The sequence below is a fragment of the Phyllobates terribilis genome, unplaced genomic scaffold (assembly GCF_046119375.1).
Source record: "Phyllobates terribilis strain yellow unplaced genomic scaffold, ASM4611937v1 Scaffold_7__3_contigs__length_470593459, whole genome shotgun sequence".
Taxonomy (NCBI): Eukaryota; Metazoa; Chordata; class Amphibia; order Anura; family Dendrobatidae; genus Phyllobates; species Phyllobates terribilis.
The window spans coordinates 184275198-184419376 of NW_027362767.1; the positions used below are offsets into that span (position 1 = coordinate 184275198).

The 144179-nt window shown below is 48.4% G+C and overlaps 1 protein-coding gene across 3 annotated transcripts; it reads left to right on the plus strand.

Annotated features, from left to right (window-relative positions):
• Window positions 1-18944: 18944 nt before the first annotated feature.
• Window positions 18945-89096, plus strand: LOC141154114 (Krueppel-like factor 8). Of its 3 annotated transcripts, none has more exons than XM_073639584.1 (6): window positions 18945-19337; window positions 65235-65742; window positions 71510-71620; window positions 83906-83999; window positions 85595-85737; window positions 85825-89096. In XM_073639584.1, the coding sequence occupies exons 1-6, from the start codon at window positions 19323-19325 to the stop codon at window positions 86004-86006; spliced, it is 1053 nt and encodes a 350-aa protein (XP_073495685.1). In that variant the 5' UTR covers window positions 18945-19322; the 3' UTR covers window positions 86007-89096. The 3 variants fall into 3 exon arrangements, with proteins under 3 accessions (XP_073495685.1, XP_073495684.1, XP_073495686.1); XM_073639583.1 differs by lacking the exon at window positions 18945-19337 and adding an exon at window positions 19481-19632; XM_073639585.1 differs by lacking the exon at window positions 18945-19337 and adding an exon at window positions 64877-65007.
• The last annotated feature ends 55083 nt before the right edge of the window (window positions 89097-144179 follow it).

Genomic DNA, 144179 nt, shown 5'->3' on the forward strand with positions numbered 1-144179 from the left:
TACAAGGTGCTCAGTGCTCCGAGACACAGCCGAGGTGAGGAGGCTGAGCCCGACCACCACTGAGCAAGACACAGAAGTACAAGGTGCTCAGTGCTCCGAGACACAGCCGAGGTGAGGAGGCTGAGCCCGACCACCACTGAGCAAGACACAGAACTACAAGGTGCTCAGTGCTCCGAGACACAGCCGAGGTGAGGAGGCTGAGCCCGACCACCACTGAGCAAGACACAGAACTACAAGGTGCTCAGTGCTCAGAGACAAGGCTGAGGTGAGGAGGCCGAGCCCGACCACCACTGAGCAAGACACAGGAGTACAAGGTGCTCAGAGACATGGGCCAAGAGTGGAGGCTGAGCCCGACCACCACAGAACAAGACACAGAACTACAAGGTCTTCACTGCTCAGAGACACAGCCCAAAGTGTGGAGGCTGAGCCCGACCACCACTGAGCAAGACACAGAACTACAAGGTGTTCAGTGCGCAGAGACACGGCCGAGGTGAAGAGGCTGAGCCCGACCAACACTGAGCAAGACACAAATGTACAAGGTGTTCAGAAACATGGTCGAGGTGAGGAGGCTGAGCCCGACCACCACTGAGCAAGACACAGAAGTACAAGGTCTTCACTGCTCAGAGACACAGCCCAAAGTGTGGAGGCTGAGCCCGACCACCACTGAGCAAGACATAGAAGTACAAGGTGTTCAGTGCGCAGAGACATGGCCGAGGTGAAGAGGCTGAGCCCGACCAACACTGAGTAAGACACAAATGTACAAGGTGTTCAGAAACATGGTCGAGGTGAGGAAGCTGAGCCCGACCACCACTGAACAAGACACAGAAGTACAAGGTGTTCAGTGCTCAGAGACATTGCTGTGGTGAAGAGGCTGAGCCCGACCACCACTGAGCCAGACACAGAAGTACAAGGTGTTCAGAGACACGGCAGAAGAGTGGAGGCTGAGCCCGACCACCACTGAGCAAGACACAGAACTACAAGGTGTTCACTGTTCAGAGACACAGCCCAAAGTGTGGAGGCTGAGCCCGACCACCACTGAGCAAGACACAGAAGTACAAGGTGTTCAGAGACATGGTCGAGGTGAGGAGGCTGAGCCTGACCACCACTGAGCAAGACACAGAAGTACAAGGTGTTCAGAGACATTGCTGAAGAGTGGAGGCTGAGCCCGACCACCACTGAGCAAGACACAGAAGTACAAGGTGTTCAGTGCTCAGAGACACGGCCGAGGTGAGGAGGCTGAGCCCGACCACCACTGAGCAAGACACAGAACTACAAGGTGCTCAGTGCTCCGAGACACAGCCGAAGTGTGGAGGCTGAGCCCGACCACCACTGAGCAAGACACAAAAGTAAAAGGTGTTCAGAGACATGGTCGAGGTGAGGAGGCTGAGCCCGACCACCACTGAGCAAGACACAAAAGTACAAGGTGCTCAGAGACAAGGCTGATGTGAGGAGGCTGAGCCCGACCACCACTGAGTAAGACACAAAAGTAAAAGGTGTTCAGAGACATGGTCGAGGTGAGGAGGCTGAGCCAGACCACCACTGAGCAAGAAGTTCAAGGTGTTCAGTGCTCAGAAACACGGCTGAGGTGAGGAGGCTGAGCCCGACCACCACTGAGCAAGACACAAAAGTACAAGGTGCTCAATGCTCAGAGACACGGCCGATGTGAGGAGGCTGAGCCCGACCACCACTGAGCAAGACACAAAAGTACAAGGTGTTCACTGCTCAGAGACATGGCCGAGGTGAGGAGGCTGAGCCCGACCACCACTGAGCAAGAAGCTCAAGGTGTTCAGTGCTCAGAGACATTGCTGAGGTGAAGAGGCTGAGCCCAACCACCACTGAGCAAGACACAGAACTACAAGGTGTTCACTGTTCAGAGACACAGCCCAAAGTGTGGAGGCTGAGCCCGACCACCAATGAGCAAGACACAGAAGTACAAGGTGCTCAGAGACATGGTCGAGGTGAGGAGGCTGAGCCCAACCACCACTGAGCAAGACACAGTACTACATGGTGTTCACTGCTCAGAGACACAGCCCAAAGTGTGGAGGCTGAGCCCGACCACCACTGAACAAGACACAGAAGTACAAGGTGTTTAGTGCTCAGAGACAAGTTTGAGGTGAGCAGGGTGAGCCCGACCACCACTGAGCAAGAAGTTCAAGGTGTTCAGTGCTCAGAGATATTGCCAAGGTGAAGAGGCTTAGCCCGACCACCACTGAGCAAGAAGTCCAAGGTGTTCGGTGCTCAGTGACACGGTCAAGATGAAGAGGTTACGCCCGACCACCACTGAGCAAGACGCAGAAGTACAAGTTGTTCAGTGCTCAGAGACACGGTCGAGACGAGGAGGCGGAGACCGACCACCACTGAGCAAGACGCAGAAGTACAAGTTGTTCAGTGCTCAGAGACACGGTCGAGACGAGGAGGCTGAGACCGACCACCACTGAGCAAGACACAGAAGTACAAGGTGCTCAGTGCTCAGAGACATGGCCGAGGTGAAGAGGCTGAGCCCAACCACCACTGAGCAAGACACAGGAGTACAAGGTACTCAGTGCTCACAGACATGGCCGAGGTGAGGAGGCTGAGCCCGACCACCATTGAGCAAGACACAGAAATGTTAAAAGGCTCGGATGCCGCACACAGCACGCAGAGAGTATGGCAGAGGTTTAATTCAGGATTTGGTTTCTCCATGCAGGGAGTGTAAATTTAAGTAACACAATAATAAAAAAGTAAAATCGGATAATAAAAGATTGTGGTTTAACTATAACACGGAAAGGATGAACAATACGGTGCAGTCCCAAAAGTTCAGGCTGAATAAGAGAAGGTAGACTACTGGAGGCTTGCACTTATCTGTCCTTTAGCGATAACTACGTCCGTCTTCAGACACTCACTCCAGAGGGTCTGTCTGTCTTCTGGCGGCAGTGGGTGGTCTCGGGACTCACCCACTGGGCCCCCAGTCCTTTGACCACATGACAGCGGTCACGACTCCTTTAAGAGCTGTAGAAAGCTCCGGCGTACAACAAACTGCGTTAGGATCACTAATCCCGGGTTCCTCCTCACCCGTAGGTCACCGTCAGATGTCTGGAAAACTGTGGTGATGCAGGTGACTGAACGATCACTTTCTGTAGGCCCAGTACAGACCGCACACCCCTTGTTTTGCGGCAAGCTGTATCACCCGTTCGTCCGTCACCGCAGACAGGTCAGCACGTCTCTACTTCACCGAGGACAGGGCAGCACGTCTCTTTCTCGTTGTCGGCAGGTCAGACTGTTTCTCCCCCAACTGCCGGACTGCTCTCCACAACCAACTGTCTCTTTCGCGCGAGCCCAGACACCGGACTTCCTCTCTTCCGTCCCTCTCCTCTGTCCAGGAAGTCCCCCGTGCACTCTTAATCCCATCTCTGGCAACACTGGGCAGGACCCGGCAGGATTAGTAATGCACGTGAAATTTTTCACGAATCTGCGGTAATACCCTGCGAGTTCTAGGAAGGCCCGCACGTCCTTTACAGTCTTCGGGGTGGGCCACTCTTGCACAGCGGCCACTTTCTCCCGAGTGGGCCTGACTCCTTCACCGGATACTTCACAGGTACTCAACCTGCTTGCGGAATATATGACATTTTTGTGGCTTCACCTTCAGGCTGTGATTTCGAAGGTGACTCAAGACTTGCTCCAGTCGTCGTAGATGTTCCTGGAAGGTAGACGCATAGACGATGATGTCATCGAGGTAAATCAGTGTGGCCTCAAAGTTCAGATCGCCTAAACATCTCTCCATCAAGCGTTGAAAGGTCCCGGGAGCTTTGATTAGGCCAAAAGGCATCCGATTAAACTCGAAGAATTCCATGGGCAACGCGAATGCTGTCTTGGCGCGGTCGTGTTCAGCCACTGGCACTTGGCAGTATCCGCTGGCCAGATCCAGGGAGGAGCAGTATTTCGCCTTGCCTAGGGCGAATAGAGACTCCTCGATCCTGGGTAAAGGGTACGAGTCTCTTACGGTGCAAGTATTTAGCCGCCTGTAGTCCACACAGAATCGTAGGGTTCCATCCTTCTTCCTGACCAGGACGATTGGAGCCGCCCACGGGCTCTGGCTTTCCCAAATCACCCCGTTCTGTATTATATGGGTCAGCATTTCCTTCACCTCCTGGTACATTTGCGGGGGTATCTGTCTATACCGTTCCTGTATCGGAGCAGCATTTCCTGTAGGAATCTCATGGGTGATGACCTCGGTACATCCAAAGTTCCCCTCATGTCGGGCAAAGACGTCCTGGTACCGCCCCAGCATCTCTTCGACCTGGTACACCTGTTCCGTCGTGAGCCCTGTCAAATCAGCACGCATCTGTTCTAGGATCCTTCGACCGTCTGTTACAGGGCCGGGTGGTGGAACCTCTGTGCCGAAGTGCAAGGAGGGACCCAGAGGGGCGCGACTAAGTATCTACCCGAACCGACCCTGGTCGTACGGCAGCTAACGACACCGTGACCAGGGAGAATCCGGGCTGAGGGACCAGGTGCTACTCTGGGGACGACCTTGTAAGAGAGCAGGTGGCTCCCACGGGTCAGATGGCTGGGACTGACCGGTATGGCGGATTGACACGGCAAGCAGGCGGAAGTCTCTGGTAGCTGGCAGGTGGTCACAGTTCGAGAAAGAAGGGCAAGTAGCAGTCTTTAGGTTTACCAGGAAGATGGTCACAGCAAGTGACGGCAGGGTCTCCAGGCAGGCTGGCAGGAAATAGGCAGGTGCTCCCAGGTGAGCGGGCAAACAGACGAGGCGGGTAACTGGCAGGTAACTGGTGGGCGCTCTCAGGTGAGCGGGCTGACGGACACAGCAGGTAACAGGCGGGTGCTCCCAGGTGAGTGGGCAGACAGACGAGGCAGGTAATAGGCAGGTAACTGGTGGACGCTCCCAAGTGAGCGGTCTGACAGACGAGGCAGGTAACTGGTGGACGCTCCCAGGTGAGCGGTCTGACAGACGAGGCAGGTAACAGGTAGGTAACTGGTGGACGCTCCCAGGTGAGCGGACAGATAGCCAAGGCAGGTAACAGGCAGGTAACAGGTGAGCGCTCCAGGGGAGCAGGCTTGCAGGCTCGGCAGGTAACGGGAAGATAACAGGCTGGCAGGCAGGACGAGAAGTCAGGCTAGCAGCGGAACCTGAGGGCTGAAGCACAGATCAGACACAGTGCAAACAACTTTGCTCGGGAACCTCCATTTTGGAGGAGGTGCCTTATATATGGAAAGTCCTCCGGCAATTGGCTGGGGACTTCTTAGGACGACGCGCGCGGCCCCTTTAAGAGCGGGGGAGCGCGCGCGCGCGCACCCTAAGCACGGTGCCCGGGAAGGAGCGCGCGCCGGCAGCAGCGAGGGAAGGAGCGCTGGAGGACGCTGTGCGCTGAACAGGAAGGTGAGAGGGACGGCGTCTCTGCCTAGCAGGAGGCAGAGACGCCGATGCTACAGTACCCCCCTTTTTTAGGCCAGAGAGAAATTTCTCAAGGAGAAGCGGAGCGTTGATGTTCTCCCTGGGTTCCCAAGTTCTTTCCTCAGGACCAAACCCCTTCCAATCCACCAGAAAAAAGGTTCTCCCTCTTGCCCTCTTGGTGGCCAGGATACTCTCCACTTCAAAGACGTCCTCAGTAGACACCGGAGTAGGAGGAGTACCTGGATTGTCAGAAAAAGTGTTAAGGACAACGGGTTTGAGGAGGGATACATGGAAGGAGTTGGGAATGCGTAGGGTGGCTGGGAGTTTTAATTTGTAGGCCACTGGGTTAATTTGCCTGAGGACTTCGAAGGGTCCGATGAACCGAGGGCCCAACTTATAGGAGGGTACTTTGAGCCGCACATATTTGGAAGAGAGCCAAACCTTGTCTCCCGGACGGAATTGAGGTGGATCCAGACGTCTCTTATCAGCATATCTCTTCATCCGCTCTGAGGACAGAAGAAGAGCGGGCCTGGTATTCTCCCAAATAGTAGAAAACTCGCTGACAAGAGACTCTGCGGCAGGGTTGTCCACAGAAGCGGAGACAGGAACTGGAATCTGGGGGTACTGGCCATAGACAATAAAGAACGGGGATTGGGAAGAGGATTCGCTCTCATGGTTATTATAAGAGAACTCGGCCCATGGTAGGAGATCCACCCAATCCGAATGGTGGGCGTCAACGAAGTGCCGGAGGTAGCTGGTCAGGATCTGATTGATTCGCTCCACTTGACCATTGGACTGTGGGTGGTAAGCGGAGGAGAAATCCAGGGTGACGTCTAGCAGCTTACATGTGGCTCTCCAGAAGCGTGAGGTGAACTGAACCCCACGATCCGACACGATGTGGAGGGGTAGCCATGGAGACGGAAGATATGGCGGATAAAGTCTTTAGCCAGATCGGGTGCAAATGGGAGACTAGGCAGGGGAATGAAGTGGGCCATTTTAGAAAAGCGGTCAACGACTACCCAAATGACTGTACAACCGGCAGAAACAGGAAGATCGGTGATAAAGTCCATAGCAATGTGCTGCCATGGAGCAGCAGGTACGGGCAGGGGCAAGAGATGGCCAGCTGGTAGATGTCTGGGAACTTTGTTACGGGCACAGGATGAACAGGCCACGACGAAGTCTACAACGTCCTTACGCAGGGTAGGCCACCAGTAATGCTGGGAAATGAGCTGGAAGGTCTTCTTTTGGCCAGCTAGTTTAGAAGAATGTCCCCAGCGAAGAACCCTCTCCCGATCTGATACTGCTACAAACGTCTTACCGGGTGGAAGACGAGTCAGATCCAAGGGGGCCACATTCATCACCTTGGAGGAGTCAATGATGTGCGTAGGCTCCTCCTCTTGATCGGAGGACAGGAAGGACCGGGACAAGGCATCAGCTTTGACGTTCTTGTCCGCTGGGCGGAAATGAAGAATGAAGTCGAAGCGGGCAAAAAACAACGACCACCGGGCCTGGCGAGGATTGAGTCTCTGGGCATTTTGGAGATATGCTAGGTTTTTGTGATCCGTGTAGATGATTACCGGGTAGAGAGCCCCTTCTAGCAGATAGCGCCACTCCTCCAGTGCCAATTTGACAGCTAGCAATTCACGGTCTTCTATGGAGTAGTTGCGCTCAGACGAGGAGAAGATTTTGGAGAAGAAGCCGCAGGTTACCATTCTCCCGGTAGAAGATTTTTGGGTGAGTACCGCTCCGGCTCCGGAGGCATCAACCTCCAGGTAGAATTGTTTATTATAGTCCGGACGATGCAGGACGGGGCAGAGGCGAAGGCTCTCTTTAAGGAAAGGAAGGCCTCCTCGGCTTCAGGCGACCATACCTTGGGATTTGCCCCCTTACGGGTAAGCGCAGATATGGGAGCAGTCGGGGACGAGAAGTGTGGGATGAAAAGACAATAGCAATTAGCGAAGCCCAGGAATCGCTGTATCGCCTTCAAACCCTCTGGACGGGGCCATTTTAGAACAGAAGAGAGCTTCTCTGGATCCATTTGTAGACCTGTCTGGGAGATAACATAGCCCAAGAATGGAAGGGAGGTCTGGTCGAAGAGGCACTTCTCGTATTTGGCATAGAGGTGGTTCTGCCGGAGCCTAAGCAGGACCTGACAAACATCCCTCCGGTGTGTGGGGAGATCCGGAGAGAAGACTAAGATATCGTCCAGGTAAACCACTACGCAGGAGTATAGGAGGTCACGGAAGATGTCGTTGACCAGCTCTTGAAAGACAGCGGGGGCGTTACAGAGACCAAAGGGCATCACAAGGTACTCATAGTGACCGTCCCGGGTATTGAATGCTGTCTTCCACTCGTCTCCTTGACGGATACGGACCAAGTTATATGCTCCTCGTAGATCCAGCTTGGAGAAGATCCTGGCGCCTGTAATGCACACGCCCGGACTGACTGGCGTGTGCGTGTTTATGTAGTGATTCCACTGTGCCATGAACCGGAGAGTGCCTGGAGGGGCGTAACTAAGTATCTGCCCGATCCGACCAAGGTCGCACGACGGCATACGACGCCAGTGCACCAGGGAGGAACCGAGCAGAGGAACCAGGGTCTACTCCAGGTCAGACTCCGGACACGGCTGTTGACCCACACCGGGGAATACAGGAACAGGCAGACTAGAGCACAGGCTGGGTAGGGTCCAGTACAGACTGGGAGACAAATTCGAAACCGCAGACGCGGTAGACAGAGCTGAGCAAAGCGAAAACCGCAGACGCGGCGGACAGAGCTGAGCAAAGCGAAAACCGCAGACGCGGCGGACAGAGCTGAGCAAAGCGAAAACCGCAGACGCGGCGGACAGAGCTGAGCAAAGCGAAAACCGCAGACGCGGGGCGGACAGAGCAGAGCAAAGCGAAAACCGCAGACGCGGGGCGGACAGAGCAGAGCAAAGCGAAAACCGCAGACGCGGGGCGGACAGAGCTGAGCAAAGCGAAAACCGCAGACGCGGGGCGGACAGAGCAGAGCAAAGCGAAAACCGCAGACGCGGCGGACAGAGCAGAGCAAAGCGAAAACCGCAGACGCGGCGGACGGAGCTGAGCAAAGCGAAAACCGCAGACGCGGCGGACGGAGCTGAGCAAAGCGAAAACCGCAGACGCGGCGGACAGAGCTGAGCAAAGCGAAAACCGCAGACGCGGCGGACAGAGCTGAGCAAAGCGAAAACCGTAGACGCGGCGGACAGAGTTGAGCAAAGCGAAAACCGCAGACGCGGCGGACAGAGCTGAGCAAAGCGAAAACCGCAGACGCGGCGGACAGAGCTGAGCAAAGCGAAAACCGCAGACGCGGCGGACAGAGCTGAGCAAAGCGAAAACCGCAGACGCGGCGGACAGAGCTGAGCAAAGCGAAAACCGCAGACGCGGCGGACAGAGCTGAGCAAAGCGAAAACCGCAGACGCGGCGGACAGAGCTGAGCAAAGCGAAAACCGCAGACGCGGCGGACAGAGCTGAGCAAAGCGAAAACCGCAGACGCGGCGGACAGAGCTGAGCAAAGCGAAAACCGCAGACGCGGGGCGGACAGAGCTGAGCAAAGCGAAAACCGCAGACGCGGGGCGGACAGAGCTGAGCAAAGCGAAAACCGCAGACGCGGGGCGGACAGAGCAGAGCAAAGCGAAAACCGCAGACGCGGCGGACAGAGCAGAGCAAAGCGAAAACCGCAGACGCGGCGGACGGAGCTGAGCAAAGCGAAAACCGCAGACGCGGCGGACGGAGCTGAGCAAAGCGAAAACCGCAGACGCGGCGGACAGAGCTGAGCAAAGCGAAAACCGCAGACGCGGCGGACAGAGCTGAGCAAAGCGAAAACCGTAGACGCGGCGGACAGAGCTGAGCAAAGCGAAAACCGCAGACGCGGCGGACAGAGCTGAGCAAAGCGAAAACCGCAGACGCGGGGCGGACAGAGCAGAGCAAAGCGAAAACCGCAGACGCGGCGGACAGAGCAAAGCGAAAACCGCAGACGCGGCGGACAGAGCTGAGCAAAGCGAAAACCGCAGACGCGGCGGACAGAGCTGAGCAAAGCGAAAACCGCAGACGCGGCGGACAGAGCTGAGCAAAGCGAAAACCGCAGACGCGGCGGACAGAGCTGAGCAAAGCGAAAACCGCAGACGCGGGGGACAGAGCTGAGCAAAGCGAAAACCGCAGACGCGGCGGACAGAGCTGAGCAAAGCGAAAACCGCAGACGCGGCGGACAGAGCTGAGCAAAGCGAAAACCGCAGACGCGGCGGACAGAGCTGAGCAAAGCGAAAACCGCAGACGCGGCGGACAGAGCTGAGCAAAGCGAAAACCGCAGACGCGGGGCGGACAGAGCAGAGCAAAGCGAAAACCGCAGACGCGGGGCGGACAGAGCAGAGCAAAGCGAAAACCGCAGACGCGGCGGACAGAGCAGAGCAAAGCGAAAACCGCAGACGCGGCGGACAGAGCTGAGCAAAGCGAAAACCGCAGACGCGGCGGACAGAGCTGAGCAAAGCGAAAACCGCAGACGCGGCGGACAGAGCTGAGCAAAGCGAAAACCGCAGACGCGGCGGACAGAGCTGAGCAAAGCGAAAACCGCAGACGCGGCGGACAGAGCTGAGCAAAGCGAAAACCGCAGATGCGGCGGACAGAGCTCTGATCACAAGGAACAGACTAGAAGGGAAAGGCAGAACCAGATACCCACAGGGTACTTGCAGAGAAGTAGCGAGTGGACCACAAACTCACAAACGGAAGTACAGTGACAACGAGCAGGAGTTAGGTACGAGTTCAGACTCTGCAGAAAAAGGAATGGAACGGACATAGAGAAAAAACAGGTAAAAGATAGGAGAGAGTTCAGACTGGAACTGAGTGTACGGAGGAGACCGACACTGCAGCGGGATACAGGAGCGGGTCTGGGAATACGGGCCCCAGAGAGGCAGGACGAACAGGCAAGGAGCGTGTTCAGACTGGCCTGGAAATACAGCCTCCAGGAAGGCGGAACGAACAGGCAAGGAACGAGTACAGACTGCAGGTTAAGGTACACAGATAGGACACAGTACAGACACGGGAACTGATACCGCAAGGCAGGAGACATAGACAGGACTCAGTTCAGACACGGGAACTGATACCGCAAGGCAGGAGACAAAGACAGGACTCAGTTCAGACACGGGAACTGATACCGCAAGGCAGGAGACATAGACAGGACTCAGTTCAGACACGGGAACTGATACCGCAAGGCAGGAGACAAAGAACGGGACCTGGCACCTTCAGAGTGCAAGCACACACTGAATGAAACACTATGCTCAGGCAGGGGTTGATTGCCGCAGCTGGGTTATATACCAGTTGACAGACATCAATAGGCTGAGGACGCACAAGGGGTGTGACCCACAGCAGGTACAAAAAGCAGGAAGTGATCGGGCGCCACCCTTAAGCAGCAGAAACAGACACAAACAGACAGCATGGAGGGAAGCCAGAGAGACATTCTGGACAGGAGATCAAGTGCGCGCTCTTGCACAGTGGGAGATGGACCACTATGCAAGGACGCCGCCAGGTATGTTACAGCGCCCTTGAGACGGTCAAACAATTCGGAGATGAGCGGCAGGGGGTATTTGTTTTTTATAGTGATTAGATTGAGTCCTCTGTAGTCAATACAGGGATGTAGCGAGCCGTCTTTCTTTTTGACAAAGAAGAATCCGGCTCCAGCCGGGGAGGTAGATTTTCGGATAAATCCCCTAGCCAGATTCTCTTCAATGTATTCAGACATGGCCCGGGTTTCGGCCGCAGACAACGGGTAGATACGCCCACGGGTAGGAGTGGTGCCAGGTACCAGGTCGATCGGGCAGTCATATGGCCTATGTGGTGGCAACGTCTCTGCTTCCTTTTTACCGAAGACGTCCGCATAGGGCCAGTATGGAGCCGGGAGACCGGGAAGATTAGCTGGAGGGTGAGCTGGGCGGACAGGAACCAGGCAGGTCTTATGACAGTCTGGACCCCACCGGAGTACTTCGCCGGATCCCCAGTTCAATACGGGTTCATGTGTCTGGAGCCAAGGTAGACTTAGCAACAGGGAGTGAGAGAGTCCGGATAGCACATGGAAGGAGATCTTCTCAGAGTGCAGCATTCCCACCTGCAGAGTTAAGGGTTCAGTGACGAGCAGGATGGGTACTGGAAGGAGTTTACCATCCACGGAGGCAACTGACAAAGGTTCAGTGAGAGGCTTGGTGGGAATACGGTATCTCTCTACTAAGGACTGGGAGATGAGGTTCCCAGCCGCTCCAGAGTCCAGGTGAGCGTTTTCAAAGTGCCGGTCCTCTCCCCAGGAGAGAGAGACAGACAAAGTCAGGGAGGGAGAGGACTTACTTTTGTCTAGGACGACCTCTCCGAGCGATCCTAGACACCGGCGTTTCCTGGCCTCTCTGGGCAGGAACGGATCAGGTGTTCCTTGCTGCCACAATAGAAACAGCTCCCCTCGGCCCGGCGTGACTCCTGGCGGGATTTGACCAACTTGGTCTGGTCGACCTGCATGGGTTCGGGTGAGTGTGCCCGGGGAGTGACTGAAGAAGAGACAGGTCTCTGGAAGTTAGGAGCAAGGCGGGGAAACTTTCTGTCACGGGTGGCTTCCTTGGTAAGTTCCTGGAACCGGATGTCAATCCGGGTAGCAAGTGACACTAGGTCGTCCAGGGAGGTAGGGATGTCCCGACCGGCAAGTTCATCTTTAATCCGACCAGAAAGACCCTCCCAGAAGACGGACAGCAGGGCCTCGTTATCCCAGGCAAGTCCAGAAGCGAGGGTACGGAACCGTATGGCATATTGGCCTACGGTGAGACTCCCTTGGCGGAGACGTAGCAGAGAGGAGGCTGACGAGGTCTTTCGTCCGGGTTCATCGAAGACTTTCCGGAAAGCAGTGAGAAAAGCTGACAAGTTGGATACTAGGGGATCCCCTCTCTCCCACAAGGGATTTAGCCAAGCCAGTGCCTCTCCAGTGAGATGGGACATGATGAAAGCCACTTTGGTCCGGTCGGTGGTAAAGTGATGTGCCAAGAGTTCAAAGTGCAGGGTGCACTGGTTTATGAAGCCCCGAGCTTGAGCGGGGTCGCCTCCGAAACGAGGAGGTGCAGAAAGCCGGGGTCCGGAGCAGGATGCCATGGTATTGATGGGCAGCAGCGCTGCCGGAGTGCGAGTCGTGCAACTAGCGGTGGTTGCTGGTGGAGCAGTCAGTGTGTCCAGGCGGGAGTGGACATTCCGCAGGTGGTTCAGGATGGACTCCTGCTGGGATCTCTGACGGGAGACTTCCTGGTAAAGGTCAGAGAGCGAGGGAGCTTGGGTGCCACCGGGTTCCTGGGCCCGAGCAAACTGTTATGGGGCCGGGTGGTGGAACCTCTGTGTCGAGGTGCAAGGAGGGACCCAGAGGAGCGTGACTAAGTATCCACCCGAACCGACCCTGGTCGTACGGCAGCTAACGACACCGTGACCAGGGAGGATCCGGGCTGAGGGACCAGGTGCTACTCTGGGGACGACCTTGTAAGAGAGCAGGTGGCTCCCACGGGTCAGATGGCTGGGACTGACCGGTATGGCGGATGGACACGGCAAGCAGGCGGAAGTCTCTGGTAGCTGGCAGGTGGCCACAGTTCGAGAAAGCAGGGCAAATAGCAGTCTTTAGGTTTACCAGGAAGATGGTCACAGCAAGTGACGGCAGGGTCTCCAGGCAGGCTGGCAGGAAACAGGCAGGTGCTCCCAGGTGAGCGGGCAGACAGACGAGGCGGGTAACTGGCAGGTAACTGGTGGGCGCTCCCAGGTGAGCGGTCTGACAGACTAGGCAGGTAACAGGCAAGTAACTGGTGGACGCTCCAAGGTGAGCGGTCTGACAGACGAGGCAGGTAACAGGTAGGTAACTGGTGGACGCTCCCAAGTGAGCAGACAGATAGCCAAGGCAGGTAACAGGCAGGTAACAGGTGAGCGCTACAGGGGAGCAGGCTTGCAGGCTCGGCAGGTAACGGGAAGATAACAGGCTGGCAGGCAGGACGAGAAGTCAGGCTAGCAGCGGGACCTGAGGGCTGAAGCACAGATCAGACACAGTGCAAACAACTTTGCTCGGGCACCTCCATTTTGGAGGAGGTGCCTTATATATGGAAAGTCCTCCGGCAATTGGCTGGGGACTCCTTAGAACGACGCGCGCGGCCCCTTTAAGAGAGGGGGAGCGCGCCGTAAGCATAGTGCCCGGGAAGGAGTGCGCGCCGGCAGCAGCGAGGGAAGGAGCGCTGGAGGACGCTGCGCGCTGAACAGGAAGGTGAGAGGGACGGCGTCTCTGCCTAGCAGGAGGCAGAGACGCCGATGCTACACCGTCCTAAGTCTAAGGTTGAGGAGACCCCGATCGTACGGTGATCGCCAGGGTCCAGGGATCCACCCTTACGGCTGACAATTGTATCGCATCTGCTGGTTCCAGCTGTTCTGGCATCCCCAGGATCTGGGCTATTTCGGTCCTGGCGGGAAGAATGAGCTCACTCGGATTCAGGTTCACGCATCGTACCACCACGTTTCCCTTATGGACGGTAGCCAAGGTCCGCGCTACCAATAGACCCGGAGGCCCTTTGTCCACGGTGGTTGACTCGATCTGAATCTCTACCCCTTCTAGTGGGGTGCAGGCTTGGATGGGCAAAGTGAGGACTGTCTGTCCTGGTGGTAAGGTGAGGGTGTTGGTGGTGGGTATTATCACCTTTCCCAGAACTTTTCCCCCACTCGAGGTCTCTTGCGCCTGGGCAACCCTGATCAGCTGCTGGAGGGCCTTCCTTTGAGGGGCTCTAGAGTTCCACTGCCCTAGCGTGAGCTCTCGTGGTTCCCTAATCAGGTTCTGCCCGATATCCTTCAGCACGTTCATACCGAGGGTCACTGGAGGTCCTGGGCCGGAATCTCCGCCTGTCAGGACGACTCCTTTTCTTCTCACATCTTGTCCGCACACCAGGATGCGTAACCAAACTACTCCTGTGACCGGAATGGGCAGTTGGTTAGCGGCTGTGAGCTTTATCAAGGGACCCCCTTCATTTCGTGCCATCTCTGGGTACTGCTGACGGAAATAAGTTTCTCCCATGGTGGTCACTTGAGATCCTGTTTCGATCAAGCAGTGAACCGCCCGTCCGCCAAGCTCAGCCCACACTGTCGGGCTCATGGATATTAAGTCTTCGGGACTCACTGCCTTCCTCCGCTCCGGGTTGCGTCCCTCACACCCGGAGCCCGTCAGTTTAACGGCTGCCGGGACAGAGGCCTTCCTCGACTGGCACAGCTCCTGGAGTAATGCCCCGTGCCCCCACAATTAAAACACGTTGGTCACCTGTCTGCAGGGGGTCGTCAGACCACCCGATTGGGCTCTGTTCCAACCTGGGGTCTGGGCTCGTCCTTTACTTCGCCCGGGGGTCTCGGGTCAACTGTTCCAGCTCCCACTGATTGAGCCACTCGAATATTGTATCACTCTTCTCGCATTTCTTGGATCTCCCGCCGCATCTCTCGGGCCCATTCTGGTTCAGCCGTGGGCGACGGGGGCACTGCATTGCCCCAGACCATCCCTGCCAGGGTCAATACCCCCATCTCCTGTTCCCTCACGCGGGCTTCTGCCCCTGCCTCCAGAAATGTCATATGCGGGTTGGTGCGCAAGCGCTCTCGCAAGGCCTGTCTCAGCTGCGCATCTCTGAGGCCGGCTACAAACTGGTCCCTAAGTACTAGGTCTGGGGGCCCCACTCCCACGTCTTCTAGGTTCGTTTTCCTAGTGATGTAAGTGTACACACTCTGTAGGGCATTGACTTATTGGGTCACAGTCTCCCCCTCTCTTTGTACCTGTTGGAACAGTCGCATCCTTAACTCTGCCACATTAGTAGAGTCCCCTTGCATTTTTTCTAGGATCCGTATCACCTTTTCCACCGTATTTCAGTTAGTGGGGGAACGAAACATTACTGACTGTCGAACTTCTCCTTCTAAAGCCAGCAAAGCTATCTCTGCTTGCATATCGGGGGTCATTGGGTGCAACCGTAACATGCTCTTAACCCGTTCTACCCAATCCCACAGCATCATGTTGTCTTCGGTAAACTTTGGGAAATTATTCACCATGGCGCTCAGGGGTAGGCTAGCTGTAGGGGCTCTCGCGCTGGCCTGGTCTGCCATGCCTGCAACTGCGCCTGGGGACGACATCCTGCCGACTACGCCAAATGTTACAAGGCTCGGATGCCGCACACAGCACGCAGAGAGTATGGCAGAGGTTTAATTCAAGATTTGGTTTCTCCACGCAGGGAGTGTAAATTTAAGTAACACAACAATAAAACAGTTAAATTGGACAATAAACGATTGTGGTTTAACTATAACACAGAAAGGATGAACAATACGGCGCAGTCCCAAAAGTTCAGGCTGAATAAGAGAAGGTAGACTACTGGAGGCTTGCACTTATCTGTCCTTTAGCGATAACTACGTCCATCTTCAGACACTCACTCCGGAGGGTGTCCGTCTTCTGGCGGCAGTGGGCGGTCTCGGGTCTCACCCACTGGGCCCCCAGTCCTTTTGCCCACACGACAGCGGTCACGACTCGTTTATTGTCCAATTTAACTGTTTTATTGTTGTGTTACTTAAATTTACACTCCCTGCATGGAGAAACCAAATCCTGAATTAAACCTCTGCCATACTCTCTGCGTGCTGTGTGCGGCATCCGAGCCTTTTAACACTACAGTAGGCACTGGTGGTCCTATAGTGGGCATAGGTGGTCCTATAGTGAACACTGGTGCTGTTATAGTGGGCACAGGTGGTCTTATTAGTTTTGCTATCTTGTGTTTTGCGGTCACTTGACCAGCGGCCTATATATTCCAGCTCCGCCCTTCTGGCTTTGCTGGACTTCAGTGTTTTTTGCCTGTCTCTCTAGCCAGGTGCTTCTGTGCCTTTCTCTGTCTAGTTTGCTTGGTCCTCCTGGGACCTCTAGTACTTTTTGTCAGTTTGTCTTTTTCTGTCAACCTCCTGTCAACTTCTGTTTAGGAGGTGTCCCATTTTTGTCCCAGTCCTTAGTTCTTTTAGGGACCCCTCCCTTTATTCTATAGGTCTCCGTTCAGACTAGCCGAGGACGAAGGCGGGTCTGTTCACTAGGAACAGGCAGCCCGCTACATCGTAGGGATTCAGCTTAGTCTTACTGTAGGGACAGCTTTCCCCTATCTTTCCTTAGCCTTATGATCTGCAATATAAACTATGTGCCCACGTTGCGGAACTGAAGCATATTTTTTACGCTTCTCCCTGGCGGGAAAATCGCATGCGGATTCTACATGCGGATTTTACATGCGGTTTTCCCGCCAGGTAGAAGCGTTTGTGAGGCGTCTTTGCATGCATTTCTGCATGCGGGTTATCAAGCACTTCTCCAAGTGATTTAAGCATCACTTGGAAAAGTGCTTGACGACTTGTTCACACTATATAAATCCATGCAACCGGCATATATAGTGTGACCAAGTAATAGTTAAAAAAAAATCAGAATGGTAAAAAATAAAAAAATAAAGTTTATACTCACCTACCGATGCATTCACTGCCCCGTCCGGAGTCTTGAGCTGCTCACGCTGTTGTGTGCAGGACCTGCGGTGACGTCATTGAGTCATGTGATGGGTCACATGACTCAATGACGTGGCAGGTCCTTCACACAACAGCGCGACGGAGGGAAAACATCAGAAGATAAGTATAAACTTTATTTTTTCTTTTTTTAACAGGTTCTTTGGTACCCAGGTCTGGATGAGAGTCTCCTCTCCTCCAGACTTGGGTACCATCCGCACATTGATTCCGCATGCGGAAACGCAAAATTAATGAACATGCTGCGGATTTTTGACCGCAGCATATACGCTGCGGAAAAATCCGCAGCATGGGCATTGACATTGCGGAATGCCATTGGGGACCATGGGGTGCGGATATACATGCGTTTTACAAGTGTTTACGCTGCGGAAATTCCGCAGCATATACGCTTGTAATACGCAACGTGGGCACGCAGCCTTACACTTATAGTGGGCACTGGTGGTCCCATAGTGGGTACTGGTGCTCCTATAGTGGGCACTGGTGGTCCTATAATAGACACTGGTGGTCCTATAGTGGGTACTGGTGGTCCTATAGTGGGTACTGGTGGTCCTATAGTGGGTACTGGTGGTCCTATAGTGGGTACTGGTGGTCCTGTAGTGGGCACTGGTGGTTCTATAGTGGGCACTGGTGGTCCTATAGTGGGCACTGGTGGTCCTATAATAGGCACTGGTGGTCTCATAGTGGGAACTGGTGGTCCTATAATAGACACTGGTGGTCCTATAGTGGGCACCGGTGGTCCTATAATAGGCACTGGTGGTATAGTGGGAACTGATGTTACTATAATAGACACTGGTGGTCCCATAGTGGGTACTGGTGCTCCTATAGTGGGCACTGGTGGTCCTATAATAGGAACTGGTGTTCCTATAATAGACACTGGTGGTTCTATAGTGGGCACGGGTGGTCCTATAGTGGGCACGGGTGGTCCTATAGTGGGCACTGGTGGTCTCATAGTGGGAACTGGTGTTCCTATAATAGACACTGGTGGTCCTATAGTGGGCACTGGTGGTTCTATAGTGGGCACGGGTGGTCCTATAGTGGGCACGGGTGGTCCTATAGTGGGCACTGGTGGTCTCATAGTGGGAACTGGTGTTCCTATAATAGACACTGGTGGTCCTATAGTGGGCACTGGTGGTCCTATAGTGGGCACTGGTAGTCCTATAGTGGGCACTGGTAGTCCTATAATAGGCACTGGTGGTCTCATAGTGGGAACTGGTGGTCCTATAATAGACACTGGTAGTCCTAGAGTGGGCACTGGTGGTCCTATAGTGGGCACTGGTGGTCTCATAGTGGGAACTGGTGTTCCTATAATAGACACTGGTGGTCCTATAGTGGGTTCTGGCAGTCCTATAGTGGGCACTGGTGGTCCTATAATAGACACTGGTGGTCTCATAGTGGGAACTGGTGTTCCTATAATAGACACTGGTGGTCCTATAGTGGGCACTGGTGGTCCTATAGTGGGCACTGGTGGTCCTATAGTGGGCACTGGTGGTCCTATAATAGACACTGGTGGTCTCATAGTGGGAACTGGTGGTCCTATAATAGACACTGGTGGTCCTATAGTGGGCACTGGTGGTCTTATAGTGGGCACTGGTGGTCTTATAGTGGGCACTGGTGGTCCTATAATAGACACTGGTGGTCTCATAGTGGGAACTGGTGGTCCTATAATAGACACTGGTGGTCCTATAGTGGGCACTGGTGGTCTTATAGTGGGCACTGGTGGTCCTATAATAGACACTGGTGGTCCTATAGAGGGCACTGGTGGTCCTATAGTGGGCCCTGTGTGATCAGATTGGGGGGAGCAGGAATAGTGCAGGGATTACCCACAGTGCTGGCAGCTGGCAGCGGTCTCGCTCTCCTCTGTGGCCCCCTGGGCCGGGCGCGGTGCACGGCAGGGTGGGGCAGCCGGGTGCAGGGTGGGGCGGCTGACAGGCCGGGTGCAGGGTGGGGTAGCCGGGTGTGGTCAGGGTCAGGCAGCTCGGGTGGAGCCGCTGGCTGTGGAGAAGCAGCAGCGCAGACCGCGGTATAGGAGGAGACCGCGCTATAGGAGGAGGAAGCCGCTCCTTCCAGCCACAATAGTCTGCGGAGCGCACACCAGGGACTGCCGGGACACGGGACCGCGCCCCTGTACACACCCAGTGGGCGACACCCGGCAGAGGGAGCAGCGGCAGCATGAGCGCAGGGAGCGGGGAGGAGGCGGCGGCGGCCGGCCGAGCCCCGCGCCTATAGACTGTATACAGTGCATGCGGCAGCACCGGCCCCACCCCGTGATCACACCCAGAATGTGCTGAGAGGAGGCGGCACCGCCAGCGGCCGCAGCTCCTGCCTCTCCCCGGACACTGCCCGGCCCAGCGGCAGCAGAACCGGAGATGCACCCGGAGACGGTGAGTGCTCCCTGCCGCCGCTCTGCCCGGTGCTGCCGGGCGGCGCATGTGCGGGACAGGTGATTACACGGGGTCCCTGCAGCCCCGCGCTGTGTGCGGAGATCATCAGCTGCTCGGCTGCACAGGACTCCATCTTGCTGCTTCTTAAAGGCACAGCTCACATTGGAGGAGGGGACATCGGCAACATTAGGGTGAAGGCAAAGGAGGGGTTAAACGATCGCAGCAGCTCTGTATGGATCCCCAGCTGTAGCGCACAGTATAGATGGGATCCATTGCAGGGATATTTCCTGTACAGGTAACTGTGCGCAGTGGGGTCCTGTTTTCTTAAGTAAATATTTACATAAATGAGCACAATGTGGGGGTCCGCTCAGTGATGGCTGCAGGGGGGTGCGCTCCTCTGATATCCCTGGAGGGTCAGGACTCCCCATCTCCGGGGGTTGTGTCCTTCATTAATGGCAGGTGCGATAACATGGGGCTAAGGGGCCCCGTACGCTATAGACAGCCGTGTGTGAGATGGGGGGGCCCCGTACGCTATAGACAGCCGTGTGTGAGATGGGGGGGCCCCGTACGCTATAGACAGCCGTGTGTGAGATGGGGGGGCCCCGTACGCTATAGACAGCCGTGTGTGAGATGGGGGGGCCCCGTACGCTATAGACAGCCGTGTGTGAGATGGGGGGGCCCCGTACGCTATAGACAGCCGTGTGTGAGATGGGGGGCCCCGTACGCTATAGACAGCCGTGTGTGAGATGGGGGGGCCCCGTACGCTCTAGACAGCCGTGTGTGAGATGGGGGGGCCCCGTACGCTCTAGACAGCCGTGTGTGAGATGGGGGGGCCCCGTACGCTCTAGACAGCCGTGTGTGAGATGGGGGGGCCCCGTACGCTATAGACAGCCGTGTGTGAGATGGGGGGGCCCCGTACGCTATAGACGGCCATGTGTGAGATGGGGGGCCCCGTACGCTATAGATGGCCGTGTGTGAGATGGGGGGCCCCCGTACGCTATAGACGGCCGTGTGTGAGATGGGGGCTAAGGGGCCCCGTACGCTATAGACGGCCGTGTGTGAGATGGGGAGCTGAGGGGCCCCTTATGCTATAGACGGCTGTGTGTGAGATGGGGGATAGGGTCTGTCCGCCATCGTTCCGCCGGCTGCCACCTCTCCTGACTCCTCTGCACACCTTCCTGTGTTCGCCGCTGTTGGATGTGTCTGGCGGTGGTTTATCTCTTACAGAACAAAATGATCGGAAGTCCAAAATCGGACATGTCGGACCCTCACTTCCCCAATATCATCCGTTGGAGGCGAGTCCGGAGCCACCATACATGTAGAAGTGCCGGCCTACCCTGGCGGTGTATGGAGGACTGAAGGATTCTCTACGTCTTAGATATTGATGACTGATTACTAGGACAGGTCATCAGTATAAGATCTGTGGGGTCCTTCACCAGCACCCCACCAGTCAGCTGTCTGGGATGTACACCATGTGCAGAGCTGGGACAGCAGAGCTCAGCACCTGGTGTAGTGGCCGCTCCTGGGTGCTGCGGCTCCGCTCCTGAGAGTGAACAGAGAGGTGCTGTCCTCTGTACACAGCGGAAGCTTAACACAGCTGCTCTGTGGGGTGACGGACCCCACAGATCTGATATTGATGATTGCTCATCAATATCTAATAGATATCAGACCTGTTGGGGTCCCGCGCCTATCAGCTGTTTGTAGCTTCCACTGCAGCCAGATGTGTATTGTACAGAGGAGATCAGCGGCGATCCGTCCGCTGTGTAGGGGGCCATCCGCCCTCCAGTGCTGAGCTGCAGCACCCGGCAGCGACCATTACACAAAGTACCGAGTTGTGCTGTTCCAGCAGCAGAAGCTGCACACAGCTGGTTATTGGCACCAGGTGACGGACCCCCACAGATCTGATATTGATGACCTATCCTAACAATAGGTAGTCCGTATCAAAGTCCTGGACATCCCCTTTGATGTGTCTGAGGGTCTTTAGGCTGAGACATCATAGTGTTTGCAGTAGGGGGCTCCACCTGTACTCTCCAGGTCTGTACGTGCGCTCACTAAGCATGTGTTCACACAGTGTTTTCGTGTGGATTCCCTGTGACCTGCAGCAGAAACCCCAGGTTCTATCCTGGATTTCAGTTGTAATTGCATGTGGGATTGGTATAGAAAGCGCTTGTCATGATGAATTCACCCAGTGAAGTGGTGTGCTCCATGTCATAATGTGAACAGTGCTGAAGGTGAGTGCATCCAGTTGTTGCCTCCTGAGCGCTGTGTTTTGCAGTGGGATCTGATTGCTGGAGTCTTGCTGATTCTTGGAGCTGGCTGTCAATCAGCATAACGCTGGCAGTCACCGTCTACAGAGCGGAAGAGAAGCCGCTGCTCTGTCGACATGACGTCAGGGGACGCGGCTGAATCGCTGGCAGGAGCAGTCTGTGCCGGCAGAGGTCGGTGCCGGGCCCACCCGGCGGGTGATGGCACCTACCTGCTGTTGACTCTCAGGACCATGGTAAATAAGTTCTAGTCCTGGATATCCCCTGTAATCTCCTGCTCCCAGGCCGGCAGCTCCTCAGCTGCGCACTGAGCCATCAGTAATATCAGTGCCTATAGGCTGTCATTTTTCTCGGCAGCACAGGACCTAACATAGGACGATGTGCTGCAGAGAACAATGATCTTTTTTGTGGCACAAAAGCTGATTTCACCCAATGAATGAGATATTTCCAGTAATCATCTAATAATGCGGCCGTATGATAAAACAAGTGTTGTGTATAATGCTCCTCCGATGCGATGTCTGCCCTCATCACCTGTCCCGATGCCACCAAGCACCTGGAGGCCGGAGCGACTCTGGATGAAAGTGACAACCTTTGTCCTCTTGGCATCAAAGCCGCCATGTAGATGGGGCAAAGTGCACAGAATAGTATGGAAGACGTGGGACAGCCGGGTGAATGTTTTGTGACATCAATTTGTCTGGGCCAACTTTTATTATTACAAAAATACAGAGAAAAAAAATAAATAACTGCTCGACCTACAGGAAAACTCTAAAGCCCCTCTGACCCCCGACCCCCCCACTGCGACATCCTAACTTCTGTAGTTAAAACAAAAAATGGCGTTACGGCTGAAAGTTTCTGAATATAACAGCGAAGCGTCCCCTGCAGCTCCAGCGCGGACTGCGGTGGTCACCGGTGGGCGTCGGATTTCATATTGCTGAGATGGTGTGCCGTGCAGGTGCCTGCCGCAGCACTGATGCCAGCACGTAGGGCAGCTTTACACTGGCAGGTAATCGGCTACCAGAGTGCCAAGGAGGGCTCCACTGGCAGTAACTGGAACTAATGGAATTGCACAGGTTGTTTTTATAATATATTTTTTAAAATTTTATGTATTAAAAGTGTAAGCCGCTAGAAGAATTGTCAGGTCACTTCTTTTAAAGGGAATTTGTCACCCCATCTGACTGCAGCATGATGTCGGGGCACCTACCCTGATTCTAGAGATGCATCACTTACTGGGCTGCTTGCTGTAGTTTTGATACAATCACAGTTTTCTCTGCTGTAGATGTAGTAGTGCTCTGAGTGCTGAGCTCTGTATAACCCCGCCCACATCACTGATTGGCTGCTTTCTGCCAATGCACAGTGTGCACAGAAAGCTGCCAATCGGTGGTGGGGGCGGGGTTATACAAAGATGATGGATATGGAGGACTACATGGCAGCAGGTTTACTAGACCTACAGTGATAATCTGATGATAAAACTTTTTTTTTTTTTTTTTTACTGCAAGCAGCCTATTAAGTGACACATCTCTTCCGCTCTATATTTTATAGATAGCGCAGATTTCTGGTTGTGTCTTCTAGTTGTAGTCAGAAGGGTTGTCCCCGCGGCACGTCTTGGTGCTCCTGCTATTGTGTGCTCACTGCAGCTGTCAGGACCCCACAAACAGGTTGCATGGTCTTCTGTATCATGTGTCAAGATGGACTCTACAGCTTGTAGCTGCCGGCGGCAGGCGCTGAGGGACATTGGCCATGGGCTTGTGCCTTTCTGCTCAGATTTCTGGACCTAACTGTATATGCTTCTATGCTTCACAATCAAACTGAACACGGACAAGTTTTATTATTTTATATCTTTATCAAATAATATTCAAGATCCAGTTCTATAATCAATATGGTCTTAAAGTGACAACTCTCAGCTTTACCCCCAAAGGTTGTTTGCACATTAATGCCCCGTTAATTTTTACAATTCTGACCAGTGTCAATTACTCTGGAACAATTCAATGGATCTCGCTGATCCTGAGATTGTTTTTTCATGACATATTGTACTTCATGATAGTGGTAACATTTCTTCAAAAAATTGGAAATTTGGCGAAAATTTAGCAATTTTCAAGCTTTTTGAATTTTGATGCCCTTAAAGAAGTTGATCACTACTTTTTATTATACCCCCCTCCCCCTGGGACCCCTAAGGGTTTTTGTAATTACCTTACATTGCCATTACTGCCTGTGAGCGGCGCTATCACTGGCCGCTCACAGGCATCACGTGACCACCGCTGATGTCACGTCAAGTGATGCGGTTCCCTCGGTGGATGCTGTGCTGTGGGTGGGGTTACCCCAAGCGTCACACCCTGCATCCACCGCGCGCCTTCCCAATGAATGGTGAGAGGGAGAGCGCGCGGTGGATGGTGGGTGTGACGCGCGGGGTAACCCCACCCACAACCCAGCATCCACCATGGAACGCAGAAGAGAGACCCCCGGCTGCAGCCAGAACCATGACGTCACATCAGCAGAGCAGGCTGCAGCCGGGGGTCATAAGATGCCTGTGAGCGGCCAGTGATATTGCCACTCACAGGCAGTAACTGCAAAGCAAGGTATTTACAAAAACCCTTAGGGGCCCTGGGGGAATACATTGGGGGGATAATAAGTACTGGACAACCCCTTTTAAATCAGAGAGATCTGTCACACAAAATAGTTAATAAATAACATTTCCCACATGTCTACTTTACATCAGCACAATTTTGGAACCAAAATTTTTTTTCATTACGAAGTTATAAGGGTGAAAAGTTGACCAGCAATTTTCTAATTTTTCCAACCAAATTTACACCATTTTTTTAGGGACCACATCACATTTGAAGTCACTTTGAGGGGTCTTTATCACAGAAAATACCCAAAAGTGACACCATTCTAAAAACTGCACCCCTCAAGGTGCTCAAAACCACATTCAAGAACTTTATTAACCCTTCAGGTGCTTCACATGAATTTTTGGAATGTGGAAGAAATAAATGAACATTTAACTTTTTTTTTCACAAAAATGTTACTTTAGACCCATTTTTTTTTTATTTTTGCAGGGGTAACAGGAAAAAATGGACCCCAAAATTTGTTGTGCAATTTCTCCTGAGCACGCCGATACCCCATATGTGGGAGCAAACCACTGCTTGGGCGCACGGTAGGGCTCGGAAGGGAAGGAGCGCCATTTGACTTTTTCATTGTAAAATTTGCTTGAATAATTAGCGGACACCATGTCGTGTTTGGGGAGCCCCTGATGTGCCTAAACAGTAGAAACCCCCCACAAGTGACCCCGTTTTGGAAACTACACCCCTCAAGGATTTTATCAAGGGGTATAGTGAACATTTTGAACCCAGAGGTACGACAGAATTTGATATTAGGTCATCATATTGAATAAGTTGTCCTTAGTCTTGAGCGCAAGTGCTCGCTACTTGAGTTTGCATCGGGTACTCAGGTATGCACCATGTATCACAGGTGCTGGAGTGACATGATCGAGTCCCCGCCCGCATGTTTCATGGTTATTAGACACCCCCCAAAAAAACATCCGGGGATTGCTCGTACATGGCAGGCAATCCCCTCGAGTTTTTTTTTTTTCTTTTTTGGCCGTGAATCATATGGGGCGTAGACTCGAGCATACCAGAGTACCCGATGCAAACTCAAGTAGCGAGCACTTGCGCTCAAAACTACTCGCCATATCGTCATTTTTTTTTTTACCCTTGAAAAAATCCCAGCCCTAACCCTCGAGTTTATTTTTTACGCCGTTCCTCGTGCGGTATAAGTGATTAGACGACTTTATTCTTCGGGTCGGTGCGATTACAGTGATACCAGATTTATATTGGGTTTTTATGATTGACAGCTGTCACACACTAAAAGACGCTTTTTATTTGCAAAGACTAGTTTTTGCATCGCCATATTTTGAGAGCGATAATTTTTCCATATTTCGGCCGACAGTCATGTGACGTCTTGTTTTTTGCGGGATGAGTTGACGTTTTTATTGTTGCCATTTTCAGGCACTTGACATTTTTTGATCGCTTTCCTCTCTGGTTTTTGGAAGGCAGAATAAACAAAAACCAACAATTCAGGAATTGTTTTTGTTTTGGGGGGGGGCGGGGAGAGGGTTTATGCCGTTCCGGGTGTGGTAAAATTGATAAGGCAGCGTTATTCTTCGGGTCAGTACGTTTACAGCGGTACCACATTTATATCGTTTTTCTATGTTTTGGCGCTTTTACACAATAAAAACTTTTATAGAAAAATAATTTTTTTGCATCGCTTTATTCTGAGAGCAATAACTTTTTTATTTTTTTGGATGATGGAGCTGTATGGCGGCTTGTTTTTGCAGGACAAGATGACAAGATGATGATGTTTTCAGCGGTACCATTTTTATTTACATTCGTCTCTGATTGCTTTTTATTCCATTTTTTGTTTGGCGGTATGATGATAAAGCATCGTTTTTTGCTTCATTTTTTATACCGTGTTGACTAAAGGGGTTAACAAGTGGGACAGTTTTATAGGTCAGGTCATTCCGGACACGGCGATACCAAATATGTGTACTCTATTTATTTTTTCAGAATAATATTTATTCATGGGTACAATATAGTTTTTATTTTTTTGGAATTATTTTTTTCATTTTTTAATATTTTTCCAATTTTTTATTTACTTTCTGAGGGTATGTGCCCATGAAGCAGAAAATTTCTGCAGCGTTTCTGCATCTCCCTTGCCAGAAAAAACGCATGCAGATTGTGCATGCGTTTTTCCTGCGGAATACATGCGTTAACGCATGTGTTTACGCATGCGGACTGACAAGCACTTTCCAGGCGATAGCATCACTTGGAAAGTGCTTGACAACTAGGTCACACTGTATAAATCCATGCAAACAGCATGGATTTATATAGTGTGACCGTAAAAAATAAAGCTATACTTACCGATCCCCCGCCGCGTGTGTTGTCGCGCTCCTTCCGGGTTGCCGGTGACGCGCCCCTGGGCCTGTGTCGCGCTGCGTTGCGCACGCGGGAGCTTACCCGGAGCCGGATCTGTTGAGGGTTGTAGTCTCGTGGCGGTGACCCGGTCCGTGCCCAGGGAGTCAAACTGAGCGGCGATGTATCAGCGGTAGATGTTAGACGACTACGCCACCCGTTGAGTACAGCTAAGGAGCTGCTGCTGCAGGGCAGACCGCTGAGGCCGGTGGTAGGATTGTGCAGCGTGATAGTATAACCCCCAACGGGAGGGGTATGGCCTCAGGGCAGCCGACGTGGATGATGGGGGTAGCAGGAACCACTCGGAGACGGTACGGTGTAGTTCAGGGTCTTTACTGGTGACAAAGATAGACCCTCCCGGAGTACTGGCTAGCGATTGGGGCCTGGTCAGTCCTTGAGCAGATGGGATCTCCCCTGGCCAGGCGGAGTTGTAGGCCTCCCAAACTAACTGTACTCTTCTGGCTACCTTGCTAGAGGCGGGTATAAGTAGCCCACGTCCCTGAGTGTACCGTGTGGTGCTCACCCGTATGGCCGGTGACTCGGGGCCTTCGGGTTTCTTGGCCAGAGGACCTGGAATCCCCTGCCTGACGGATTCTGCTGCTGGGTAGGAGTTAGCCCCAACAGCCTCGGACTCCGGGTCCGGTAAGAAATCTTCTCAGTCAGGGCGAGCTCTGCGGCTGCCAGCCCCTGACTCCTTGTAACACTGCTCCCACAGAGCTCCTGATGTTCTGTTCCTATATTTGCTTCTTTTCTCTGTCTCTACTTCTTCTCTACTCACTAACCCTGCCTCAGCCCTAGGTTTATATAGGGGAAGTTCTTCCCCTCCCAGGACTGGGCAGGAGGTGTGGCATGCATAGGATCCCTGACCAAGAGACCTCCCACCTGCTCTCAGACGTAATATCTCTATCACTGTGGCAACCAGACCCCTGGGGTGTCACATTCCCCCTAGTGAAATTTAGTACTCCGGGACTAAACATATTTTTGGAAAAACATAACAAGATATAACAATAACAATACAATAAAGAAACGCATAAAGGTGGTCACGGCATGTCCGTAACCGGGTGCAGTCTTTGAAGAAAGCAAGGTGTCCATTTCACCAAAACAGGGAGACGTAACCAGGTAGGGGTCTGTCCTGCCCCGAGTCCTTAACAGTCTTTAGTCCGTCCTGGGTTACGCTCCAACTATGTACAAAGGATTCCCGGTAAATCCACCAAAGACTCCTATAAACAACTAGAAACACATAATTATACACAAGCAACAAGAAAAACAGGTAACCACAAATAAAACAATTTATACATTTCAAATCCTCCAACGTGCGGATAACTGGCCTCTAGTGGCCCTAGTGGACCTACGGAGCTGACTGTCTAGCCCTGAACTACAGGGTGTAGGAGCTGTCAAGGGTAAACTGGGCAGCTGTCTACCGGCTCCTTGGCTCACTAGGGGTACGGCAGGCTCACTATAAGCAGAGGGTTGATCCTCCTGTTCTGCTTGTGTGAAGTCTTCTGCCTCCTGGACCGGCTGCTCTTCCAGCTCTACCTGTCGCTCCGTAGGTGCTTGGGATGCTGGTTGGAGGAAGGTGAGTACGGGTACCACAACTGCGCCATTGACTTGAGTCCAAGACCGAGGGAAGTCTCCGAGCACAGTACTAACCATGTCTTCCCTTTCCTCTACGGGTCGAGGGTCTTCTTGTTCCTCTTCAGGGTTCCGTAGCTGTTCGGGACACTTCTTCAGGTGATCCCGGGATACAATGGTTGTGGTTTCCCCTCCGTCTTTACTGATGGTACAGACCTTTGGGTTGTCGTGGCTTGAGGGCAGTACGGTGTACGGGTCCTTCTCCCACTGGTCGTCCAACTTGTGGAGCCGTCTTTTTCTCTTCAAGACCTGCTCTCCGGGTACCAGGGGAACAGCGGGAGCATACTGGTTGTAAGTTTTCTCTTGTCTTTCCCTAGCCTGACAGAGACTTCGCTCCACGCTCTCCTGTACTCTCCGGTACTGCTGCTGCCTCTCTGTGTCCCAGTCTGCTTCTGGTGAAGTGTCCTCGGGTGTCAGGACTCCCATTTCCAGGTCAACAGGTAACTTACCAGGTCTCGCCCTCATTAGGTAAGCCGGGGTACAGTTGGTGGAACCTACCGGGATGTGGTTGTATAGGTCCACCAGATCGGGCAGCTTCTCAGGCCACAGACCGCGTTCTTCCAGGGGCAACGTTTTCAGAAGATCCATTACCACCTGGTTCATTTTCTCACAAAGTCCATTAGTTTGCGGATGATAGGGTGTCGTCCTTATCTTCCGGCAGCCATACAGAGTGCAGAATTCTTGGAAGACCTCCGCTTCAAAGGCAGGTCCCTGGTCTGTCAACACTTGGTCCGGGTACCCGTGTGGACGGCAGAAATGCTGCTGGAAGGTTCTAGCTGCTGTTCGAGCTGTTAAGTCCTTGACGGGGACGACAACCAAGAACCGGGAGTAGTGATCCACGATGGTTAGTGCGTAGACGTAGCCACTTCTGCTTGGGGTCAGTTTTACATGATCCAAGGCTACCAGTTCCAACGGCTGCCGGGTGACGATGGACTGCAGGGGAGTCTTCTGGCTGGCACGGTCCTTCCTTCTTAGGTTGCATGGGCCACAGTCTCTGCACCACCTCTCGATGGTTCCCCTCATGCCTACCCAGTGGAACCGCTCGCGCAGCAGGAACTCCAGCTTCTTCCATCCGAAGTGTCCAGCCCCGTCGTGGTATGCCTCCATCACCATGGCTGCGTCTCGTCGTGGCACCACTACTTGCCAGATTAGTTCATGCGTCCGGGAGTTAACCATCCTGCGGCACAACTTCCCCTTGTAAAGGAACAGTCTACTCTTTTCTGCCCACAGTTGCTTGGCTTCCTCCGGAGCGTCTGGGTCAAGGCGAGCCTCTGGCTGAGTCAGCATCTCCTTCACCAGCCGGACAGCAGGGTCACTGTCTTGCGTTTCCGCCCAGTTGTAGTGAGGTAAGGGGTTAAGCGTAGCGCCTTGCTTACTCCTTACCCGATGGGCATACTGGATAGTCCCATGACGGTGAAACGCGGGGAGTTCGACTTCTTCCAGTCCCTCTGGATCTTCTCCTACGTCCGGTAGGTTTGGCATCCTGGACAGGGCGTCCGCGTTGGTATTGGAGCGTCCTGCCCGGTATTTGATGGTGAACTCGTAGTTGGACAGGCGGGCCATCCATCTCTGCTCTAGGGCACCGAGTCTTGCCGTGTCCAGGTGTGTCAACGGGTTGTTATCCGTGTACACGGCGAACCGGGAAGAAGCGAGGTAGTGCTTAAAGCGTTCGGTGACTGCCCACACCACTGCCAGGAACTCTAGCTTAAATGAGCTGTAATTCTCAGGGTTTCTTTCGGTGGGTCGCAGTTTTCGGCTGGCGTAAGCGATTACTCGCTCTTTCCCCTGCTGGATCTGGGACAGCACGGCTCCTAGCCCGATGTTACTTGCGTCGGTGTAGAGGATAAAGGGCTGGCTGTAATCCGGGTACGCCAGGATTTCATCCCCCGTGAGGGCCATCTTCAGCTGGCGGAAGGACTCTTCTTCCAACTTCTCCCATCTGAAGGGCGGCTTCTGGTTCTTGGCCTTCCGGGACTGGCCTATCAGGAGGTCCTGCATAGGAGCTGCCTTTTTGGTGAAACCGGGGATGAACCTGCGGTAGTAGCCTACCAACCCGAGGAACTGCCGCACTTCCTTTACACTGGAGGGACTTGGCCATTCCTTAATTGCGGTGATCTTATCAGGGTCGGGAGCCACTCCGTCAGCGCTCACCACGTGTCCCAGGTACTGCACCTTTGGTTTCAGGAGGTGACACTTGGAGGGTTTCACCTTTAGGCCGTAGCTTGCCAGAGCTTCGAACACTTCCGGCAGGTGTTTCAGGTGGTCCTCATAAGTCTTAGAATATACGATGACATCGTCCAGGTACAACAGGACCGTCTCGAAGTTTCTGTGGCCCAGACAGCACTCCATTAATCGTTGGAAGGTTCCTGGTGCGTTGCAGAGTCCGAACGGCATGCAGGTAAACTCGCTAAGTCCCATCGGGGTGGTGAATGCGGTCTTCTCCCGGTCCGCCTCTGCTACAGGAACCTGCCAGTACCCACTAGTGAGATCCAAGGTAGAGAAGAAGTTAGCAGATCTTAAAGCAGCCAAAGACTCCTCTATCCTTGGTAAGGGGTACGCATCCTTGTGTGTGATACGGTTGATTTTCCGGTAATCTACACACATCCTCATGGTGTTGTCTTTCTTTTTGACTAAGACTAGTGGAGCTGCCCAGGGGCTACAGCTATCCCTGATCACCCCAGCCTCCTTCATGTCTCTAAGCATCCCCTTGGCGTGTTGGTAGTGTGCAGGGGGTACGGGTCGATACCTCTCTTTTATGGGAGGATGGTCTCCCGTGGGGATGTGGTGTTCTACCCCCTTGACTCGCCCGAAGTCTAACGGGTGTTTACTAAACACTCTCTCGTACTCTTGAACCACCCGATAGACTCCCTGTTTCTGGTGTGAGGGAGTGGAGTCAGTACCCAAATGTAGTTGCTGACACCAGTCCTCCATTGTTTTCTTAGAGCCGTTACCTTCCTCCGGGTGAGATGGAGGCAAGGGTTCCACAGATTGTATAGCATTTTGGTTAATGGTATATAATTTGGCTAGCGTGGCATACCGGGGCAGGTACACTTCCCTCTTCCCGATATTGATTATGCGAACGGGCACCCTCCCATCGCGTACATTAACCACCCCCCGTGCTGTCAAGATGGTGGGCCTACTGTCTGAGTAAACTGGTTCTACCATTGCCTGGTAATCTCTACCTCTCAGACCAATAGCTGCCCGGCACCAAATCATCATTTCACTTTTTGGGGGCATGGCAATAGGGAAAGGGTCACACATTCTCACGCTACCAATCTCACCGCCGGAGAGTTCCACCTGTTGCCGTCGCATCAGTGCCCGGATCTCTTTTTGGAGCACTCGCTGCTCGCCGGAGCTGGCGTTCTTGGCAACCTGCTGTAAAAGGAAAATCACCTCTGCAAGACAATTTTCAATTACATTAGTTCCTAGAGTTATCTTTGGGTGACTCTCGTGTTTGTCAATGTCTACAATGATCAGTCCCTGTGCTGCCAGTTCAACTCTACCAATTTTAATGGTCACCTCTTTAAATCCGATCTGTGGCACGGGCTGACCATTGCTGGCGATGATACTCAAGTCGTCGTCAGGGTAGCGGGTAATATCCGAGTCATTCCAGTACTGCTTGAAGAGCACGTACGGGATGGTGGTGACCTGTGACCCGGTGTCCAGTAGGGCACTCATAGGAATGCCATCCAGTACCACAGGCAAGACTGGACGTCCTCCCACATATTTGTCGCGCCAGTTCGATGGGCCTGATGATCTTTTTCCTAGGGGTTGGCCCTCTACCCTAGGTTGTGCCAGTTTAAAGGACAGTACCTTGCCATATATCCGGGTTGATTACAGCGGCGGCAGATGGGTCGTCCGTCCTCGTATCGGTCGCTGGGTCTTCCTCTGGCCGGTGGGGTCCTCCTTGGTCGACGCCACGGGATGTCCTCCGGTCCGGATGCCAGCTGGATCTTCCCTGGAGTAGAAACCTGTAAAGACTGCACAGTTCGGGTTAGCGCAGCAACGCTTTTAGCTAGCTCTTGGACCTGATGGTGCAGGTCTGGAGCCGGGTCATTGCTCAAAGCCTGCGCATCAGCTCCCACAGGCCCTGCCGACAAGGGCGCCACCTCCTGGTGGTAAGTAGTAGTGGGGCGTCTGTGGGTCACAACGCCACCTGGTGCCGGTTCTCGGAGCACCCGGATGGCTCTGTCCTTGAACTGTGCAAATCCCAGATGAGGGTCCTGTAAGGCCATTGCCCGCAACTGGGTTCGGTGGGCATTGCAATATAAACCCTCTATAAATTGTTCAGTCAACAGCCTGTCCTCGTCTCCCACGCCGTCAGGGTCGGTCTGCTTAATGGCTCTCAGGGCCTCTTGTAGGTTCAGGGCATAGTCCCTTATACTCTCATGTGCCCGCTGTTTGCACCTGTAGAATCTAAGCTTGATCTCGGCTGAGGTGCGGGTATCAAAGGTGTCCCTCAGCCGGGTTAGTATCCCTGCGACAGTCCTCCCCCCAGGTGGCCAGGACTTTACCTCCCTTCGGGCTGCTCCAGTTAATTGGGCCACCAGGATGCTCACTTTTTGCTCTTCTGTGAGGGGGTACACCTGGAAGAGGCTATCCAGCTTTTCTCTAAAGTCATGCAGGGTATGTGACTCCCCTGAGTACTGGGGTAGCCAGGCCGCTCCCGGGATATAGGGCATGGTGAAAGGCATGACTGCAGCAGCGATGGCGCTGGCGGGGGTTGAGGCAGTGAAGCTCTCCTCCGTATCCGACATCCTCCTCCCCCCTAGTGGACCGTGGCCTACCTTGCGATGATCCTCTTCCGTAGGCCGCGGCTGCGCAGTAGATCTTCAGGGTTGAGGACCTTCCGTCGCGCTCCTGTGACGTCGGCGTCTGCTGGGCTCCTTCCAGGACCTTACGCGACGTCCGGACGTGAGGCGGGGCTTCAGTTCTCGCGCGCTTTCGGAGTCCACGCCCCTCTTCTTCCCGCGCGACGTCTTCAAGATGGCGTCCAACGGCGGGAAAACTCCACGGAAGGCGGGAAGAAGGCTGAAAATGGCGCCGGATGGCGGGAATCTTCACCGATGGCGGGAAGAAGGCTGAAGATGGCGGGAATCTTCACCACAGGTAAGTTTGAACAGTCTCTTTCAGGCACGCAGTACCCGGTGGTTGCGGGCACGAAATCCTGCCGACTACGCCAAAAGTTGACGCGCCCCTGGGCCTGTGTCGCGCTGCGTTGCGCACGCGGGAGCTTACCCGGAGCCGGATCTGTTGAGGGTTGTAGTCTCGTGGCGGTGACCCGGTCCGTGCCCAGGGAGTCAAACTGAGCGGCGATGTATCAGCGGTAGATGTTGGACGACTACGCCACCCGTTGAGTACAGCTAAGGAGCTGCTGCTGCAGGGCAGACCGCTGAGGCCGGTGGTAGGATTGTGCAGCGTGATAGTATAACCCCCAACGGGAGGGGTATGGCCTCAGGGCAGCCGACGTGGATGATGGGGGTAGCAGGAACCACTCGGAGACGGTACGGTGTAGTTCAGGGTCTTTACTGGTGACAAAGATAGACCCTCCCGGAGTACTGGTGTCACGGGTGTGTTGCCACGAAGATCGTCACGAGTACACAGCCTGACTTCTCGCAGCTTTTCATTCAGACTTACAGAGCGGATCGTGGTGTTTGGAGTTGCTGAGATAAGTGTATTTGAAAGTGTTATTTCCCTTTCCTCGCTTTATCATTTATCTCCTTTCCCGTTGGTGTTCCCTCTGTTGTAGTTTTGTTGAAGTTGTATGCAAGGTGGTTTTGGTTTTTCCCTTGTACTGTCTCGTTCGTCTAAATACTGTGTGTGGGCATATTATCGCTGGTTCCCAATTGTTGTGATCGGGGTCCTTCTCAGGACTAGATTACTGTGGTGCAGGGATCCTCAGGAGGTAGGGGTTACGCTGGCGGCCTGGACCTCTGTACCTTTAACAGTACCTCCAGGATGAGGGATTAGTCAGGGCCCCAGCTTAGGGTCAGCTTAGGCCCCCTACCTCCAGTATTCTGTGACAGTGTGACATTTTCACCGACCAACTTAGTTTTTCTCCAGCTACCATGGATCCAGTAGCCGGTCTAGCTCAGCAGTTGCAGAGTTTGTCCATGGGGCTGGCGGACGTTAGGTCCAAGGTTTTGCATCCTCTGGAGCAAGCCGGACCAGAACCTAAAGTAGCTCTCCCTGACAGGTTCACTGGGGGGCGGGACAAGTTTTTTGTTTTCCGGGAGGCATGCAAATTGTACTTTCGGCTGCGGCCTCGGTCATCGGGCAGTGAAGAACAAAGGGTGGGAATTGTCATCTCGCTCCTACAAGGGGACCCACAATCTTGGGCGTTCTCTCTTCCCCCTAGCTCCCCAGTTCTCCAGTCAGTGGATAGGTTTTTCGCTGCTTTGGGACTCGTATATGATGACCCAGATCGGATCTCCCTTGCTGAGTCTAAGTTACGTAGGATTCAGCAGGGAGATCGTCCGGCGGAGGAATTCTGTTCGGAGTTCCGTAGGTGGGCCACGGACACCCAGTGGAATGACCCGGCTCTTAGGAGCCAGTTATGTCATGGTTTATCCGACAAATTACAGGATGTGTTGGCACAGTATGACTCTCCCGCGTCACTGGAAGCCGCTATGGCCCTTGCTATTCGCGTTGACAGACGGCTTCGGGAGAGGTGCGGGATAACTCTACCCCCTGTAATGTCTCCACCTCTTACAAGGTCCCCTCATATGGTGGTTCCCCTGGTCAGTCCGGAGGAGCCTATGCAATTAGGAGGGACATCAATTCGGGGAAGGGGACCGGTGGTGCGCCATAAGACAGGAAGGTGTTTCCTCTGCGGGAAAAAGGGACATTTTATTGGGGGGTGTCCATCCCGCCCCTTGCTGAGTAAAGAGTCGTCGAAAAAACTGTTGATCCCAGGTTGTGTGGTGGACGGCAATCTGGGAGTAGGTATTTCGTCCCTAGGTTCGTCTCAGTTTCTCGTACCGGCGGAGGTGGTGGTGGGTACGAGAACTGAGAGGATATCTGTTCTTCTGGATAGTGGGGCCGGGGCTAATCTGGTTGATGCTCGGTTTGCCCGGGTTCAAGGTATGCGATTGAGTGAGTTGGCTAAACCCATCCCCATATTCTCGATCGATGCCAGGCCTCTCGGTCAGGGAAGTTTTTTGCAAGCTGTGCATGGCGTAAAACTTCAAGTGGGGGCAATACATAAAGAACTGTTGTCTTGCTACGTGTTGGAGGGTCTTCCCACTCCTATAGTGTTGGGCCTTCCTTGGTTAGCTAAGCATAACCCTGTTATTAATTGGCAAACCAGAGAGATAAGCCAATGGAGTAAATTCTGTAATAAAAACTGCATGAACACGGTCATCGGTGCGGTTACTCCTTGGGTCTTACCTCCATTTCTGGCAGACTTTGAGGATGTATTCTCGGAGAATGGGTGTCAGGAACTACCTCCTCATCGCGAGTATGACTGTTCTGTAAAACTGCTCCCTGAGGCCAAGTTACCTAAAGCTAGGTTGTATAACCTTTCTGGTCCTGAGAGGCAGGCCATGAAGGATTATATTTCTGAAAGTCTGGCTAAGGGGCATATTAGACCTTCATCTTCACCGGTGGCCGCGGGGTTCTTCTTTGTTAAGAAGAAAGATGGAGGCCTACGCCCTTGCCTGGATTTCCGTGAACTTAATCGGATTACGGTCCGAGATCCGTATCCGCTCCCACTTATTCCCGATCTCTTTAATCAGATCGTGGGCGCCAAATGGTTCTCTAAGTTGGATCTCAGGGGGGCGTACAATTTGATTAGGATGAAAGAGGGGGATGAGTGGAAGACAGCTTTTAACACTCCGGAGGGGCATTATGAGAACCTTGTCATGCCATTCGGTCTGACTAATGCCCCGGCGGTGTTTCAACACTTTGTTAATGATATTTTTCGCCACCTGGTGGGACAGTTTGTTGTCATATATCTGGATGATATCTTAATTTACTCGCCGGATCTGGTGTCTCATCAGGAGCATGTTAGACAGGTGTTACAGATCTTGCGGGATAATAAACTGTATGCCAAGTGGGAAAAGTGTGTGTTCGCCGTACAGGAACTCCAGTTTTTAGGCTTCCTGGTTTCTGCGTCCGGTTTTCGTATGGACCCTGGGAAAGTGCGGGCAGTTCTTGAGTGGGATCGGCCGGAGAATCTTAAGGCACTACAACGTTTCCTGGGGTTTGCTAACTATTACCGGAAGTTCATTCGTAATTTCTCGTCCGTGGTTAAGCCTCTCACAGACATGACTAAAAAGGGGACGGATTTTTCTAGGTGGTCTGACAAGGCTTGTCAAGCATTCTCCTCCTTGAAAAAATGTTTTGCCTCGGCACCCATACTCATTCAACCTGATGCGTCTCAGCCATTCTTTGTAGAGGTAGACGCTTCCGAGGTAGGGGTGGGAGCAGTATTGTCACAGGGTTCGTCCCCTGGTAAGTGGCATCCGTGCGCCTTTTTCTCTAAAAAATTGTCGTCCGCTGAGAGGAATTACGATGTCGGCAATAGGGAACTCCTGGCCATTAAGTTAGCTTTTGAGGAGTGGCGCCATTTTTTGGAGGGGGCAGTTCATCCGGTCACCGTCATCACCGATCACAAGAACCTGCTATATCTGGAGTCCGCTAAACGTCTGAATCCCAGACAAGCTAGGTGGTCATTGTTTTTTACCAGGTTTAATTTCGTCGTTACATATCGTCCTGGGTCTAAAAATGTAAAGGCGGATGCCTTATCTCGTAGTTTCCCTGGGGCCGGGAATACGGACGACCCGATTCCTGTTCTTCAGGAGGGGGTGGTGGTTTCGGCAGTATGCTCTGAGCTGGAGGAGGAGATATTGGAGGCTCAGGGGGACGCCCCTGTTGGACCTCCGGGGAGACTGTTCGTTCCAGATCAGTTGCGACAAAAGGTGATCGAGGCACACCATAACTCAGTTTTTGCAGGACACCCGGGGAGTAAAGCAACTGTGGATCTCCTCTCGCGTCGGTTTTGGTGGCCTAACTTACATAAAGAGGTGGTAACTTTTGTCGCGTCCTGTGGGGTTTGTGCGCGCTCTAAGACCTCACATACCCGTCCGTCTGGGGCCCTCTTACCTTTGAAGATCCCGGAGCGTCCTTGGACTCATCTGTCTATGGACTTTATTACGGACCTCCCTCCGTCTTCGGGTAAAACGGTCATACTCGTTGTAGTGGACAGGTTCAGCAAGATGGCACATTTTATCGCTCTTCCGGCTCTCCCTAATGCTAAAACTCTTGCGCAGGTGTTCATTGGGGAGATTGTGAGGCTTCACGGGGTACCCTCCGAGGTGGTGTCTGATCGGGGGTCTCAGTTTGTGTCCAAGTTCTGGAAGGCGTTTTGTGCACGGCGGGGGATGCATTTGTCATTCTCGTCGGCTTTTCATCCTCAGACCAATGGTCAGACGGAACGTATGAACCAGAGCTTGGAGACATATCTTCGGTGTTTTGTGTCAGAGAACCAGGAGGACTGGGCTTCTTTCCTACCTCTGGCAGAGTTTGCTCTCAATAATAGGCGAAGCGAGTCCACTGGTAAGTCCCCGTTTTTTGGGGCATATGGTTTTCACCCCCTGTTTTGTACTTTCAGTAGGGGGGGCTCTTCGGGGGTTCCGGAGGAGGAACGATTTTCCTCATCTCTCGCTTCAGTATGGAGAGGGGTGCTGAAGAATCTGAATACTATGGGGAACCGATACAAACGTATGGCTGATAGGAGGAGAGTGTCTGGTCCGGACCTAAGTGTGAACGATCAGGTATGGTTGTCTACCAGGAATATTAAACTTAAGGTTCCCTCCTGGAAACTGGGTCCCAGGTTCATCGGGCCGTACAGAATCAGTTCTGTTATTAATCCGGTGGCATTCCGTCTTGACCTCCCCCCTACGTTTAAAATTCACAACGTGTTTCACAGATCATTGCTTAAGAGGTATGTGGCGCCGGTGGTACCGTCACCTTTACCTCCCCCTCCTGTGGTTGTCAATGGTAACTTGGAGTTCCAGGTATCGAGGGTCATTGATTCACGCTTTAATCGCCGGTCCCTTCAGTACTTGGTTCATTGGAAGGGGTATGGTCCTGAGGAGAGGATGTGGGTTCCTGCGTCGGATATTAACGCAGACCGATTAGTTCGGGCCTTCCACACGACTCACCCGGATAAACCTGGCCCTGAGGGTCCGGAGGCCCCTCGTAGAAGGGGGGGTACTGTCACGGGTGTGTTGCCACGAAGATCGTCACGAGTACACAGCCTGACTTCTCGCAGCTTTTCATTCAGACTTACAGAGCGGATCGTGGTGTTTGGAGTTGCTGAGATAAGTGTATTTGAAAGTGTTATTTCCCTTTCCTCGCTTTATCATTTATCTCCTTTCCCGTTGGTGTTCCCTCTGTTGTAGTTTTGTTGAAGTTGTATGCAAGGTGGTTTTGGTTTTTCCCTTGTACTGTCTCGTTCGTCTAAATACTGTGTGTGGGCATATTATCGCTGGTTCCCAATTGTTGTGATCGGGGTCCTTCTCAGGACTAGATTACTGTGGTGCAGGGATCCTCAGGAGGTAGGGGTTACGCTGGCGGCCTGGACCTCTGTACCTTTAACAGTACCTCCAGGATGAGGGATTAGTCAGGGCCCCAGCTTAGGGTCAGCTTAGGCCCCCTACCTCCAGTATTCTGTGACAGTGTGACAACTGGCTAGCGATTGGGGCCTGGTCAGTCCTTGAGCAGATGGGATCTCCCCTGGCCAGGCGGAGTTGTAGGCCTCCCAAACTAACTGTACTCTTCTGGCTACCTTGCTAGAGGCGGGTATAAGTAGCCCACGTCCCTGAGTGTACCGTGTGGTGCTCACCCGTATGGCCGGTGACTCGGGGCCTTCGGGTTTCTTGGCCAGAGGACCTGGAATCCCCTGCCTGACGGATTCTGCTGCTGGGTAGGAGTTAGCCCCCACAGCCTCGGACTCCGGGTCCGGTAAGAAATCTTCTCAGTCAGGGCGAGCTCTGCGGCTGCCAGCCCCTGACTCCTTGTAACACTGCTCCCACAGAGCTCCTGATGTTCTGTTCCTATATTTGCTTCTTTTCTCTGTCTCTACTTCTTCTCTACTCACTAACCCTGCCTCAGCCCTAGGTTTATATAGGGGAAGTTCTTCCCCTCCCAGGACTGGGCAGGAGGTGTGGCATGCATAGGATCCCTGACCAAGAGACCTCCCACCTGCTCTCAGACGTAATATCTCTATCACTGTGGCAACCAGACCCCTGGGGTGTCACACCGGCATATCACGAGACAGCCTGCAGTCACATGACTGCGACGTCATCTCAGGTTCTGGAAGATAAGCGCTGCTGGCCTTCAAGAAGGTGAATATAAACTTTATTTATTATTTTATTTTTTTTTTCACAGGTTCTATGGTACCCGGGTCTGGATGAGTCTTCTCTCCTCTACACCCGGGTACCATCCGCACATTAAAACGCATATAATCCGCAGCATGTGCATTGACATTGTGGAATGCCATTGAGGACCATGTGGTGCTTATTACTCAGCGTTTTTGATGCGGAAATTCCGCAGCGGAAACGCATGAAAAATGCATCGTGGGCACGCAGCCTTACACTTTCTTACTTTTACACATTGTCCCACTCTGGGACTTTCACTTTTTTACATTCTGATCGGCTGTATAGTGTAGAGATGAAGCAGCATCCCTGAGCTATACAACCTGTCAGCGCTGCACAGATGGAAGTTACTTTGATTGTGCACTGCGCATGATCAAAGTAACTTCCTCCTGTCTGGTGACACAGATGTCGCCATGATTATATCCGGGTCACCATGACAACCACCGGGACCCGGCTCAGACAGCGCGGGATGCCTTAGAGGAGGTAAGTATCAGCGCTTACCTCCCCTTGCTCCCGGAATGCTGCGATTCAATTTGATCGCAGAATTTTGGGGGTTAATGTGCAGGGAGCGGTGCGGGACCTCTCCCTCACATAGTACCGGGTGTCAGCTGTGACAAGCGGCGGCGATTGTGCCCACACAGCCGGTGTGCGGGCAGTCGCCAGGGCATATTATTGCATAACTGGTCCAATAGGCCCAGGGCAGAGATGCGTACTAATTTGCCCCATGTCAGAAAGGGGTTCATTTGACGGGATTCACATCCTAATTGGAGTAAGGGTTTAGGAATTACAGCTCTTTAATATGGAGCTGCCTCTTATTAAAGGGACTACAAGTAATTGGACAATTATCTCAAAAGCTGTTTAATGGGCTGCATGGGCTATTTCCTCATTAATCCGTAATCGATGAAACAGGTAAAAGGTCTGGAGCTGACTACAGGTGTGCCATTTGCATTTGGAAGCTGTTGCTGTGAACACACAGCAAGCAGAGTGGAAGAGAAATAGACCATTATTAGGTTGAAAAAAAGAAAAAATCCGTCAGCAGAAATGTTTGGAGTGACCAAATCAACAGTTTGGTGCAATCTGCAAAAAAAAAGAAGGAAAAATAGAGCACTGTGGTGAGCTTGGGAACTCAAAATAGCCTGGACATCCACAGAAGACAACAGTGGTGGATGATTGCAGAATCATTTCCATGGTGAAGAATAACCCTTTCAAAACATCCACCCCAGTGAAGAACACTCCAGGAAGTAGGTGTTTAAGTATCTAGCCATGTCCTTTATGGCTAAAAGTCCTTTATTTCAGACTGACCTGGACATCCGATAAGCGGTAATTATTAAAGCAGGGGAGACTTGCGGGGAGAGGTGGGTAGACAACGGCCATTTTGTGTCCTTGCGACGCTTCTACGTGTCCAAAAAATGTCTAAAGAAGCCGCTCAGTTCTGTAAAAGCAAAACGAAGGTCAACCTGTACCTGAATGATGGGAAGAAGAAAGTCTGGAGGAGGCTTGGAGCGGCTCTTGATCCTCGGCACATCCTCTAACACATGGTGGAGATGGTGTTATGGCGCGGGCATGCATGGCTCCCAATGGCCCCGGGTCACTAGTGGTTATTGATGATGTGACTGAAGTTAGAAGCAGCCGGATGAATCCTGTGTGCACAGGGCGAGACATTCTGCTCAGATTCAACCACATTCAGCAAGGTTGATTGGACGACGCTTCACAGGACAGATGGACAATGACCCAAAACATCCTGCAAAGAAGGGGAATATTCTGCAATTGCCGAGTCATCGGCAGACCTCAACCCACCGATCCCAATTAGAAAGAGCCACAAACGAGAACGGAGCATGAAAGCTTTATACCCTACTGCCATCACCACCAACTTCAGAGTCTCCCTATAGCCATAGACCGATCACCTCCTTACACGCTGTGAAACCCATGTAACATTACACGCCATTAGGCCACATGCACACAAGGAGGATTTGGTGTGTTTTTTACCTCAGCGTTTGTAAGCCAAAACCAGTCAGGAAAAGTATAATAAACTCGTCACCACTTCTGTATTTATCACCCACTCTAGGTTTTGGCTTACAAATACTGATAGTGTGAACGTGGCCTTACAGTAACCCACAAAGCGGACCTGGTGACGCTCTGCAAAATGCTTGTGTTCCCCCATTATATACCCCCTCACCCTGCTTCCCCACGTATCCTTTATCACGCTCCTCCCTACAGTCATGAGAGCCTTCTCCCGTCATTTTCTAGAGGATACTTCTGCCTTTTCTTCGCTGACCCATAGACATACATGGGTGACGGGGATAGACAGCGGCCATGTCTCCTTTTGCCTCAGACTGTTTGAGAATCAGATGTGTGATTGGGGTCCTGCAGATCGGTGACAACTTGCTGTAACCATGTTATTATTTATTATTATAGAGCCATTTATTCGATGGCGCTTTCCATGTATTTGAGTAAAATCCTCCTTCGGCTCAGTTCACACAAGGGTATAAAACTATCATCCTTTTATCGAGTGCTGTCCATGTGAGGCCCTGACACCCATTAGGCCCCATCTGTATGCCGGCATTGGGTCGCCAATTACTTGATGATCTGCTGTTTTCACACAGGAATTCATCCCGCCAAATAATTTGTAATAGAGCGTTCGTATTCACATGACCATCTGTGTACTGTTGTAGGGGCCGTGTCTGCCACCCAGAGCCCCTCACACAGGCTTTGTTCTCCTGTCATATTTTCCAAATCCTCAGCCGCATATTTGGTGAATCGTTGTGGCTGCATCTAAGCCATATTTAAGACACAAGTTTAAAAAATAATAAATAAGTGTAGTATTTTTCTATATAAAATGTGTATGTATGCATGTACCTTATTTTTCAGACTATAAGAGGCACCTAGGTTTTATAGGAGGAAAATAGAAGCAAAAAATGTAGTCATCATGCTCTGTTAAGGGGGAGGGGGTCTCCTGCTGACATTTATAGGGGTAATGGCTCCCAATTCTGCTAATATCACTCATCCTGGTATGCATGGCACCCCCCTCATCCCTCTTCCTGGTATGTATGGCACCCCCCTCATCCCTCTTCCTGGTATGCATGGCACCCCCCTCATCCCTCTTCCTGGTATGCATGGCACCCCCCTCATCCCTCTTCCTGGTATGCATGGCACCCCCCTCATCCCTCTTCCTGGTATGCATGGCACCCCCCTCATCCCTCTTCCTGGTATGCATGGCACCCCCTCATCCCTCTTCCTGGTATGCATGGCACCCCTCTCATCCCTCTTCCTGGTATGCATGGCACCCCCCTCATCCCTCTTCCTGGTATGCATGGCACCCCCCTCATCCCTCTTCCTGGTATGCATGGCACCCCCCTCATCCCTCTTCCTGGTATGCATGGCACCCCCCTCATCCCTCTTCCTGGTATGTATGGCACCCCCCTCATCCCTCTTCCTGGTATGCATGGCACCCCCCTCATCCCTCTTCCTGGTATGCATGGCACCCCCTCATCCCTCTTCCTGGTATGTATGGCACCCCCCTCATCCCTCTTCCTGGTATGTATGGCACCCCCCTCATCCCTCTTCCTGGTATGCATGGCACCCCCCTCATCCCTCTTCCTGGTATGCATGGCACCCCCCTCATCCCTCTTCCTGGTATGCATGGCACCCCCCTCAACCCTCTTCCTGGTATGCATGGCACCCCCCTCATCCCTCTTCCTGGTATGCATGGCACCCCCCCTCATCCCTCTTCCTGGTATGTATTGAACCCCCTCATCCCATCACGCTGCACACAAAAACATAAATAATTCTGCTCACCTACTCTCTGCTCCAGCGCTATGTCCTGGTCTGCTGCCAACAGGGATCTCACTGTGTGAGCCGCGCATTGCGTAACTGCCATGCACCCACACACTGTGAGATCCTGTGCTGGAATAGTCCCTACTCCCCACGCTGGGACTGTGTGTGTGGGGAGCAGTGACCATTCACTCTCCTTAATAGCGAGCACACTACCCACAGCATGGCTCCTGCTGCGACCGGCGGTCACGTGTGCCCGCTATTAAAGACCATGAATTTTCACTACATCCCACTCCCATGGGTTGCAGTGAATATTCATGGTCTTTAATAGTGCGCAGAGCGGTAGCAGGAGCTGCGCTGCGGGTACAGTGTGCGCGCTTATTAAGGTGCGTGAATGGTCACTGCTCCCCCATGCACACACTCCCGGCGTGGGGAGCAGTGACTATTCCAGCACAGCATCTCACAGTGTGAGGGCACATGGCAGTTTCGCTATGCGCGGCTCACACAGTGAGATCCCTGTTGGCAGTAGAGCGGGAGGCCGTGCTGGAGCAGAGGAGGTGAGCAGAATTGTTTTTTGTGTGCAGCATGATGCGGATTGAGGTGCCATACATACCAGGATGAGGGAGGAAGGGTGCCATACATACCAGGATGGGGGAGGAAGGGTGCCATACATACCAGGATGGGGGAGGAAGGGTGCCATACATACCAGGATGAGGGACGAAGGGTGCCATACATACCAGGATGAGGGACGAAGGGTGCCATACATACCAGGATGAGGGACGAAGGGTGCCATACATACCAGGATGAGGGACGAAGGGTGCCATACATACCAGGATGAGGGACGAAGGGTGCCATACATACCAGGATGAGGGACGAAGGGTGCCATACATACCAGGATGAGGGACGAAGGGTGCCATACATACCAGGATGAGGGACGAAGGGTGCCATACATACCTGAGCGAGGGACGAAGGGTGCCATACATACCTGAGCGAGGGACGAAGGGTGCCATACATACCAGGATGAGGGACGAAGGGTGCCATACATACCAGGATGAGGGACGAAGGGTGCCATGCATACCTGAGCGAGGGACGAAGGGTGCCATGCATACCTGAGCGAGGGACGAAGGGTGCCATGCATACCTGAGCGAGGGACGAAGGGTGCCATGCATACCTGAGCGAGGGACGAAGGGTGCCATGCATACCTGAGCGAGGGACGAAGGGTGCCATGCATACCTGAGCGAGGGACGAAGGGTGCCATGCATACCTGAGCGAGGGACGAAGGGTGCCATGCATACCTGAGCGAGGGACGAAGGGTGCCATGCATACCTGAGCGAGGGACGAAGGGTGCCATGCATACCTGAGCGAGGGACGAAGGGTGCCATGCATACCTGAGCGAGGGACGAAGGGTGCCATGCATACCTGAGCGAGGGACGAAGGGTGCCATGCATACCTGAGCGAGGGACGAAGGGTGCCATGCATACCTGAGCGAGGGACGAAGGGTGCCATGCATACCTGAGCGAGGGACGAAGGGTGCCATGCATACCTGAGCGAGGGACGAAGGGTGCCATGCATACCTGAGCGAGGGACGAAGGGTGCCATGCATACCTGAGCGAGGGACGAAGGGTGCCATGCATACCTGAGCGAGGGACGAAGGGTGCCATGCATACCTGAGCGAGGGACGAAGGGTGCCATGCATACCTGAGCGAGGGACGAAGGGTGCCATGCATACCTGAGCGAGGGACGAAGGGTGCCATGCATACCTGAGCCTCCTTCCCCATGGGGCCACTGTTAGGCTGCGTTCACACATTGCGTATTTTCCTGTGTTTTTTACGCTGCTTATTTTCCTGCTTTTTTTTACGCAGGTAAAAAAAGCACGTCCATTCACACTGCGTAAAAAAGCGCAGCAAAAAACGCAGTGTGAAATGAAGTGTGACATGTGTAATGTCTGTGTCTGTGTGTCTGTGTCGTGTGTGTGTGTCCCCCTAGCAGTGTATGTACAGACAGCTTCTGGCTACAGTACATACACTGCTTTAAAAGAAATAAACTATGGATACTCGCCTATCCGATGGATGGGAGAGCCGTCCGCTCCGGTCCCGCGGCTTCCAGCATCTGCCGTGAAGCGATCAGCTGACTGTCACGTGACCGGCTTGTAAATCAGCTGACCGGAAGCCGGTAACAAGCCGGTTAGCTAACAGCTGATCGCTTCACCGGCAGCGCGGGACTGGACCGGACGGCTCTGCCATCCATCGGATAGGTGAGTATACATAGTTTGTCCTGCGCCTCCATGAAAAAGCTCTGGAATTACGCAGTGTGTGAACACCGCTGCGTAATTCCATCGCTTATAATGGGCACAATAGGAGAAAGCGTGGGATGCAGCTGCGTAAAATCAGTGTCTGAACGGCAAAATGAATTTCCCATTGACTTTGCTGGCAGACACAAGGCACATTGCGTATTTTGAAAAAGCACGCAAAAATACGCAATATGTGAACGCAGCCTTAAACTGAATTGTCTGGCCCTGACGTTTAGTGTTTGCCTATTGCCTATTCTGTACTGGTACAATGTGAATAGTTTAGTGATTAAATATTGGGATAAGGGATAGATCCATTATCTCTGATCCCAACAGTTGTGCCAGAAGCCCAGCTGTGAATCGCAGCCGCTGTCCTATTGCTGGGCACCAGGAGGGTGATGAGCGCCCTTAGAATAGTTTTTCCAATTTTGGAAAACACCCTGGTTCTGTTTTTGCTTGTTTTTGGTGGGTAATCCATGTACAGGTGCATCTCACTAAATTAGAATAATTTCAGTTCAATACAAAAAGTGAAGCTCCTGTGTGTAATGACTCTATATAATAGATCCCTCTGTGTGTAATGACTCTATATAATAGATCCCTCTGTGTGTAATGACTCTATATAATAGATCCCTCTGTGTGTAATGACTCTATATAATAGATCCCTCTGTGTGTAATGACTCTATATGATAGATCACTCTGCGTGTAATGACTCTATATAATAGATCCCTCTGTGTGTAATGACTCTATATAATAGATCCCTATGTGTGTAATGACTCTATATAATAGATCCCTCTGTGTGTAATGACTCTATATAATAGATCCCTCTGTGTGTAATTACTCTATATAATAGACCCCTCTGTGTGTAATGACTCTATATAATAGATCCCTCTGCGTGTAATGACTCTATATAATAGATCCCTCTGCGTGTAATGACTCTATATAATAGATCCCTCTGTGTGTAATGACTCTATATAATAGATCACTCTGCGTGTAATGACTCTATATAATAGATCACTCTGCGTGTAATGACTCTATATAATAGATCCCTCTGCGTGTAATGACTCTATATAATAGATCCCTCTGTGTGTAATGACTCTATATAATAGATCCCTCTGTGTGTAATGACTCTATATAATAGATCCCTCTGTGTGTAATGACTCTATATAATAGATCCCTCTGTGTGTAATGACTCTATATAATAGATCCCTCTGTGTGTAATGACGCTATATAATAGATCCCTCTGTGTGTAATGACTCTATATAATAGATCCCTCTGCGTGTAATGACTCTATATAATAGTTCCCTCTGTGTGTAATGACTCTATATAATAGATCCCTCTGTGTGTAATGACTCTATATAATAGACCCCTCTGTGTGTCATGACTCTATATAATAGATCCCTCTGCGTGTCATGACTCTATATAATAGATCCCTCTGTGTGTAATGACTCTATATAATAGATCCCTCTGTGTGTAATGACTCTATATAATAGATCCCTCTGCGTGTAATGACTCTATATAATATAGGAGTTTCACTTTTTGTATTGAACTGAAATAAATGTAACTTTTTGATGATATTCTAATTTAGTGAGAAGCATATGTATGTGTATAGTGCTGTCTGACGCTGCTGCTGGTGTCTGTAACTGTTTGCAGTGGTGACGTCACATTGACAGTTCTGCAACCAATCTATGAGCTCATTGGCTCTGAGCGGTTTGTATCGTCAGCTTGGGCAGAGCCGTTGCTGAGCTTACTGATTGGCTGCAGCGCTGTTGATGTAACATCAGCACTGCAAATGATAAGAGTGGGATCAGAGAGCGCTAGACCTGAGGAGGGTGAGCAGGGCTGTGGAGTCAGTCGTGGAGTCGGAATCTATGTCCATTTTGTTGGAGTTGTTATAACATGGACCGACTCCAACTCCTAAAATATATAATAAATTGGGTGCAGTAGTTTAGTGCAGTTTGTGGGGAATATTTTTTCATAAGAATTTGGGAAAGTTATGAAATGTCCTATAAATGTCTGTCCTATTCCTGATCTCAGGGTCTGGACTTTTAGCTGAGATGAATCTGTGCTGCAGTAAATTTATCACTTACACATGAGCCGTGTATGAGGGAGTCGTGGGGTCGGAGTCGGTGACATGGAAATTGAGGAGTCCTAGTCGGAGGTTTGGCGTACCGACTCCACAGCCCTGAAAAGCTTTAAACAGATCTCAGCTCACCCTCTATGAATCTACTCTAGCATGCTAAAAGGAGCAGGAAAAAAACAAACAAAAAAAACTGCTTTATGCTGGAAAGGTGATTTTCTAAAGCGAAAACCCCCTTTACTAATACGAGGCCGCTCCTCTGATCGCTGCTGCTTTCGCTGTACTCCAGGCGCTGCGTACTCTATTTGCGGGTCTGATTACATGCCCAGACTCGGGTCACCAGTGCACGGCTCGCTAAGAAATGAGGGTTTGCAGTAAGATTTAACTTGTTATAATGTATCGCTTGCTACTGTGCAGGTTTCTAGTAGCGGTATAGCGGATTGTCGGGCGCTCCATAGTTTATTTGCCCTGTATATGGAGTGCTGGTTCTACTAGACATTGCAGGGCAGACGTCAGAGATGTTTGTTGCTAGCTCTGTTGGCCTCCTTGTGTAGCACCTCCGTATAGGGGACGTGGGGAAGGTTGTAGATAGCCGTTCTTTGTTTCAACTCGCTGCAAATACGAGCTGCTGTGCCCCGTGCACATTGCACTAATATCGGCCGCCCGTATGGACGTGCATGGGACCCCCGGATAATTTGTCTCATGTTGATCTGACATGTCTGAATTCTGACTGCCAGACCTTTTTGTTCTGTCGGAGATGAGACTTGTCTTGCAGCGGCTCTCGGCAAAACTAACTCTCCTACACATGGGAGTGATGGTGGCTCAGCATCCTTGGGCCGGGAGCGATGGTGGCTCAGCATCCTTGGGCCGGGAGCGATGGTGGCTCAGCATCCTTGGGCCGGGGGCGATGGTGGCTCAGCATCCTTGGGCCGGGAGCGATGGTGGCTCAGCATCCTTGGGCCGGGAGCGATGGTGGCTCAGCATCCTTGGGCCGGGAGCGATGGTGGCTCAGCATCCTTGGGCCGGGAGCGATGGTGGCTCAGCATCCTTGGGCCGGGAGCGATGGTGGCTCAGCATCCTTGGGCCGGGAGCGATGGTGGCTCAGCATCCTTGGGCCGGGAGCGATGGTGGCTCAGCATCCTTGGGCCGGGAGCGATGGTGGCTCAGCATCCTTGGGCCGGGAGCGATGGTGGCTCAGCATCCTTGGGCCGGGAGCGATGGTGGCTCAGCATCCTTGGGCCGGGAGCGATGGTGGCTCAGCATCGTTGGGCCGGGAGCGATGGTGGCTCAGCATCGTTGGGCCGGGAGCGATGGTGGCTCAGCATCGTTGGGCCGGGAGCGATGGTGGCTCAGCATCGTTGGGCCGGGAGCGATGGTGGCTCAGCATCGTTGGGCCGGGAGCGATGGTGGCTCAGCATCGTTGGGCCGGCACTATGGCTGACCTAGCACTCCATGTAACAGGAGAGCACCAACCAAAGCTGACGTTTCATGCGCTCCGCCTGCTCATCACTTAACAGACATGATGGCCACCACCGTGTCGTGTTGTAATGCTGTGTGTCCAGGTTTCCACCTAATGTCACACATCTGTTAGTGCCATACTAAGTTCTGCTTTGTACCTCATCCTAAACTTCTTGTGGCTGGTTATTCTATCTGTTCTTTTTCTAGTTTTCCCTTAAAGGTTTATTTACATAATCACATTTTATCCTCCATCCATATAGTAGGGGACATTTTGATTGCAGTGGTCTGACTCCTGGGACCCCCAATAATCCTGATATCAGGGACCATAAGGGGCTGTATAGCTCCTAAAATGGAGCGGATGTTCGCGTGGCGGCCTCCATTATGTTCATTGTTATTGGGACTCTCGGAAATAGCTGGGCAGAGCGCTCTTCTTTAAGTCATAGAAGTGCAGCTTCAGTCACCGCTCAGTACAAAGTGAGCAGAGGCTGAAGCCATCGACTGACAGCCGGCTCTGCAGAGCATATAGTCAGTGCCGGGGAGCAGTCACTGCTGCCACACACTATGTACTGAGCGGGGACTGAAGTCACGCCTCTATGACTGACAGCCGGCTCTGCAGAGCATATAGTCAGTGCCGGGGAGCAGTCACTGCTGCCACACACTATGTACTGAGCGGGGACTGAAGTCACGCCTCTATGACTGACAGCCGGCTCTGCAGAGCATATAGTCATTGCCGGGGAGCGGTCACTGCTGCCGCACACTATGTACTGAGCGGGGACTGAAGTCACGCCTCTATGACTGACAGCCGGCTCTGCAGAGCATATAGTCACTGCTGCCGCACACTATGTACTGAGCGGGGACTGAAGTCACTCCTCTATGACTGACAGCCGGCTCTGCAGAGCATATAGTCAGTGCTGGGGAGCAGTCACTGCTGCCACACACTATGTACTGAGCGGGGACTGAAGTCACGCCTCTATGACTGACAGCCGGCTCTGCAGAGCATATAGTCATTGCCGGGGAGCGGTCACTGCTGCCACACAATATGTACTGAGCGGGGACTGAAGTCACGCCTCTATGACTGACAGCCGGCTCTGCAGAGCATATAGTCATTGCTGCCGCACACTATGTACTGAGCGGGGACTGAAGTCACGCCTCTATGACTGACAGCCGGCTCTGCAGAACATATAGTCAGTGCCGGGGAGCGGTCACTGCTGCCACACACTATGTACTGAGCGGGGACTGAAGTCACGCCTCTATGACTGACAGCCGGAGGCTGCTGGGAGGAATAGAGTTCATTCTCTCCCAGGAGTCGTGCAATCAGTGTGTGGCGGCCGCACGGCTTTACAACGCCTATAATATATGTGGCATATGCTATATATAATATAAATCATATGTGGCAGGATAATGGCTTTGGTGAGATGATAGGTTCTCTTTAATGGTGCGTTCACATAGCACAGACGCTTCTGTGGCACCCCAGGAGTCCGGATGCCACATTGGCTTTGCCTCCCTCACAGGGGGTGATGCCATGCCTAGAAGCTAGGAGGCGTCCCCTTATCAGGTGACACCAGCATCCAACACATTTCCTGGCCCCAGACCAGAAGGGGGAGCTCTAACCCGGTTTCAGGGGGGCTTCCCCTTCAATCTGGAGCCTGGAGCGCGGTTTAGAAAAGGCAGTTGGAGACGGGAGAGGAGAGACGATGGAGAACCTGGGGAGGGGAGCTGTGACCAAGCTCGCCCTGAGAAAAACAGAAGAAACAGGACACCCGAGTCCGTGGTTGTTCAGGTACTGAAGTCCCGACAGCGAAATCCGGAGGGCAGGAGACTGCAGGCCTCCTGACCCCCCCAAACGCCCCGCGGCTCAGCAGCATACTAGGCCCCGGCGCTGCCACCAAGGAGCGACACCTGAAAAGGGCTCGAGCTGCCTGCCATACGGGCGAGGATTGAATGATTGTTGAGGAACGAGGGCTGAATCTCCAGTGCCCCTGTCTGTACCGTCAAACCTGAAGTAAAGATAGAGGAAGCCGCCATTCTTGTGTTGTCTGGTAATTATCTGCGCCCTCAGCCCTGCACTACACTGTCCCTGCCGACAGCATCTACCTTTTCAAGTCACCATATACTGCCCTGGAGCTAAGCTCTGCCTGTGGAGAGCTGAACCAACTCTGCTGCGTCACCATCAGCCCCAGAGGATCTGCTCCGCAGCGGCGGCCCCATATAGCCGCATACCACGGGTGGCATCACGAACATTATCCCCCAATCTTTATTTCCACAATTGACTTCTTTAATTGACCGCCCGGGGCCACGGACCGGGTCACTGCCACCTAGACTACCCCAATACAGGACAGGCCTGGCTGCCGAGTACCCCACAGCCCAGGGGGCGTGTCACTTCCACTTATAAATCCACATCTTAAGAGTAGCAGCGAGCTGTACACAATTATTACAGATCTCACCCACAGACTACAAAACAAATTTCAATGCAGGACTTGGCATTGTAGAGGAGATGTGGGTGTCGCGCTGCGCGGCTGTGGTGTCGCGCTGCGATAACCGCGCTGCTGACTGTGCGCTTGCCCAAGCCTGGTGCTGCTGTGAGACATGGGGTACTGCATGTCCAGGAGTCGCCCTATAGACTTGTATAGAGGCCGGGGTGCTGCCGGATATTCTCCCTGTATGTGTGCTCGCCATGGCCGGCCTAAAATTGAAGAATAATTCAGTATGAAAAAGAAAGGCAGAAAACTCCATTTCTCTCCTCTGCTGCAGAAAGGCGCAGCGCTCCCACAATGGTCACATTGAGCTGCTGCAGCTGAACTCCAGACTGGTCAGCAATCGGGTGATCACCTGGGAACAAACCTCACGGCCGGGGTGTAGTATGGAGGAGGAGAGGAGCCTGTTGTGAGCGGACGCATCATGCTCTTCTTGGCTTTGTATCACTATGGTGCTTTGGTTGCTCTGACCCCAGCTGTTGTAATGTGATGTCCGCTGCTAATGGTGTGGACACGGCTGCTGTATCTGCATTGTAACTGCTTCATACATGTAGTGTGCTGCATCACGCCAGCACAGTAAGGAAGAGGTTAATCTCATTTACTTTAAACCTATTGTATAATGCAATTACAACTGAGAAGAAAAAATTAGAGATCTTTCCGGTGTCCGAAGAGATGAATTTCCCTCCTATAAACGGTCTGGTTGTAAGGCTGTGTGCGCACGACGAGTATATTGTGCTGAAATTTCTGCACCTCTTGGCAGCAAAAAAAATGCTGCGGAAAGTCCACGCGTTTTTATTAATGGATTCAATAGGAAAAACGCACAAAGAAGTGACATGCTGCCGATTTAAACGTGCTGCAAATGCTGACCGGAAAACTCCTGATCACGCGCACAGATCTTCACAATTCTCATAGACATTGATGGCATAAGGTTTCCAGTGCGTCTCCGCATCGGTGTTGCGGGCAGAGGTGAGGTATACCTAGGGTGTTTGTGTTTTTTTGTTTAATTCCAGTGGAAACTGATTCAGGAAAGCTGCTCCTGAACTGGTTTACAAGACGCTTGCGTGCGTGCGTGCGTGTGTGTGTGTGTGTGTGTGTGTGTGCGTGCGTGTGTGTGTTGTCTTTTTTTTTTTTTAAGCCAAAAAGTAATAATTTTTTCAGCCTTTTTATTTGACAGTGCCTAGTTTTAGAGTGGATTCCACCAGGAGCCTCTTCAAAGAAGTGACATGAACCGCTTGTTCCATAAACCTGTAGCAAAAAAAAAAAATCCCGCTCAAAACGCAGAAGATATAAACAGCAAAGTGGTTTTATAATAGATATGAATGGGAAAAGTCTTTCAATGAGTGTTTGTTTGGAGCAGGCCCGTTCCAAATACTATGTAAAAACTCATTTTGGGGAACATAGCTTGTTTGGCGAGTTTTTGATGTTTCAGAATTTCTGTACCTATTAATAAGTTTGTGGCTCTTTTTTTTTTTTTTTTTTTTTTTTTACTTTTTAAACTTTATTTAAAGCATGCTGGTGCGGCTTCAGTCATTGCTCAACGCACTGAGCAGCAGATTGTAAGCGAAACACAGCACAACTGACAGTCAGCCCACCAATGCTGTGAGCGGTGACTGAAAGCCGGCACTGACTGAAAGCCGGCGGCTCATGGGAGAAATAAAGTAAATTTTCTACCAGATGCTGCACTTTCAGGGGACCTTCATAACGCTGTTAACCTGCAGATTAACTGTATATGTTCAGGTTAATAGCGTTATTGGACCCTTAAAAGCTGAGCGGTCTTGTTTATGGGGTAGTCAATCGAGAGCGAGCTTATAGTGGAACCATCAATCAGCCAACAGATATCTATTGTGTATAGGGGGCTTAAAAGGAATCTCAGTAGGATCGTCCCTCCTAAGCAGTCTATATGGACACATAGGTCCTGGGAAGCTGGATAACATGACATCTTTTTATCTCTGCGATCTGATGTCTTATTCCAGAGAAATCCATGTTTTTCTTTCTATGTAAATGAGCTGTTAGGATCTCTAGGCCGGACATAGATCTCCCTGAGAATCCGCCCCCAGACATTATTGTAAATGACAGGTAATGAGTGAGACATGTAATGACTGACAGTCTGTGCTCCTGATATACATGTGTCACACTGGTAACAAGTGTCTGCACCAAAAATGTAATAAGTTTTATATATATATACAGTACAGACCAAAAGTTTGGACACACCTTCTCATTTAAAGATTTTTCTGTATTTTCATGACTATGAAAATTGTACATTCACACTGAAGGCATCAAAACTATGAATTAACACATGTGGAATTATATACTTAACAAAAAAGTGTGAAACAACTGAAAATATGTCTTATATTCTAGGTTCTTCACAGTAGCCACCTTTTGCTTTGATGACTGCTTTGCACACTCTTGGCATTCTCTTGCTGAGCTTCAAGAGGTAGTCACCGGAAATGGTCTTCCAACAATCTTGAAGGAGTTCCCAGAGATGCTTTAGCACTTGTTGGCCCTTTTGCCTTCACTCTGCGGTCCAGCTCACCCCAAACCATCTCGATTGGGTTCAGGTCTGGTGACTGTGGAGGCCAGGTCATCTGGCGTAGCCCCCCATCACTCTCCTTCTTGGTCAAATAGCCCTTACACAGCCTGGAGGTGTGTTTGGGGTCATTGTCCTGTTGAAAAATAAATGATGGTCCAACTAAACGTAAACCGGATGGAATAGCATGCCGCTGCAAGATGCTGTGGTAGCCATGCTGGTTCAGTATGCCTTCAATTTTGAATAAATCCCCAACAGTGTCACCAGCAAAGCACCCCCACACCATCACACCTCCTCCTCCATGCTTCACGGTGGGAACCAGGCATGTAGAGTCCATCCGTTCACCTTTTCTGCGTCGCACAAAGACACGGTGGTTGGAACCAAAGATCTCAAATTTGGACTCCTCAGACCAAAGCACAGATTTCCACTGGTCTAATGTCCATTCCTTGTGTTCTTTAGCCCAAACAAGTCTCTTCTGCTTCTTGCCTGTCCTTAGCAGTGGTTTCCTAGCAGCTATTTTACCATGAAGGCCTGCTGCACAAAGTCTCCTCTTAACAGTTGTTGTAGAGATGTGTCTGCTGCTAGAACTCTGTGTGGCATTGACCTGGTCTCTAATCTGAGCTGCTGTTAACCTGCAATTTCTGAGGCTGGTGACTCGGATAAACTTATCCTCAGAAGTAGAGGTGACTCTTGGTCTTCCTTTCCTGGGGCGGTCCTCATGTGAGCCAGTTTCTTTGTAGCGCTTGATGGTTTTTGCAACTGCACTTGGGGACACTTTCAAAGTTTTCCCAATTTTTCGCACTGACTGACCTTCATTTCTTAAAGTAATGATGGCCACTCGTTTTTCTTTACTTAGCTGATTTTTTTCTTGCCATAATACAAATTCTAACAGTCTATTCAGTAGGACTATCAGCTGTGTATCCATCCAGACTTCTGCACTACACAACTGATGGTCCCAACCCCATTTATAAGGCAAGAAATCCCACTTATTAAACCTGACAGGGCACACCTGTGAAGTGAAGACCATTTCCGGTGACTACCTCTTGAAGCTCATCAAGAGAATGCCAAGAGTGTGCAAAGCAGTCATCAAAGCAAAAGGTGGCTACTGTGAAGAACCTAGAATATAAGACATATTTTCAGTTGTTTCACACTTTTTTGTTAAGTATATAATTCCACATGTGGTAATTCATAGTTTTGATGCCTTCAGTGTGAATGTACAATTTTCATAGTCATGAAAATACAGAAATTTCTTTAAATGAGAAGGTGTGTCCAAACTTTTGGTCTGTATTGTATATATATTTATCTTTATATTTTTTTTTTTGTGTGTAAATGCATTTTTGATGCGGATTTGACAAAACATTTATTTTTTTTTCTATGTTCAATAAAAAATGCACAGTTCCGCGTTATCTTTAAACACGCAATAGATAAAAGTATTCATAAAATCCAATCCATATTGCTTAAACTGTTAAGTCTAGTAGGTTTCCTGTACAAAAAATTTCATTGAAAAAATGTCATAATTTTTGCTGTATGGGAACATGGCCTTACGATGAATTCACATGCTGCAGCATTTTCTGAGCCGGAGTCTGACCTTAGCTTTCTGGATGGGTTTTTCTTCTTTTTTCCCTGGTCTATGTGCTCCTGTCACTATCTGTGTTTTATTTCCATTACAAAAGGGCGTCCCAACCCCCCCATCAGTTGTCTCTCCGCCCTGGTCCCCTGCAGTGATATTGGGGGGGACGGTGGCATGCTGGTGGTGGAGGAGGGTCTGTCTTGTGGGATCTCGGGAGCAGGGCTCTTCTCATTATTCAGCTTTCTTGATTAGATGTCGAGGTCGCACCTTTTCCACAAATCCTGATTACATTTCACTATATACCAATACTGTGTGCAAAACTGAATTTAATTTCCCCTTTTCCTCTTCCTTTTGCCCCCATTTTTAATCAATGCTGATATTCTGGTTCCAATACAGAGAATTCATCATGGCGGATACTAGATGATGACACAGATCATTAATAGATATTTTTTTTTATCTATAAATTAAAATTAAAGTGGGTCTATAGGATAAAAAATTGCCAACCCTGGTGCATGTTGGTTTTGCAAAAAAATAACGGCTACTGGAGGCCCTATAACAGCCAAGACAATTAAAGGGATTGTCCACTTTCACAACTTTGATTACCCCATAACTTTTTAACTGATGGCCTATCATTAGGATAGGTCCTCAATACCTAATTGGTGGGGTTGCGACACCCGGCCTCCTCCTCAGCTGTTCCGAGTGCAACAAGCGGAAATGCGCAGGTGCGGAGCTGAATGGCACAACTGTATACCGGCCACTGTCGGGTACAGCACATTCACCCCATATTCGAGTCAATAGGGGCAGATGTGCGCAAACAATATACAGTTGACTGAGCTGCTCTGCAACTGTGCATTTCCACCGCCTCCTGCACTTGGAACAGCTGAGGGAGACCTGGTGTCGCAACGCCACTGATCAGAACACTAGAATGGGCTATTTGGTCCTGTACAATCTGCCTGGCCAATATTTATCTTCTGCCATCTACATAGTTCTAGTTCCATGTGTATTTTCCATCATTGTTAGCTGGCTTCGGCTTGAGCTCTATTCTCTTGCACTCTTCTACTTCAGTGCAGAGTTTCGTTGCCTGCTGCTGACAGATTACTGATTCTTTTGTTGATGCATATGGCAAAGAAATAATCTGCCCTATGTATCGACATAGCAGCATGTCCAGTTTCACATCTCCTCTCACTGCCTCTATATGCAAGGCCCATCCTGGAGGACGTTACGCCTCTCAGCCTCTCTATGCACGTCTCCAGTATATATCTCCTTTCATCCTGTGTATATATACAGCCCTATCCTGCAGTACATCACTACTTTCAGCCTTCTATAGAAAAAACACAAAATTTGAGCTTGGTTTAAGATGGTATACATGCAGCACATAAATGCATGTTTCACAATGGCCATGAATCAGAAAAACCTACAAGAGGCAAAATGAAAATAAACCCTGCTGGAAATAAATAAAAAGCAAGTGCATTTAAATAAAATAGGGGTCTTAGTAACAATGTTTTTGATCAAAAATAGTATGAAAGCCATCCCACCACGACAAGGTGAACCCATTCGGGATAGAACCTACTCTGTTTAATATTAAAAACCTTACCATGTGTCAAAGTTGACCTCTGTGTGAATAAGGGCAGACTGAGGCCCCTGTCCCAAACTAGGAACACCAGCCAAGGGAAGCTTTCTATTGCCAGCCCCATCCATCAGTATATATTTCCTTTCAGCCTCTATTTACAGCCTCATCCTGCAGTACACAGCTGCATCCTGCAGTACTCCACTCTCCTCTGCTCTTCTATATACAGCCCCATCCTGCAGTACAGAACTCTTCTCAGGCTTCCATAGACAGGCCCATCCTGCAGTACTCTACTCTCATCTGCTCCTCTATAAACAGCCCCATCCTGTAGTACAGCACTCTTCTCTGCTCCTCTATATACAGCCCCATCCTGCAGTACTCCACTCTCCTCTGCTCCTCTATATACAGCCCCATCCTGTAGTACAGCACTCTTCTCTGCTCCTCTATATACAGCCCCATCCTGTAGTACAGCACTCTTCTCTGCTCCTCTATATACAGCCCCATCCTGCAGTACTCCACTCTCCTCTGCTCCTCTATATACAGCCCCATCCTGTAGTACAGCACTCTTCTCTGCTCCTCTATATACAGCCCCATCCTGTAGTACAGCACTCTTCTCTGCTCCTCTATATACAGCCCCATCCTGCAGTATATCACTCTTCTCAGTTACCTGAACATTTGCATTCTGCTTCTTTGTGGTATGAGCTCTTAAAGGGGTTGTCCACTACTTGGACAGCCCCTTCTCAATTCCTATATTAGTACATGTTCAAGCGTCCTGTATTTGGTCAGTGCTTTACATTAGTATTTGTATCACCAACTCTTGGTTCTGGCTTAAATACAAAAGTGGTGACGTGTTTCTATTATACTTTTCCTTTGATTGTTCAACTCCTGGTTTTGGCTACAAATACTGATGTAAAATACTGACCAAATACTCAACGTGTGAACGTGGCCTTATACTCTTCCTAGGTGGCGGTACTGGCTGTCACTGGGATCACATGACCTTATTACATCACGCGATTCCTGTGGCCAATCAGTGCTGACTTCATTCTGTCCTTTTTTGTGAAAAAAAACAAGAGATCCGGAGGAAGTGAGAGTTGCTGCTGATCTCTCTTCTTCCGGGTGTCTTGATTTGTCAGAAGGAGGAGCGAATGAAGCCAGCGCTGATTGGCCACAAGGATTGCGTGACATAAGAGTCATGCGATACCTGGGAGAGCCAGTCCTGACATCACAGGAACGGCACCGGAGGTATCAGTTTATTGAACGAGTTATTTTAATGGGGATTAAATATGAGGTTTTGGGAATAACTCTATAAGTTGAGGATGTTTTTTTTTTTTTTTTATTTTAGTATAAACTGCACCGTGAATGTAAATGTTCCCTTTGTACTTTTGGCACTATAAAAGGAACACCTTTTGGCGAATTTATGAAACTTCCTAAAAGAAAAATTTTGTTGCCCACAGCAAACATTTATATCACCGCTTGCGTTTTAGTAGTTTACGGAATAAAGAGCTTGAGCTGTGGCTGTTATGGGAAAATAGGTGCAGAATTTTATTTTGACGCGCTGGATACGTTGAGTTCCATACAGTCCGGTGGGCTGCAGCTGTCTCTTGTTTTTTGTTAAAGTGGGAAACATTCGCTACAAAACAAACAAAAAACCCCTACCTGTATTCCCCTGGCATTTGCTAGCACTTGGATCCCAGTACTCTGATACCATGGCGGTATGATCCAGCCGCTGTGGGGCAACTCCTCGTGGGCATGTTTGGTTCAGGCTTACACAGTGCTCTCCGCTAAGCACGAAGTCAATCGGGGTTTCATTCAGAATACCTGAGAAAACATTTTGTGACGGGAACCCCAACCCAGGGCTGTGGAGTCAGAGTCCGTATAAAATAGAGCGACTCAGACTCCTAAAATAAATAATAAATTGGTGCAGTAGTACAATGCAGGATCTGCTGTAAATGTTTTCATAAGAATTTGGGAAAGTTATGAAATGTCCTTTTTCTCTGATCTCAGGATCTCGGCTTTTAGTGGAGATGAATCTGCTGCACTTTATGTACACGCTCAGTAGTGGCCGGGGCTGCACTTTATGTACACGCTCAGTAGTGACCGGGGCTGCACTTTATGTACACGCTCAGTAGTGACCGGGGCTGCACTTTATGTACACGCTCAGTAGTGGCCGGGGCTGCACTTTATGTACACGCTCAGTAGTGACCGGGGCTGCACTTTATGTACACGCTCAGTAGTGACCGGGGCTGCACTTTATGTACACGCTCAGTAGTGACCGGGGCTGCACTTTATGTACACGCTCAGTAGTGGCCGGGGCTGCACTTTATGTACACGCTCAGTAGTGACCGGGGCTGCACTTTATGTACACGCTCAGTAGTGACCGGGGCTGCACTTTATGTACACGCTCAGTAGTGACCGGGGCTGCACTTTATGTACACGCTCAGTAGTGACCGGGGCTGCACTTTATGTACACGCTCAGTAGTGACCGGGGCTGCACTTTATGTACACGCTCAGTAGTGACCGGGGCTGCACTTTATGTACACGCTCAGTAGTGACCGGGGCTGCACTTTATGTACACGCTCAGTAGTGGCCGGGGCTGCACTTTATGTACACGCTCAGTAGTGACCGGGGCTGCACTTTATGTACACGCTCAGTAGTGACCGGGGCTGCACTTTATGTACACGCTCAGTAGTGACCGGGGCTGCACTTTATGTACACGCTCAGTAGTGACCGGGGCTGCACTTTATGTACACGCTCAGTAGTGACCGGGGCTGCACTTTATGTACACGCTCAGTAGTGACCGGGGCTGCACTTTGTGTACACGCTCAGTAGTGACCGGGGCTGCACTTTATGTACACGCTCAGCAGTGACCGGGGCTGCACTTTGTGTACACGCTCAGTAGTGACCGGGGCTGCACTTTATGTACACGCTCAGTAGTGACCGGGGCTGCACTTTATGTACACGCTCAGCAGTGACCGGGGCTGCACTTTGTGTACACGCTCAGCAGTGACCGGGGCTGCACTTTGTGTACACGCTCAGCAGTGACCGGGGCTGCACTTTGTGTACACGCTCAGTAGTGACCGGGGCTGCACTTTGTGTACACGCTCAGTAGTGACCGGGGCTGCACTTTGTGTACACGCTCAGTAGTGACCGGGGCTGCACTTTGTGTACACGCTCAGTAGTGACCGGGGCTGCACTTTATGTACATGCTCAGTAGTGACCGGGGCTGTGGAGTCAGGAATATTGAGGAGTCGGAGGTTTGGCGTACCAACTCCACAGCCCTGCCCCAACGTTGCCCTGAAGGAGCCATACACTTGAATGAAGCTGATGGAGTCACTGTGGATGCCATCTGGCCTCTATCCCAGTAATTTTGATCTTTCAGTGGTTTGCCATTTTTTGTGCATGTCAGAAGAAAACTAATACTGGCTGGTGAGGGGCCAGACCGTGTTCACAGCAAGTCCACCAGCTTCTTTCAGGTGACTGCTTCTGTCGGGGTTGCCATCTGAATAGTGTTTTGGAGATTCCATCAGAAATCCTGGAATGGTGCTCACCGGAGAGCACTGTATGTTGTCTCTGGCACCAGTGGTGATCAACGTTGGCGATTTACAAGCTAATTGTGTGTGATTTAGGATGGATACGTTAATGGCCACTGGGTAGAAGCGTCATGATATTCGCAGGGTGGCTTATATAGTCATATTGTAGGTGACATGGTTCCCCAGCATCAAAGCAATGGGCCTAAGTGTAGGAGCCGGAGGTGCAGAAGTGCCCAATAGTGGTGACCCTGAGGTGCCTTGAGGACCACACTTGATGGCACATTTGCACAGCACTTCATAGTCCAGTCTGTATGTACCGAGAATCGTCGCCTTATTTATTTTCTACATGTGTTTGTTACTAGTAGTGTTGAGCGAATTTGTTCAGCATTTCAAATTCGGGTTCGTGTAATCTGCGTGACAACGTGGCAAATCAGGGATATTCATGGGTGGAGCCTTTTTTTTTTGCGCGAACAAGCCGGGACCCCAGATGAGGTTTCCTCCTGACAATTCAGTGGAGGCTGCGTATGGCCATGAGGTTCTGCACCTCCCTGCAACGGAGGCTGTGTATGGCCATGAGGTTCTGCACCTCCCCGCAACCTCTTGGCCGATTAACAAGTGGATGTAGGAGCAGACGGCTCTCCCCAAGCTTTATGGCGTAGAGGTCACGAGTCCGTCTCGCACTGCTGCATTCAGACATGGGGAAGTGGAAAGGATTATTGGGGGCCCTTTTTGTTTGGGAGTGGGCTTCTACAGACCGGGTGGGTCCTAGTTCTGTGTTAAAGCTTTGATGAATAGGGCCTTGTGTGCTTTCTGAAATGCCGCAGCGTTTGTGAGAGAAATGTACATGGCTGTGATTGTGCTGCCGGGGGTTTGGCAGCATAAATCCAATGGCTGCTTCCCTGTCAACTTCTGCTGCAGATTTTCATCAGAGCTTATTCTTCACAAAAGATTAAAACGGAGACAATTCTGCCGCTAAATCCACTCTTATTTGTTGTGGATACTGGCACAGATGGAGACTGTCTGCATGTTCCCTATGGCATCATTCACACATCACTGATTTCTTACGTCTGCAAAAAATTGTCCAATTGCCAGCAGTGATTAATCAGTGCAATTTTGTAATTTTTCGTACGTGTGGTTGAAAATTGCATTGCAAAATCTTACTGTTCAGGGTCAAATGGCATGTAAGCGGATTCCAGAATATTTTTTTCCCTAATCTCCTTTAACTCTGTATATAATGTAGTATAGGTGCACACAAATATTGACTGATCGCCTCCTTCCCCAGTTTGCAGCGCTGCTGCGATCATCGGTGTGGTGCGGAGCTTGGGGCTCGTTCAGTCGGCAGGTTTTCTCGTATGAGTGCGATCTGTGTTTTTCATTGATAGCCATTGTACCTATGACAGTGTGTATATGTATTTTTTACCTTTGACGTAGTAGTCTGCACAGAAACTTATCTGATATTGATCTACGTGTTGGATTGAAGTCTACGGCTGCCGTCCGCGTTCTGTCCGCTTTGCACGTATTGTTTGATGGGAGGTTTCTGCAGCTTCTCCAATCAAACAAAAAGTCTGCCGCTCTGATCAAAAACCGTGATAAAGCGGACAAGAAAAATCTGTCTGAATGAGCTCTTACATTGAGAAAGCGGCTTCGGGTTCACAAACAATCTCCTGTGAGATTTGGTCGATGTGATTTCAGGTCAGAAAAGAAACAGAATGGCTCTGGAAACCGGGGAAGGTGGCGATCGGTAGTATTTTAAAGGGAGCATGCAGCCCAATTTTTGGGCACCATGTATCTGACAATGGCTGCATGTATGACTCAGGAACGCTGCAGCTTTTCACAGAAAAACATACTTTGAAAGTTGGTGGCGCCCCATGAGTGACAGGTCCCCAGGGGAGCGGGCCGGGAGAAGCCACCGGGTGTCCAATAAGTCTCCCATGTAGCTGGATCTCCGGCGGCTTGTACCAGGCTGAGGTGGTACAGCCGGGGGCCGATGCATGCTGCCCTGGATATCAGGGCTGTGGAGTCTGTGTCGCCCATTTTGGTGGAGTCGGTATAACTCCTAAAATATATAATAAATTGGGTACAGTATTAAAATGCAGTTTCTGGGGAATTCCAGCATTGCAGACCTTTGGCATTCTAGCTGTTAATTTGCTGAGGTAATCTTGAGAAATTTCCCCCCATGCTTCCTGAAGCCCCTCCACAAGTTGGATTGGCTTGGTGGGCACTTTTTGCGTACCATACGGTCAAGCTGCTCCCACAACAGCTAATTGGGATTGAGATCTGGTGACTGTGCTGGCCACTCCATTAAAGATAGAATACCAGCTGCCTGCTTCTTCCCTATATAATTCATGCATAATTTGAAGGTGTGCTTTGGGTCATTGTCCTGTTGTAGGATGAAATTGGTTCCAATCTAGCGCTGTCCACAGGGTATGGCATGGCGTTGCAAAATGGAGTGATAACCTTCCTTAATCAAAATCCCATTTACCTTGTACAAATCTGCCACTTTACCAGCACCAAAGCAACCCCAGACCATCACATTACCTCCACCATGCTTGACAGATGGCGTCAGGCACTCTTCCAGCATCTTTTCAGTTGTTCTGCGTCTCACAAATGTTCTTCTGTGTGATCCAAACACCTCAAACTTTGATTCGTCTGTCCATAAAACTTTTTTCCAGTCTTCCTCTGTCCAATGTCTGTGTTCTTTCGCCCATATTAATCTTTTCCTTTTATTAGCCAGTCTCAGATATGGCTTTTTCTTTGCCACTTTGCCCTGAAGGCCAGCATCCCAGAGTCGCGTCTTCCCTGTAGACGTTGACACTGGCGTTTTGCGTGTACTATTTAATGAAGCTGCCAGTTGAGGAGCTGTGAGGCGTTGATTTCTCACACTATAGACTCTAATGTACTTGTCTTGTTGCTCAGTTGTGCAGCGAGGCTCCCACTTCTCTTTCTACTCTGGCTAGAGCCTGTTTGTGCTCTCCTCTGAAGGGAGTAGTACACACCGTTGCAGAAAATCTTTAGTTTCTTGGCAATATCTTGCATGGAATAGCCTTCATTTCTAAGAACAAGAATAGACTGTCGAGTTTTACATGAAAGTTCTCTTTTTCTGGCCATTTTGAGAGTTTCATAGAACAAACAAATATAATGCTCCAGATTCTCAACTAGCTCAAAGGAAGGTCAATTTAATAGCTTCTCAAATCAGCTATAAAACATACTTGTGCAAGGGTTTTCTTGGGTTTTCTAAACATCCATTAGCTTCTTACACAGTTAGCAAACACAATGTACCATTAAAACACTGCAGTGGTGGTTGCTGGAAATGGGCCTCTATACACCTATGTAGATATTGCAATAAAAACAAGACGTTTACAGCTAGAATAGTCATTTACCACATTAATAATGTATAGAGTGTATTTCTGATTCATTTAATGTTGGCTGCATTGAAAAAAATGTGCTTTTCTTTCAAAAATAATGAAATTTCTAAATGACCCCAAACTTTTGAATGGTAGTGTAACTAGTAAGGAAAATTGCTGCAATCTACAGAGAATAAATGTGTCGGATGGTCAGGAAGGCGCGCTCGGGAATACTTGCTTCCAATAACTATGCTGTGTAAACAGGCTGACCATCACCCGGCAAACTAACAAAACACTTGTTCGTCAGGTGAAATGATCTTTGGTACGACTATAATATTGTGCTTCTGGGCAGCACGTCGTCTATGTGCACTGAACTATTACCGATTGATGATCACGCGTGGTCGACCCATGTGGCAGGCTATTAAACGATCGCTGTCCGGCAGTCGTTTAACTCTTCTAGGTGTCAGTGGAAAGCTTAGACGTCAGTATGTTTTCTTCATATACTCTATTAATCATTAAGGCTGGTGAAATCTATATGTCTATAACCCTGCGACTACATTGTGACTGGAGATCCTATGCACCCCACCCCCATCCTCGGAGGAACGGGGTTTGAAAGAGTGCAGCAGGGTGTGTGAGCAGCAGGCGTTCCCTGTCCATTTAAACAAGTGTCCCCACCCTGGGTGTGCCGCTGCGCTCGCCTCTCCCCAGATCCCTGAAGACACAGCACAGAGTAAACACGCAGGCGTGCAGCCATTTATAAGCTGGCTCTTTTATTTCCACCATTTGTGTGCCGCTGCTGACAACTAGTGAAATCTTCTTTTGTCGGGGTACTGCTGCACTTCTATCAGGCTAACAAGTGCAATCACCTCGGACTCGGGCTGGTAGACGCGCGTTGTGGTGGTGAAGGGCCTACAGAATCTGCCTACGGAGCCTTCACCCCCAACTTGTAGCTCATGTTTATCCAGTCTGCGCACTGCTGCTGTAATATTGATGCGTATTTTATGTATTTATGTGGTTTTACATAATTCTATTTCTCCTTTCGTCTCGTGTTTAGGCCTACAGCTCCTCTCTGCTCATGCCGTCCCATTGTAAAGTTGGCGCAGAGACATCTGCTCCTCTCCTGACTGACATCAAGATGGAGCCTCCGGAGCAGCTCCTGGACAGTGACTGCAGCATGCCTCAGGCGGAGCCGGTGGACCTCTCCTTACACAAGCCCAAGTCCTCCATCCTCATGTCTCAGAGTCCTCCTCCCACCACGTCCGCGTTTCCTAGCGCGCTCCTCGCAGGACCTCAGGTGGTCTCCTTGTCTGGCCTCGGTTCTGCGGTTCCCGCTGTACTTTCTCCAGGTTCGATTTTGGCATCGACGCAGGGCAGTGGTGGGCAGCAGATCCTCCACGTCATACACACCATCCCATCAGTAAACTTACCCAGCAAAATGGGCAGTTTGCAAACCATTCCTGTGGTGGTGCAGTCGCTGCCTGTGGTGTACACCACCCTGCCCACCGATGGCATCACAGCGGCCATTACTGTCCCACTGATAGGAGCTGATGGGAAAACCACAGGTGAGTTCATTGCTGATAGTTGTCATAATGGCTGCACTTGTAACCTCGGGGAGCCCACCCTGCGGTGCCTGTATAGTGGCGTCACTATGGGTGGAAACCTTTCTAGGGCTACTTTCATACCATCAGTATTTGATGTTGCAGATTTTCTACCTCATTTCTGCCCCTATCTTGGGGATTTGGTTACCTGGGTTTTTTTTTATTCCATTTTTGAATGTTTTTATTGTGGTTTTGTCTTTTTGGTTTGTCATGTTTTAAGTAAAGCTGTTTTGTTTTTCATCCTTCCTGGTATTTGGCTTTGACACAACTTTATTGATAGTCAGTGGAAACTCACTAAAAACACATGTTTTTTTATTTGCTGAATTTCTGCTTCCAGTGCAGTTCTGTGGGAAAATCTGCTCATAAGGCTATGTGCCCACGTTGCATATTTTTACGCTTCTCCCTGGCGGGAAAATCGCATGCGGATTCTACATGCGGATTTTACATGCGGTTTTCCCGCCAGGTAGAAGCGTTTGTCGAGCGTTTTTGCAGCATTTCCGCATGCGGGTTGACAAGCGATTTTAGCATCACTTGGAAAGTGCTTGACAACTTGTTCACACTATATAAATCCATGCAACCGGCATATATAGTGTGACCAAGTAATAGTTAAAAAAAAAAAAGAATCAGAATGGTAAAAAATAAAAAAATAAAGTTTATACTCACCTACCGATGCATTCACTGCCCCGTCCGGAGTCTTGAGCTGCTCACGCTGTTGTGTGCAGGACCTGCGGTGACATCATTGAGTCATGTGATGGGTCACATGACTCAATGACGTGGCAGGTCCTTCACACAACAGCGCGACGGCGGGAAAACACCGGGAAGACATCAGAAGATAAGTATAAACTTTATTTTTTCTTTTTTTTACAGGTTCTTTGGTACCCAGGTCTGGATGAGTCTCCTCTCCTCCAGACTTAGGTACCATCCGCACATTGATTCCGCATGCGGAAACGCAAAATTAATGAACATGCTGCGGATTTTTGACCGCAGCATATACGCTGCGGAAAAATCCGCAGCATGGGCATTGACATTGCGGAATGCCATTGGGGACCATGGGGTGCGGATATACATGCGTTTTTACAAGCATTTACGCTGCGGAAATTCCGCAGCATATACGCTTGTGATGCGCAACGTGGGCACACAGCCTGAAGCTCCACGTACCCGCAAGAGAAGTCAACGCACCGCGGGTTGGTTAAAAACACTGTAGCTTTAACCCCGTCACGACATGTGCCATATGTATACGGCACATGTGGTGCCTCCTCCTTTTGTGCAGGCTCTGGCGCTGAGCCGCATCTTTCCCGGCACATAACAAGTGATGTGATCATGGGCCCCAAACAGCCACGGCTGCGCTCATGATCCGTCCGCTACTGCGCTCATGATCCGTCCGCGGCTGCGCTCATGATCCGTCCGCGGCTGCGCTCATGATCCGTCCGCGGCTGCGCTCATGATCCGTCCGCGGCTGCGCTCATGATCCGTCCGCGGCTGCGCTCATGATCCGTCCGCGGCTGCGCTCATGATCCGTCCGCGGCTGCGCTCATGATCCGTCCGCGGCTGCGCTCATGATCCGTCCGCGGTTGCGCTCATGATCCGTCCGCGGCTGCGCTCATGATCCGTCCGCTGCTGCGCTCATGATCCGTCCGCGCCTGCGCTCATGATCCGTCCGCGCCTGCGCTCATGATCCGTCCGCGGCTGCGCTCATGATCCGTCCGCGGCTGCGCTCATGATCCGTCCGCGGCTGCGCTCATGATCCGTCCGCGCCTGCGCTCATGATCCGTCCGCGCCTGCGCTCATGATCCGTCCGCGCCTGCGCTCATGATCCGTCCGCGGCTGCGCTCATGATCCGTCCGCGGCTGCGCTCATGATCCGTCCGCGCCTGCGCTCATGATCCGTCTGCGGCTGCTGACGTGTTAAATGCCGATTCCAAACTCCGACAGCAGCATTTAACATGGCTGCGCTGGAAACGCGTCACTAGGTCTGTCCATCGGCGCCCGTCACATGATTGCGTGTGTTTGTCATTGCTGAACTGCTATTAGCGCCACCCAGTGGTCGGTGTCCATTGCAGATGAGCATTCCTGCTCCACACAGCAGGACTGAAGCCGTATGTGTAACACAAGCGATCAGAATATTGCAGCTTCTTGTCTCCCATAGACAATATTGAAGCAAGTGAAAAGTTAAAAAAAAAAAAAAAAAAAAAAAAAGTTTTTAAAAATATTAAAATGAAAGTTCAGCTCACCCCCCTTTTGTACCACTTTTTGTGTGTGGGGGGCCGCTGAGCTCTGTGCCTCTTGCCAGATTTGGAGAGTGAGTGCCTGCTGAAGCGGTTTTATTTATTTTTACAGAGTTCAGGGCCTGCTTTCTTGAAAGTGGACAGCCCCTTTAATTATATTGAAATGATAGGAAAATAAAGGGAACAACATTTTGCAAACCTCTGGGTTCCTTCAGCATTGAGTGTGATCCCTGCCCTTCACCTCACTGATGGCGGCCAGGGCGTGTATTACTGGCTGTGTGAGGAATGATCTGCTGCAGGTGGACCCGAGAATCATCCAGATGGTGCTGGAACCACAGCGCCGCTCTACTGGCCCATTGTAAATACTGCTGTGAGTGATTGATTGTGGCTTTTACATGGCTAACCCCTTAATGACCAGGCAGAATTTGACTTTAATGTCCACAGTTTAAAAAAAAAACCTATAAATTCTCATCCGCTTAGTTCTGAGCTCTTGGTGTTTTCTGTGATGAGTTATATTCTCCAGGGGCAGTAATCCGGAGAGCCCTGACGCCTGACTCGCCTGGTTTGTATAGTGTTGTTCCTTTTACACGGAGCTGTAGCGAGGGTTATTTTTGCATGAATATATGTAACTTCCAATGGGCCTAATTTTGGGTACATATATTAGATTTTTGTTGTCTTTTTGATTTCATTTTGTGTGCTCTTGTTGCAAGATAAATAGTTTTATAGTATTACAGCAATATCCAATTTGTAACTTTTTTTTTACCATATTTTGACAGCAATAACTTTCACTTTTTGTTTGCTGAGCTGTATGAGGGCTTATAATCTACATAAGCTGTTTTTAATATAACTTTGACTCCATACTGAAGCTTCGCAGCCACATTTTGGCCTCAAGAAAGGTTCACACGATGAGCTGAAATATCGCCACATGGGCCATTTACACTATAATTTACACTATTTTTGGAGTACATACAATTTTTTTGTATATTCCCAAGATACCAGTGAAAACTACAGTTTCTGTCCCTGAAATTACATATCAATTATTGCGAATGGTAAAAAAATTCAATGTACAAGAGAGGAAGAAGACTAGAACTCTAGCGCCACCTACTGGAAGTGGCAATCCTAAAAGTCAATGTTGACCCTTTAACGAGTCTTGCTATATGACTTAAAGGGTACGTTAAAGGGTTGGTATTGACCTGTAGGATTGCTACTTCCAATAGGTGGCGCTATAGAGTTCTAGTCCTCTTCCTCTCTGAAGAGGCATATTTAATTTCCCAGTGGAGCATGCAAGGCGTTTAAGTCTCCTTATACTGGCATGCTAGACCTGCAATGTCACTCTCCACAAGGAGAAACCTTATTTACCCCTTAGATCCTAAGAAAAAAAATATTTTTATAAAAAAACAAAACAAATTTCTAAGCACCGTTCATAATTGACATGTACCATATTTTAAATCCATCCATCTATCCATCCATCTCTCCATCCATCCATCTCTCCATCCATCCATCTCTCCATCCATCCATCTCTCCATCCATCCATCTCTCCATCCATCCATCTCTCCATCCATCCATCTCTCCATCCATCCATCTCTCCATCCATCCATCTCTCCATCCATCCATCTCTCCATCCATCCATCTCTCCATCCATCCATCTCTCCATCCATCCATCTCTCCATCCATCCATCTCTCCATCCATCCATCCATCTCTCCATCCATCCATCCATCTCTCCATCCATCCATCCATCTCTCCATCCATCCATCCATCTCTCCATCCATCCATCCATCTCTCCATCCATCCATCCATCTCTCCATCCATCCATCCATCTCTCCATCCATCCATCCATCTCTCCATCCATCCATCCATCTCTCCATCCATCCCTCCATCCATCCATCTCTCCATCCATCCATCCATCTCTCCATCCATCCATCCATCTCTCCATCCATCCATCTCTCCATCCATCCATCTCTCCATCCATCCATCTCTCCATCCATCCATCTCTCCATCCATCCATCTCTCCATCCATCCATCCATCCCCATTCTGGTATATATGGTCCCATCACGCTGCACACGCCAAAAAATGAAGTATTCTACTCTCCTTCCCTCTGCTCCAGCGCTGCGTCCTTCTCTGCTGCCGGCAGCTGATCTCAGCGTGTGAGCAGCGCATGACGTCCCTGTCCTGCTTCCCACATTTTGAGGTCAGCTGCCAGAATAGTCACTGCTCCATATGCCTGGGACTATGGCATGGAGAGGAGTGAATATTCAGTTTTCTTTAACAGCAGGCACACGTGATCGCCCGGCTGCAGGAAGCCGGCGGCTGCAGCCGACACTGTCCGCTATTAAGGAAAACTGAATATTCACTGCTCTCCACTCCCCTGAGCACGGGGAGCAGCCGGCTCCGGCCTCTGTGACCCGCTCTCCCCCTAGCCACTGCCACAACCATCGAGACTATAAGACGCACCCCCCATTTTCCTCCAAAATTTTGGAGATAAATGCGTGTCTTATGGTACGAAAAATATGGGTACTTTTATTTACATATTACATTTTTCCATAATTAGTTTTATTCATCCCACCTCCCAAAAGTGTAATGAAAAATGATGAAGAAGTCCGTAGATGCCACACAATGGTGCCCATGAAAACGGCATCTTATCATGAAGATTCGGAAAACTGTTACATTTATCACTCTGGTGCTTTTTATCTACAAAAGTAATAAAACATGAATACAACTATATGAAATGTGCTCTGCCCACGTGTGTACTGGCCCAGAGAATGAAGGGTTAACGCCGTCACAAAACCACAAAATAATGTCCCTGATCAATACAACTCATTCTGCAAAAAACAAGCCCCCCTATGGGTGCATCAAAGAAAATAGCAATGTTATAAAAAACATTCTAAAGGCTCAAAATACGTCTGTCCTGGGCGGGCCGGGGCTGACTGGCGGGCGGGCGGGCCGGGGCTGACTGGCGGAGGGGCGGACTGGCGGGCGGGCCGGGGCGGACTGGCTGGCCGGGGCTGGCTGGCGGACGGGCGGGCTGGCCAGGGCTGGCTGGCGGGCGGGCGGGCTGGCCAGGGATGGCTGGCGGGCGGGCGGGCCGGGGCGGACTGGCGGGCGGGCTGGCTGGCGGGCGGGCGGGCCGGGGTTGACTGGCGGGCGGACTGGCGGGCGGGCTGGCTGGCGGGCGGCCGAGGCTGGCGGGCGGGCCGGGGCCGACGTTCAGCTCTCAGTACATTCTGCAGTAAGTGAGTTCATCAGCTCGGATGTCCTGGGAATGTGTCAGTACGAGGTCGCCCCCTGCTGGTGACTCATTAAAACTTGTTTAATTCCAGCATGTTCGTTATTTGTATTTTTCAATCCTTTTGATGTCTTTTCAATTCTTGTTCCATTGTAACTATTGAACGGAATAATTACCTAATGACCCGTGTGGTAGGAGTGATATCAGTAGGATTGTACGTGTGTGGTCTCCACATTGCGCACGTTGTGGACTTATTGGTGTCTGTTCACACATTGATTGCAGGAGCGGCGCACAGTCTAATGCTGCAGTCTCCAGCGTCTGAAGTCGATGATTCTGATTCCAGGGCCGAGCAGTCGCCGTCTGATCCCGGACTCGTTGGTTTATCGTACTCAGGTATTACTTTCAGTGAGTGGTCTCAGCAGACCTTACTAGTTCTGGGTTTGTAGCTCTGTAACCCCCTTAAAAGATGCAGAAGCGTATTATTATTTTTTTATTTTTTTTTTACCAAAATCGGATTACATGTTGTTGTTCTTTTATTTGCTGGACGATATAAATACCGGGTAACTTGGTAACATGATTTTTCAGTCAGTAGAAATTTTTTTTGTAGTGGCTAAAAGAAATCAAAACTTAATAGAAAAAAATAAAATTTAGTGTTTCCTTCAACCCGAACACTTAAGTTGTTTTTTTTTTTTTTTTTTTTTTTTTTTTTTTACATTTTTGACCCTTTATTATCACTCGTGTATGGGAATGTCGGGATTTTTTTTCCCCTTTGCAGTTTGGTTTTGGCCACTGTTGTGTTGCATTTCTTGTGGGAGGTTGGACAACCAAAAACTGTTTGTTTTTTGGCTTCTTACTACATTTACCGTACGGGTTAATTTTATTAGTTTTTAAATTATTTTTAAGTGTTTAAAAAAAAAATACATTTTAAAATTTTTATTTTCAATACATTTAATCACATCAAAACCAGCAGCGCCACCAACATCAACGCAGGCTACCTATATACCTGTGTGGAGCTGCCTTGACCCCCACAAGAAGGCAGACGCCGAAATGTCTGGCGGGGAGTCAGCCTGGGTTTGTCACCACAACTCCACAGGTGTATGTGTATGTGTATGTATATATACAGTACAGACCAAAAGTTTGGACACACCTTCTCATTTAAAGATTTTTCTGTATTTTCATGACTTTGAAAATTGTACATTCACACTGAAGGGATCAAAACTATGAATTAACACGTGTGGAATTATATACTTACCAAAAAGTGTGAAACAACTGAAAATATGTCTTATATTCTAGGTTCTTCAATGTAGCCACCTTTTGCTTTGATGACTGCTTTACACACTCTTGGCATTCTCTTGATGAGCTTCAAGAGGTAGTCACCGGAAATGGTTTTCACTTCACAGGTGTGCCCTGTCAGGTTTAATAAGTGGGATTTCTTGCCTTATAAATGGGGTTGGGACCATCAGTTGTGTTGTGCAGAAGTCTGGTGGATAAACAGCTGATAGTCCTACTGAATAGACTGTTAGAAATTGTATTATGGCAAGAAAAAAGCAGCTAAGTAAAGAAAAATGAGCGACCATCATTACTTTAAGAAATGAAGGTCAGTCAGTCTGAAAAATTGGGAAAACTTTGAAAGTGTCCCCAAGTGCAGTTGCAAAAACCATCAGGCGCTACAAAGAAACTGGCTCACATGAGGACCGCCCCAGGAAAGGAAGACCAAGAGTCACCTCTGCTTCTGAGGATAAGTTTATCCGAGTCACCAGCCTCAGAAATCGCAGGTTAACAGCAGCTCAGATTATAGACCAGGTCAATGCCACACAGAGTTCTAGCAGCAGACACATCTCTACAACAACTGTTAAGAGGAGACTTTGTGCAGCAGGCCTTCATGGTAAAATAGCTGCTAGGAAATCACTGCTAAGGACAGGCAACAAGCAGAAGAGACTTGTTTGGGCTAAAGAACACAAGGAATGGACATTAGACCAGTGGAAATCTGTGCTTTGGTCTGATGAGTCCAAATTTGAAATCTTTGGTTCCAACCACCGTGTCTTTGTGCGATGCAGAAAAGGTGAACGGATGGACTCTACATGCCTGGTTCCCACCGTGAAGCATGGAGGAGGAGGTGTGATGGTGTGGGGGGGCTTTGCTGGTGACACTGTTGGGGATTTATTCAAAATTGAAGGCATACTGAACCAGCAGGGCTACCACAGCATCTTGCAGCGGCATGCTATTCTATCCGGTTTGCGTTTAGTTGGACCATCATTTATTTTTCAACAGCATAATGACGCCAAACACACCTCCAGGCTGTGTAAGGGCTATTTGACCAAGGACGAGAGCGATGGGGGGCTACGCCAGATGACCTGGCCTCCACAGTCACCAGACCTGAACCCAATCGAGATGGTTTGGGGTGAGCTGGACCGCAGAGTGAAGGCAAAAGGGCCAACAAGTGCTAAAGCATCTCTGGGAACTCCTTCAAGATTGTTGGAAGACCATTTCCGGTGACTACCTCTTGAAGATCATCAAGAGAATGCCAAGAGTGTGCAAAGCAGTAATCAAAGCAAAAGGTGGCTACTTTGAAGAACCTAGAATATAAGACATATTTTCAGTTGTTTCACACTTTTTGTTAAGTATATAATTCCACATGTGATAATTCATAGTTTTGATGCCTTCAGTGTGAATGTACAATTTTCATAGTCATGAAAATACAGAAAAATCTTTAAATGAGAAGGTGTGTCCAAACTTTTGGTCTGTACTGTATATCGTGCACACACACACTATATATATATATATAAAATGTGTGTGTGTACATAAGCTGCTCAAAAAAATAAAGGGAACACTTAAACAACAGAATATAACTAGAAGTAAATCAAGCTTCTATGAAATCAAACTGTCCACTTGAAGCAACACTGATTGACAATCAATTTCACATGCTGTTGTGCAAATGGAATAGACAATAGATGGAAATTATTGGTAATTATCAAGACCCACTCAATAAAGGAATGGTTCTGCAGGTGGGGACCACAGACCACATCTCAGTACCAATGCTTTCTGGCTGATGTTTTGGTCACTTTTGAATGTTGGTTGTGCTTTCACACTTGTGGTAGCATGAGACACTCTACAACCCACAGAAGTTGCTCAGGTAGTGCGGCTCATCCAGGATGGCACATCAATGCGAGCTGTGGCAAGAAGGTTTGCTGTGCCTGTCAGCGTAGTGTCCAGAGTCTGGAGGCGCTACCAGGAGACAGGCCAGTACACCAGGAGACGTGGAGGGGGCCGTAGGAGGGCAACAACCCAGCAGCAGGACCGCTACCTCCGCCTTTGTGCAAGGAGGAACAGGAGGAGCACTGCCAGAGCCCTGCAAAATGACCTCCAGCAGGCCACAAATGTGCATGTGTCTGCACAAACGGTTAGAAACTGACTCCATGAGGGTGGTATGAGGGCCCGACGTCCACAGATGGGGGTTGTGCTCACAGCCCAACACCGTGCAGGACGCTTGGCATTTGCCACAGAACACCAGGATTGGCAAAGTTGCCACTAGCGCCCTGTGCTCTTCACAGATGAAAGCAGGTTCACACTAAGCACATGTGACAGACGTGACAGAGTCTGGAGATGCCGTGGAGAGCGATCTGCTGCCTGCAACATCCTTCAGCATGACTGGTTTGGCAGTGGGTCAGTAATGGTGTGGGGTGGCATTTCTTTGGAGGGCCGCACAGCCCTCCATGTGCTCGCCAGAGGTAGCCGGACTGCCATTAGGTACCGAGATGAGATCCTCAGACCCCTTGTGAGACCATATGCTGGTGCGGTTGGCCCTGGGTTCCTCCTAATGCAGGACAATGCCAGACCTCATGTGGCTGGAGTGTGTCAGCAGTTCCTGCAAGATGAAGGCATTGAAGCTATGGACTGGCCGCCCGTTCCCCAGACCTGAATCCGATTGAGCACATCTGGGACATCATGTCTCCTCCATCCACCAACGTCACGTTGCACCACAGACTGTCCCGGAGTTGGCGGATGCTTTAGTCCAGGTCTGGGAGGAGATCCCACAGGAGACCATCCGCAACCTCATCAGGAGCATGCCCAGGCGTTGTAGGGAGGTCATACAGGCACGTGGAGGCCACACACAATACTGAGCCTCATCAGGAGCATGCCCAGGTGTTGTAGGGAGGTCATACAGGCACGTGGAGGCCACACACAATACTGAGCCTCATCAGGAGCATGCCCAGGCGTTGTAGGGAGGTCATACAGGCACGTGGAGGCCACACACAATGCTCAGCCTCATCAGGAGCATGCCCAGGCGTTGTAGGGAAGTCATACAGGCACGTGGAGGCCACTCACAACACTCAGCCTCATCAGGAGCATGCCCAGGCGTTGTAGGGAGGTCATACAGGCACGTGGAGGCCACACACAATACTCAACCTCATCAGGAGCATGCTCAGGCGTTGTAGGGAGGTCATACAGGCACGTGAAGGCCACACACAATACTCAGCCTCATCAGGAGCATGCTCACGCGTTGTAGGGAGGTCATACAGGCACATGGAGGCCACACACAATACTCAGCCTCATCAGGAGCATGCCCAGGCGTTGTAGGGAGGTCATACAGGCACATGGAGGCCACACACAATACTCAGCCTCATCAGGAGCATGCCCAGGCGTTGTAGGGAGGTCATACAGGCACATGGAGGCCACACACAATACTCAGCCTCATCAGGAGCATGCCCAGGCGCTGTAGGGAGGTCATACAGGCACGTGGAGGCCACATACAATACTCAGCCTCATCAGGAGCATGCCCAGGCATTGTAGGGAGGTCATACAGGCACGTGGAGGCCACACACAATACTCAGCCTCATCAGGAGCATGCCCAGGCGTTTTAGGGAGGTCATACAGGCACGTGGAGGCCACACACAATACTCAGCCTCATCAGGAGCGTGCCCAGGCGTTATAGGGAGGTCATACAGGCATGTGGAGGCCACACACAATGCTCAGCCTCATCAGGAGCGTGCCCAGGCGTTGTAGGGAGGTCATACAGGCACGTGGAGGCCACACACAATGCTCAGCCTCATCAGGAGCATGCCCAGGTGTTGTAGGGAGGTCATACAGGCACGTCGAGGCCACACACAATGCTCAGCCTCATCAGGAGCATGCCCAGGCGTTGTAGGGAGGTCATACAGGCACGTGGAGGCCACACACAATACTGAGCCTCATCAGGAGCATGCCCAGGCGTTGTAGGGAGGTCATACAGGCACGTGGAGGCCACACACAATACTCAGCCTCATCAGGAGCATGCCCAGGAGTTGTAGGGAGGTCATACAGGCACGTGGAGGCCACACACAATACTCAGCCTCATCAGGAGCATGCCCAGGCGTTGTAGGGAGGTCATACAGGCACGTGGAGGCCACACACAATACTCAGCCTCATCGGGAGCATGCCGGGCATTGTAGGGAGGTCATACAGGCACGTGGAGGCCACACACAATACTCAGCCTCATCAGGAGCATGCCCAGGCGTTGTAGGGAGTTCATACAGGCACGTGGAGGCCACACACAATACTCAGCCTCATCAGTAGCATGCCCAGGCGTTGTAGGGAGGTCATACAGGCACGTGGAGGCCACACACAATGCTCAGCCTCATCAGGAGCATGCCCAGGCGTTGTAGGGAGGTCATACAGGCACGTGGAGGCCACACACAATGCTCAGCCTCATCAGGAGCATGCCCAGGTGTTGTAGGGTGGTCATACAGGCACGTGGAGGCCACACACAATACTCAGCCTCATCAGGAGCATGCCCAGGCGTTGTAGGGAGGTCATACAGGCACGTGGAGGCCACACACAATACTCAGCCTCATCAGGAGCATGCCCAGGCGTTGTAGGGAGGTCATACAGGCACGTGGAGGCCACATACAATACTCAGCCTCATCAGGAGCATGCCCAGGCGTTGTAGGGAGGTCATACAGGCACGTAGAGGCCACACACAATACTCAGCCTCATCAGGAGCATGCCCAGGCGTTGTAGGGAGGTCATACAGGCACGTGGAGGCCACACACAATACTCAGCCTCATCAGGAGCATGCCCAGGCGTTGTAGGGAGGTCATGCAGGCACGTGGAGGCCACACACAATACTCAGCCTCATTAGGAGCATGCCCAGGCGTTGTAGGGAGGTCATACAGGCACGTGGAGGCCACACACAATACTCAGCCTCATCAGGTGCATGCCCAGGCGTTGTAGGGAGGTCATACAGGCACGTGGAGGCCATACACAATACTCAGCCTCATCAGGTGCATGCCCAGGCGTTGTAGGGAGGTCATACAGGCACGTGGAGGCCACACACAATACTCAGCCTCATCAGGAGCATGCCCAGGCGTTGTAGGGAGGTCACACAGGCACGTGGAGGCCACACACAATACTCAGCCTCATCAGGAGCATGCCCAGGCGTTGTAGGGAGGTCATACAGGCACGTGGAGGCCACACACAATACTCAGCCTCATCAGGAGCATGCCCTGGTGTTGTAGGGAGGTCATACAGGCACGTGGAGGCCACTCACAATACTCAGCCTCATCAGGAGCATGCCCAGGCGTTGTAGGGAGGTCATACAGGCACGTGGAGGCCACACACAATACTCAGCCTCATCAGGAGCATGCTCAGGCGTTGTAGGGAGGTCATACAGGCATGTGGAGGCCACACACAATACTGAGCCTCATCAGGAGCATGCCCAGGCGTTGTAGGGAGGTCATACAGGCACGTGGAGGCCACACACAATACTCAGCCTCATCAGGAGCATGTCCAGGCGTTGTAGGGAGGTCATACAGGCACGTGGAGGCCACACACAATACTCAGCCTCATCAGGAGCATGCCCAGGCGTTGTAGGGTGGTCATACAGGCACGTGGGGTCCACACACAATACTCAGCCTCATCAGGAGCATGCCCAGGCGTTGTAGGGAGGTCATACAGGCACGTGGAGACCACACACAATAATCAGCCTCATCAGGAGCATGCCCAGGCGTTGTAGGGAGGTCATACAGGCACGTGGAGGCCACACACAATACTCAGCCTCATCAGGAGCATGTCCAGGCATTGTAGGGAGGTCATACAGGCACGTGGAGGCCACACACAATACTCAGCCTCATCAGGAGCATGCCCAGGCGTTGTAGGGAGGTCATACAGGCACGTGGAGGCCACACACAATACTCAACCTCATCAGGAGCATGCCCAGGCGTTGTAGGGAGGTCATACAGGCACGTGGAGACCACACACAATACTCGGCCTCATCAGGAGCATGCCCAGGCGTTGTAGGGAGGTCATACAGGCACGTGAAGGCCACACACAATACTCGGCCTCATCAGGAGCATGCCCAGGCGTTGTAGGGAGGTCATACAGGCACGTGGAAGCCACACACAATACTGAGCCTCATCAGGAGCATGCCCAGGCGTTGTAGGGAGGTCATACAGGCACGTGCAAGCCACACAGAATACTCAGCCTCATCAGGAGCATGCCCAGGCGTTGTAGGGAGGTCATACTGGCACGTGGAGACCACACACAATACTCAGCCTCATCAGGAGCATGCCCAGGCATTGTAGGGAGGTCATACAGGCACGTGGGGTCCACACACAATACTCAGCCTCATCAGGAGCATGCCCAGGCGTTGTAGGGAGGTCATACAGGCACGTGGAGACCACACACAATACTCAGCCTCATCAGGAGCATGCCCAGGCGTTGTAGGGAGGTCATACAGGCACGTGGAAGCCACACACAATACTCAGCCTCATCAGGAGCATGCCCAGGCGTTGTAGGGAGGTCATACAGGCACGTGGAGACCACACACAATACTCAGCCTCATCAGGAGCATGCCCAGGCGTTGTAGGGAGGTCATACAGGCACGTGGAGACCACACACAATACTCAGCCTCATCAGGAGCATGCCCAGGCGTTGTAGGGAGGTCATACAGGCACGTGGAGGCCACACACAATACTCAGCCTCATCAGGAGCATGCCCAGGCGTTGTAGGGAGGTCATACAGGCACGTGGAAGCCACACAGAATACTCAGCCTCATCAGGAGCATGCCCAGGCGTTGTAGGGAGGTCATACAGGCACGTGGAAGCCACACACAATACTCAGCCTCATCAGGAGCATGCCCAGGCGTTGTAGGGAGGTCATACAGGCACGTGGAAGCCACATACAATACTCAGCCTCATCAGGAGCATGCCCAGGCGTTGTAGGGAGGTCATACAGGCACGTGGAAGCCACATACAATACTCAGCCTCATCAGGAGCATGCCCAGGCGTTGTAGGGAGGTCATACAGACACGTGGAGGCCACACACAATACTCAGCCTCATCAGGAGCATGCCCAGGCGTTGTAGAGAGGTTATACAGGCACGTGGAAGCCACACACAATACTGACCCTCATCAGGAGCATGCCCAGGTGTTGTAGGGAGGTCATACAGGCACGTGGAGGCCACACACAATACTCAGCCTCATCAGGAGCATGCCCAGGTGTTGTAGGGAGGTCATACAGGCACGTGGAGGCCACACACAATACTCAGCCTCATCAGGAGCATGCCCAGGCGTTGTAGGGAGGTCATACAGGCACGTGGAGGCCACACACAATACTCAGCCTCATCAGGAGCATGCCCAGGCGTTGTAGGGAGGTCATACAGGCACGTGGAAGCCACACACAATACTGAGCCTCATCAGGAGCATGCCCAGGCGTTGTAGGGAGGTCATACAGGCACGTGGAAGCCACACAGAATACTCAGCCTCATCAGGAGCATGTCCAGGCGTTGTAGGGAGGTCATACTGGCACGTGGAAGCCACACACAATACTCAGCCTCATCAGGAGCATGCCCAGGCGTTGTAGGGAGGTCATACAGGCACGTGGAGACCACACACAATACTCAGCCTCATCAGGAGCATGCCCAGGCATTGTAGGGAGGTCATACAGGCACGTGGGGTCCACACACAATACTCAGCCTCATCAGGAGCATGCCCAGGCGTTGTAGGGAGGTCATACAGGCACGTGGAGACCACACACAATACTCGGCCTCATCAGGAGCATGCCCAGGCATTGTAGGGAGGTCATACAGGCACGTGGAGGCCACACACAATACTCAGCCTCATCAGGAGCATGCCCAGGCGTTGTAGGGAGGTCATACAGGCACGTGGAAGCCACACACAATACTGAGCCTCATCAGGAGCATGCCCAGGCGTTGTAGGGAGGTCATACAGGCACGTGGAAGCCACACAGAATACTCAGCCTCATCAGGAGCATGCCCAGGCGTTGTAGGGAGGTCATACAGGCACGTGGAAGCCACATACAATACTCAGCCTCATCAGGAGCATGCCCAGGCGTTGTAGGGAGGTCATACAGGCACGTGGAAGCCACATACAATACTCAGCCTCATCAGGAGCATGCCCAGGCGTTGTAGGGAGGTCATACAGGCACGTGGAGGCCACACACAATACTCAGCCTCATCAGGAGCATGCCCAGGCGTTGTAGAGAGGTTATACAGGCACGTGGAAGCCACACACAATACTCAGCCTCATCAGGAGCATGCCCAGGCATTGTAGGGAGGTCATACAGGCACGTGGAGACCACACACAATACTCAGCATCATCAGGAGCATGCCCAGGCGTTGTAGGGAGGTCATACAGGCACGTGGAGGCCACACACAATACTCAGCCTCATTTTGACTTGTTTTAAGGACATTACATCACAGTTGGATCAGCCTGTAGTGTGTTTTTCCTCTTTAATTTTGGGGGTGACTCCAAATCCAGGCCTCCATTGGTTAATAAATGTGATTTCCATTGATATATATAATATAGTACAGACCAAAAGTTTGGACACACCGTCTCATTTAAAGATTTTTCTGTATTTTCATGACTATGAAAATTGTACATTCACACTGAAGGCATCAAAACTATGAATTAACACATGTGGAATTATATACTTAGCAAAAAAGTGTGAAACAACTGAAAATATGTCTTATATTCTAGGTTCTTCAAAGTAGCCACCTTTTGCTTTGATGACTGCTTTGCACACTCTTGGCATTGTCTTGATGAGCTTCAAGAGGTAGTCACCGGAAATGGTCTTCCAACAATCTTGAAGGAGTTCCCAGAGATGCTTAGCACTTGTTGGCCCTTTTGCCTTCACTCTGCGGTCCAGCTCACCCCAAACCATCTCGATTGGGTTCAGGTCTGGTGACTGTGGAGGCCAGGTCATCTGGCGTAGCCCCCCATCACTCTCCTTCTTGGTCAAATAGCCCTTACACAGCCTGGAGGTGTGTTTGGGGTCATTGTCCTGTTGAAAAATAAATGATGCTCCAACTAAACGCAAACCGGATGGAATAGCATGCCGCTGCAAGATGCTGTGGTAGCCATGCTGGTTCAGTATGCCTTCAATTTTGAATAAATCCCCAACAGTGTCACCAGCAAAGCCCCCCCACACCATCACACCTCCTCCTCCATGCTTCACGGTGGGAACCAGGCATGTAGAGTCCATCCGTTCACCTTTTCTGCGTCGCACAAAGACACGGTGGTTGGAACCAAAGATCTCAAATTTGGACTCATCAGACCAAAGCACAGATTTCCACTGGTCTAATGTCCATTCCTTGTGTTCTTTAGCCCAAACAAGTCTCTTCTGCTTGTTGCCTGTCCTTAGCAGTGGTTTCCTAGCAGCTATTTTACCATGAAGGCCTGCTGCACAAAGTCTCCTCTTAACAGTTGTTGTAGAGATGTGTCTGCTGCTAGAACTCTGTGTGGCATTGACCTGGTCTCTAATCTGAGCTGCTGTTAACCTGCGATTTCTGAGGCTGGTGACTCGGATAAACTTATCCTCAGAAGCAGAGGTGACTCTTGGTCTTCCTTTCCTGGGGAGGTCCTCATGTGAGCCAGTTTCTTTGTAGCGCTTGATGGTTTTTGCAACTGCACTTGTGGACACTTTCAAAGTTTTCCCAATTTTTCGGACTGACTGACCTTCATTTCTTAAAGTAATGATGGCCACTCGTTTTTCTTTACTTAGCTGCTTTTTTCTTGCCATAATACAAATTCTAACAGTCTATTCAGTAGGACTATCAGCTGTGTATCCACCTGACTTCTGCACTACACAACTGATGGTCCCAACCCCATTTATAAGGCAAGAAATCCCACTTATTAAACCTGACAGGGCACACCTGTGAAGTGAAGACCATTTCCGGTGACTACCTCTTGAAGCTCATCAAGAGAATGTCAAGAGTGTGCAAAGCAGTCATCAAAGCAAAAGGTGGCTACTGTGAAGAACCTAGAATATAAGACATATTTTCAGTTGTTTCACACTTTTTTGTTAAGTATATAATTCCACATGTGGTAATTCATAGTTTTGATGCCTTCAGTGTGAATGTACAATTTTCATAGTCATGAAAATACAGAAAAACGATCCCTCACATCGCCGCTCCATCAACAAAAAAGTGAAACCGTTATGGGTCTTGGAAAATGGCGACACACAGAATTTTTATTTTTTTTTCACCACATGATAAAAATATCCAAGTTTCGTATCTCCGCAATCGTACTGACCTGGGAAATCATACTGGCAAATTTATTTTTATAATACAATGAACAATAATTGTTTTTCTTTTTCCACAACTTCTCCACACTTGGAATTTTTTTTTTCCCCTTTTTTATTAGTACATTGACTATTAACATGAATGGTGCAATTCAAAACTACAACTTGTCCTGCAATAAACAAACCTTCATACGGTGACGTGGACGGAATAGTAAAAAAAAAGAGTTATGACTTCTGGTAGAAGGGGAAGAAAAAGTACCTCTGCACACAGCTGGATCCACCAGTCATAATAGGGGAAGGCACAGCTCACCTCCTCCTCCTGTACAATGGCTGATAACACCTCTATATACAGATGACAAGACAGAATCCACCGGTCACAATAGGTGGTATCACAGCTCACCTCCTCCCTTGCCCTCTCTCTTCACCATGACCTTTGCACACGCTCATTAGATGCTTCAATACAAAAGATAGGGTCGAGGTCTGATCATTGTAGCTAATATACATGTTATTTTCTGAAACTACAGAAGTAAAAAAAAAAAAAAAAAAGTGGCCAGTTTGAAGATTGTAAGATTTAAATTTTTATCTTTTTTAATACAGATTTTGATACTGGGGAAAAGAACCTTGCTAAATTTAAAGAAAAACAAGTACATGTGACACAAAGATCTGATTTTAAATAGGTAATTTTCTGATGATGGCTTCCCTTTAGCATGTAATGCTTTAGGTACAAATAACTGTTCTTTACGGTAATGTTATATTTTGTTAATATGCTAGAAAGTAACCATTAAAGGGAATCTGTCAGCAGGATCGTCCCTCTGCAGCCGTCTATAGGGGCACATAGGTCATAGGAGGATGAAGGTGCACACACACACACATGACTGACAGTCCGCTCTCCTCATCTACATGTCTCACACTGGTAACGTCCCCTGTCATTTACAATAATCTCTTGGGGGCAGATTCTCAGGGAGTCCGTGTCCGGCTCACATATTCCAGAGAAATCCTTGTTTTTCATGAAGACATCTGATGGCAGATATTAAGGCGTCATGTTATTCAGCTTCCTATGACCTATGTGCCCCTATAGACGGCTCAGGAGGGGACGATCTTACTTATAAATTTATTTCTGATCACATGCCTTAAAGGGAATCTATTTTTTTTTATTTTTCAGTAAAAGTGGAGCCTGATTCTCCAGTGGAGATACACAGCGACAGTGATGAGAGCCTTGCGGAGACCACATCCTCTTTCCAGGATAAAACACATAGGTAAAAAATATTGATTTCTATCTCCAAACTTTACGTTAAGACTTAAATATCAAAATTTATGAAAAATCAAGACTGCAGTGATGGGGTGCAAGTAGAAAATGTTGCAGCTAGATATAGGGCGATATTTCACTTAGGATTGATCCAGTAAAGTGGCGCCAGAGATGGTATTTTTCCTTCTGAAAAGGCAATTTTCATATTTAATTTCTCAGAGGAGCATTCCATGGCCTACAAGTCTCCTTACGCCGGCTTAGCACCCTTCACTGGGAGAAACGTTCCCCCTTAGGGGGCTTTCACATTGCGTTTAGTTACACGGTCATGGATCCTTTTGGGCCTTGTGTCTTAACCCCCCCTGCAAAACGGGGTTCAGATGTATGCACCGATGGTGCCATAACTATAATGGTGCTGGCATAGCTTGTCAAAATGTGGTAACATAGCTGTGTGTGTGTGCATGTAACATAGCTGTGTGTGTGTGCATGTAACATAGCTGTGTGTGTGTGCATGTAACATAGCTGTGTGTGTGTGCATGCATTCTCTTGCTCTTGTGGCTGAGCTGTGTGTGTTGAAATCCATTGGTTTTACTTTGTCATGCTTGGTGCCAACCTGTACAGCATATGATGACATATTTTTTTTTAAAGCCTTAAGTAAAACAAATTTGATGCGGAACTTATGAGAAATTTCCCTTTGATGTATAGAAAGCTTTATTGTGAGTAGATGAATCCTAAGCACTCCCTGCATTCGAACCCAGGGTCTCCTGGTTACAAGATGGGCACTGTAAGCAACTAAGCCACAGCAGCAGCACACAATACAATGCTGTGGAGATGTAGCTGTCAATCAGGAGTTACAAAATACATGTACAAATATAACACAACACAAGTGCTTGGAAGACTACTTTAGAAGAAGAGAGAGATTTAACAGTGAATTCTTGTTCGCCATCTTTTTTTCTTATTTTGGATGACATTTGTATTTAGTGGTGCGGAGGAGAACGAACACTCAGGTTAGTATTGAAGCGAGCACTTAAAGCTTAAAAAATAATCATCTAAGTGGTGATTGTCCCACTCGCATAGCTTGGTAAGTGATAAGGAAATAGGAAATTATTTTGGTGATCTTCATTTGGGCACTGATAGATATATATATAATAAATTTTATTATTATTTCTACACTCCTCAATATTGAAATTACAACACCAAGAATGAAAAGGCATGGAGTAATGGAAATCACAGGATGGACCTGGGTGTGAATGGTCAAATGGCTGTATGGAAGCCTCTCAATTTATTTGATATAGAGTACGAGCGCCACATTCAGAAATCCTGGCACTAACAGCCTCTTCTTCTATCAGTAAGGTTATTAATGATTGTCTGAGGAATCAACAAAATCCACTGCTGGCAGCTGCCTATGCAATTGCCGACCAATGACATCCTCAGTGTGCTCAATAGGTATCTGGAGACACTGCGGACCATGGAGACAACGTCTCCATTTCATCCTTTGCAGATCAGTAACATGTCTGCCCAGCCTGTGGTTTCCATAACTCTACTACTTTTCCTTCTTGATGTTGGAGAGTATTTTATTCGATTGTAAAGTTGCTGTTTTTCCCCCAGTTCCCGCCTCGCTCGGATGCTGCCCAGCGGAGCAGGCTTTCCAGATGGAAAGAAGAGGAGAGTTCATCAGTGTGATTTTGAAGGCTGCGATAAAGTATATACCAAGAGCTCACACCTGAAGGCCCACAGGAGGATACACACAGGTACCTTACTGCTTGGAAAGCTTTTATATTACATGGATTGCTTCAGCATGGAGCACTTCTAACCTTTTGTATTTCTTTTCTTCTTAGGAGAAAAACCCTATAAATGCACGTGGGAGGGCTGTACGTGGAAATTTGCCAGATCAGACGAGTTGACGCGACATTTTCGTAAACATACTGGCATTAAACCTTTCATTTGTTCGAAATGTGACCGAACCTTCTCTCGCTCAGATCACTTGGCCCTCCACCGCAGGAGGCACATCATGATGTGACAGTATTTCATGGACCTATTGTGGCACGGGGACGGGGGGTGGGAACGACTGAAAGAAACTTCTGGTATTTCATTAATTTCAAAGCCATTGCATAATCTTCTCCGGAACCTTTCAGCTCAAATATCTTTTCACCGACTCATCTGTCATTTAATGTCGCTATTAATTTTATTGTTTCTTGCTCTCGTCGTCTCCCCTTATTTATTGGTACGGTGCGAGTCCTATTCTGTATAGTCTCCTTCTGCCTCAGAAAGCACAGTCTGGAGAGACCTTCTTCTACTCCACCAGCGTCTCCTCTTCTTCTTCTCCGAGGATCTTCTGGAGATCCATGTCCTGCCTCCTCCACACTTGGGACATTGTGAATACAAACACTTTATCTGAAGGACCTGAAGCCCCGCTTGTCTGTCCTAACAGGTGAAGCAGGACGATACTTTCCACGTGAGAAATGGCAAAAAAAACAACAGCTTTTTTTGTTGTAAATCATTTGGCACAAGCTGCAATCTAAAGGTATTGGGAATACTAGATCTATCTTGTCACTTTAAACAGAATTGACATTATTCCCTTATTTAACAACTTCATCTCTGTAATTATGATTTTTCTATATATCTTTCTCTTTTACTTTTATTTAGACATCTTGTTGTTTTTACTTGGCTTAAAGTCTGCAAATTGTGTGCACGTCTCTCCTGAAAGTGTTTGTGCATAGATATATATGTTTGGGTGGACAAAAACTGCAGTACAGCTGAAGGTAAAAAAAAAAAAAAAAAAAAAAAGCAGGATATATTCCTGTTACAATTTTAGGAGAATTTTTCCCTGTATTTTTTTCACCAATATATGCCATGTATGTATGTATGTATTTATATATGCTATGTTATTTGTACTGAAACGCAAACGTTCCCACATCGAGTGTAAAGATTTAAAGGGAACCTGTCATTAGATTGATGCTGCCTGAACCACAAACTTCAGAAATCGGAGCGCTGCTGCGCAAGGGTACAAATGCTGCTGCGTATCAGAACACTTAGATGGGAAAGCCGGCCGGGGACATCAGACAGAGACCTGACTAGTCAGGTGAGGTCTTCGGCTGGCTTTTTTCTCCCTTGTCACTCTGTACCAGGGCAGGGAGAAGCCAGCCAGGGACTTGTCGCGTCGCTCCCTACAGTTCCCTGTATTTACAGAATAGAACATACAGAGCTGCCATCTCGCAGCCGGTGTCTGATTGCTGCCGCCCATGGTCAAGGCAGCATGAATCTAATGATGGGTTCCCTTTAAACACGATCCCAGATCTGAATTATAATAATGGCCTTTTTATTTGATGACTTTCCAATTTTTATTTGTCACTTATGGTATAATGGGAATATGACATAAGAAAATGCCCGCTTGTGTAACACAGCTGAGTTGGACTCGAGGATGCAGGCCCCTTTTTGTTCAGATGTGGGTTACTTTACGTGGCAATAACTCTGAAATATTTTTACCTACTAAGTTGATTCTAAGATTTGTTTTATTACGACACGTACTTTACGGTAATGCTAGATTTTATGGCGATATTTTTGAGTATTAAAATAACCTGACATTGGCAACCTTCAAACTGTTACTGTTTCGCATGAGCCAACAGTTAACATTTACCATATACAGTACCTTGGAAAAGTATTCCTACTCCATTATATTTTCCACTTTTTTCATGTTCAGATCTTGGGATTTTTGTTATAACCTAATCCTGTTTTACTCCTCTCAACAACTTTATCCCTGACTTGTCTGGTGGGCTCCTTTTTTTTTCATGATGCTGCTTGATCCTTAATATTCTCAAACCTGTGAGGACTTCACAGAACAGCTGTAGTTATACTGAGAATAAAATACACACAGGTGTACTCAATTTACTAATTGTGACATCTGGAGGCGATTGGTCACTCAGGATTTCAACTAGAAGTATCAAACTGCAGGGGCTGAATACAAATGGATGTCACAATCTTAAGATTTATAGTTTTCCAATATTTAGAAAACCATGCATCATTCCCACAAATACTTGTTACTTTGTGTCGGTATATCACATAAATGTATTTTCTTTGTTTTTTTTCAGTTTGTGGATGTTATGTGAACAAATGTGGGAAAAGTTCTCGGGGTATGAATACTTTTTCAAATCACTATTTACATTGTCGGGTTTGTTTTTTTTTTTAAAAAATGATATACATTTATTTATTTCTAGGGCACATTAAACTCCTTTAAAATTTTTGCATCAATTTTTCAAGTTTTCCAGAAACTTTGTGGCCTAATTTTTAGGGAATGATTCAGTTTCCAAATAGCTTTGAGGTAGTTATGTGTAACAATCCTTCCCATCACCCAGCTCAAAATTGCCTTGTTTTATCCATTTGCAGCCAAATTTTTCTAATTTGCCGCGTTGTTTTATGTGGTAATAACTCTGGAACACGTCTACAGATCTGTGATTCTGAGAGTTTTGGGTTTTTTTCTTCTGGACCTACTTTGTTAATCTTTTGTCGATATGATTTATTTCTGAAAATATCGGAAATTTGTGAATTTCAAAAGATTCTCAATTTTCGAACTTTGAATTTTTACGTCCTCAAAGCAGATATTGATATGCTACCACAGCTGTTACCACAAAGTTACAACAGTCGGATTTGAAAAATTTGGTGAAAACTGGTTTCATTGGGAAGTGGTTAAAATTAGGTCACTTAATCAATCCCTAAAAATAATCTTCTAAATGTTTATGGGAAAACTTGAAAAATTGCTTCTAAATTTATAAGTAACATCCCCAAAAAAGTAAATGTTAAAAAAAATATTCCAACAGGATGTAGACATGGTAAATGTCGTTAATCGTCAGAATTATTTTTTAATGTTGTTTTTAGCTGCAATTTTTCATTTGTTTTCAACAAACTGTAAAACATTTTTAGGGGCCTATATGTAAAAGATAAAAAAAAATAACCCAATGCAAGAACCCATTTTAAAAATTATAGCCCTCAATGTATTCAAAACTGCATTCAGTAAGCGTAACCCTTCAAGTGCTTTACTGGAAATAATTCAAGGTTGAATATTAAAAAAAAGATTTTCCAATGCAAATGTTAGTTTAGCCTCAGATTTTCGGTTTCTGCAAGGATAATAAAAGAAATGTCATATATATTGGACAACACAATTTGATAAGTAGTTGGAAATTAGTTTGGGCACGCAGCGGGGTGTGGAAGGGAAGGAGCGCTATTTGAATTTTCGTTCACAATTTTGGCTCGAATAGATTAGACATTTGCAGAGCCCCTGAGGAGACAGCAGCTGAAACCCCCGCAAGTGACCAATTTTGAAAACTACACACCTCAAGTAATTCATCTAGGGTGTAATGAGCATCATAAACCCATAAATTCTTTACAGAATGTTATAATATTGGGCCGTAAAAAACGAAAAAATTTGTTTTTTTCTTCTACTAAGATGTTGCTTTAGCCCCCAATTTTTCATTTTCAGAAGGGGTAACAATCAAATGAACCTCAGTTTGTTGTGTAAATTTCTCCTGAGTACATCGGTACCCTATATGTGGTCAAAACCTATTGTTTGGGCACACTGCAGGACTCGGAGGGCAAGGAGCGCTTTATTGGATTGAGTATTGTACTGGAATGGCTTGCTGTCGCCATGTCCCATTGGCAGAGCCCCTGAGGTGCAAGAACAGCGGAACCCCCCCATAAGTGACTTCATTCTACAAACTACACCTCGCCGTATTCAACTAGAGGCGCAGTGAGCATTTTTACACCACAGGTGTTTCACAGCATTTTATGCCGTTGGGACATGAAACTAAAAATACTGCCATTTTTCACCACTAAAATATTGTCTAAGCTCCAGATATTTTGTGTTCTCAAGTTTAGTAGGTGAATATGGACCCCATAATTTGTTAAACAAGTTCTTCTGAATGCGCCACTACCCCATATGTGGTTATAAACCTCTATTTGGCCACACGTCGGGGCTCGAAAGGAAGGAGCACTTTGACTTTTGGTAAGAAGATTTTCTTGGAATAGTTTGCATGCACCATTTACAGAGCCTCAGGTGTTCCAGAGCCACAAATTATCTCCGCTAGTGATCCCATTTTAGAAGTGATACCCCTCTGGGAATTAATAAATGGGTGTAATGACCACTTTTGGCTCCACAGGAGTTTGACAAACCAGTTCCGTGTTTTAGTTCTGGAACAGTGAAAATTTCAAAAATGCCATTGTAGTGCCTACACCTCGTAGTGCCCGTACATTGTACCCAGCTTGTGTCTCTGGAGACATGCACCCCATACAGTAACACCAAACATGTGGACGCTAGCTGCTTTTTCCCCCTACATTTCTGTTGACAGATGATTGACCTAAGTGGGGGCTTGATTATTATTTTTTTTTGTTTACGTTGAAGTCTTTAATTGTAACAATTTGGATCACTTTTGAAGCTAGGTTCACATTTCTCTACACGTCAAGGTTTCTGTCTAAATCTGCACAATAAGGGAATCAGATAGGACCACTCAATGTAGCGAGGCGGATGGAGACCTTTTTGGTTCCGCTTGGCCTCTTTTTGGTAATGTTTATCTTTTGCTTGGTGCACAAAAGTGTGGTTGACTGTACTTCTGTGCATGCCAAAAATGATGAGACCCAGCCGGGACCAAGGCCAGAAGGAGTCTAAAGTGACTCCATCCGCCTCATTACAGTGAATGTTTCTCTCCGAATTGTCCTTTTTCGAGATTTAAACAGAAACCCAGAGATTATCACTCGGTGTAGAGCACAGGAAAAATGCGAACTGAGCCATATTCTGATTTTTAAGAGGCAGAATGAACAAATAGCAATTCAAGAATTGCCTTAATTTTTTTATACCATACTAAGTGCTTCATGGTGGGGCCAATCATTTATATACACCTTCCCAGCTGCTTGTTTTCCCTCTATCTCCACTCTCCTCTTCTTTGACAGCTCTGGCTTCATAGAGCCAGGGAAGGGAAGAGATTAGTGTTGAGCGAGTATGTTCTATTAACCCTTTTGGCGAGTATGCTCGGGCCGAGCATCGAGTAGTTACATCTGCTCGTTGATGTGGTTGAATCGCGCCCGTGTGCATGATCTGTGACTGTTTGACAGCTTTATTACATGGGAGGAATGTCTATTTCTTACACATTCCTCCCATGTAATAAAGCTGTCAAACAGTTGCAAATCATGCACACGGGAGCGATTCAACCATATCACCGAGCAGCTGTAACAGAACATACTCGCTCATCACTAGTAGAGATAGATGGAAACCAAGCAGGTGCGAAGATGTAGTTAAATGATTGGCGCCATGATGCACCGAGTGCCTGTACTTGGTTTGATCAGTCGTTCTGTGCTGACAGTCCCTTTTAAGCCGAGATTCCAGCAGTGGTCATGCATGCACAATTCCTGTGTCTGCTTGATCACCATTATGTAACTGTACATTTGTACATCAGAATGGCTCTAAAATAATTGCTGGGTCAATAGAGAGGACTTGTCTCTTGCGCTAAAAAAAATTAAGTTAAACACTTTAAAAAAAAAATCCCTGACCTCCCTTGATTTTGCCGTTTTTACTTTTTTTTTCTGCCTTGCTCCATTGCAGAGATATTCAGAGTTCAGCCACAGAGAAAACTGGAAAAACAACCAGTTGCACTGCAAGCGGAGATTTCACATGGTGTGCTTCAACAGCAACAAATGTGAACAGAGCGAGGCAGAGCAAAACGGAAAAGAGCAGCAGAACCAGGGGCGTTCAGGGATTTTTACAGGTATCAGACTAAATTTTTCTGATCAAGTGACCGGTTCTCATTAAGGGATTTATTTTATTAATTTTCCACATTCATTTAAAGTGTTGTTGTTTTTTTTTTATCTTTTAGCAGTTGTAACTAATAATCCGTAATGGTTCACGCTACATTTAGGATTACTTTTGGTTGGGCAGTTTTTAAATGGTACAAAAACAGTATGCCCAAAACCTGAGCAACGTCCTGCCTATTCCTGTGCGTCTCCCATTAAAAATATAAGTCGATAATGCTAATACATAAGCTGTGAGGACACTCATGCAATGTGTCTGGAAAATAAAAGGACACGCGCCTGGACATTTCCCAGCCTTTAAGATGAACTTAGACCTCACACATACAAATCCCTTTTAATAAGTTTATCGAGAGACATGGGCCTTGGTTCTCTAAGACTATTTATTCGCACGGCAGTCTTGTTGAAGGCTCAGCTGGCCTAATATGATCAAGTTTGTTAAGATTCTTGAATTTGTGAATTTTCTAATGATACATTCCTATAAATCAGCTTGTTTTGTAACAGTTTGCCTGCAAAATCCAAAGTGGATTTTTTTTTGTTGATCCGTGGCAGAAATCCTCAGTTAAAACTTGTTTTACTGGCCAAACTGCTACAGAAATCTATCCGTGACTTTTCCGTGCAAAACTTGTGGCAGTAATGAAAATGCTGTGGATTTTGAATCCATTGCGTAGTCATTATTCCCCCTCAGAGTTTTTTTTTTCTGGAGCGTTTGAATGGGGCGAGCAGATATATAGGGAATGTTCACACATTTCTTGATGTGGATCCGTGTGAACTTATCCTTTTGCAAGGATTTAGACAGTATTATGAAAGGTGTGCTACTTTCAGATAGAATTTTGGGCAGATTGACTACTCAAAATGTACCAGAATTTTGCAATAAACTGAGTCGTAGTGGTGCCAAACATTCAATGCGCCGCATTTAAATGTTTTGGATCCCTTGAGGAACCAGGAAGGGTGCTTGGTTAATCTGGAAACTGACATGGATTAAAATGCGCAACTCTGCAACGTTGCTAAAGTAAATTAATGACCCCACGTTGGGCGCCAAAAGTTGTTGTAGCTGTTTTACACTAACCATAAAAGTTGGTATAAGGTTGAGCAACAGTGTCTAAAGATGTGACCCATTTATTACCCAACAGGAGCCTCTGTCTTTAGACAATCTTAAAATGTGTCAAATTTAGTTCATTCTATTAGACAGGATTAATAAATGTTTAAATTCCTGATAACCAGTTACACGCAGCAGATTTTCTGCACAAAATACAAATAGTAGCATATACTCTTCATGGGAACATGGCCTTTGTACACAATTCTCTGATCGGAATACAAAAAGCAACACGAGTCTGTACAAGCACAGGATTTTGGACATGACATTTCCAATCTGTTAAAAGTCTGTCTGTCTTTCCTTGTGCAGAAAATCCTTTGCGTTTCACAGTCCAAGGAAAGTGGCTGTGAATTCATGAAAATTCATGCCCGCCATGTGTTTAAAGACACGGTTGAACTGTGCTATTTTTGGTGGGTTTTTTTTTCATATGCTTTTATGGTGAGCCCGAAAAATGCATGTAAAAATGCTGTTGCTTTTAAGTACAGATTCAAAGTGTTTCTACACTCATAAAACCTGCATGAAAAATGCATACAAAAGGGAAAACTCAAATGCAGTAACCACAGCAGATTGCTATTGCATATTTTGGTGTGAACACCTGCAGAATAAACAGTGTTTTTACATATGGAAACATGTCCGTCAATGGTTTTATTTATCTCCTGAATTGCTGACCTTTCCTCCTCCTGTTTGGGTGACTGCATAACTGAAGGTTTGGAAGAGCATACAGTTAGGTCCATATATATTTGGACAGAGACATTTTTCTAATTTTGGTTCTAGACATTACCACAATGAATTTTAAACAAAACAATTCAGATGCAGTTGAAGTTCAGACTTTCAGCTTTCATTTGAGGGTGTCCACATTAAAATTGGATGAAGGGTTTAGGAGTTTCAGCTCCTTAACATGTGCCACCCTGTTTTTAAAAGGGACCAAAAGTAATTGGACAGTTGACTCCAAGGCTATTTCATGGACAGGTGTGGGCAATCCCTTCATTATGTCACTCTCAATTAAGCAGATAAAAGGCCTGGAGTTGATTTGAGGTGTGGAGCTTGCATTTGGAAGGTTTTGCTGTGAAGTAAACATGCGGTCAAAGGAGCTCTCCATGCAGGTGAAACAAGCAATCCTTGAGCTGTAAAAACAGAAAAAACCCATCCGAGAAATTACTACAATATTAGGAGTGGCAAAATCTACAGTTTGGTACATCCTGAGAAAGAAAGAAAGCACAGGTGAACTCATCAATGCAAAAAGACCTGGGCGCCCACGGAAGACAACCGTGGTGGATGATCGCAGAATCATCTCCATGGTGAAGAGAAACCCCTTCACAACAGCCAACCAAGTGAGCAACACTCTCCAGGAGGTAGGCGTATCAATATCCAAATCTACCATAAAGAGAAGACTGCATGAAAGTAAATACAGAGGGTTCACTGCACGGTGCAAGCCACTCATAAGCATCAAGAAGAAAAAGGCTAGACTGGACTTTGCTAAAAAAACATCTAAAAAAGCCAGCACAGTTCTGGAAGAACATTCTTTGGACAGATGAAACCAAGATCAACCTCTACCAGAATGATGGAAAGAGAAAAGTATGGCGAAGGCGTGGTACAGCTCATGATCCAAAGCATACCACATCATCTGTAAAACACGGTGGAGGCAGTGTGATGGCTTGGGCATGCATGGCTGCCAGTGGCACTGGGTCACTAGTGTTTATTGATGATGTGACACAGGACAGAAGCAGCCGAATGACTTCTGATGTATTCAGAGCCATACTGTGTGCTCAGATCCAGCCAAATGCAGCCAAACTGATTGGTCGTCGTTTCATACTACCGATGAACAATGACCCAAAACATAAAGCCAAAGCAACCCAGGAGTTTATTGAAGCAAAGAAGTGGAATATTCTTGAATGGCCAAGTCAGTCACCTGATCTCAACCCAACTGAGCATGCATTTCTCTTGTTAAAGACTAAACTTCAGACAGAAAGGCCCACAAACAAACAGCAACTGAAAACCAGTTAAGGCCTGGCAGAGCATAAAAAAGGAGGAAACACAGCGTCTGGTGATGTCCATGAGTTCAAGACTTCAGGCAGTCATTGCCAACAAAGGGTTTTCAACCAAGTACTAGAAATGAACATTTTATTTTTAATTATTTAATCTGTCCAATTACTTTTGGTCCCTTTAAAAACAGGGTGGCACATGTTAAGGAGCTGAAACTCCTAAACCCTTCATCCAATTTTTATGTTGATACCCTCAAATGAAAGCTGAAAGTCTGAACTTCAACTGCATCTGAATTGTTTTGTTTAAAATTCATTGTGGTAATGTCTAGAACCAAAATTAGAAAAATGTTGTCTCTGTCCAAATATATATGGACCTAGCTGTATGTAGCATCTCAACTCCCACAGTAATATGTGCATCGGATTGACATGCTGCAGTGTAAAAAGTCTGTAATCACGGCCCAGTTTGGGATAATGATTAAAAAAAAAAAGAAAAAAAAAAGCTACTTGAGCACGAGTTGTCAAATATCTCATTCACTCGGCTAGTACTCCTGCAACGCTGCCTCTTTTTTCCATCTAAAAATGTGCAAAATATTTGTAGTGTGTGAACATACCCTAAGGGTGCCGTGCATCTTGGTAAGAAATGACTCCTTTGGTGTCTTTTCCAGCAAGAAGTCCTCTATCCTTTTATTGGGAGTCAAAGAAAATATTAAATGTACAGTAATACAAAAAAAAAATTATGTAGTGTTGTAATTTTATTTTTTTTGTGTTTATGGCTTTAATCAAAATTGTAGCATGTCCCATCACTGCCATTATTTTAATTTTAGTTTTTGGTGTTTTTCTTTTTAATAGATACATTTATTCTTCAGAAAGAAAAGAAAACAATGAATTAAGGGTATCTGTCAGAAGGTTTGTGCTAACTAATCTGAGACCCCGACTTCAGCAACGTGTCACTTACTGGGTTGTGTGTTGCTGTTTCAATAAAATCAGTGTTTGATCAGCAGACGATTGTCACTAGAGAACTAGGTGTCCCATGTCTTGTAGTCCTCTTGCTCTGTGCAACCCCGTTCCTAGCACTGATTAGCATCTTTCTGTGTACACTGTGCATAGGCAGAAAGCTGCCAATCTATTATGAGTGGGGTTCTATACTACACAGCTCAACATTCAGAGCTCTGCTAAATCTGCAGCAGAGAAATCAGTGACTGTATCAACATTACAACAATGCAGACCAGCAAGTGACACATCAGTGGAATCAGGGTCTGGGTCTCTGCCCCTACATCATGCTGCACTCAGATTACATTGCAAAAATCTGATGACACATTCCCTTTTGTGTATTGTGTCCTTGGATGGCATTTTTTTGTGAAGTTTTTAACCATGCTAAATCTGATTCTTGGGGCTCATGCGTCGTCTGTGGCTCTCTGATCACAGATTGCCCGTGGATCTCCTGATCAGAGCATGACAGCTTTGTATATTTCTATGAGGCTGTCGCGCTCGGGTCGGCAAACCTGCGGCCAGTCCATGCATTGCGGTACGTGATCTGACAGTCATGGATGTATGCATGAGCCCTTAGAGAATTTAGGGAATCGCATCAAGTCAAAGAAGCTATATAAAGCACCCAGAGGCCAGCTGTACATATTTGTTATAGAGGCCATTTTTGCATTATGGTATTGTATTAAGGACTGGTCCGACTGTAAGTTTGACTGCTTTAAAATTTTGACCAGTTTACAATCATGAGAAGCCTAAAGGTTAATCCCAGAGGAGGAGAAAGTAAAATATGCTGTTGGAGCTACCATGCTTAAGACTGGTTCTCAACAATAAGTCACGTTAAACATAGAAAATTCACAATAAATACTATCCGTAATCCTCATATACTTCAAAAGTTTAAAATTGAAATACAGTATCTAGGAATCCATTTTGCATCCCCCTCTAGTGCTTGTGAGCCATGTGTAGGAGTGGGCTAGTTTCAAGGTCTCCATACACGTTACATAAAGGTTGGCTGAACCTGTCGATTTTGCGCAGGATCATCTGACCATGTTGTGTACAAGGACCTTCTGACTCCCCCCACCTCCCCGCCGTATGGTGTCAGGGAGAAGGATTCAGCCTGTTGAATTTTGATTGTCGAACCTATTGTTCGGCATCAAGATGGAGAGCACGAGAGTAATTGGCCAAGCCATGCGTTCCTCTTTTATGAGGTAGTTGGGTGAGATGTTGGTCGAACGATCAGTTGATGGCTATCTATTGTATATGTACAGTTTTAAGTTGCCTTCTTGTTTAAGTAGTGATTTTGTTGGTGGGAATCTTCTAATCCGGTATTTAATAAATCCCCATTGATCAGCACGAAACTGTCACTCCCCTTTCACAGGACACTGAAAAGCAAAACTGCGGACCTACAATGGTGACCATGGATTATTTTGCCTCGGTGGTATGTAATGGATACACACAATGCTATGATCATACATTGTTAGTATCTAGTATAACCAATATATTATCCATCATAGTGTCACGCCAGGTGTTAGTGCAACACAGGGAAAAGGGAAAGGGAGCCCAGACACTAGGGAAAAGGGGAAGTGGAGACCTCCTAGTCTGGTCTAGCGTCACCCTGTCTCAACTACCGTCCCTATATTGTTTCTTCAGCAATCGCCGCACACGAGCCTCGCCCTACTTTCCCTGGTGTTCGGCTAGGGATGGGAGGAGATGAGCACTAGTCAACCTCCACTAAACACTAGGTGCATTGGTCAAACCAAAAGGCATAACCAGACTCTCGAAATGTCCTTCTGGGGTATAGAATGCTGTCTTCCATTTGTTCCCTTCTCTGGTTCCCTTAAATCCAACTTGGAGAATACCTTAGCTCCTACAACCTGGCTGAACAAATCAGGAATCAGAGGAAGAGGGTATGGATCACGGATGGTAATTTGATTTAATTCCCGGAAATCTAAACAGTGACGGAGACAGCCATCTTTTTTTCACAAAGAAGAACCCTACCGCCATGGGCAAAGATGAGGGTCTGATATGCCCCTTCTCCAGACGTTCCGCAATGAAATCCTTCATGGCTTGTCTCTCAGGGACAGAAAAATTATACAGTGTGGACTTCGGTAGTTTAGCTCCGGTGGTCAGGTTAATAGGACAGCGATGAGCGCGATGAGGAGGCAGATCCTGACACCCCTTCTCAGAAAAAAACGTCCTCAAAACCAGACAGAAAAACAGGTAATATTTATGTAGAGACAGTATCAATGGAAATATCTAGACAGTGCTCATGTCAGTTATCTCACCATTCAATAATCTCCCTGGTTTGCCAATCCACCAACGGATTATCTTTAACAAGCCAGGGTATACCCAAGACAATCGGAGTGGGAAGATTGTCCAGAACATACATTATGTACAATCCGAGTAAATGCTTTCTGTGCAAGTGGCAAATGGCCAAGATGGGAATAGGTTCAGCTAAAGCACAGCAAGCAAGACCATGAGTTTTCACAAACTCAGCATCAACCATTCTGACTCCAGCTCCACTGTCAACAAAAACACAGATTTTTTTTCGGTTTTGCTTTCTAGCACCACCTCTGCTGTCAGGACAAAGCGGGAACTGCAGTTTGGCCACAAATGCACCCCTTGTTTATCCAACTCCAGACTACCAAAAGTTAATCGAATCTCCTTTTGTTTAGGAATTGAAGGACAGGTCCCAACAAAATGTCCCTTTTTCCCACAAAAAAAATACACCTTTTTTCTTGTGAATCTCCGGTGAGATGTATTATGTAGAGACACCCCCTAACTGCATGGGTTCCTCCATCTCCCCCAGTACTGGCTCACCCCCAGACCGCTCCCCTGGCAGAGGTACACAACCCCGACAAGAAGGCCCCGGAGACGGTGGTCGCATCCGTCTATCACGAAGGCGTCTATCAAGACGAATGGCCAAAGACATTGACCGAATCCCCTGCTGAAGGTGACGTAGCCTATACTTACCCAAGGCGACTTGGTCAGGGTCATCATTAGTGTTGAGAATTCCGATACTGAAATATCGGGTATCGACCGATATTCGCGGTATCGGAGTTCCGATACTGAGTTCCGATACTTTTAGAATATCGAATACCGGAATCGGAAGTTCCCATAATGCCTGCGCTCTGCAGTTTCTCTGAAGGATGACAAGCTGGATGGCAGCTGTACTTGTCATTTAGTGTTAAAGGATTTATTAAAAAAAATAATAGTGTTTTCATGCACCGTCTCTTTAAAAAAGCCGGCCGGCAAGCAATTCAGCAGCGGCATACACCGGTACCCGACAATTTAGAACAGAAAGAATAGAGCATCACACATAGATTAGATAGAAACATGTCAGTCACATATATAAGAAGTACAGTGACAGTGTTGCTTACTGTACGTGTCATTTAGTGTTAATGGATTTATTAAAAAAAATAATAGTGTTTTCATGCACCGTCTCTTTAAAAAAGCCGGCCGGCAATTCAGCATCGGTACCCGACAATTTAGAATAGAAAGAATAGAGCATCACACACAGATTAGATACATAGAAACATGTCAGTCACATATATAAGAAGTACAGTGATAGTGTTGATTACTGTACTTGTAATTTAGTGTTAAAATAAATGATTTATTAAAAAACAAAATTGTCGTGGGGTTCCCCGTAATTTTAGTCTCTAGCGGAGGTTAAGCGGACGGCTGGGGCAGATGTTTGAAGCCTGGGAAGGGGATAATACCCACGGAGCTTCCCAGGCTATTAATATCAGCCCCCAGCTGAATACCTAGCCTTTACTAGCTATTAAAATGGGGGACCCCAAAAAAAATGACGTGGGGTCCCCCCTATTTTAATAGCTAGCAAAGGCTAGGCAGACAGTTGGGGGCTGATATTAGTAGCCCAGGAAGAGTGCCATGAATATTGGCCCCCTCCCAGGCTAGAAACACCAGCCGTCAGCCGCCCCAGAAATGGCGCATCCATAGGATGCGCCAATTCTGGCACTTAGCCTCGCTCTTCCCACTGCCCTGTAGCGGTGGCAGTGGGGTAATAGGGCTGGGGTTGATGTCAGCTTATTATGCCAGCTGACATCAAGCCCAGGTTATAAATGGAGAGGCGTCTATAAGACACCCCCATTACTAACCCCATAGTCAAAGTTAAAAAAAACCACAAACACCCAGAATAAAGTCCTTTAATTGAAATAAACACACAATTCTTTAATGTTCTAAATTAAACCATACTTACCGTCACGCCCATTCCAGCTGAAGCCAATGTCTTCTGCAATAAAAGTAAAATAATAAAGCAACCTCATCCTTACCTTTCCATGGTTCCCACCACGGCTCCAGCTCTGCTGCATTCACATGACAGCCTGGATCGCAGCCGAAAGCTGCCATCCAGCTTGCCATGCCACAGACGCTGAGAAGTGCAGGCATGCTTGCGCTCCTCAGTGTCTGGCTGTGACGGCATAAAGATGAGCCGAGGTCATGTCCAATGAACTCAGCTCACCTCATGCACGTCACTGACAGCGTGAGAAAATACTCCTGCGCTTGCAGTGAGCGTGAGAGAATTCTGCTGAAGCGCTGAGCTCAGGAGAATTTTCCCACGCTGTCAGTGACGTGCATGAGGTGAGCTCATGTCCAATGAACTCAGCTCACCTCATGCACGTCACTGACAGCGTGGGAGAATTCTGCGCTCAGTGCTTGAGCAGGAGAATTCTCCCACGCTGGGATGGCATTGAGATGACAGACTGGATCGCAGCTGAGCATGCTTGCGCTCTGCAGTGTCTCTGAAGGATGACAAGCTGGATGGCAGCGCTCAGCTGCGATCCAACCTGTCCTCTCAATGCCATCCCAGCGTGGGAGAATTCTCCTGCTCAAGCGCTGAGCTCAGGAGAATTCTCCCACGCTGTCAGTGACGTGCATGAGGTGAGCTGAGTTCATTGGACATGACCTCGGCTCATCTTTATGCTGTCACAGCGAGACACTGAGGAGCACAAGCATGCCTGCGCTTCTCAGTGTCTGCGGGATGACAGGCTGGATGGCAGCTTTCGGCTGCGATCCAGCCTGTCATGTGAATGTAGCAGAGCTGAACTTGTCGTGGGAACCATGGAAAGGTAAGGATGATGTTGCTTTATTATTTTACTTTTATTGCAGAAGACATTGGCTTCAGCTGGAATGGGCGTGATGGTAAGTATGGTTTAATTTAGAACAATAAAGAATTGTGTGTTTATTTCAATTAAAGAACTTTATTCTGGGTGTTTGTGTTTTTTTTTTAACTTTGACTATGGGGTTAGTAATGGGGGTGTCTTATAGACGCCTCTCCATTACTAACCTGCGCTTGATGTCAGCTGGCATTATAAGCTGACATCAACCCCAACCCTATTACCCCACTGCCACCGCTACAAGGCAGTGGGAAGAGCGAGGCTAAGTGCCAGAATTGGCGCATCCTATGGATTAGCCATTTCTGGGGCAGCTGACGGCTGGTGTTTCTAGCCTGGGAGGGGGCCAATATTCATGGCACCCTTCCTGGGCTATTAATATCAGCCCCTAGCTGTCTGCCTTGCCTTTGCTAGCTATTAAAGTAGGGGGGACCTCACATCTTTTTTTTGGGGGGAGTTCCCCATTTTAATAGCTAGTAAAGGCTAGGTATTCAGCTGGGGGCTGATATTAGTAGCCTGGGAAGCTCCGTGGGTATTACCCCCTTCCCAGGCTTCAAACATCTGCCCCAGCCGTCTGCTTAACCTCCGCTAGAGACTAAAATTACGGGGAACTCCATGCCAAATTTTTTTTTTAATAAATCCTTTATTTTAACACTAAATGACAAGTACAGTAACCAACACTATCACTGTACTTCTTATGTATGTAACTGACATGTTTCTATCTAATCTATGTGTGATGCTTTATTCTTTCTGTTATAAATTGTCGGGTACCGGTGTATGCCGCTGCTGAATTGCCGGCTTTTCATGTAATACATTCTACATTATTCTTAGTTGTTTTCCTTCATGTAGAATTAACCTACAAGGAAAGAAAGGGTTTATTTTCATTCCGATATTTGTGTCCCATTGACTTGCATTGGTTTCCGGTATCGGAATCTGCGATATCCGATATTTTTTGGGTATCGGTCCGATCCAATCTGATCCGATATTTCCCGATATCGGAAGGTATCGCTCAACACTAGTCATCATAGATGATGGCCTGAGCTAAAAAAAATCCTCCACAGACTGGAGACAAACTGAGTCCTGTGGTAACGAAAAGCCCATGACTGAGGATCTCCCTGCAATAGAGAGATATCAATACCAACCCGTTGCTCCTCATTACCGGAGGAGTAGGGACGAAGTTTGAAATACAATTTGCATGCCTCCTTAAATACAAAAAACTAGTCCCTACCTCCTGAAAACCTGTCCAGGAGGGCAGCCTTGGGTTCAGGCTGGACAGGCCTACCTGCAGAGACCGCCACATTGGCGACCTGTAACCTGTAATTGGCTGATGCTGCTGCTGAACCTCACAGCAGAGGTCATTCACCTCCAGAGACAGACAGCGGAACTACTCTGCGAGCTCTGCAACTGATCCCATACCAAGGGAGAAAGGGAAAAAAAAAGGTGCACGCCCAAAGACACATAAAGATGAAAAAAAACAAAATGTCAGTTTTTTTTTTTTTTCCCTTTCAAAACGTGCTCTGCCGGCTATAATGTCGCGCCAGGTGTTAGTGCAACACAAAGGTAAAGGGAGCCCAGACACTAGGGAAATGGGGAAGTGGAGACCTCCTAGTCTGGTCTAGCGTCACCCAGTCTCAACTACCCTCCCTATATTGCCTCTTCGGCAATCACTGCACGCGAGCCCTGCCCTACTTTTCCTGGCGTATGGCTATGGCTAGGGATGGGAGGAGATGAGCACTAGTCAACATCCACTAAACACTATAGACAACAAGGGTAGACAAAACGGGGAAATAGCTTAGCTTTAGATGACTCCAAATATGCACACAGACTCCAGCTCCAAAGAGGATGATTTAGTGCTCCTGCTAAGCCTCACAAGTAGAAATGAATATAGCGGACAACTCCCTCTCAGACACACCAGGTATATATACACCCAGGCCACAGGGCTAATTAGCAGAGGGAGGTAGCCGCTAGGTGCTAAAGACAGCCTCTCATCTAAGAAGCTGTCTGAAATGCCAAACGTAGAGATCTCCTGCATCCAACTGCAGGGCGACTGTCACCTCTGACACTCCCGTAATGCATAGCCCTGTACAGGTTCTTTCCCAACTTTTTTAGACTACTGAACATCAACTCTGTACAGTCTAAGAGCTGGGTTATTAATCACTATAATTCCAACTCTGGAGTTTTTCATCATTGCTCCATTATAGTCCATGGGGCCTAAGTATTGCCACCAATTCCTGAACTTCCAGTTAAAGTAATGGTCTCACAGCCAACAGCGTGAGTCCAGACAAAGTCGGAAAAGGGGCTTTAAATAAAGGGCTTTCTTCATGTCTACGTGATTTCGGTAAAGTTTGTTTCTGGTGCATGCAGTGTCTTGCAGGCATATCTCTCTCTATCTATCTATCTATCTATCTATCTATCTATCTATCTATCTATCTATCTATCTATATATATATATATATATATATATATATATATATATATATATATATATATATATATATATATATATATGGTTTAGTATCCCAGTAATCTTCTCCTTTCCTTTGATTCACATTTGTGTTATATTGCAGCATAGGCTGAGAAGTGGAGTAATTTTATTTGTGTAGATCAGTAGTTTCCCCACTCCTTTTCCTGATGATCTTTTGTTTGCATGTGAGGCCCAATTTACATAGTTTGAGCCAATATGGATTCTGCACTATAATTGTGATGAAATCCTTGAACAGTGGGCATTCTCTGTGTGTGAACGAGATTTCCACAACCGTTCAAAAGCTATGGGACATTTCCAACTCATTAGCCCCATTAAATACGTGTTGGGTTTTCCGCAAGGCCGATGCCTGCAGCAGAGACCCCCTCCCTCTGTTATTTACTAAAGATCAGATTAGCAATTAGCAGGAAATTAATTCCTATTTTCTTTTATTCTGACAAGACTGGTTCAGGATTGTGTCTAAAATCCTATTGCTGTTATTCTGTAGGGAATGTAAGTGTTTACAAGATGGACATGTCCGGTCAGATGCTCGGTCCTTGGATCACCATCGAATAGCTGCTTTACCAGCTCACTCTGTTTCGGTCATGATTGGGATTCTCTGAACACAAATCCACAGTGATGTTACGGAATGATGTAAAGTGGTGGAATCTTTGAAAAAATGAAGTCTCTTAAAGGCGTTTAACTGCTTTTTCCATATCCTTTTCTCTCTTACCTGCATTCCCTGCTGTGAACTGGTGCCCTTACAAATGCAATTTTTTTATTCTTTGCCCGCTGTCGAGAAATATTGATGACGGAATGCAAATGACTTTCCTACAAAAGAAAGGGACATTTTGCGACACACTTTACTGTGACAACGCTCTGCCAACGCTGATCATTGTGGTAAATGGAGGTGAAACAATGACAGCCTTTGGCAATGTCTGAACATTGTTTTATCATAGAATCATGGAATGGTAGAGTTGGAAGGGACCTCCTGGGTCATCTGGTCCAACCCGCTGCTCAAAGCAGGATTCACTAAATCATCCCAGACAGATGGCTGTCCAGCCTCTGTTTGAAGACGTCCATTGAAGGGGAACTCACCGCCTCTCGTGGCAGCCTGTTCCACTCATTGATCACCCTAACTGTCACAAAGTTTTTTCTAATATCTAATCTGTGTCTCCTCACATTCGGTTTCATCCCATTGCTTCTAGTCTTTCCTTGTGCAAATGAGAATAAAGATGATCCTTCTACAATGTGACAGCCCTTGAGATATTTGTAGACAGCTATTAAGTCTCCTCTCAGTCTTCTTTTTTGCAAGCTAAACATTCCCAAATCCTGTAACCGTTCCTCATAGGACATGGTTTGCAGACCGGTCACCATTCTGGTCGCTCTTCTCTGAACTTGCTCCAGTTTGTCGATGTCTTTTTTAAAACGTGGTGCCCAAAACTGGATGCAGTATTCCAGATGAGGTCTGACCAAAAAGGAGTACCTCAAGTGGGGTACCACAGGGCTCCGTCCTGGGACCTGTATTGTTCAACATCTTTATCAATGATTTAGATGAAGGAATTGAGGGTAAACTGATTAAATTTGCTGATGACACAAAGCTAGGAGGGATAGCTAATACTAGAGAAGAGAGAGAGAGGATTCAAAAAGACCTAAATAAACTGGAGCAGTGGGCAGCAAACAACAGAATGGTTTTTAACAGGGAAAAATGCAAAGTACTACATCTGGGCAATAAAAATGAAAAAAGCATATACAGAATGGGAGGAATAGAGCTAAGCAACAGTACATGTGAAAAAGACTTAGGTATACTAATAGATCATAGACTGAACATGAGTCAACAGTGTGATGCAGCAGCAAAAAAGGCAAATACAATTCTGGGATGTATTAACAGAAGCATACAGTCTAGATCACGTGAAGTCATTTTTGCACTTTACTCCTCTTTGGTCAGACCTCATCTGGAATACTGTGTTCAGTTTTGGGCACCACATTTTAAAAAACACATTGACAAACTGGAGCAAGTTCAGAGAAGAGCGACCAGAATGGTGACCGGTCTGCAAACCATGTCCTATGAGGAACGGTTACAGGATTTGGGAATGTTTAGCTTGCAAAAAAGAAGACTGAGAGGAGACTTAATAGCTGTCTACAAATTTCTCAAGGGCTGTCACATTGTAGAAGGATCATCTTTATTCTCATTTGCACAAGGAAAGACTAGAAGCAATGGGATGAAACTGAATGGGAGGAGACACAGATTAGATATTAGAAAAAACTTTTTGACAGTTAGGGTGATTAATGAGTGGAACAGGCGGCCACGAGAGGTGGTGAGTTCTCCTTCAATGGATGTCTTCAAACAGAGGCTGGACAGACATCTGTCTGAGATGATTTAGTGAATCCTGCTGTAAGCAGGGGGTTGGACCAGATGACCCAGGAGGTCCCCTCCAACTCTACCATTCTATGATTCTATGAGTAAAGTGCGATAATGACTTCATGTGATCTAGACTGTATGCTTCTGTTAATACATCATATAGCAGCCTCGAGGTATCTCTTAAAATATAACCTTTAATAAATCTCTAAAAAGAGAGTATATAATAAATACCTCCAAAATCTGATACCAGTCCTTAACTATATCTTATATCCAAATTGACAAGTATTACCTCTCAAAATATACCAAACAAGAGGCAAATGATGCCAAAAAAAACAACCAAAATTATTATAAAACATATAATCTAAACAGCCCTATTAGAATGCAAACATATGACCTCAAAAAGGCCAACAATTTCCAACCAATCTTGGTCAGTAAATGAAAAATCAGTGTTTCCCATTTTTGCATCGGAAAAAGTGGTAGCAGCATTCTGTACCACTGAGATGGACATTCACTACTGTGAGTTTCATTATGCTTTTTAAGTCACTAGTGATGAGCGAGCACTAAAATGCTCGGGTCGAGCAAATTGGAATACTCGGGTGCTCGACCCGAGCAACAAGCCCAATGTAAGTCTACAGGAAACTCTAGCATTTTTCAGACGGCTCCCGCCGGCGGTCTGCAAAGGGCCCAAAAATTGCCCAAATCGATGGGAACAGTGCTCAAATGACATGGGAACAGCATGGGGAAGACCCCTGGAAGCATTTCAGACTCCCAGGTCACTGCTGTCAACAATTTTGTCAGAGGTATTACACCACTTTTACGGACTCACAATAAAACATACAAAAACAAATCCAAAATGGATTTTCCTGGGAAATATGTTAAGGAACATCCTTTCCATGGTAATGACTTGTATATAAGGCAAAATAAATAACCAAAACCAAAAATACTCCTCTAAACCTTGGGCTATGTTCACACATAGTGTTTTTGATTCATTTTTGCACTTTTGCATTGCTTTCAACCAAGACAAATGCATTCACTGGGAAATATCATTTTAACATTTTACAACCTTATCTGGCCATGTGGTGTTTGACACATCATTAAACACATGCATACAGTGCTGAAAAGACATGGGAACAGCATGGGGAAGACCCCTGGAAGCATCTCTGACTCCCAGGTCACTGCCTAAAAGTGTGCCCATCATAAGTGATCCTTGGCGTTTGCGAAGATGCTTCTCGCCATGCACCTGTCGTTACAGACTTGCAACAATCATCGTCCACGTCCATGTCCTAGTGCAGCGTTCACTTGTCCCTACCCCATTCCTTGGAATGCAAGCGCAAGTATGCAGCCAGCCAGCCACCCACCCACCCACAGGCTGTAATACTATACTGCCAAATTTTTGACAGCTGCTTGCACTTGAAATGTGGCCTTTTAGGCTCCTGGAGGCGGAAGCTGTCCACAATCTTATGGTGGCGGCGACCGGGTATCTATACTAGGTCCCCAGCCGCCACTATTTGTCCCGGTGTCGTCTCTGCCTTCCACAAGCACGGGTCCCACAACATTACCCGTGCCCTCCCCAGTGCACTTACTGGGAAGGACCGCCTAACCACAAACATGTGGACAGGTGAATGTGGCCCAGGACGGTACGGAGCCAGTCCACAGCTTTTCTTGCTGAGAGTTCTATTTCACCACAGCCATATTCTTTAGCTTGGTGAAAGGACTTGGAAAACCATATCTACTCCAGCTGTCATTTCTCCCAGGAAGTCCTCTAAAGCTGCTTTTACTTGAAAATGTGGCCTTTTAGGCTCGTGGAGGTGGAAACTTTTCACAACCTCATGCTTCATGCCTTGTGTCCATACTCGGTCTCCAGCTACCACTATTTCTCCCAGTGTTATCTCCGCCTTCTACAAGCGCAGGTCCCTGAACATTACTGCTGGTACTTTTCTGTGGGAATCTGCTTGCCTCCTACCAGCCTGGAATAATTCCAGTAAACTAGGGTATGACGCCCAGCACCAGTAGCGAAGCCATCCCCAATTTCCTTCTCAGGAATTTTATTTGGTAGACTGAATGGCTGCCCAAATACATTAGTTTCTCACAAAAGAGCTGAAGATAGAGTGGCAGTAGGTGCAAGTTTCTCCAGCCTGTTAGATATCAGAGGCTGAACGGCAGCATATTGGATCAGTGTTTAGCACTGAAGCCTTGCAGCACTGGGATCCTGGGTTCAAATCCCAGCAAGGACAACATCTGCAAGGAATTTGTATGTTCTCCCTGTGTTTGCGTGGGTTTCCACCTCAGTAAAAATGCAGCCATAGAGTGTCCGGGAACCTTCCCACACACTTTTCTTAGCCAGGACTCCTTCTTGGCAGGGTTGGACGGTCCCACCAGAGACGGCTTCTACATCAGTAAAGTTCATGATAGCGCTAACTTTGCAGCTGCTATGGGGCTCTTGAGCAGGGAAGAAAGGTGAGCCCTCAGAATCAAATCCTCTGGTGGGCCCAATGTTTTTCAATCTGAAACAGCTTCTCACTGGATACTAAATCACAGTAAACAATGTTCGTCTTTGTTTTCACTCTCACCCCCTTAATCCTTCATTTCTTACAACCACCCCTAATCCCTACACCTACTAAGGAACTCTTCATCTCTCCCTCCATTCTCCCCACCCACCTCACCTCCTCCTCAGAGCTATTCCTCAACTTACAATCCTTTGTCTCCAAACACAGACAGCCACCTCATGCCCTCTCCTGCTCCCACCTAATAACGCTTTCTCTGCTCCTCCTTACTGCCGACGACATCTCTCCAAATCCTGGCCCTCCTCACCACATCCCTACAATCACTTCCACCTCCTACCCACGATCTACCCCGAACTCTCGTAACCCTTCTAACCTTATACCTATATGCCCAGCCCCTGCTTCACCAGTCCCACTAACAGGAGCTCTATGGAACGCTCGCTCTGTCTGCAACAAACTTTCCTACATTCACGACCTCTTCATCACTAACAAACTTTCCTTCCTCGGCATCACTGAAACTTGGCTCAACCCCTCTGACACAGCCTCTCCTGCTGCACTTTCGTACGGCAGATTCCACCTCTCCCATACCCCCCGCCCCACCGGCAAGCACGGTGGAGGAATAGGTTTCCTCCTCTCAGATAACTGCTCCTTCACCCATATCCCACTGCTGTCCTCGATTACTCTCCCCTCTTTTGAAGTGCACTGTGTGCGCATCTACTCCCCCTCCAACCTCCAACTGGCTGTCATCTACCGCCCCCCAGGATCAACCACCACTTTCTTTGACCACTTCACCACTTGGCTACTTAATTTCCTCTCTGTTGACATCCCCACTATCCTCATGGGTGACTTTAACATCTCCATTGACACTTCCCTCTCAGCTGCCTCTAAGCTTCTATCTCTCACTTCCTCCTTCGGTCTTACTCAGTGGTCTTCCACACCCACCCACAAAGACGGCCACACGCTGGACCTCATCTTCACCCGCCTCTGTTCCCTATCTAATCTCTCTAACTCACCTCCCCCTCTCTCTGACCACAACCTACTTACATTCTCTTCCCTCTCCTCTCCAGGTCAACAATCCCCACTCCACAAACTTGCACACCCTCGCAGAAATCTCAGACACCTTGACCTACACTCACTCTCTGAATCCCTTCTCCCTCTTACAGACATTAGTTCCTTACATGATGCAGATGTTGCTGCCACTTTATACAACACCACAAGAGCTGCACCTCTCGATTCGGTCCCCCCCCTCACACATACCAAAGCTCGCACAATCAACAGACAACCCTGGCACACCAGCCTAACTAAAGAACTGTGACGGGCCTCCAGGGTTGCCGAGCGTAGATGGAAAAAGTCCCACTCCAATGAGCACTTCATTACATTCAAACAATTCCTCACTACCTTCAAGTCCACACTCACTGCAGCAAAACAAACATACTTTGCATCCCTCATATCCTCCCTGTCTCACAACCCCAAACAACTATTCAACACCTTCAATTCTCTCCTCTGTCCCCCAGTGCCTCCTCCCTCTCCTCTTATTTCAGCCGAAGACTTTGCCTCATTCTTCAAGCAGAAGATTGACACCATCAGACAAAGCTTTTGCCTAAAGCCCCCACAGCCCCTCCCCACACCTACTCAACCCTCCTCCTCCAAAACCACCTTCTCCACCATTGCGGAAGATCAACTTTCCTCTTTACTCTCCAAATCACACCTCACCACCTGTGAACTTGACCAAATCCCGTCCCACCTCATCCCAAACCTTACCACTATCTTCATCCCAACCCTAGCCCACCTCTTTAACCTGTCACTAACAACTGGTGTCTTCCCCTCATGCTTCAAACATGCCTCAATCACACCCATCCTCAAAAAGCCCTCCCTTGACCCATACTCTCTGACTAGCTATCGCCCCATATCACTTCTCCCCTATGTCTCAAAACTACTGGAACAACATGTCCATTCTGAACTGTCCTCCCACCTCTCCTCCTGCTTCCTCTTCGACCGTCTACAATCTGCTTTCCGACCGCACCATTCTACTGAAACTGCACTGACTAAAATCACCAACGACCTACTAACCGCCAAATCTAAGCGATACTACTCCGTCCTCCTCCTCCTAGACCTGTCATCTGCCTTCTACACAGTGGACCATTCCCTCTTACTACAAACTCTCTCATCTCTCGGCATCACAGACTTAGCCCTATCCTGGATCTCCTCATACCTAACAGACAGGACATTCAGTGTCTCCCACTCACAGATCAGGCTGCTGTGTTACAGCTTTCAACAACTCTGCAGTGCTGGGCAGTTTGTCACCTAAGCATTAAGCATGTTATCTTCAGCACAGCCTGTTGCTGCTTGGCCAAGGCAGTGCTGCAGTGCTGTCAGCTCGTGACTGATGTGGTCATTTCGGACATGGAGGAGGAGGTGCAGGAGCTGAACAATGTGATTACATTGAGGTTACATTGGCGACTCTGTTTTTTATACTAAAGAAAGATCCTACTGTTTTGTTTTTGTTTTTTAACGTTATTTTTTAAGACAAATGCATTCACCGGGAAATGCCATTTTAACATTTTACAACCTTATCTGGCAATGCGGTGTGTGACAAATCATCAGACACAACCTGTTTAAATTATGATAGAGGGACTCTGAAAGTCACAGCCTATTTTTATAGGGCCATCAGGTGGCCCTTACTATTCTTAAAAGGCCAGCAGTCAGCCCTCACTATTGTTAGAGAGCCATCAGCCAGCTATGCTTTGTTGTTCCCATTATTAACGAGTGGGTCTCCTATAGTGTTGAGCCACCCCCGTAGTGTTCGGGTTCGGTTCGGTTCGTCGAACACCGGGATGTTCGAGGAACTGTTCGTCGAACTGTTCGTCGAACACCTTAGAACACCGTCGAACACCGTTAAAACCAATGGCAGGCAAACAAAAACACATAGAAACACATAGAAAACACCTGCAAAGGTGTCCAAAAGCTGACAAACTGCTCAGAAGACACTCTCTTTAAAAAAGCCGGCCGGCAAATTCAGCAGCGGCATACACCGGTACCCGACAATTTAGACAAGAAGGAATAGAGCATCACACATAGATTAGATAGATAGAAACATGTCAGTCACACATATAAGAAGCACAGTGACAGTGTTGGTTACTGCACTTGTCATTTAGTGTAAAGGATTTATTAAAAAAACTATTAGTGTTTTCATGCACCGTCTCTTTAAAAAAGCCAGCCGGCAATTCAGCATCTGTACCCGACAATTTAGAACAGAAAGAATAGAGCTTCACACATAGATTAGATAGATAGAAACATGTCAGTCACATATATATGAAGTACAGTGACAGTGTTGCTTACTGTACTTGTCATTTAGTGTAAAGGATTTATTTAAAAAAATAATAGTGTTTTCATGCACTGTCTCTTTAAAAAAGCCGGCCGGCAATTCAGCATCTGTACCCGACAATTTAGAACAGAAAGATAGAGCATCACACATAGATTAGATAGATAGAAACATGTCAGTCACATATATATGAAGTACAGTGATAGTGTTGGTTACTGTACTTGTCATTTAGTATTAAAATAAAGGATTTATTATTAAAAAAATTGGCGTGGGGTTCCCCTTAATTTTAGGCTCTAGCGGAGGTTAAGCAGACGGCTGGGGCAGATGTTTGAAGCCTGGGAAGGGGGTAATACCCACGGAGCTTCCCAGGCTACTAATATCAGCCCCCAGCTGAATACATAGCCTTAACTAGCTATTAAAATGGGGGACCCCACAAAAAAAATGACATGGGGTCCCCCCTAATTTAATAGCTAGCAAAGGCTAGGCAGACAGCTGGGGGCTGATATTAATAGCCCAGGAAGGGAGCCATGAATATTGGCCCCCTCCCAGGCTAGAAACACCAGCCGTCAGCTGCCCCAGAAATGGCGCATTCATAGGATGCGCCAATTCTGGCACTTAGCCTCGCTCTTCCACGCTGCCCTGGTGCGGTGGCAGGGGGTAATAGGGTTGGGGTTGATGTCAGCTTATAATGCCAGCTGACATCAAGCCCAGGTTAGTAATGGAGAGGCGTCTATAAGACACCCCCATTACTAACCCCATAGTCAAAGTTAAAAAAAACACAAACACCCAGAATAAAGTCCTTTAATTGAAATAAAGACACAATCCTTTATTGTTCTAAATTAAACCATACTTACCATCACGCCCATTCCAGCTGAAGCCAACGATCTCCTGCAATAAAAGAAAAATAATAAAGCAACCTCATCCTTACCTTTCCATGGTTCCCACGACAGCTTCAGCTCTGCTACATCGAGATGACAGGCTGGACCGCAGCAGAACGCTGCCATCCAGTCTGTCATCCCGCAGACACTGAGAAGCGCAGGCTTGCTTGCGCTGCTCAGCGTCTCTCTGTGACGACATCCAGAGGAGCCGAGTTCATGTCCAATGAACTCGGCTCAACTCATGCACGTCACTGACAGCGTGGGAAAATTCTCACGCTGAAGCGCTGATTGCAGGAGAATTTTCCCACGCTGTCAGTGACGTGCAGGAGGTGAGCTGAGTTCATTGGACATGAGCTCACCTCATGCACATCACTGACAGCGTGGGAGAATTCTCCTGCACTCAGCACTTCAGCGTGAGAATTTTCCCACGCTGTCAGTGACGTGCATGAGGTGAGCCGAGTTCATTGGACATGACCTCGGCTCATCTGGATGCCGTCACAGCGAGACAGTGAGGAGCGCAAGCATGCCTGCGCTTCTCAGTGTCTGCGGGATGACAGACTGGATGGCAGCGTTCTGCTGCGGTCCAGCCTGTCATCTCGATGTAGCAGAGCTGAAGCTGTCGTGGTAACCATGGAAAGGTAAGGATGAGGTTGGTTTATTATTTTTCTTTTATTGCAGGAGATCGTTGGCTTCAGCTGGAATGGGTGTGATGGTAAGTATGGTTTAATTTAGAACAATAAAGAATTGTGTCTTTATTTCAATTAAAGGACTTTATTCTGGGTGTTGTGTTTTTTTTAAATACTTTACTAGAAATTCATGGCGGTCATGTCTAATACTGGCGTGACCCCATGAATTTTGGGCTTGGGGCCAGCTGATAATACCAAGCTGGCCCTAACCCCTTTATTACCCAGTGAGCCACCGCACCAGGGCCCTGGATGAGTTGGGTACAGCGCCAGAAGATGGCGCTTCTATGAACGCGCCATTTTCCGGGGTGGCTGCGGACTGCAATTTGTAGCGGGGGGGGGCCCAGAAAGCTTGGGCCTCCCTGCGCTGCAGATTCCAGCCCCCAGCTGCCTAGTTGTACCTGGCTGGACACAAAAATAGGGCGAAGCCCCACGTACTTTTTTTTTAATTATTTCATGAAATTCATGAAATAATTAAGAAAAAAAGGCCTTCCCTATATTGTTGTGTCCGGCCAGGTACAAATAGGCAGCTGGTGGATGGGGGCAGTCCGTTCCTGCCTGCTGTACCTGGCTGGACACAAATATAGTGCGAAGCCCCACTTCAATTTTTTTAAATTATTTCAGGAAATTCATGAAATAATTTTAAAAAAATTGACGTGGGGCTTCGCACTATATTTGTGTCCAGCCAGGTACAGCAGGCAGGAACGGGCTGCCCCCAACCACCAGCTGCCTATTTGTACCTGGCCGGACACAACAATATAGGGAAGCCCTTTTTTTCTTAATTATTTCATGAAATAATTTAAAGAAAATTGACGTGGGGCTTCGCCCTGTTTTTGTGTCCAGCCAGGTACAACTAGGCAGCTGGGGGCTGGAATCTGCAGCGCAGGGAGGCCCAAGCTTTCTGGGCCACCCCCGCTGCAAATTGCAGTCCGCAGCCACCCCGGAAAATGGCGCGTTCATAGAAGCACCATCTTCTGGCGCTGTACCCAACTCATCCAGGGCCCTGATGCGGTGGCTCACTGGGTAATAAAGGGGTTAGGGCCAGCTTGGCATTATCAGCTGGCCCTAAGCCCGAAATTCATGGGGTCACGCCAATATTAGACATGACCACCATGAATTTCTAGTAAAGTATTTAAAAAAAACACAGCACCCAGAAAAAAGTCCTTTAATTGAAATAAACACACAATTCTTTATTGTTCTAAATTAAACCATACTTACCATCACGCCCATTCCAGCTGAAGCCAACGATCTCCTGAAATAAAAGAAAAATAATAAAGCAACATCATCCTTACCTTTCCATGGTTCCCATGACAGCTTCAGCTCTGCTACATCGAGATGACAGGCTGGACCGCAGCAGAACGCTGCCATCCAGCCTGTCATCCCGCAGACACTGAGAAGCGCAGGCTTGCTTGCGCTCCACAGTGTCTCTCTGTGAGGGCATCCAGATGAGCCGAGTTAATGTCCAATGAACTCGGCTCACCTCATGCACGTCACTGACAGCGTGGGAAAATTCTCCTGCACTCAGCGCTTCAGCGTGGGAGAATTCTCACACTGAAGCGCTGAGTGCAGGAGAATTCTCCCACGCTGTCAGTGACGTGCAGGAGGTGAGCTGAGTTCATTGGACATGAGCTCACCTTATGCACGTCACTGACAGCGTGGGAAAATTCTCCTGCACTCAGCGCTTCAGCGTGGGAGAATTCTCACGCTGAAGCGCTGAGTGCAGGAGAATTCTCCCACGCTGTCAGTGACGTGCAGGAGGTGAGCTGAGTTCATTGGACATGAGCTCACCTTATGCACGTCACTGACAGCGTGGGAGAATTCTCCTGCACTCACCGCTTCAGCGTGAGAATTTTCCCACGCTGTCAGTGACGTGCATGAGGTGAGCCGAGTTCATTGGACATGAACTCGGCTCATCTGGATGTCGTCACAGAGAGACGCTGAGCAGCGCAAGCAAGCCTGCGCTTCTCAGTGTCTGCGGGATGAGAGGCTGGATGGCAGCGTTCTGCTGCGGTCCAGCCTGTCATCTCGATGTAGCAGAGCTGAAGCTGTCGTGGGAACCATGGAAAGGTAAGGATGAGGTTGCTTTATTATTTTTCTTTTATTGCAGGAGATCGTTGGCTTCAGCTGGAATGGGCGTGACGGTAAGTATGGTTTAATTTAGAACAATAAAGGATTGTGTCTTTATTTCAATTAAAGGACTTTATTCTGGGTGTTTGTGTTTTTTTTAACTTTGACTATGGGGTTAGTAATGGGGGTGTCTTATAGACGCCTCTCCATTACTAACCTGGGCTTGATGTCAGCTGGCATTATAAGCTGACATCAACCCCAACCCTATTACCCCCTGCCACCGCACCAGGGCAGCGTGGAAGAGCGAGGCTAAGTGCCAGAATTGGCGCATCCTATGAATGCGCCATTTCTGGGGCGGCTGACGGCTGGTGTTTCTAGCCTGGGAGGGGGCCAATATTCATGGCTCCCTTCCTGGGCTATTAATATCAGCCCCCAGCTGTCTGCCTAGCCTTTGCTAGCTATTAAATTAGGGGGGACCCCACGTCATTTTTTTTGGGGGGTCCCCCATTTTACTAGCTAGTAAAGGCTATGTATTCAGCTGGGGGCTGATATTAGTAGCCTGGGAAGCTCCGTGGGTATTACCCCCTTCCCAGGCTTCAAACATCTGCCCCAGCCGTCTGCTTAACCTCCGCTAGAGCCTAAAATTAAGGGGAACCCCACGCCAATTTTTTTAATAATAAATCCTTTATTTTAATACTAAATGACAAGTACAGTAACGAACACTATCACTGTACTTCATATATATGTGACTGACATGTTTCTATCTATCTAATCTATGTGTGAAGCTCTATTCTGTCTGTTATAAATTGTCGGGTACCGCTGCTGAATTGCCGGCCGGCTTTTTTAAAGAGACGGTGCATGAAAACACTATTATTTTTTTTGATAAATCCTTTACGCTAAATGACAAGTACAGTAAGCAGCACTGTCACTGTACTTCGTATATATGTGGCTGACATGTTTATATCTATCTAATCTGTGTGTGAAGCTCTATTCTTTCGGTTCTAAATTGTCGGGTACCGGTGTATGCCGCTGCTGAATTGCCGGCTTTTCATGTTTCACTGTTGGCACTGTTCCCATCGATTTGGGCAATCACTGTAATGCCACAACCACCATGGCTGTGGCATTACAGTGAGTGGCAGACAATCCCTGCATGATTGGTGCTCTAAATAGCGCCAGACATGCAGGACACGCTTTTGGTGCACGAACAGTTATCGAACATAACCTCGAACAGCCGAATTTTTTGCAAATCGTTCGGGTTCGTGGAACAACTCGAACACCGCCCAAAACAGCTCGAATTTGAGATTGGCGAACAGTTCTAGTCGAACACCGCTCATCTCTAGTAGTGCTGAGCCACCCCCGTAGTGTTCGAGTTCGGTTCGGTTCGTCGAACACCCGTGTGTTCGCCGAACTGTTCGTCGAACTGTTCGTCGAACACCTTCGAACACCGTTAAAACCAATGGCAGGCAAACAAAAACACATAGAAACACATAGAAAACACCTTCAAAGGTGTCCAAAAGCTGACAAACTGCTCAGAAGACACAACTAACACATGGAAAAGTGACAAGTACATATAGTCATGCGAAAAGAAAAGAGGTGGAGGAGTAAAAGGAGTGGGAGACACAGATATAGGCATGTCATGCCCTTCTAAAATCCAAAAAGTGAGAAGCCGAGACGGCCAGTCCGCTCCTGCCCGTGCCACCTCCGTGTCGCCGGGTTTGTGCCAGAGCCGCGGTGAACCCTGACGGCCAGCCCCCCTCTCCCAATACTGGTGCCTGTCCGCTGGTGGGTCGAGCGAGCCCCCCTGTGGTGGAGGCAGCTCTAAGCTTTTTAATTTAAATTGTCTCTCTAATTTGAATGAATACACTTTAAATCCATTTACAAGGATCTATTGGAGGGCAAGTCTCATGCCAGCAGCCGCGTAATTCCAGCTCCAGTAGCGTCCACTAAAGCTGCTGCAGTTAAAAAGCTTTTATAAGGATCGAGCTCGGCTGTCCACCGCAAGGCATCCTAGTGCCAGTCCCAGCCCCTATGCCTTGGGGTGCCTCCTGATGCTCTTCACTAAGTATCCCGTGGTCCCGAAGCATTTCCTTTGAAAAAATTAAGTGTCCAAACTACAGGTGGTGTAGCTTGCTTAACAGCCGGGATAATCCGCTGACTAGCAGACACTGCTACTAGGCACAAAGTATTTCCTGGGCTAGATGCAGTTAAAAATTTGTAAGTAGATACTCTCGTTGGATGCTGAGAAAGCATTCCATAGAGTCTCCTGGCACGCCATATATGATTCTCTTAAAAAGCTTGGGGTAGGGGTCTAGGGGACCCTTTTATAGCCAAAATCACGGCCCTGTATCACAATACGTCACCTAGGCTGAAGATAAATGGAACTGTAGCACCGAGGGCTCGGTTGCTACAGACGTATTGCACCTCACCCAGAGGTGTGATATCTCACTCTCAGATAAGGATGGAGTGTGGATCAGGACCCGACACCTGCATGCATTACACCACATTGCCGTGGGGCAGGGCGACCAATATGCCCCTGAGATGGGCACGACAGTCCCTGTCCCTGGCTGGAGTGGGGGGAGGGAACACTGAGGAAGGGGAACCCTGCAGTGCAGGACCAGGGAGGAAGCAGTTCCTGGGTGCATTGAGAAGGGAGTATAAAAGGTGGGCACCATCTTAGTTCAGTGCAGAGAAGTCTGAGCAGAAGTGGCAGGGAGCAGGGGCTCTGCATGAGCTCTGCTCCGGAGGCGGGCCTAGTAACAGAGGCCCAGGCCTGCAAGAGGGAGAAGGAAGGAAGAGGAGCGGAGAAGGCTCCAGGAACGAGGAATGAAGGGATCCCAGGGGTGCGGACGGGCGAGTCGCCACCGCACACCCGAATCCACCTGCGTGGAGGGGTCAGGCCAAAGGGGGAGACCGGTCCCCGAACTAGTGGAGGCAGGAAACGACCCTCAGCTAGAAACCGGAGGCTCTGACATTTTATGTGGCGCAGCCCCTTGCTCCACCCGCTAGGAAGGCACCACATAGGGTCAGGGAAACTGGCGCCAAGTTTACCAAGAGGAGGCCCGAGGCAGCCGGACAGAAGTGTTGGTAAGAAAGGCCAGACAAAGGACACACAAAGGGGGTCCTGTGAAGCGCTCCAAAGTTATCTGGGAGTTGTCTGAGCCCCTCACCTGGTGAGCACAGTACGACGTGGGCAGCCGTTACCTGCAGACGTGGTCTGGATAATAAGAACTGTGAGTAAAGGCCCTGAACTGCATCACTGACTCCGTGTCGTTACTGCTGCTGCCCTGCACCATCACCCCCATCCTCCGCATACACTGCCCTGAGGCTATACTCCTTCCATGGGGAGTTATGCTACGCTCTGCTGCACCCACAACACCAGCCTTAGCGGTCTGCCCGGTAGCGGCGGTTCACTCTGACCGCAATCCACGGGTGGCGTAGTCGGACATTTAAACATCAAAACCACATAAATAGTTCCGCCACTGGTTTGACCGCCCTGAGCCACGGAACCGGATCGCCGCCACGAAGACTACAACCACCAGCATCCACCAAAAAGGGTCCGGCTCCGGGTGTCCCAAGGCCCAGGGGGTGCGTCAGAACATTTTCATCACCTTTCACAATCACCAATGGGACAAGGCAGGGATGTCCTCTGTCCCCTCTCTTATACATCCTAGTGACGGAGCACCTGCTCTCATCAATTCGCCATAACCCCAATATTAGGTGGATTGAGGTGGGAGGCACCGAGTACAAGTGCTCTCTATTTGCTGATGATGTCCTAGTATATATCACTCAATCACATATATCCATCCCTGCTGTTATGGCTGAAATAGATCACTTTGTTACATGGTAAAATTTTAAAATCAATGCAGCGAAGTCTGAGGCCCTCGATGTCTCCCTCCCTAAATCCATATAGGATTCCATCCAGTCCAACTTTCCCTTTGCCTGGCCCTCACAGGGTATCAAATACTTAGGAATTCCTATTCATAGAGACCTCTCCCATCTATGTTATCTTAATTTTGGGCCCTTTATTGAACAATTCCATACAGACCACGGTTGGCAAGTTAGAACTGTAAGATTCACTACGTGAACCGCTGGTGTTTTGTGGAAAAGCACATGTACACTGCGTTCCAAATTATTATGCAAAAAGTGTTTAGGAGTGATAAGGGAAGAATTTGTTTGTTTGTCAGTTAAACTCATTGATGGTGATGTGTGTCAGGGCTCTTTATATCACTGTAAGCAATTGCAGACACCAGTGCTAATTAGTTTGGCAGGTGTGTCCAATGAAAGGCAAAACTACTTAAGAAGGCTGTCTCACATTATTAAGCAGCCTACATTTTCTGCCAAAATGGGAAAGAAAAAGGATGTGTCGGTTGCTGAGAAGCAACAAATTGTGGAGTGTTTAGGTCAAGGCATGACTACAATCAACATTGTGCGATGATCAGGATGAAGTGTCTTGGCAATCAAGAAGTATGTAGCTGATTCACAGTACACACGTGTGCGTGCTGATAAGGGCAAATTGAGGACTCTTTCCTACAGGCAATTACGTCAGGTTGAAAGAGCAGCGGCAAAAAAGCCTTGTCATAGCAGCAGACAAGTTTTTGAAGCTGCTTGTGCCTCCAACGTCCCCCGAACAACAAGATGCAGGGTCCTTCAGAGGTTTGCAGCTGTGCATATGCCATCCTGTCGACCTCCTCTATCCACTTCACACAAGCAGAAACGGCTCCAGTGGGCCAAACATTACATGAAGACTGATTTCAAAACTGTTTTGTTCACGGATGAGTGCCGTGCAGCGCTCGATGGTCCAGATGAATGGAGTGGAGGATGGCTGGTTGATGGACACCCCACGCAAACACGGCTACAGCGCCAACAAGGAGGAGGTGGAGTAATGTTTTGGGCTGGAATCATGGGGAGAGAGATTGTTGGCCCCTTTAGGATCCCTGAAGGCGCTAAAGATGAACTCCATAATGTATGTGGATTTTCTCAAACAGCACTTCCTGCCATGGTTCAAGAAGAACCGTGTATTTCACAGCAAGATCATTTTTCTGCATGATAATGCACCATCTCATGCTGCACATAAAACATCTGCATCTCTGGCTGATATGGGCATAAAAGGGGACAAACTTATGGTGTGACCCCCATGCTCCCCTGACCTCTACCCCATTCAGAACCTTTGGAGCATCATTAAAAGGAGTGTCTATGATGGCGGGAGGCAGTTCACATCTAAGCAACAGCTCTGGGAGGGTATTCTGTCCTCATGCAAAACAATTGAAGCAGAAACCATCCAAAACCTGACAAATTCAATGGACGAGAGAGTTCAGAAGCTCCTTTCGAACAAGGGGTCCTATGTGAAAATGTAACATCACCTAGAATAAAGTTTTGAGTTGAAAACTGTTTGATTTCAGTTTCTAACAACCTGCTAATGCTTATAATTTCAAAAATGACCATTTTTTTGGTCTTTATTAAAATGAAAAGGTTGATCGAAAAGTTTGGGGGATCTAAGAGTGTGGCAACCCAGTAGTCATGATTACTTCGAATTCTGACAATATGAGGGTCATGCTGCAGGTAGTGCAGCAAGAAGGCACTTATGTGTCTTGCGCATCTCGGAGCCCCAAAATTATTTTCCGGGCTAGATGCAGCTAAAAATTATTTTTAATTTTAAATCTGGTGAAGCTTATTATAGATGGCCTAATAGGATCAGTGCTGCACACTGCTGCAAAGCCCAAATTATTTTCCAGTCAAGATACAGATAAACATGATTAGTAATTTGAAAGCTTAAAACGGTTGGTAGGGTGATTTTAACCAATCATCAAGCTTTTACTCTCCCCAGGATGACACAGGGGTAGAAAAGTCGTTTCGGATCCATGATTTGTTCATCTTTATGAACGTGAGTCTGTCTACATTATCAGTGGAGAGCCGCGTGCGCTTATCTGTCAGCACACCACCAGCAGCGCTGAACACACGTTCAGACAGAACGCTGGCTGCGGGGCATGACAAGATCTCCAAGGCGTAAGTGGCTAGCTCCGGCCATTTATCCAGATTGGAAGCCCAAAAAGAGCAAGGGTCCAGTGACACAGTCGTGGCTTCAATGTTTACTTGGAGATACTCCTGTACCATCGTCTCTAGGCGTTGACTATGTGTCAGACTTCTTGTCTCCTGTGGCCTTGCAAAGGATGGGCTAAAAAAGTGGTGAAATGATTCCGCAAAATTGATGTTACCAGCAGATACTGTGGTTCTGTTACGGTTTGAGTGCTGAACACTTGACAGTCCCACGGTTGGCAAGTTGGAACTGTGAGATTCACTACGTGCACCACTGGTATTTTGTGGAAAAGCACATGTAAGATTCTGCAACAGTCTCTGCTGATACTCCTGCATGCGTGCATCCCTTTCTATGGCAGGAATAATTTCTGCAAATTTACTTTTGTACCGGGGATCTAACAGTGTGGCAACCCAGTAGTCAGGATTATTTCTAATTCTCACAATTCGAGGGTCATGTTGCAGGTAGTGCAGCAAGAAGGCACTCATGTGTGTTGCGCATCCAGGAGCACCAAGTCCCTGTTGTGTTGGTGGCGAGGTAGCAATCATGCTTCCTTCCTCTGTCCTCTCCCCCCAACCTCGCACAACAGAAATGTGATCAAGGTCTCCCTCATCTGATGAGTCTTCCATCAGTTCGTCCTCCACTTCTTCCTGGGCTCCTGCACCTTCCTCACTAGTTTGGCTGCTACCATGCGCCCTGGTAAAATCATCTCCCCCACCCTCACATGCCTGCCGCCTTGGTGCTGCCGACCGTCTGGACCTTGCAGATGTTAGCCCTTCCGCATACAACTCCTCCTCCTCTACTTCCTCCACCTCCTCTTGTGCCACCACCTGACTCCGAATTCTGTTTAACATGTGCTCCAGCATGTAAATCACCGGAATAGTCATGCTGATAATGGCATCGTCAGCACTAAACATCTTCGTCGCCATTTCAAAACTGTGCAGAAGGGTGCATAGGTCCCTGATCTGAGACCACTCCTCCAGCGTGATTTGCCCCACCTCTGAATCTCGTTGGCCCAGGCTATACGTCAGAACGTATTGCACCAGGGCTTGTCGGTGCTGCCACAGTCGCTGCAACATGTGCAGAGTTGAATTCCACCGGGTAGGCACATCGCATTTTAGCCGGTGAAGTGGCAGGCCCAACGACTTCTGTAGAGATGTAAGTCGCTGAGCTGCGGGATGCGAACGGCGGAAGTGAGCACACAGCGACCGTGCCCTCTGCAGAAGGCCATCTAGTCTGGGATAGTGGGCTAAAAATTGCTGGACAACCAGGTTCAACACGTGAGCCATACAAGGCACGTGTGTGACATTGCCCCGGCGAAGGGCCGCACCCAGGTTTGCAGCATTGTCGCACACGGCCTTCCCTGGTTTCAGGTCCAGTGGAGACAACCATTCATGAAATTGGTTCTCCAGAGCTGACCACAACTCCTCAGCTGTGTGACTCACATTTCCCAGACATTTCAATGTAAAAACCGCCTGATGACGTTGAGCCCTACTGCCAGCATAGTAAGGAGGTGTGCAGGATCCCTTCTGCGCAGTTAGAAAGCTTGTGGCATGACCAGACAGGCTTTGGGTGCAGGTGGAAGACCGAGAGGAGGTTGAGGAGGCAGAAGCAGTGGAGGAAAAATGACATAAAGAGGATTGACGCACAACTCGTGGGGACGGCAAGACTTGGACAGCAGCCCCTTGTCCTGCTGTCACCATAGTTACCCAGTGCCCAGTCAGCGACATGTAACGCCCCTGTCCATGCCTACTCGTCCAAGTGTCTGTGGTGAAATGCACCCTGTCACACACAGAGTTTCTCAAAGAAGCGGTGATGTTGTGTGCGACATGCTGGTGGAGCGCAGGCTCACCTTTCTTTGAGAAGTAGTGCCGACTGGGCATCTGGTACTGGGGCACTGCGACGGACATAAGGTCTCGAAAATCCTCTGTGTCCACCAGGCGGAAAGGCAGCATTTCTGTAGCCAAGAGCTTGCAGATGGTGAAATTCAACCTCTTAGCTTTCTCATGGCTAGGAGGAAATGGTCTTTTACTTGTCCACATCTGAGGGACCGAGGGCTGGCTATTGTGCTTAGACGGGGTTGATAAGGGTGTCCCCGGCAAACTGCCGGTCTGTGAGGAAGATGCAGGCGGACATGTTAGGTTGCCTTGATCCAAAGGTGGTGCTATCGATGTCGGACAGCGCTCAAGACCAGCTGGTGTTACCACCTCCAAAGAAAATGATGACCTGCCAATCACGCTGGCTGTTGCGGGTAAAGAGGTGGCAGGTCTGCGCCCCAAAACAGGTGTGACTGCTGTCCCCCCAGTCACAGAGGATGAAGAGGCCGCGGATGCACAAGATATGGCAGACGGTGGTTGGCCCGGCCGGCTAGACCGCATTGTAGCACACTGAGCTTCCCACTGCAACTTATGCTTCATGTCCATGTGCCGGTTCATGCATGAATTACTCAAACTATGTATTTTTTGGCCTCTACTTAGCTTTTGCTGACAAATGTTACAGATAACACGAGTTGGGTCATCTTTATCGATCTGAAAAAATGCCCAGGCTATGCAAGGCTTAGCACCCATGCGACCTGAAGAGCCACCACGACTTGTGGTGAGAGGCAGAGTTGTGTTTGAGGATGCAGTTGTTGACGTGCTTCCAGTACTACGTCTCTGTCCAGGAAGGCGCAACCTGACCTCGTCGTCACTAGCATCTTCCTCCACCTCCTCTGCTGACCTCATCTCTTGGCTGACTGTGGGTTGACAGTAAGTGGGATCTCCGACCTCATCATCATCACCCTGTGCGTTATCACACCCGTCGTCCTCAGAGCCAACCTGTTCCTGCCCTGACAAAAAACTAAAGTTGTCGCTCCAATCAGGTATTTGAGTCTTATCATCGTCTTCCTCATTGTCTCCACCAACAGGAGTTACAGTTTGGGAATGAGGGTCTACATTATGGTCAGAACCTTCTGCGTCTGGTCCTGGATCCGACTCATAAAGATTCTGGGCATCAGTGCAGATCATTTCCTCGTCTGGATTCACAGAAGCGCTGGAGTCGACCTCTGATTCCCAGGCTATAGTATGAGTAAACAGCTCTGCAGCCTCAACCATCTGTTCTACCTCATACTCAGACGGGCAGCTGGAGATTTGGGAGCTGTGAGGAAGCAAGTGCGATTTGGGTGACACCTTTGAGGACTGGAGTATTTGTGATGTTGAAGTTGATGTGGAGGAGAGCCCACTTAAAGGAGCACTTGATATCCGTTGAAGCACCTGCTGTTTTTGTGCCTCATCTGGAATTTGTAGCGATTGGCGTGGCCGTAAGAAAGGGATCTTATCACATTGTCCGCTAAAAGAAGTAGACATTTTAGTTTGGCTGGAAGATGGTCTTTCTTCTGCACCTACCCCACGGACACAACCTTTTTTCCCCTTCCCAACACGCCTATTCCCCTTTCCACCAGCAGCAGGCCTTTTTCCACTCATTTTGGTGGTTAACTAATTCACAACTCTGGAGTTGTTTGCACAAAAAAACAATGGATGGTAACCGAGCAGAGCTGAGTGGCCAAACTGTGGTATTAGGCCAAAACTATTGGCTGGGTTAGATGCAGAAAAAAATTATTTTTAATTTGCAACCTGATGGAGGTCAGTATAGATGGACTAATAGACCAAGTCCCACACACCGCTAGAAGCCCAAATATTTTTTCAGAGCTAGATGCAGAAAAAAATTATTTTTAATTTGCAACCTGATGGAGGTCAGTATAGATGGACTAATAGACCAAGTCCCACACACTGCTAGAAGCCCAAATATTTTTTCAGAGCTAGATGCAGAAAAAAAATATTTTTAATTTGCAACCTGATGGAGGTCAGTATAGATGGACTAATAGACCAAGTCCCACACACCGCTAGAAGCCCAAATATTTTTTCAGAGCTAGATGCAGAAATTTTTTTTATTCAATTTGCAACCTGATGGAGGTCAGTATAGATGGACTAATAGACCAAGTCCCACACACTGCTAGAAGCCCAAATATTTTTTCAGAGCTAGATGCAGAAAAAAATTATTTTTAATTTGCAACCTGATGGAGGTCAGTATAGATGGACTAATAGACCAAGTCCCACACACCGCTAGAAGCCCAAATATTTTTTCAGAGCTAGATGCAGAAAAAAATTATATTCAATTTGCACCCTGCTGGAGGTCAGTATAGAAGGACTAATAGAACAAGTCCCACACACTGCTAGAAGCCCAAATATTTTTTCAGAGCTAAATGAAGAAAAAAATTATTTTTAATTTGCAACCTGATGGAGGTCAGTATAGATGGACTAATAGACCAAGTCCCACACACCGCTAGAAGCCCAAATATTTTTTCAGAGCTAGATGCAGAAAATTTTTTTATTCAATTTGCAACCTGATGGAGGTCAGTATAGATGGACTAATAGACCAAGTCCCACACACTGCTAGAAGCCCAAATATTTTTTCAGAGCTAGATGCAGAAAAAAAATATTTTTAATTTGCAACCTGTTGGAGGTCAGTATAGATGGACTAATGGAACAAGTCCCACACGCTGCTAGAAGCCCAAATATTTTTTCAGAGCTAGATGCAGAAAAAAATTATTTTTAATTTGCAACCTGATGGAGGTCAGTATAGATGGACTAATAGAACAAGTCCCACACGCTGCTAGAAGCCCAAATATTTTTTCAGAGCTAAATGAAGAAAAAAATTATTTTTAATTTGCAACCTGATGGAGGTCAGTATAGATGGACTAATAGACCAAGTCCCACACACTGCTAGAAGCCCAAATATTTTTTCAGAGCTAGATGCAGAAAAAAATTATATTCAGTTTGCAACCTGATGGAGGTCAGTATAGATGGACTAATAGAATGATGCTATGCCCAAAAGATTTTACTTCACTAGGTGCAGTAAAAAAATTGGTATTCTATACACAGGTGGTATATCTTGCAACACAGATAGGCTACTCCACTGACTAACACACTCTGCAATAGGCCAAAAAGGATTAGCTTTGCTAGATTCAGCCAAATGCTGTGAAAAAAACTTGCACAGCACTGGCACAGACCTGCCTGGCAAAAACTGATAGGAACTGATGTAACCTAGTCCTGAAAAGGACTCCAATTACAATTAGTCTTTACTCCCACAATCTATCTATTTAAGAGCACAGACCTGCCTGATAAAAGTCGTAGGAAATGCTGTAACCTAGTCCTTAAAAGGACTGCAATCACAACTATTCCCTACTCCCAAGCTATCTGTATATTTGTGCGAAAATTGGCTTGAAATTAACAAGGTATAGCGCACACAGCAACAGCGGTGCCGTCTAACACGCAGCTGCAGCAGTGAGAAAATGGTGGCGACGGGGAAAATGGCTTGGTCTTATAGGGCAAGGACATGTGACATACACTGCCAATCACACATGCCCTTGCTTGTGTGAAAAAAAGCACTTCGCTCCGTGTGTGCGCTGCTGATAGGCTGACAGATTGCACCTCCCCACTGTAAATGCGGGAAAGAGAAAAAAAATGGAGATCTTCATTGTTCCTGCAGAGATCCATCCCCTGCCCCTCCCCCCGCCCCGCTGTACACTCAAACTGCGTATTAACATTAATTTTCAGCATTACTGAGAAAAAATCCAGTTATGATTTTGGTGCACGAACAGTTATCGAACATAACCTCGAACAGCCGAATTTTTCTCAAATTGTTCGTGTTCGCCGACCGGCTCGAACACCGCCCAAAACAGCTCGAATTTGAGATTGGCGAACAGTTCGAGTAGAACAACGCTCATCTCTAATCTCTAGTCTCCTATACTGTTATTGCGTATGCAGTGACTGCAAGAGCTGGCAAAAATTTGGACGCAACCAAATACCCCTTTGAAGAGAGATAGAGGAGGGTCTCAGTAAAAAAAATGTTCCCATTATAAAGGAGCGGGTCTCCTATAGTGGTAATACCCATGCTGTGACTGCAAGAGCTGCCAAAATTTGGGAAAAACCCCACAGTAATGACTACGACATGTTCCCATTAGAAAGGAGAGAGTCTGCTATACAGTTATAGGGTATGCAGTGAGTCCAACGCCTGACCAAATTTAGGAAAAACCCCACTAACAATTTAAAGACACATAGAGCAGGGCCACAGTAACGAGTATGACATGTTCCCATTAGAAAGGAGAGAGTCTGCTATACAGTTATAGGGTATGCAGTGAGTCCAACGGCTGATCAAATTTAGGAAAAATCCCACCAAGAATTTAAAGACACATAGAGCAAGGCCACAGTAACGACAAATTCCCATTAGAAAGGAGAGAGTCTCCCATAGTGTTGGCCTATGCAGTGAATGCAAGGGCTGCCAAAAATTGGGAGGCACTCCAATATCCCTTGGAAGAGACGTACAGGGCCTCATGAAAAAATGTTCCCATTATTACGAAGTGGGTCTTCCATAGTGTTGGCCTCTGCAGTGAATGCGAGGGCTGCCAAAAATTGGGAGGGACTCCAATGTCCCTTGGAAGAGACTTAGATGTCCTCATAAAAAAATGTTCCCATTAGAAAGGAGCGTGTCTCCTATACTTTTAATGCCCATACACTAAGTGTATGGGCTGACAAACATTTACCCCTGGGGGTATACATGAACATACTGTATAAAAAATTTTTTTTACGGGCATCATAAACACCCTTTAAAAAAATTATGTGGGTGTTGCATCACGGACCACGGTCACCCTGGTGATATGGTGGTGGAGTATGAGGATGAGGAGAAGGAGAAGGGCAAGGAGTATACCCATGTGTGGGTGTGAAAAGGTCCATGGGAATACACCTCCCAAAAAAAAGACACTGGATTTGAGTTTATGTTACGCTGCTATCATTTGGTGGTGTTGAGAAGTCTGATCCAATCTAGCCCTTGTTCATTTTTATAAGAGTCAGCCTGTCAGCATTTTCAGTTGACAGGCGGATGCGCTTATCAGTTATAATTCCACCAGCGGCGCTAAAAACCCGCTCTGATAAAACGCTGGCGGCAGGGCAGGCCAGGACCTCCAAGGCATAGAGAGCCAGTTCATTACACGTATCCACCTTGGATACCCAATAATTATAATGCACAGAGGAATCACGGAGGATGTTGGTACGGTCCGTAAGGTACTCCTTCAGCATCTTCCCAAACTTTGCACTCCGTGTAAGAGTACCCCGCGACTCAGGGCTTGTGCGATGGGAGGGGCTGAGAAAATTCTCCCAGAACTTTGACAGCGTTCCCCTACCTCTGCTGGATTGGAGTTGTGTCTCTCTCGCCTGTAGTCCTTGGTTGTCCAACGAACTATGACCTCTGCCGCCAGCTTTTTCATTTGGGAATTTTTTTAATGGTTCCCAACAAGGGCATTCTGGTACTGCCCCATTTTTGTAGACCTGTCCACCTCAGGAGAAAGAGATAAAAAGTTCTCCTTGTAGAGTGGGTCTAGAAGTGTCACCAACCAGTAATGACTGTCATCCAAAATTTTGAGAATGCGAGGGTCATGGGAAAGGCAGCGTAACATAAACTCAGCCATGCGTGCCAGACTGCTAACAAGCAAGACTTCCGTGTCCTCACCAAGAGGACGAGTGACCATGCTCTACTCTTCTTCCTCCTCTCTGTCCTCAGTCCATCCACGCTGATGACAGTTGTGCAGGTAGTACTATCGATAGCGCATGAAACTAGCTCCTGTTCTTCCTCCTCCTCCTCCTCCTCCTCTTCCTCATTGTCACCCAATCCATGTTGGGATGAGATGAGGCTGGGCTGTGTGTAATCACCCTATATGGTTCCTTGCTCCATCTCATCGTGCTCCGCCTGCAATGCATCCTTTTCGATCGTGAGCAGAGAGCGTTTCAGAAAACAGAGAAGCGGGATGGTGATACTAATTATGGCGTCATCGCTGCTCACCATCTTGGTGGAGTCCTCAAAATTTTGCAGGATGGTACATATGTCTGACATCCATGTCCACTCCTGAGGTCTTATGTGTGGAGTCTGAACTGAATACTGACGGCCTTGTTGATGCTGGTAATCAACAACTGCCCTCTTCTGCTCACAAATCCTTCCCAACATCTGCAGTGTAGAGTTCCAACGCGTGGTAACATCACACACCAGTCTGTAAGCCGGAAGCTGCAAACGCTGCTGAAACACGGCAAGGGCGGCAGAAGCTGTAGCTGACTTTGTAAAATGGGCACACAGGCAGCATACGTTGAAAAACAGATCCGGCAGCTCCGGGTAGGATTTGAGAAATCGCTGAACCACGAGGTTAAGCACATGGGCCAGGCTTAGTACGTGTGTGAGCTCGCATCGCCTCAGAGCCGCCACCAGGCTACGTCCCTTGTCACACACGTCCATGCCTGGCTGTAGGTTCAGCGGTGTGAGCCACAGATCTGCCTGCTCTTTCTGAGCTGTCCACAACTCTTCATTATTGTGCGGTTTGTCACCTAAGCATATTAGCTTCAACACAGCCTGTTGCCACTTGGCCAAGGCAGTGCTACAGTGCTTTCAGCTTGTGACTGATGTGGTCATTTCGGAGATGGAGGCTGAAGAGGAGGAGGAGGCTGCGGAGGATGAGGTGCAGGAGCTCTATACTGTGGGGGCAACCCTAATTGACCTAGGGCCTGCGATCCTTGGCATTGGGAGGACGTGTTCCGTCCCAAGGTCTGAATGGGTCCCGGCTTCCACTATGTTAATCCAGTGTGCCGTCAGCGAGATGTACAGCCCCTGCCCACAAGCACTTGTTCACGTGTCCATGGTTAGGTGGACTTTCCCGGTAACTGCGTTTTTGACAGCACGGCTAATGTTTTGGGACACGTGCTTGTGTTATGCGGGGATGGCACAGCAGGAGAAATAGTGGCGGCTGGGGTCCGAGTACCGAGGAACGGCCACCGCCATCAGGTTGCTGAATGCTTCCATCTCCACGAGCCTAAAAGGCAACATTTCTAGCGCAAGCAGTTGCGAAATTAGTGAATTTAGTAGTGTGGCCTGTGGGGCGTTGGCTGTGTATTTGCGATTGCGTTCCAAGGACTGGGGTTTGGACAACTGAATGCTGCGCTGGGACAAGGACGTGGACGTGCTTCCTGATGCTGCTACTTGAGAGTGTGCAATGACAGGTGCAGGGCAGGAGGCATCTTTGCATGCACCATGGACAGGGTATTGGCTTGCATGCACAACAGCGGAAGAAGTGGTGCCACCCACAGACACTGTTCCTGGACCCTGGGGTTCGGCCCACAAAGTCTGGTGCTTTGCTGCCATGTGCCTGATCATGCTGGTGGTGGTCAGGCTGGTCGTTTTGCCACCCCTGCTGATGCTGGCCTAGCAGGTGGTGCAAATGGCCATTTTGGGGTTATCGGCAGAGTCTTTAAAAAACAACCAGACTCGGGAAGACTTAACAGTTGTACTGGCAACTTCCTTGGTGTTGGTGTTACGGGGAACGGTTGCCTTCTGCGGCCACCACCCTGCTTCTTCCTGCCTGTTGGGGTGCTCTGCTTCCCTCCCCCTTTGTGCTGCTCTCCTCGCTCTGCATGTCCTCCTGCCAGGTTGGGTCAGTTACTATATCATCCTCCACCTCGTCTTCCACTTCCGCACTCTGGTCCTCCTCATGATTTTCTGGCAATTGTTTCTCATCATCGTCCACCTCTTGTGACACTTTCCCTTCGTGTGACCGTGGCTGCTCAAATATTTGGGCATCGCTATATGCAATCTCCTCTTGCCCCGCTTCAAGTGGACCGGGCGAGAGGCCCGAATGTATAAATGGAAAAGTGAACAGCTCTTCGGAGTGTCCAAGTCTGGGATCAATTGTCTCCGGGCACTCGGCATGGTGGGAGGAAGGAGGTTCAGGGTGAGGAATATGCGGTCCAGACTCACAGCTACTGAGACTTGACCGTGTGGAAGACAAGGTGGTGGTGGTGGTGGCTAAGTGACTGGAAGCATTATCCGCTATCCAACCAATAACCTTTTCACACTGCTCTATGTTCAGTAGCAGTGTTCTGCGGTCCTGTATTAATTGGGACAGGAAGGTCGAGCGAGAAGATATGGGTGTTTGTTGTGGCACAATTTCAGCTTGCCCACGTCCTTGGTCTCTTCATGCACCATCACCATCACGTCCAGTTCCCCATCCCTTGCCACGTGCCTTGCCCATTTTAAATGGAGGACAATATCTTCCACACTCACTACAAATGACTGAATTTGGAGCGAACTTATATGTGACCCCTGTGATGGAGAAAACAGAGTTTTAAAAACCTGGCCTGTAGGTAACTATTTTAAACAGCAAACTGGTGTCAATTGCTTCACTGACGTACAGAAACAAATTTTTAATGGAGGTCAGAAATTACAGTATTTTCTATTTTCTGAAAATGTATATGTGATCCGTGTGACGGAGAGAACACAGTTTTATATACCTGGCCTGTAGGTAACTATTTTGAACAGCAAACTGGTGTCAGTTGATTCACTGACACACTGAAACAAATTTTTAATGGATGCCAGAAATGGCAGTATTTTCAGCGCAAATATATGTGATCCATGTGACGGACAAACCACAATTTTAAATAGCTGGATTTTTAGAGCTGTAATATGGAAAGGACCTGGCTGTATTCTGCAGTGCCAACAAGCAAATGGTTAGAACAACGGTGTTCTCTGGATTGCTTTTTAAGCAAATAATGAGGATTGAGATCCCCAAAAAAATTATTCCTGGCCCCTGAGACCTGGGCCTATTTCTAGAAATATCTAACAGCAGCAGTAGACAATGTGCACTGCAGTCTGCTATATACCCTGCCTGCCTATATACACTGCCTGCCTGATATCTCTACAGATGGATTAGTCCTCAGAAGGACTGTTTGTTGAGATGGATATGTGTGTCTCTAATGTAGTTTGGTACACCTACACTAACTAGAAACAAGCAAATCTCTCCCTAGCTCAGCAGCAGCTCTCCCTACACTGTCTGATTCCGAAGTGACTGTGACGAGCATGGCAGCGCCAGGTCTGATATAGACCTGATGACGCTGTGCGGCCAGCCAATCACAGTAATGCTACAACCAACATGGCTACGGCATTACAGTGAGTGGCAGGCAATCCCCGCATGTTTATTGGCTCTGTAAAGAGCACCAAACATGCAGGGAGGAGACCCGAGCTCCCGCCGAGCAACCCCAAAAATACTCGGCGAGCGCTGAGCATCTCGAGCAGTGAGATGCTCGGTCGAGCACCGAGCAGTTGCGAGCATGCTCCCTCATCACTAATTGTCACTATTGGTATTATTATTTTTCATAAATTTTGTACAGATCTGATGAAGGTCTGTTTGGACTGAAACGTTAACCACTTTTATGGATTTCCAATACATTGTTTCACTCACTGCAAATTTGAGTACCAAGTTCCTTCACTTACTTTACTACAGGTTGGAACCCCACTTGGGCACCTTATCTACTCATCAGGAGTAGTGTTGAGCCACCCCCGTAGTGTTCGAGTTCGGTTCGGTTCGTCGAACACCCGTGTGTTCGCCGAACTGTTCGTCGAACTGTTCGTCGAACACCTTCGAACACCGTTAAAACCAATGGCAGGCAAACAAAAACACATAGAAACACATAGAAAACACCTTCAAAGGTGTCCAAAAGCTGACAAACTGCTCAGAAGACATAACTAACACATGGAAAAGTGACAAGTACATATAGTCATGCGAAAATAAAAGAGGTGGAGGAGTAAAAGGAGGGGGAGACACAGATATAGGCATGTCATGCCCTTCTAAAATCCAAAAAGTGAGAAGCCGACACGGCCAGTCCGCTCCTGCCCGTGCCACCTCCGTGTCGCCGGGTTTGTGCCAGAGCCGCGGTGAACCCTGACGGCCAGCCCCCCTCTCCCAATACTGGTGCCTGTCCGCTGGTGGGTCGAGCGAGCCCCCTTGTGGTGGAGGCAGCTCTAAGCTTTTTAATTTAAATTGTCTCTCTAATTTGAATGAATACACTTTAAATCCATTTACAAGGATCTATTGGAGGGCAAGTCTCATGCCAGCAGCCGCGGTAATTCCAGCTCCAGTAGCATCCACTAAAGCTGCTGCAGTTAAAAAGCTTTTATAAGGATCGAGCTCGGCTGTCCACCGCAAGGCATCCTACTGCCAGTCCCAGCCCCTATGCCTTGGGGTGCCTCCTGATGCTCTTCACTAAGTATCCCATGGTCCCGAAGCATTTCCTTTGAAAAAATTAAGTGTCTAAACTACAGGTGGTGCAGCTTGCTTAACAGCCGGGATAATCCGCTTACTAGCAGACACTGCTACTAGACACAAAGTATTTCCTGGGCTAGATGCAGTTAAAAATTTGTAATTAGATACTCTCGTTGGATGCTGAGAAAGCATTCCATAGAGTCTCCTGGCACGCCATATATGATTCTCTTAAAAAGCTTGGGGTAGGGGTCTAGGGGACCCTTTTATAGCCAAAATCACGGCCCTGTATCGCAATACGTCACCTAGGCTGAAGATAAATGGAACTGTAGCACCCTGAGGGCTCGGTTGCTAAAGACGTATTGCACCTCACCCAGAGGTGTGATATCTCACTCTCAGGTAAGGATGGAGTGTGGATCAGGACCCGACACCTGCATGCATTACACCACATTGCCGTGGGGCAGGGCGACCAATATGCCCCTGAGATGGGCACGACAGTCCCTGTCCCTGGCTGGAGTGGGGGGAGGGAACACTGAGGAAGAGGAACCCTGTAGTGCAGGAGCAGGGAGGAAGCAGTTCCTGGGTGCATTGAGAAGGGAGTATAAAAGGTGGGCACCATCTTAGTTCAGTGCAGAGAAGTCTGAGCAGAAGTGGCAGGGAGCAGGGGCTCTGCATGAGCTCTGCTCCGGAGGCGGGCCTAGTAACAGAGGCCCAGGCCTGGAAGAGGGAGAAGGAAGGAAGAGGAGCGGAGAAGGCTCCAGGAACGAGGAATGAAGGGATCCCAGGGGTGCGGACGGGCGAGTCACCACCGCACGCCCGAATCCACCTGCGTGGAGGGGTCAGGCCAAAGGGGGAGACCGGTCCCCGAACTAGTGGAGGCAGGAAACGACCCTCATCTAGAAACCGGAGGCTCTGACATTTTATGTGGCGCAGCCCCTCGCTACACCCGCTAGGAAGGCACCACATAGGGTCAGGGAAACTGGCGCCAAGTTTACCAAGAGGAGGCCCGAGGCAGCCGGACAGAAGTGTTGGTAAGAAAGTCCAGACAAAGGACACACAAACGGGGTCCTGTGAAGTGCTCCAAAGTTATCTGGGAGTTGTCTGAGCCCCTCACCTGGTGAGCACAGTACGACGTGGGCAGCCGTTACCTGCAGACGTGGTCTGGATAATAAGAACTGTGAGTAAAGGCCCTGAACTGCATCACTGACTCCGTGTCGTTACTGCTGCTGCCCTGCACCATCACCCCCATCCTCCGCATACACTGCCCTGAGGCTATACTCCTCCCGTGGGGAGTTATGCTACGCTCTGCTGCACCCACAACACCAGCCTCAGTGGTCTGCCCTGTAGCGGCGGTTCACTCTGACCGCAATCCACGGGTGGCGTAGTCGGACATTTAAACATCAAAACCACATAAATAGTTCCGCCACTGGTTTGACCGCCCTGAGCCACGGAACTGGGTCGCCGCCACGAAGACTACAACCACCAGCATCCACCAAAAAGGGTCCGGCTCCGGGTGTCCCAAGGCCCAGGGGGTGCGTCAGAACATTTTCATCACCTTTCACAATCACCAATGGGACAAGGCAGTGATGTCCTCTGTCCCCTCTCTTATACATCCTAGTGACGGAGCACCTGCTCTCATCAATTCGCCATAACCCCAATATTAGGTGGATTGAGGTGGGAGGCACCGAGTACAAGTGCTCTCTATTTGCTGATGATGTCCTAGTATATATCACTCAATCACATATATCCATCCATGCTGTTATGGCTGAAATAGATCACTTTGTTACATGGTAAAATTTTAAAATCAATGCAGCGAAGTCTGAGGCCCTCGATGTCTCCCTCCCCAAATCCATATAGGATTCCATCCAGTCCAACTTTCCCTTTGCCTGGCCCTCACAGGGTATCAAATACTTAGGAATTCCTATTCATAGAGACCTCTCCCATCTATGTTATCTTAATTTTGGGCCCTTTATTGAACAACTCCATACAGACCACGGTTGGCAAGTTAGAACTGTAAGATTCACTACGTGAACCACTGGTGTTTTGTGGAAAAGCACATGTACACTGCGTTCCAAATTATTATACAAAAAGTGTTTAGGAGTGATAAGGGAAGAATTTGTTTGTTTGTCAGTTAAACTCATTGATGGTGATGTGTGTCAGGGCTCTTTATATCACTGTAAGCAATTGCAGACACCTGTGCTAATTAGTTTGGCAGGTGTGTCCAATGAAAGGCAAGACTACTTAAGAAGGCTCTCTCACATTATTAAGCAGCCTACATTTTCTGCCAAAATGGGAAAGAAAAAGGATGTGTCGGCTGCTGAGAAGCAACAAATTGTGGAGTGTTTAGGTCAAGGCATGACTACAATCAACATTGTGCGATGATCAGGATGAAGTGTCTTGGCAATCAAGAAGTATGTAGCTGATTCACAGTACACACGTGTGCGTGCTGATAAGGGCAAATTGAGGACTCTTTCCTACAGGCAATTACGTCAGGTTGAAAGAGCAGCGGCAAAAAAGCCTTGTCATAGCAGCAGACAAGTTTTTGAAGCTGCTTGTGCCTCCAACGTCCCCCGAACAACAAGATGCAGGGTCCTTCAGAGGTTTGCAGCTGTGCATGCGCCATCCTGTCGACCTCCTCTATCCACTTCACACAAGCAGAAACGGCTCCAGTGGGCCAAACATTACATGAAGACTGATTTCAAAACTGTTTTGTTCACGGATGAGTGCCGTGCAGCGCTCGATGGTCCAGATGGATGGAGTGGAGGATGGCTGGTTGATAGACACCCCACGCAAACACGGCTACAGCGCCAACAAGGAGGAGGTGGAGTAATGTTTTGGGCTGGAATCATGGGGAGAGAGATTGTCGGCCCCTTTAGGATCCCTGAAGGCGCTAAAGATGAACTCCATAATGTATGTGGATTTTCTCAAACAGCACTTCCTGCCATGGTTCAAGAAGAAGAACCGTGTATTTCACAGCAAGATCATTTTTCTGCATGATAATGCACCATCTCATGCTGCACATAAAACATCTGCATCTCTGGCTGATATGGGCATAAAAGGGGACAAACTTATGGTGTGACCCCCATGCTCCCCTGACCTCTACCCCATTCAGAACCTTTGAAGCATCATTAAAAGGAGTGTCTATGATGGCGGGAGGCAGTTCACATCTAAGCAACAGCTCTGGGAGAGTATTCTGTCCTCATGCAAAACAATTGAAGCAGAAACCATCCAAAACCTGACAAATTCAATGGACGAGAGAGTTCAGAAGCTCCTTTCGAACAAGGGGTCCTATGTGAAAATGTAACATCACCTAGAATAAAGTTTTGAGTTGAAAACTGTTTGATTTCAGTTTCTAACAACCTGCTAATGCTTATAATTTCAAAAATGACCATTTTTTTGGTCTTTATTAAAATGAAAAGGTTGATCAAAAAGTTTGGGGGATCTAAGAGTGTGGCAACCCAGTAGTCATGATTACTTCGAATTCTGACAATATGAGGGTCATGCTGCAGGTAGTGCAGCAAGAAGGCACTTATGTGCCTTGCGCATCTCGGAGCCCCAAAATTATTTTCCGGGCTAGATGCAGCTAAAAATTATTTTTAATTTTAAATCTGGTGAAGCTTTAGTATAGATGGCCTAATAGGATCAGTGCTGCACACTGCTACAAAGCCCAAATTATTTTCCAGTCAAGATACAGATAAACATGATTAGTAATTTGAAAGCTTAAAACGGTTGGTAGGGTGATTTTAACCAATCATCAAGCTTTTACTCTCCCCAGGATGACACAGGGGTAGAAAAGTCGTTTCGGATCCATGATTTGTTCATCTTTATGAACGTGAGTCTGTCTACATTATCAGTGGAGAGCCGCGTGCGCTTATCTGTCAGCACACCACCAGCAGCGCTGAACACACGTTCAGACAGAACGCTGGCTGCGGGGCATGACAAGATCTCCAAGGCGTAAGTGGCTAGCTCCGGCCATTTATCCAGATTGGAAGCCCAAAAAGAGCAAGGGTCCAGTGACACAGTCGTGGCTTCAATGTTTACTTGGAGATACTCCTGTACCATCGTCTCTAGGCGTTGACTATGTGTCAGACTTCTTGTCTCCTGTGGCCTTGCAAAGGATGGGCTAAAAAAGTGGTGAAATGATTCCGCAAAATTGATGTTACCAGCAGATACTGTGGTTCTGTTATGGTTTGAGTGCTGAACACTTGACGGTCCCACGGTTGGCAAGTTGGAACTGTGAGATTCACTACGTGCACCACTGGTATTTTGTGGAAAAGCACATGTAAGATTCTGCAACAGTCTCTGCTGATACTCCTGCATGCGTGCATCCCTTTCTATGGCAGGAATAATTTCTGCAAATTTACTTTTGTACCGGGGATCTAACAGTGTGGCAACCCAGTAGTCAGGATTATTTCTAATTCTCACAATTCGAGGGTCATGTTGCAGGTAGTGCAGCAAGAAGGCACTCATGTGTGTTGCGCATCCAGGAGCACCAAGTCCCTGTTGTGTTGGTGGCGAGGTAACAATCATGCTTCCTTCCTCTGTCCTCTCCCCCCAACCTCGCACAACAGAAATGTGATCAAGGTCTCCCTCATCTGATGAGTCTTCCATCAGTTCGTCCTCCACTTCTTCCTGGGCTCCTGCACCTTCCTCACTAGTTTGGCTGCTACCATGCGCCCTGGTAAAACCATCTCCCCCACCCTCACATGCCTGCCGCCTTGGTGCTGCCGACCGTCTGGACCTTGCAGATGTTAGCCCTTCCGCATACAACTCCTCCTCCTCTACTTCCTCCACCTCCTCTTGTGCCACCACCTGACTCCGAATTCTGTTTAACATGTGCTCCAGCATGTAAATCACCGGAATAGTCATGCTGATAATGGCATCGTCAGCACTAAACATCTTCGTCGCCATTTCAAAACTGTGCAGAAGGGTGCATAGGTCCCTGATCTGAGACCACTCCTCCAGCGTGATTTGCCCCACCTCTGAATCTCGTTGGCCCAGGCTATACGTCAGAACGTATTGCACCAGGGCTTGTCGGTGCTGCCACAGTCGCTGCAACATGTGCAGAGTTGAATTCCACCGGGTAGGCACATCGCATTTTAGCCGGTGAAGTGGCAGGCCCAACGACTTCTGTAGAGATGTAAGTCGCTGAGCTGCGGGATGCGAACGGCGGAAGTGAGCACACAGCGACCGTGCCCTCTGCAGAAGGCCATCTAGTCTGGGATAGTGGGCTAAAAATTGCTGGACAACCAGGTTCAACACGTGAGCCATACAAGGCACGTGTGTGACATTGCCCCGGCGAAGGGCCGCACCCAGGTTTGCAGCATTGTCGCACACGGCCTTCCCTGGTTTCAGGTCCAGTGGAGACAACCATTCATGAAATTGGTTCTCCAGAGCTGACCACAACTCCTCAGCTGTGTGACTCACATTTCCCAGACATTTCAATGTAAAAACCGCCTGATGACGTTGAGCCCTACTGCCAGCATAGTAAGGAGGTGTGCAGGATCCCTTCTGCGCAGTTAGAAAGCTTGTGGCATGACCAGACAGGCTTTGGGTGCAGGTGGAAGACCGAGAGGAGGTTGAGGAGGCAGAAGCAGTGGTGGAAAAATGACATAAAGAGGATTGACGCACAACTCGTGGGGACGGCAAGACTTGGACAGCAGCCCCTTGTCCTGCTGTCACCATAGTTACCCAGTGCCCAGTCAGCGACATGTAACGCCCCTGTCCATGCCTACTCGTCCAAGTGTCTGTGGTGAAATGCACCCTGTCACACACAGAGTTTCTCAAAGAAGCGGTGATGTTGTGTGCGACATGCTGGTGGAGCGCAGGCACACCTTTCTTTGAGAAGTAGTGCCGACTGGGCATCTGGTACTGGGGCACTGCGACGGACATAAGGTCTCGAAAATCCTCTGTGTCCACCAGGCGGAAAGGCAGCATTTCTGTAGCCAAGAGCTTGCAGATGGTGAAATTCAACCTCTTAGCTTTCTCATGGCTAGGAGGAAATGGTCTTTTACTTGTCCACATCTGAGGGACCGAGGGCTGGCTATTGTGCTTAGACGGGGTTGATAAGGGTGTCCCCGGCAAACTGCCGGTCTGTGAGGAAGATGCAGGCGGACATGTTAGGTTGCCTTGATCCAAAGGTGGTGCTATCGATGTCGGACAGCGCTCAAGACCAGCTGGTGTTACCACCTCCAAAGAAAATGATGACCTGCCAATCACGCTGGCTGTTGCGGGTAAAGAGGTGGCAGGTCTGCGCCCCAAAACAGGTGTGACTGCTGTCCCCCCAGTCACAGAGGATGAAGAGGCCGCGGATGCACAAGATATGGCAGACGGTGGTTGGCCCGGCCGGCTAGACCGCATTGTAGCACACTGAGCTTCCCACTGCAACTTATGCTTCATGTCCATGTGCCGGTTCATGCATGAAGTACTCAAACTATGTATTTTTTGGCCTCTACTTAGCTTTTGCTGACAAATGTTACAGATAACACGAGTTGGGTCATCTTTATCGATCTGAAAAAATGCCCAGGCTATGCAAGGCTTAGCACCCATGCGACCTGAAGAGCCACCACGACTTGTGGTGAGAGGCAGAGTTGTGTTTGAGGATGCAGTTGTTGACGTGCTTCCAGTACTACGTCTCTGTCCAGGAAGGCGCAACCTGACCTCGTCGTCACTAGCATTTTCCTCTACCTCCTCTGCTGACCTCATCTCTTGGCTGACTGTGGGTTGACAGTAAGTGGGATCTCCGACCTCATCATCATCACCCTGTGCGTTATCACACCCGTCGTCCTCAGAGCCAACCTGTTCCTGCCCTGACAAAAAACTAAAGTTGTCGCTCCAATCAGGTATTTGAGTCTTATCATCGTCTTCCTCATTGTCTCCACCAACAGGAGTTACAGTTTGGGAATGAGGGTCTACATTATGGTCAGAACCTTCTGCGTCTGGTCCTGGATCCGACTCATAAAGATTCTGGGCATCAGTGCAGATCATTTCCTCGTCTGGATTCACAGAAGCGCTGGAGTCGACCTCTGATTCCCAGGCTATAGTATGAGTAAACAGCTCTGCAGACTCAACCATCTGTTCTACCTCATACTCAGACGGGCAGCTGGAGATTTGGGAGCTGTGAGGAAGCAAGTGCGATTTGGGTGACACCTTTGAGGACTGGAGTATTTGTGATGTTGAAGTTGATGTGGAGGAGAGCCCACTTAAAGGAGCAATTGATATCCGTTGAAGCACCTGCTGTTTTTGTGCCTCATCTGGAATTTGTAGCGATTGGCGTGGCCGTAAGAAAGGGATCTTATCACATTGTCCGCTAAAAGAAGTAGACATTTTAGTTTGGCTGGAAGATGGTCTTTCTTCTGCACCTACCCCACGGACACAACCTTTTTTCCCCTTCCCAACACGCCTATTCCCCTTTCCACCAGCAGCAGGCCTTTTTCCACTCATTTTGGTGGTTAACTAATTCACAACTCTGGAGTTGTTTGCACAAAAAAACAATGGATGGTAACCGAGCAGAGCTGAGTGGCCAAACTGTGGTATTAGGCCAAAACTATTGGCTGGGTTAGATGCAGAAAAAAAATATTTTTAATTTGCAACCTGATGGAGGTCAGTATAGATGGACTAATAGACCAAGTCCCACACACCGCTAGAAGCCCAAATATTTTTTCAGAGCTAGATGCAGAAAAAAATTATATTCAATTTGCAACCTGCTGGAGGTCAGTATAGAAGGACTAATAGAACAAGTCCCACACACTGCTAGAAGCCCAAATATTTTTTCAGAGCTAAATGAAGAAAAAATTTATTTTAAATTTGCAACCTGATGGAGGTCAGTATAGATGGACTAATAGACCAAGTCCCACACACCGCTAGAAGCCCAAATATTTTTTCAGAGCTAGATGCAGAAAATTTTTTTATTCAATTTGCAACCTGATGGAGGTCAGTATAGATGGACTAATAGACCAAGTCCCACACACTGCTAGAAGCCCAAATATTTTTTCAGAGCTAGATGCAGAAAAAAATTATTTTTAATTTGCAACCTGATGGAGGTCAGTATAGATGGACTAATAGACCAAGTCCCACACACTGCTAGAAGCCCAAATATTTTTTCAGAGCTAGATGCAGAAAAAAATTATTTTTAATTTGCAACCTGATGGAGGTCAGTATAGATGGACTAATAGAACAAGTCCCACACGCTGCTAGAAGCCCAAATATTTTTTCAGAGATAAATGAAGAAAAAAATTAGTTTTAATTTGCAACCTGATGGAGGTCAGTATAGATGGACTAATAGACCAAGTCCCACACACAGCTAGAAGCCCAAATATTTTTTCAGAGCTAGATGCAGAAAAAAATTATTTTTAATTTGCAACCTGATGGAGGTCAGTATAGATGGACTAATAGACCAAGTCCCACACACCGCTAGAAGCCCAAATATTTTTTCAGAGCTAGATGCAGAAAAAAATTATATTCAGTTTGCAACCTGATGGAGGTCAGTATAGATGGACTAATAGAATGATGCTATGCCCAAAAGATTTTACTTCACTAGGTGCAGTAAAAAAATTGGTATTCTATACACAGGTGTTATATCTTGCAACACAGATAGGCTACTCCACTGACTAACACACTCTGCAATAGGCCAAAAAGGATTAGCTTTGCTAGATTCAGCCAAATGCTGTGAAAAAAACTTGCACAGCACTGGCACAGACCTGCCTGGCAAAAACTGATAGGAACTCATGTAACCTAGTCCTGAAAAGGACTCCAATTACAATTAGTCTTTACTCCCACAATCTATTTAAGAGCACAGACCTCCCTGATAAAAGTCGTAGGAAATGCTGTAACCTAGTCCTTAAAAGGACTGCAATCACAACTATTCCCTATTCCCAAGCTATCTGTAGATTTCAGAGAAAATTGGCTTGAAATTAACAAGGTATAGCGCACACAGCAACAGCGGTGCCGTCTAACACGCAGCTGCAGCAGTGAGAAAATGGTGGCGACGGGGAAAATGGCTTGGTCTTATAGGGCAAGGACATGTGACATACACTGCCAATGACACATGCCCTTGCTTGTGTGAAAAAAAGCACTTCGCTCCGTGTGTGCGCTGCTGATAGGCTGACAGATTGCACCTCCCCACTGCAAATGCGGGAAAGAGAAAAAAAAATGGAGATCTTCATTGTTCCTGCAGAGATCCATCCCCTGCCCCTCCCCCCGCCCCGCTGTACACTCAAACTGCGTATTAACATTAATTTTCATCATTACTGAGAAAAAATCCAGTTATGATTTTGGTGCACGAACAGTTATCGAACATAACCTCGAACAGCCGAATTTTTCTCAAATTGTTCGTGTTCGCCGACCGGCTCGAACACCGCCCAAAACAGCTCGAATTTGAGATTGGCGAACAGTTCGAGTAGAACAACGCTCATCTCTAATCAGGAGTGCCATATATTTTTTGAAGTACATTGTTAACCAGTAAAATCCCTCTTTCAATCACGGTCAGCGGGATTTACCATGCGCCTGCCGGAAGCATGTCATACAGTAGTGTTCAAAATAATAGCAGTGTGTTAAAAACATGAGTTCAGCACAAAATCTTTATACTAGTTTTTATTTCCAGCATTGTGAACATTGCTCACTGTTTTCTAATTCAAAACATGAAGAGAAATGTAGATAATTTTTAACTACTTTACAGAAAATAGCAAAAAATGGACATTGGACTGTTCTAAAAAATAGCAGTGTTTGCATTTATCTTTACAAACTCACAATATGTACTTCTTTTTTTGAGGATTTAGCATTCCTGCGAATCACTAACCTAATATTTAGTTGTATACCCACAGTTTTTAGAACTGCTTCACATCTATGTTGCATAGAGTCAACCAACGTCTGGCACCTGTCAGTTGTTATTCCAGCTCAGGATGCTTTGACTACATCCCACAATTTTTTGCTTTGCCTCACAAACGGCATCTTTGATGTCCCCCTACAAGTGTTCTATCGGATTAAGGTCCGGGAATTGGGCCAGCCACTCCATAACCTCAATTTTGTTGGACTGGAACCAATATTTTGCTCAATTACTGGTGTGTTTAGGGTCATTGTCTTGTTGTAACACCTATTTCAAGGACATATCCTCTTCAGTGTAAGGCAACATGACCTCTTCAACTATTTTATTATATGCAAACTGGTCCATGATACCTGGTATGCGGTAAATAGGTCCAGCACCATAGCACCATATCATGATACTGCACCACCATGCTTCACTGTCTTCAGAGTGCACTGTGGCTGAATGCAGAGTTTGGGGGTCATCTGACGAACTGTCTGCGGCCCTTGAACCCATAAAGAACAATTTTACTTTCATCAGTCCACAAAATGTTTCTCCATTTCTCTTTAGGCCAGTTGATGTGTTCCTTGGCAAATTGTATCCTCTTCAGTACATGTCTTTTTTTTAACAGTGGGACTTTGCGAGGACTTCTTCCTAAGAGATTAGCTGCTTCACACAGGCGTCTTCTAACTGTCACAGTACTCAGAGGTAACTTGAGACTGTCTGTGCTCATCCCGGAGCTGATAATTTGTGAGCCTTTGCCATTCTGGCTATTCTTCCATCCATTTGAATGGTAGTCTTCTGTTTTCTTCCACGTCTCTCTGGTTGTGCTTTACATTTTAAAGCATTGGAGATCATTTTAGCTGAACAGCCGATCATTGTCTGCACTTCTTTATAAGTTTTAACCTCTCCAATCAACTTTTTAATCAAAGTACGCTGTTCTTCTGAACAATGTCTCGAAGGACCCATATTTCTCAGGCTATCTACTAATATTATATACTATA

What these genes read in the sequence shown, in the direction of transcription:
- LOC141154114 (XM_073639583.1), top strand. Translation starts at nt 19,600, where the DNA reads ATGGGATCCATTGCAGGGATATTTCCTGTACAG. An exon ending in CGTTGGTTTATCGTACTCAG is followed by an intron (nt 71,621 to 83,905) that starts GTATTACTTTCA and finishes TTTATTTTTCAG; the next exon opens with TAAAAGTGGAGCCTGATTCT. An exon ending in TTCCAGGATAAAACACATAG is followed by an intron (nt 84,000 to 85,594) that starts GTAAAAAATATT and finishes TTTTTCCCCCAG; the next exon opens with TTCCCGCCTCGCTCGGATGC.